Source organism: Cyprinodon tularosa, unplaced genomic scaffold (genome assembly GCF_016077235.1).
Source record: "Cyprinodon tularosa strain WSP-4 unplaced genomic scaffold, ASM1607723v1 ctg794, whole genome shotgun sequence".
Classification (NCBI taxonomy): domain Eukaryota; kingdom Metazoa; phylum Chordata; class Actinopteri; order Cyprinodontiformes; family Cyprinodontidae; genus Cyprinodon; species Cyprinodon tularosa.
The window spans coordinates 225,380-369,558 of record NW_024039556.1 but is presented as its reverse complement, the minus strand read 5'-3'; the positions used below and the strand labels follow the sequence as shown (position 1 = coordinate 369,558).

Here is a 144,179-nt window from a genome sequence, read left to right as displayed (position 1 = left end):
GGGTTAGAATCCAGGTTGGACTCAAAGGAGACTTGGTTCACTAGGGATCTATGGCTTAAGTGCTAACCAACTGATTAAGACACTGCGGCGTCGAGGCAAGGTCTGAAGGCAGCTTAAGTAGTCCAGGTCCTCCAGATGAGATCATCAGCTGCAGGTGTGCCGAGCAGCTCAGAAGGGAGGATCCAGGGCGGACTCTGCTGGAGAAAAGGTGTATTTCTCCAGCTCCCAACAGTTACTAATGAGCAATTTAATATTTTACTCATTTAGAGTAGTAATGTTAATGAAATATTACTCAAAGCATATTTGTGCATATAGACCTATATTTTGAGAAAAACTGCTTCCTTTTTCTTAATCAAGTTCATGTAACTCGTTACTACCCACCTCTACCATGATGAATTACTCACGTTGTTAAAGCAATGTTGCACTAATAATAGCTTTGTCATATTATTTACCTCCTGTTCTGATCAAATAGGAGGTAATTTAAATGAAAGGTTCGCTCATATTCAGAATTGAAACTTCTGAAAGTACTTGAAATATGAAATTATTACATACTGTTCAATAAATGATCAGTGTTTTTAATTCAGAGTAATTTTCATTTGAATGTGCTTTACTGGAGGCATCCATGTTTGTCAAAGAACACTACTGCCAGTTTGTTAGCGAAGCTGTTGAGCTTGACTCGATTGGTTCAGGTTGTCCTGATGAACGTAGGGGAGCTTTGGGGCAGACTGTGGTCCGAGAAAGCTGGGTGGCAGAGTCATTAGCTGTATCGCGTCTATTCTAAAGGCTGGTTTTGAAACATGGTTTGTGATTTAGTTCGTAATCAGATTGCTAGGTAAGTCCAAGTAGTGAGCTTCAGTTTGGCTCGGAGCTGGCTGGCGTTAAGTTTTCGAGAGCGTCACAGGAGATAAGAACAGGAAACCTCAGAAGAGAACAAAAGGTTAGAATCAGGTTGGATCAAGGAGATGGTTCACTAGGGATCTATGCTTAAGTGCCTCATGATAAGACATGCGGCGTCGAGCAAGTCTGAAGGCAGCTAAAAGTAGTCAGGTCCTCAATGAGATCACAGTGCAGGTTCAAGCCAGAAGGGAGGTCTTCCAGGCGGACTCTGCTTGAGACAAGAGTGACTTTTCAGCTCCCAACGTTACATGAGCTGCCACCTACTGGTTTGTGACGTCACGGTGCGGTATCGGCTGTTGATCAAGTCCCAGTGCTGTATCTGGTGTTTGTCACAACGCGCTATTATCCAAGTCATCTTGAAAACATTCTTCTTCCAAATGTTGGCTACATATTACGTGTTTTTTCTCTGGCCAGAAGTTCGATGGCAAATCCTCCCTCTTCAAGTTGGCGATCCAACGACCAACCCGTCCGTGGAGGATCAGGAATCAGAAAGGTGGAATAACTATTTTTTCACTTCTACCCGATGTATTCCACCATCCAGCTGCCATGCACGTGGGCATTGTCAGTTTCACTATAGCTCTGGTGAATTTCAATGGTGAAGTCCTCTGGAAATCTTCAATAATTGTTGTTGATTGCAGATGTGTCTAGTAGTTCCCATTGATTTTGCTTGTAAAGCGGGGAGAATGGCGCTAGGCTTACCGCACCGTGACGTCACTGCTGGAAGATGGCAGGAGGGAGGGGCTACTATATTTGGGTAAAAATGGCCGCTCCTGGATTTTGTGATTGCAACGAAAATTATTGTTTTTATTCTTTTACTGATTAACGCTAAATTTATTAAATTGGCACAAACTTATTAGTTTTAGGTATAAATAATGATCCATTGATTATTCCAGACTTTACCTTAAAAAATGCTATTACACGAAAAGTTATGAAAATATATCTATTTCTATTATTGCATACCAGTGCTGCATCATTATCCCTTCCCAGTATGCTTATAACTGGGTAATACATATTCTTGTTTCTTATATTTAAGTCTACCATTGCAAACATTTTCTGTTTCTTCTCTAAGGAGCTATTCTGATGTCACTCTGTCCCTGCTGGGTTACTTCTCTCTCCTCATCATCTGGATCCACCTGCATAATCCCTCTTCCCTTCCTGCTGCTCCAGTTGCAAAACAAACACATTATTTGGACATGTTTGTTTGCATCCACTTGTAGCCTTTGGAGCCTTTATTTCTTTCAGCTTCTCTGCACTAAAGATCTGATCTCCTCTGTCAGCAGTGAGGGGAGAGACGGGCCGACGATGGCTAAGCGTTTAAAAAGAAATATTGGTCCTAATATTGACCCCATTTGATTGGATACAAATAATTTTTTAATGCTTTCATTAGCATTTTGAAAATTGATATATGAGTTATTAAATATATATTAATTTTTTATGATAAATACATTTACATGATACTATGACAGCCTTGGGACTGCCCAAAAAAGGAGTGTCAGCCCACATGGCACTCACAATGGCCAGTCCAGCCCAACGAGAATGGGATCTGTAAAACACACTTTGAAAAGAATGCAATTCATAAAACTCAATCTGAAAATATATAATTTAAAAAGTAAATTATAAAAAAATAATGAAATATTAAAAGTATAGTGGAGGATTTTTGCAAATTTTTTGAAACTCTCCGCTTAAAAAAAAAGCATATGCAAAACCCTGTACCTGCTCCAGAGAGTGAACACCTATTAAACGCGTGCGAGAGCGTGCATTAGCCCAGTTTTCCTCATGCACGCTCTGTTTAAAAGTTGCTGTTCTCATAGCTCATACAAGCTTACTGTGTCTGAACGTCTGCCCTGACCCCTAAATCCCTCAATCACTATATAGAGCGGGCTCTATATAGTGGACTATAGCAAACTCAGTTAACTGACCATTCAGACAGATGCTCACTGCTTTTTGCTCCTCGTTGTTCACATAACTCCTTCTCCACCGCGTGGAGCCTGCACCATCTTTGTTATTAGTCGCCGCTGTCGATAGCAACAGACTATGGCGACAGACTATGGCGACAGACTGTGGCGACAGACTGTGGCGACAGCGGGCCGCTGTGAGAGCAAATCCCATAATGCTTTGTGAGGAGAGCAATCCGTTCAAAGCATTTTAGTTTATTTCTTCCTCTTCTGAGACATTTCTTTTCTTTTCATATACCTCGTAGTCACTTTTTCTCTTACGACCCTCGGCCATTTTCAAAGAACCGCGATGGGAAAGGTGATCTTCAATGACCGTCTGAAACCGTAGCTAACCTAAGATATGCGGCTGAAAGTGTGCATCGGCAGAAAAATATAGCTAACGAGACAAGATGGCCTTATGTAAATATTTCACCGGAATGATTGACAGTTAGGCGGACCACTTATTTAGATGATCCACCTGGAAATAAAAGATTGTCCTCTATACCTTTAAAAAAAGATGAAAACAAACTATTTGACAAAATTATTGGAGAAAACAGCAAAGTTTCTCTCAAAAACCTTTTAGGAAACTGAATTCTTCTCTTGCAACTATAATGGAATAAAATCCCCCCCATTGCCATGCCAGTTACCATAGCAACTGGACAGCATGGTTCTCATTGTCAAGGCTATGTACTTCAGCATACCAACACACACTCATGCATTACTCTACAAATATCCCCACTAACATGGCCTACGGTGCTCATGTTGGACAAAAGAAGCGGTGTGTGTGTGGGTGTGTGTGTGTGTGTGTGTGTGTGTGTTATCGGTCCACACACACAAAGAAAAGCCTGGATTCTGCACCAACAGGTGGCCAAACAGTAGCTGACTGCAACACCTTCTCCTTCTTATCAGTTACGCTGGCATCCAATCAGCAGGTACTTACTGCCAAAGCTCAATCAACAAATGAACAGTAAACACATCTGACAACATGGCAAGATTCCTCCTCTTCCTCTGCACCCTCCATGTCAATCCAGTTGGAATCAGTGACATTTCTTAATTAATTTGACTGCTTTGCCAAATGTAAGAAAAGTACTTCAGTCTCACAGTAGAAGAGATATTTGTGGCAGAAGGGGAATCAGGATCCGCATCCTTACCTCATCCCATTTAATGAAGTTGCTTCCGTTCCTCAGGGTGTGTGAGACACGGGGAGGCTGGAGTTTCAGCGCATGGACCCCTGGCTGAGCACTTGCCATGGCTTCACACACACATTAAACTCTCCCCCCGCACACTCAGAGAGATGCTGGAGATGCTCAAACACCAGGAGGATGCGTCTCAACCATGTTCCGCCAAAACTCTTCAGAAGTCAGAAGCTCTGCTGCAGCAGCATCTTCTCCTCCTTTTCCTTTATCATTTCACTCCTCTTTTTGCACTCCCCTCTCTCTTTGCTCTGCCTCTCCTTTCCTCACACCTCCCTCTCCTCTTCCTCCCTCCCTCCTTGGGCTCGTCTCCCCCTCTCTCCTCTGTTGGTGCTGCATCTCGCAGAGAGACAGACTGAAACAGATGCCTTCGTGGGAGACAGGATGCGCGCGTGTGCGTGAGGCGAGCACGTGCACGTCCTGCCTCCGCAAATTGACTCATCTCTGACATGCGCACAATGGCAGCTTCCCACAGATGGGGGAGGGATAAGCGAATGCGGGAGCTGGAGTGACAAGAAGATAGGAGGAAAGGAGGTAGATAGCAAAGTGGAAAGGAAAAAAAGGAGATAAAAGACAGAAGGAAGCAAAGACAATGTTTGGAGTTACATGAGGCCGCGTTTGAAGACACCATCAAGTATGCAGAGATGCACCGTCCCATCCATATGTTTGTCACAGGCATTAATCTGCTTCCCTTCCTCTGGGAAGGCTGTCCATGATATTCCGAAGCCTAGTTTGAGGGATTTATTCCTGGTCAACCTTAATGAGCTTTGTCATGGAGCTTAGAAGAAAAGAAAGCCCCTGGATGCTTCAGTTTATTTCTATAGCTCCAATTCACATTATGTCATCTCAAGGCACTTTACAATTCAACCAGGTCAGCCAGTCAAATTGATTCAAAGTTTTCTATCTAAGGAAAACCAGTTGATTGCATCGACTAATTAACTCAAAGATAATCCCTCACACTAAGCATGCTTGTAGCGACAGTGGAGAAGAAAAACAGAAGAAACCTCCAGCAGAACCAGGCTCAGTGTGAGCGGCCATCTGCTGAGGCCCACTGGGGTTCAAGGAGACAGAAGCAGACATAGAAAAAGAAGCATAGATACAAAAGGCAACTGTCAACCAGCTCCACAGGCGGCACCATCCAGGAAACACACAGCCAGGTAGACGAGCTCCGAGCCAGCTCCCATGTCAGAGGATGAAGAGAGCACATCCAGTTAGTCACAGTCAGAGTTCCGACATGGACAACTAATTGCTTTTTTTTTTTTACCATGAATAAAATGCAATTCTGCTTTGCATTACTGATGATAAACGTATCTGACTATTGTAAATATGAAGTAGACAATTCAGTTTATTTATACAGCATCAGTTCACTTCACGTAATCTTAAGGCACTTTAGAAATAATAATATAACAATAATCAGATCATCCAGTCAGATCGGTTAAAGGTTTTATTTTAAAGCAAAACCAGCAGATTGTATCCAGTCATTGGATTTGCAGGTTTCTCTCGTCCTGTTTGAGCACGTAGAGATATTCTTTTTCATTGTGTTCCTGTCTCTAAAGAAATCCCTCACACTGTGCATGCCTGAAGCGACAGTGGGGGGAAAAAACTCAGTTTTAATAGAAAGAAACCTCCAGCAGAAGCAGGGTTAGTGTGAGCGGCCCTCTGCCAATGGCAACTTGGGTTTAAGGAGACAGAAGTTTACATACAAGACGCTTATAGAAGCATTGATCTATAAATAATTTCTATGTTAGAAAAGGAACCTGTAAAATAGCTCCACAGGTGTCTCTGCCTATGAAATAGGCAATCAAGCAGGAAACTTAGCCAGTTCTCATTCTCAAAGGCTGACAGAGAGCGCATACAGTTAAAGCTGAACCTATAGCTATGTCCTCCAGCAGTCTAAGCCTATAGCAGCATAACTATAGAGATAACTCAGGATAACCTGAGCCACTCTAACTATAAGCTTTATCAAAAAGGAAAGTTCTAAGGCTAGCTTTAAAAGTAGACAGGGTGTCTGCCTCACAGACTAAAACTGGTTGTCCTTTTAAAATGATGTCATTTAACAAGGAGAAAAAGCTACCAAATTCTGTTTCATAAAGATTTATTAAGTCCCATGATCTTAATCTTGGAATAATTTTGGCCTACTTTTGTTTACAGAGTTGCCTTAAATTAAGTTCTTGGTTTTGAATTTTGAATTGGTTTGGGAATTTGTTTTGTTACATTTTGAATTGAAAAAGGTTCCTGGATGGGAAGCTAAACGTTTTCAAACCTTGGAAACAAAGACCAGTGGATTGTTTTTTAAACTTTTTCAGAATGATTATGACCTGTATGACTGAGAATCTTCACCAGCATAAGTTCTTGGTTACACATTTTAGGAAAAGTCACCCAGGTCTATAATCAACAGGCCATAATAAGATTGTCATACTGCTGCCATCATGTTTTACACCTATTTCTCTCTGAATGGCAGTGTTCATTTTAAACCAAATGTAACACCTTCCAAAAAGTTCAGCTTCTGTCTTGTCGGTCCATGAAATATTATATATTATATACAATTTAAGGATTTTATGATCCTTCCAGGGAAATTTCAGAGGGTTGTTCATGTCGCTATGGGTGTCATCAGCAGTAAAAAAAAATATATAAAAAAACAGTAGCCATTGAGTTGAGTTCTCTCATGGTGCCATTTTTACCTAAACCGATCTAAAAGGGCATGCTGAGCTTTAGAAATTGCTTTAGGGTATTTTATGATTTCCTGGGTTATTTGTCGATAGACTCCTTTGAGTAATTTCTTTGACTCACCCATACTGAGAAAGTTCCTCACTGTTCCTTGGTTCTATTCATTTGAGGATTATGACTCTGTCTGGTTTCCTGCAGTTCAAAACCTTTAAAATAGTTTTGTTGCACCTCTTCCCACACTGGTATGGAGGGAATTTTGTTGCAAACAAAAAACACTTTTTGTAAATGAAAATCTCCAAAGGGGTTTGGTTAAATGCAGAGTTAATTCATTGCTTTGTGCTTATAACAGTGTAATGACAATAAAGTTCAATTCTATTAAAAGTTTGAAAAAGTTAAAATTTGAATGTCAGAGTAAAAAATAAATTTAAACCATTTTTTTTCTTTATTACAAAGTTTCATTACCCGATTGCATTTTTTATTTATTTCCATTGCAAAAACATGTTCTTTGCTTAAGATAGATTGATAGATATCAATGGATTCCTTCATGTCTTTTGATGGAAAGAAAAATAAAGAAAACTCCTGTTACTACAGATCTTGTTGCCTTTAGAAGGTTCTGTTAAAGGTGTAGCAGAGAATTTTTTATCAGGTGGATCATACAGGTGCTGGTCATAAAATTAGAATATCATGAAAAAGTAGATTGATTTCAGTAATTCCATTTAAAAAGTGAAACTTGTATATTATATTCATACATTACATACAAACTCATATATTTCAGATGTTTATTTTGTTTAATTTTGATGATTACAAATGACAACAAATGAAAATCTCAAATTCATCATATCAGAAAATTAGAATATTACTGAAGACCAATAAAAACAAAGGATTTATAGAAATGTTGGCCAACTGAAAAGTATGAACATGAAAAGTATGAGCATGTACAGCACTCAGTATTTAGTTGGGCCTCCTTTGGCCTGTATTACTGCAGCAATGCGGCGTGGCATGGAGTCGATCAGTCTGTGGCACTGCTCAGGTGTTATGATAGCCCAGGTTGCTCTAATAGTGGCTTTTAGCTCTTCTGAATTGTTGGGTCTGGTGTATTGCATCTTCTTCTTCACAATACCCCATAGATTTTCTATGGGGTTAAGGTCAGGAGAGTTTGCTGGCCAATTAAGAACAGGGATACCATGGTCCTTCAACCAGGTACTGGTAGCTTTGGCACTGTGTGCAGGTGCCAAGTCCTGTTGGAAAATGAAATCTGCATCTCCAAAAAGTTGGTCAGCTGCAGGAAGCATGAAGTGCTCTAAAACTTCCTGGTATGTGGCTGCGTTGACCCTGGACCTCAGAAAACACAATGGACCAACACCAGCAGATGACATGGCACCCCAAACCATCACTGACTGTGGAAACTTTACACTGGACTTCAAGCAACGTGGATGAAGTGCCTCTCTTCTTTTCCTCCAGACTCTGGGACCTTGATTTCCAAAGGAAATGCAAAATTTACTTTCATCAGAGAACATGACTTTGGACCACTCACCAGCAGTCCAGTCCTGTTTCTCTTTAGACGCTTCTGACGCTGTCTGTGGTTCAAGAGTGGCTTGACACAAGGAATGCGACAGCAGAAACCCATGTCTTTCATACGTCTGTGTGTGGTGGTTCTTGAAGCACTCACTCCAGCTGCAGTCCACTCTTTGTGAATCTCCCCCACATTTTTGAAGGGGTTTTGTTTCACAATCCTCTCCAGGGTGCGGTTATCTCTCTTGCTTGTACACTTTTTTCGACCACATCTTTTCCTTCCCTTCGCCTCTCTATTAATGTGCTTGGACACTGAGCTCTGTGAACAGCCAGCCTCTTTAGCGATGACCTTTTGTGTCTTGCCCTCCTTGTGCAAGGTGTCGATGGTCGTCTTTTGGACAACTGTCAAGTCAGCAGTCTTCCCCATGATTGTGTAGCCTATAGAACTAGACTGAAAGACCATTTAAAGGCTTTTGCAGGTGGTTTGAGTTAATTAGCTGATTAGAGTGTGGCACCAGGGGCCATCAATTTTGAACCTTTTCACAATATTCTAATTTTCTGATATGATGAATTTGAGATTTTCATTTGTTGTCATTTGTAATCATCAAAATTAAACAAAATAAACATCTGAAATATATGAGTTTGTATGTAATGTATGAATATAATATACAAGTTTCACTTTTTAAATGGAATTACTGAAATCAATCTACTTTTTCATGATATTCTAATTTTATGACCAGCACCTGTATAAATAAGTGGTCCTCTTAATTGTCAATCATTCAGGGGATATGTTTAAGTAAGGCGGCTTTGTGCTCCTTCCGTTAGCTATCTTTTTCTGCACATGCGCACTTTCAGGCATATATCTATGGTGAACTATGGTTTCAGACAGTCAATGAAGCTCACCTTTCCCACCATGGTTCTTTCAAAATGGCAGAGGGTCGTAAGAGAAAGAGTGTATTCGAAGTGTATTAGAAGAAAAGAAAGGCCTCGAAAGAGGCAGATATATCCAGGAGTGCTTTGCCCGGGGGGGCTTCCCCACAAAGCATTATGGGATGTTGCCATAGGCTGCCACTACCTGACAGCGGACGACTAATAACAAAGATGGCACATGCACCGCGCAGAGGAGGAGGAGTTACATGACCAATGGGGAGTAAAAAGTAGTGGTCCTCTGAACGGTCAGTTAACTGAGTTCCATATAAAGTCCACTATATAGAGGATTTATATGGAGGGATTTAGGGGTTAGGGCAGATGTTCGGACACAGTAAGCTTGTATGAGCAATAAGAACAGCAACTTTTAACCTGAAATGGGTTCCTGCACGCTCTCCTTAATAGGCGTTCCCTCCTTGGAGCAGGTACAGGGTTGTGCATGTGCATTTTTTTAAAGTGGAAAGAGTCTTTTAAAAGATTCCCGAAAATCTTCCACTATACCTGTCATGGTTTTGGTTATATTGTGCTTTACTTTGTTCTATGTTCCCTAGTTTTATTGGTTATATTCCTTTTTTGTTGTAATTTCTAGATTTGTTAGTTCTCATGTTTTTCTGTTGTCCTCTGTTGCCCTCTTGTGTGTGTGTGTTCCTTTCCCCTTGTCTCGCTCGTTGTCTCCTCTCACACCTGCTCCTTGTCAGCTCGTTAGCCCTCCCTTTGTCTCTGTTAGCTATATATACTCTCCCTCTGCTCTCACTCTTTGTTGGTTCCTTGTTGTTGCTGGTCCTGTCGTTGCCGTTGTCCTCTCACCTCGTCTCTTCCTGGCTCCTTGTGCGCATTTCCCTTCATGTCTCCGTGGTTCTGGTCTGAATTACATTTTAGTTGGATTTTTGGATTTTGCCTCTGTTATTAGTGTTTTTCATTAAAACTACAAGAATTCACCTCAGCCTCTCTGCCTCTGCATTTTGGGTCCTCTAAACTACAACCAAGATGTGACAATACCTTTAAATTTATGCAGAATAAGGAGTCCTTATTGGTGAAACATTCCTCAAGGAAACAAACATAAAGCAAATTTCAGATATATTATAACTGTGAACAGATTTTATGTTTAGTAACAAGACTAATTAAATCTGAGGATGGAACAAACTATCAGGATGGACACATTTTTAACAATTAACTACTATCATGAGGTTGAGCCAGTTCAAAACATAAAGCATTTCTCCCTTTAAATGCTAAATCTAAAGCCTGCAGGTCTGATTCAGTGAGGAGTCAGATGAATACATGGGAATGGTTCATGAAGTATGAGTAATGGTTGGCAACTAGAGCTGAATAAGGACATTCGAGGACACAACCTCGTCTGTAAAAATTAGCTCCATGCGTGTTCAGTTTAGAAATAAGCAATTGGCTCATATCCAGTTGTGCCTTCTTTCCAGTATGTGCAGCAAAACATTCAGTAGCTTACAAAGCAGCAGCTGAGATAGTTACGTAAAACACTTCTGTATTTATTATACAAGCAACCTTGGTGGCAAAACAAGAAGCTCTGCAAATGCACTGACATGGACGTGTTAGAGAGGCAGCAATTCTTCTACATATGATGTGATGTCTGATTTCTGCAGCAACCGGCTGTAAAAAAGAAGCAAACCTGAGCCAAGCCAGATTACTTCAGATCTTTTTACCTTTTGTCCCAAATTTGTAGCAAAAAAGGAAAGATAATGAGCTCAAATGTGGTCTGCAGGGTCTGCAAGGTCCTCCTCTGTCTTAAAGCTGAGTGTAACTGTTTCATAGAAAACCACTGGTAATCTAAAGTTGTCTACTTTGTCTAATATATTACCTACTCTAAATAAAGTTAAGAAAGTAAATAAGTTCAAATTAAAATTCAGTCAGTTCTTAAAGAAAAATAAAAAGCTTATTTAAAAAGTTAAGCTAAGTTGAAAAGAAAAATAAATAAATGTGTGTATGTGCATGGATGTGCTGAGGGTTATGTTGAAATAACTGTTTCTTTCCTTCTTAAAGTTTTTTCATGACTTTCTTATAGAAGCCCTCTTTGGATTTCTTTGTTTTTACCATACAAGTAAAAGTTATCTATTTGGTGAATGCTGACCTTGATTTCTCCCGTGAAAATACTTTCTCAAAAATTACACTATTGACATGAAATTTTGAATTTCAAAGTATTTGTCATAGTGCCCTATAAAGAGTTAAAAAAATTTAAATAATTTATGAGACAGATCAAGTAATGCAGGACTGTCAGTTGTAAAAATAATGAATTATTTTGCTTGAGGTTTCAAATGTCTGTTATAAAAAACTAATCTTTAAAGAGACACTGTGTTAGAACACTGCCATCTAGTGGTACGCTAAATGAATTACAAACCACTGAGAAATGCGCCCTGATGCTGTGCCGTTTATGAACTAATAACCACTATGGACGCCGGGAAGTGTCATAAAATTTACAGGGTCAACATCCTGCATGAGTTCAAGAGTACCGTCGGGTGATTCAGAACAATCCATCATTCTGTCTTTTTGTATCAGACTATTTACAATGTAATGTCTGCAGCACTAGTGATTAAATCATGATGAGTAACTGGTATTACTTTGGTCTATTCTTGATCAACATCAACTAGCATTAGTTGGTTTTGATGTAGTCCAGGGGTGTCAAAGTCGTTCCAGAAAGGGCCGTGTGGCTGCTGGTTTTCTTTCCACCCAAGCAGTAGCACACCAGACTCCATTCATCCCATCAAGTCATCAGGTTAAGATTAGACTCACCTTGATGAGATGAATGGAGTCTGGTGTGCTACTGCTTGGGTGGAAAGAAAACCAGCAGCCACACGGCCCTTACTGGAACGCCTTTGACACCTGTGATGTAGTCTATGGTGGGTTCAGGATCTATGGACTCAGAGGTGATGGAGAACTGTCGGGATAGTGCTTCAGGCTTGATGTTCTTGGAACCTGGGATAATAGTAAAGTTGAAGCGTGAGCTAAATTAATTGAAGAAAGGTGGAAAATCTCTGATTTTCTTATGCGACTGAGAGAAGATTATGGTTTCCAGCTTGTATGCCAATAGCTATCTCTGCTGGTAGGACAGAGTAGTTGCTGGACAAAAAACAGTGCATAGCATTACACCAAAATAAACACCCCTGGTACATTTAATTTCTGTCCATCAGAAAGCCTGGAACCAATTTCAAGCCCTTGCCTTGTGAATTTTCTTGTCCTGTTAAAAGCTACGGCAGAGTAGACTCTCGTTTTCTCCTGGTTATTGTCATAATGGGCTTTAAAGATCTGACCCACATGCAGAGAACCACTCAGAGACCAAGGGTAAAAGTTAACTGGTTTATTGAGGGTTAGCAAAAACACAGATGGAGATATTCGGCTGGGCAATACTGTTGGACCTCAGCGGACTGGTGAACCGGAACCGGAAACTCTGAAGGAGAGATCGCAATGATCAGTTCAGGGACCGTGGGAAAAAAGCCTGCCTGCCGAAGAACAAAGACAACGCAAGTTTAGACTCAGAGAGACAAGGCTAAGGTTAGACTCTGCTAATCTTAGTTTGGCTAGAGTACCCAATACTGGCAACACTCTAGCATCTAAGTAGTGACAGCCCGCTGCTCAAATACTCCTCTGGTAAAGACCCAACAAGCTGTAGGTGTTCAACGAGGCCCAACGAGAACAGTGCCCCATCTGGTGGTGGAGAGAAAAAAAAAACACAAAAACAACCCACACAAACTGGAATCCTAACAGTTATTACTACTTTTTCTTTTCTCGGTTACTTCCTCTTCCCTCTCGCTGGATCTCTTACAAAAGATGAATGTAATTACTTAGAACAGAGTGACCCAGTATTCATGCCAGACAAGCGTTTATTTAGAATAAACAGGAACATGATAGCAGTTGCTGCAGCGACTAGGTGTCAGAAGCAGGAGCGTCTTTTGGAGAGACACAGAGGTTAGTGACTGTGATAATCTGACAGATGATGATTATGAACGCGCTAGTCACTAACCTGTTTGACAGTACAGTCCAGCGCCCAAGGACCAAGGATGATTCCAGGCGGTAGACGCTGCCAGAGAGATCCAGTCGCAGGAGACTGCAGAGCTGACAGGAGATCTGATCAGAGATGACCAAGGCAGACAGGATAATCCAAAGGGTGAAGTCAAGAGGCAGGTCCAGGTTCAATCCACAAAAAAGTCTGACAGGAGGCAGCAGGCAGGCTTAATGGTCCAAAGGCAGAAACAGATCAGGATTAGACAATCAGAACACTAAAGTAAGCTAGAAAAACTCTCTACACCAAAGGCTCAAGAATAATCTGGCGCTGTTGGCTGGGAAACAGATAGCTTAGATAGGAAACTGGAACAGGTGGATCAGATAAGGAACAGGGCAGAGCTAGACAGGTGAAGGAAATGAGCATTTAAGCCAGCCATCAGCCACAAATCATGGCAAAGAAAAGAAATCACATGTGATTCCAATTTAACACACAAAATTCCCTTGCATTTCACATGTGATTCCCATCTTTCACATGAAAATTCCTTGAACTTCCCATGTGATTCCCATCTTCCAGGTGTGGGTCACATATGATCAAGCATTTTGTTCATGTATTCCATGTTCCATCTAACTTTTGATGACATGTGGAACTTGTGATGGTATAGTTCTCACATTTGGACCAGATATTAAGATTTGTTTCCATTAGATTGTACTTTATTTTTCACCTTGTGTATTGCTATACAATTGTATCCCTTACAGAAAGCTAACATAGAATTACATGTAAAAATCATATGTGAAACCCATATACCACATGTGAAGTTAACATGTAGCGCCTATTGTCATGCTCATGTGTACCACATGTGAATCACCTGTAAAATGTGTGGAACCGGTGATGTTGTATGTTAAAAGAATATGTGATTTACCTTTTTCACATGAAATCTTGGGTAGAATCAACATTTACAAAGTCTATGAAAGAAAAGATATGATGTGTGTATGGGTGTATGTTTAACTGGCAAATCGGTTTTGACCGCTTGGGCCGGGAAACGATGTCAACCCACAGTAGAGGTGAGCATTGGCATGATAGTTCCGATTTGATCCACGTCGCGATACTTGGGTCACGATACGATATTATCACGATATTGCAGTATCACTATATATTGCCATATTTTCCCCAGCTATCAAAATCAAATGATGAGATAAAACAGCAAGTGCTGTATATTTATATCAGAAAATATTGATTAGGTATTATTATCCATGTTGTTTGGGGTTTTCTTCCACTGTGACTGCCTCAAATACAGATTTGGTGCTGCACGCACAGTTAAAGGGCTCCACAGCGCTTTCTGCCAGAGTGGTGGTGCAGAGGTAGCCCATTTTCCCATCAATGTTTTATGTAACCATTTTTCTTTTGAAAATCGATACTAAGAAGTGAAAGATTGATATCATATTGGGCAGCCGAATATCACGATATATCGCCAAAACGATTATTTCCCACACCCTTAACCCACAGATGGCCCTTTGTATCATTTTTTTGTTTTGTAAGCAAGCAAAAGTGGTAAAAAAAATTAGCTTTTAATTGCAAGAAAAGTGTCTGGATATTTCCTGTTTACCATCTCACCCCAGCAAATGTGTGTCAACCATAAGATTCCAGTTTAAAAACACTCCTGTGGCTTTAAGCGTCTGCTTATCCACTACATCTTGTTTTTGGATGTGAATCCTATTTAAAGCACATGTGATTCTCATTTGAGGCACTTGTGAAAACCGTGGGAATCATATGTGATTTCCATGCATTGGCCTTTGCAGACATGTGAATCACATGTGCTTTTAACATAAAACTTCCCAAATCAATATATAAACATGTGCTTTTACAGGTTATTCACTTTTATACCACTAATTAATTACACATGTTATACATTGTTTTCAAATGTGAAATTCAATAGATTTTTCTATAAGGTATGGGCTATCGTACAAATAGGTATCTTTTGTAGAAAATGCCATGTGGAATGATCTTTAGTAATTTCTTGTTTTATAGTCCTCTTCCACCAATAAGACTTATTCATACAAAAGTAAAATGCGTAGGGATAAAAAGTTTGTGCCCTTTCAGCTTTCATCATCGATGTGATTGTTATTTGACTTTGACAGAATATGTATTCATTAAAGTAATACTGTATTTATGCCAATAAAAAGCCAAATTAGTTAGACACTGTCCATTTGCATTAAGTTCTGAATTCTTCTTATCATGACCTAATATGAAAGTGTTCTAAGGACCAAGAAGAAGATCGATGTGGTTTTTGAGTGTTTCCCTCTTGTTTCGGGCTGGTTATCCTCCCGCAGCAGTGTGTCGCAGTGAGCTTGTCGCTAATATTTTTGATTTATGTGCAATATTGAAGCGTGGTCTGTGCTATGTTATTACACGCCACAACGCATGAGGGACAATCAGGAACTAGCTCTGGGTCTAGATACGGCCGAGGCGGTGAGGAAGTGGGGGCAAGTTTGTGCGACAACGAAGGAACATGAGGGCGAAAAAGAGCAGGATAAAAGTAAAAATCAGCATGGAGAAAGGGTCTCCCTGTTCTCACGCACCTCGCTCTTCTAGCTGGTCCATCTTCACAAGTCATTTTCCACAATGGCGGTCATACAAACAAAACAAGCTAGTAAGGTACCAAACAGGAAATACGCATAGTGTAAATTTGACCAATCAGAGGCCTCCTGTCTGCTGCACTGTTTTGGAGAGGTGGACTAGAGTGTCTGCCAAAGGAACAGGGGCATATCTGCGTTCACTGCGACACACACGGAGACGACCTGGTTTCTGAGTATAAATCAGCCTTAAGAAAAAAGTAACTAAAGTGTAATCAAGAGGTCAAGAAAAAAACATATCTAATGTATTAATGAAAAATTTAACTAATATGGCAAGACCAACTAGTTAAACGAGTAAGCAGCCCTCTGGGGTTTCAAGAAGACAGGAGCAGACACACAAAAAGAATATTGAAACACTGATCCATAAATACTTTCTATGTTATATAAAGAAACTCTAAACCTGCTCTACAAACTCTAAAAGAAAGATGCAATCAAGCAGATAAGCTCCTGGCCAATTTTAATGCCAGAGGGGATGAAAGACACCATATATAGGTATTCGTAGTTGCAGCCCTTAGGAGAGAAAGGTTTAAACAATGAACAACAGGCTAAACTCTATCATCTAAAGATGTTGAAGATGTTGTGCATAAGGTTAAGGACTTAAATTGACAAATACTGAAGAACTGAAAAATAGAGACAGAATGAAGCATGAAGAATTATTAAAAAAGGGGTCCCTATGTCCTCCAGCAGCATGAGCCTATAGCAGCATAACTATAGAGATAGCTCAGGATAACCTGAGCCACTCTAACTATAAGCTTTATCAAAAAGGAAAGTTTTAAGCCTAGCCTTAAAAGTAGACAGGATGTCTGCCTCACGGACTAAAACTGGTAGTTGGTTCCACAGGAGAGGAGCCTGATAACTAAAAGATCTGCCTCCCATTCTACTTTTAGAAATTCTAGGAACCGCTAGTAAACCTGCAGATTGAGAGCGAAATGCTCTGTTAGGAACATAAGGAACAATCAGATCTCTGATATCAGATGGAGCTTGGCCATTTAAGGCTTTATATGTGAGAAGGAGGATTTTAAATTCTATTCTGGATTTAACAGGAAGCCAATGAAGGGAACCCAGGATAGGAGAGATATGATCTCTCTTTTTAATTTTCATCAGAACTCTGGCTGCAGCATTTTGGATCAGCTGAAGGCTTTTAACTACAGTTTGTGGACTTCCTGATAGTAAAGAATTACAATAGTCCAGCCTTGAAGTAACAAATGCATGGACTAGTTTCTCAGCATCACCCCTGGACAGGAGATTTCAATTTTTTGAATATTCGGAGGAGGAAATAAGGGAATTCTAGAAGCATGTTCGATATGGGATTTAAATGTTAAGTTCAGATCAAAAGTAACACTAAGGTTTATTATATTGTTATTATTTTTTTTATTATTGTTGTTGTTAATAGTATTATATTTTGCATTTTGGAAATCATACCAATCATTCTAGATTAAATTTCTAATTCCAATTCCTTCAATTGTCAATACTGGAATAAATGATTATACTGCTTAATGACTAACCATTAATCAGCTGTGCGTCTCCTTGACTTTTAACACTGATGTAGACAAAATTGATGTATAGCATAACTCACAACTTAATGACCTGAAAACTTATGCAGCAAGTTTAACAGTGATACTGTATGGACAAACTGATGCAGAGGCCTGTTTTACCAGCCTGATGCCTCCTACACACTCACACTTGAGTGCATGAAAAGACACGTGCAGAGGAACTCGTGTTGCCATGACACTGAGAGTTTTTTACCTGATGCAATTAATCAGTGCAGAAGACAATATTCTTTAAAAAAATAAATAAATAAACTAAACAATTAAGTTAGTAAAATCAATCTGGTACTTTAAGATAATTAATTACAGAGGAATAAATATATAATAAGCTTTTTATTCTCAGCTCATACTCTTTTTTTTCGTAGTTGGTGAGTTTTGAGTTGTGTTGAATTTCATTTCATGCAGGTATGGAAGCAGATTTTTGTCTTTTTCCTTAAATCTCTCTCTTTCTCACCCCCTCTCTATCTCCGTCTTTTAAAAAATAATTATTATATTTACTTATATTTACTTTCACTTAGAAGAGGCGGCCTCTTTTTTAAACATAATGGGCAACTGACAGAAGAGGCTGCGAGAACTATTAAGAGTTTTTTACAACAGCTTTCTTTTTTATTCATTAAACAGATATTTACTACTTTTTTCCTGCCTGATCCAGATTTCATACTTTCATGCAGAGCTTTGTAAACATCATGAATATTTTAGTTAAATATTGAATTTCTTTTTACCTCTTTACAGACCCTGTTCTCGCCATATCGCCGGGTTGCTGGGCTGTCACGACAGATGACGGTCAAAACAAGACTTAAATACATCTGTCACAAATAAGGCAGGCGCCGCTGAATTAAACCGAAATTCCTCTAAGGACATGGCATGTAACTGTCTGCACACTGAGTTACCTGCAGGACACATCTAAGAAACACATCTAAAATAGTTCCATACATGCACATACACACAAACACACACCCCAAGACGCTCCTGGTGCCCACACACTGGCATTCACACAGACAGATGCAGCGGCACACGTGCGTACGCCATCAGGCACATGCATTAACACGCCAACACTTGCACACACCCTAGCCTTTACCAGTGGATGGATCTCCGTGCTGGGAGCTTATATAAGGGGGAGTGGGAGGCGGAAAGCTATTTCAGGACCTGAAAAGACAAAAGTGTGTGTGCTTGTGTATGGCTATAGTACCCGTATGGATTTTAACTGATGTTGGCCCACTCTAAGGTCTATAAGCACTATGATTCAACACGGTTTCATAAGCCGTCAAGTTTGAAGTGAATTTTGGCTCCGAACCTCTAGCATCTCTGAAGGTCTATGGACCTACAAGAATCTCAGTCAAAGCTGCCTGCACACACATGCATGCAGAAGACTTCGCTCTCATAAGTCTGCGTAGTGATGGGAAAATGCCCAAATGTTCGCCTGTTGGAGCCAGAGACAGATTAAGTGCATCCAGATGGTGGGTTAGAAGCATCCTTCACAGCTCTGATAACAGGCTTTTTAAAACATTTTAATTGTAGTTGTCTTTTAAAAGTCTCTTCCTTTAAAACTTAACCCTAGTTTGCTGAGGCTTAGGTTCCTGATACTGTAGAAGTGATGGTAAAGATAAAGAGCAGTGTTCATAGACTGGTCGACCACTCCAGACAAAGCTGGTCCAGATTACCTGGGAAAAGCCATGGTATTTTATGTGTTTTAATAAAATGAACACGAAGAAGATATGCCATTTATTTCCCAGAACTGAACCTTGAAAAAGCCTAGAAGTTTTAGACTAAATATAAATAGTTTAACAGAAGATTATAATTATATTAAATGTTGAAAATATTTAATATAGTTAATATAATTATAATATAATATTTAATATAAATATTGCCCGATATTGAAGCGTGGTCTTTGCTATGTTATTCCACGCCACAACGCATCAGGGCCAATCAGGAACTAGCTGTGGGTCGAGATATGGAAGAGGAAGTGGGGGCAAGTTTGTGCGACAACGGAGGGACATGAGGGCCAAAAAGAGCGGGGATCCAGGTGGAAAAAGAGTCCCTGCATTTTCACACACCTCGCTCTTCTAGCTGGTCCATCTTCACAAGTCGTTTTTCCAAAATGGTGGTCATACAAAGAAAACAAGCCAGTAAGGTACCAAGCAGGAAATACGCATAGCATAGAGCGGTTGTAGATTTGACCAATCAGAGGCCTCCTGTCTGCGGTCACCTACAGTTTTGAAGAGGTGCAGCAAAGTGTCTTTGGAAGGGTCAGCATGAAAGCATGTTTTTTCCCCAGACTAATTGGGGAAAAAGGAAAGCTGCGAGTGATAAAAGATAAGTGTTTAAAGTTTCCTCATCCTCTTTTGTGACATGAATGGATGCAGCTGTTCTGGGGTGTTTTATCTTGCCAGTGAAAGATATATTAACCTAAGAGGGAATGTCCTTGATGAACTGAAGTTGTTTTAGGAATAACCAACGTTCATGTGTGTTAAAATGAGGAAGTTATGTCCCCTAAAAAAGCCGTTGCGCCTCGGGGGACTTCCTCACGGTCCTTTTCCTGGGAGCAAGTTATTTACTACTCTTAACTCAAACTGGGTAAAACCATATAAAAAGGACTAAAAAAATAACAGAATTTATTCCAGATCAGGTCGTTACAGGACAGAGAAAAATGCTTGGACCTTGCACAGCTGTGGGCACAAAAATCCCTTCCGCAAGCGTCCGGCAAAGATTGAGCCCTGAACAAGGTCATCTCCTGCTTCTTATAGCTCATGAGTCTATGTGTTGCATCATGTGGATGCTTAGCTGGCCATATCAGAAACTGACACGCCATCCATGTCTTGAACTTCATGCAGCTTGCTTCTATGCTTCAGGGTTACAGATAGCTCTCCTCTATCAGTCCGGCTCCAAGATGTGCCCATATCCTGTGTACTTTTAAAGACACGAAGGCTGTCCTGATTAGATGACCTCCGTACACACAGTGACATCCACAATGTGAAGGAAGGCCTTCTCCTTTGTCTAATCTGGCTAATAAAGTAACAATGCACATGATGTATAAATAATAAACCTAACATGTTGGGGAAAGTTCTTTATGCAGGGGTGGGATGGTCCCAAGGGAGAGTATGTGTTGGGATTTGTACGGTATAAATGTGTGTGCTGGGTTTGCACCAGTCAGAGGTTTGTCTCTCCGTCTACAGACGTAAAATAAATGTGAACCTGTATTGCAAGAATCACTTCTGTCAGTTTCTTTACAACTCCACACAGACAACCTGGTTTCTGAGTATAAACCAGCCTAAGCCTATAGCAGCGTATCTGTGGAGATAGCTCAGGATAACCTGATCCACAGCTATAGGTGCGTTTGTATCAGGTGTTTCTATGTGCATTTTGAAGTGTCGCATTTGATAAGTTTGATGGGAACGGCCAGATTCAAGTAAACTCCCTATAATAAACTTGTTCACTTGTGGTGGTTTTTACAAAAAATAATGATATGCAAAACAAGAGACGGAAAAAAAACTTTTTTGAATAGCAAACTTTTACTCACATGACTGATCAGCTGTTTCTGCTGTCGGAATCCTCCTAAATGTTCCTTTTATGCGCAAAGACAGAGCTGGAAGCAACATTGCTATTACTAACTCACATTTCTAACTCTGTTAATGTTAGAACCTGAGAACCAAATCTGAGATCAACACCTTCATTAAAACTCCTTCTTTACTGATTGCAGCCTCTAATTCCTGTTCACAGCCATAGTGACAACGTTATATGGATGAAAACATAGAATGCCTTCAGGGCAATTGCTAAATCTGATCAAACCAAAAGAAAACACCGGAAATTGGAATTTCCTTTTTGACAAAGATATAAAAGTTTGCTTGAAATTCAAATTTCGGTTTAATGGAAACACAGCTTACAAGCTTTAGTAACTTTTAGTTAGAATGCCAACATCAACACAAAATGATTCTGCACCAACAGAAAGGGTCACAAGTCACAAGACATAGAGCTCAGACATTGCCTGAACCTAGTAGTAAAAAAAAAATAAAACAAAAAAGAAGCGAAATGAGGGTAAAAATGGGTCAAGCTTTTAGTGTTGTGGCGACTTAAGGAAGCAAAGGTGGCAAGAAGCCATGCAGGGGTTACCGGCTGGTTTAATATTGGATATTAGCACTGGCGGGCTGGCAACCAGCTGGCAAAAAGTACAATCAATGGCTGAAATGAGAGGGCAACTTACTAGTGGGGAGGAGTAAAACTTATAGCCTGTAACATTATTGCACAGCTTGTCCTGTTCAGTAGATTGCTCTTTGTTTTTTTATTTTATTAACCTGCTGATAGTGCTAGAAGAGAGACTTTCTCCACCATTACCAGAATCTTCACCTCCATGGAGTTAAGCAGGTAAACAATAGAGATATTGGGTGTGCATGTTGCAGCAACAGGAGGAGGAAAGATAAAGAAATAACCTGAGGCACTGAAGGATAGGATCCATTGGATCCATGGTAACAGGCTGCAGGTTGGGTTTGAGATATAAAGTATTTTTAAAACACAAGCATGAAGTCCCAGTAAGGTCTGAGAGTCACTGGTGTAAGGATTTGAATCAATTTCCAGTTTCTCTTTTTATAAAGTAAACTGTAAAGTTATTCAATTTGATTTAAAGCTGAGGGTTTTACCTTTTTTTTTTATATATAAATTAGCCAAAGCAAATTAATAATGCAGAGAGAGCATCCATGAACATACATCTCCCAGACTTGTCACAACTTCTGTGTTGAATTTCATTCCAAAAAAGTTTAAAACCAACCACTGGATTTTGTTTTCCAAGTTTGCTTCCCTGGATGACTGAGAATCTTCTCCAGCATGTGTTGGATGTCATTTTGGACTTTGACTGGACCGTTTTGAATATGCTTTGATCAGAATCATCCCACTGTAGGCCTGGTTATTGGTGTTCTGCTGAACGTGAACCTCCCGCCCAGTCTTAATGTTGTTTGCAGTCACTTAAGAATCTTCCTGTATTTAGTTACATTGTTTCAATCAAATATGGCCAGCCTCCCTTTAGCTGTTAACAGAAAACATCACCATGATGCTTACACCACCATGTTATATCATGGTGTGGTGCAGTGTTCAGGGTGATGAGAACTGGTCCATTTTGACCAGTGGACCGTCTTCCACAGGCTTTCTGTTTAACCCCTCCTTTTTTTCGGTTTGCTATTCCCCCCCCCCGCTTCAGGTCAACCATAATATTTGGTTTTGCAGTAGAATATTAAGATGTTTAAGGATTAGTTCGAAAAATACTTTACCTAAAGGTGCATAGTCTTGTTATTTGACATCTTTTACAGTTTTTTTTACAGTCGCTAGGACCCATTTTTCAATACTTAAGTCACTTTTTCAAAACTCTTCACACAGTTCTCCAAACCAACTTTCAGCTTGGCACAGCAGTTCATTTCACATTCAAAATGCACTAAAACTACCAAATCACTTCATACATATCTCAAATCAACACATTCTTCCATAACACTAGCAAAGGTTGACAGCCAACAAACACACTTTGTCACCCACAAAACAATGACCTAAAAAACACTAACAACATGTAGCATTATACAATCTCGGTTAATAATTCACTGCAATAGAGGTTACTGGAATGAATCAGACATGATGCAGAATGCTTCAATATATTTTATGTCTTTTATTTGTTTTTAGGAGTAATTCCAAAATACAAGAATTTGTATTCACATCATCCACTGATACAGATACAATAGCAATGCTAATCTACTCGGTCTTCTCCATTTGGCCACAGGTTCTCATCCACATCACATCTTATGTCATCTAGGGCAATACACCTAGGAAAGAATCTTCTGGCATGCCTGATCCATCCCTGACAATCTTCTGCTGATATGTCCAGGCATCCAGCATTCATTGCGTCCAGGAGGGACATTTGATTATGTGGATGGTGGTCATAAACCTTCCACCTCCATGAGGAAAAGAATTCCTCTATGGGGTTGAGGAATGGAGAGTAAGGTGGGAGGAAAAGTGACACCATTCTGGGATGGGCTGCAAACCACTCGGTGACTGCACGAGAGTGGTGAAATGCCACATTGTCCCATACAATTATAAATGTTGGTGGATTTCTTCTCTCTGCATCCCTTTCCTCACCTAGCACAACCCTTCCATAGAGATCATGCAGGAACGCAAGGAGACGTTCAGTGTTGTATGGCCCAATTAGTGGTTTGTGTAACAGCAGTCCATCAGTGGATATTGCTGCGCACATTGTGATGTTGGCACCCCTCTGGCCCGGGACATACACTGTGGCTCTCTTCCCAATCACATTCCTTCCTCGTCGCCGTGTTTTGGCCAGGTTGAAACCTGCCTCATCCACAAAGATGAAAATGTGGGGCGTTTGCCTGCCTTCAATCTCCATGACTCTCTATAATAAATCCACAAGGCAACATAAGCTGTTACAGTAGTAAACATTACCTAAAAGAAATTTCTTTGTGTGTGTTTTGTTCAAAAACAGTTCTGTATTTTATTGTGATCTTACCTGGACATATTGGTTCCTGAGTTGCTTGACATGTTCAGAGTTCCTCTCAAAAGGCACAGTGTACAACTGTTTCATCCTTACCTGATGTTTTTTCAGGACTCTAGAAATAGTTGTGATGCTTACACTGTGAATATTTGCAAAAGTAATGTTGTCTGCCAAAACTGTGTCTCGAATCTCAGTGAGTTTTATGCCATTGTTTCTGGTGACCATATCAACAATGGCAGTTTCCTGCACATCAGTGAGCATCCTTCCTCTCTCACCTGTGTGAGGTAACCGTTGAGTCCTAAGCAGAAATGCTGAAGCAATTACACACAAGTCTATTTACTTCTGTAATGTGCAACTCAGTCAAATGCCCTTGCAGAATACAAGTTACCTGTTGGTTTGCCGGAAAACTCTAACAATAGATGCCACTGTTGAGCGTTGCAGATTTGGCTGCACTCTCTGACCAGCCTCTCTCATTGAGAGACCATGATTTACTACATGATCAATTACAGTAGCTCTGATCTCATCTGAAACTACAGCTCTTGGTCTTCCTCTTATTCTTCTTCCACCACGCATACGTATTCCTCGCCCCCTCCCAGCCCCTCTTCTTCCTCTTTCAGCCACTTCTCTGTTTCTGGCTGGGTCCATGTTTACATCACAATACAAAACTATTCAGCAGTTGTCTCCTTTTGTAATGAAATTGAAAGAGTAACACCTGTGTAGATGTTCATCTACAATGAGAATCAGCTGTGGTTGGTCCAATTGTCCACTTATTTTTATAGCATTTAATTTTAAGATGTAAAATATATTTCATTAAAATGTTCCTGTAGAAATGTAGCAAATTGCTGTCTTATTCAGTTTTGTTTTATGTTATTGTTTTGAACATAAGTTTAACAGTTTTGAAAACAGTATGTAAGCATGTGCAAATTGTCCTGTAGGTACACAGAGTTTTGGCGGTTGTTGTGTCGAAGTGAGAAAAGAATTAATGTAATTTGAAAGATGTAGTCATTGAATGCATTTTGTGCCAAAGCAATGATAAATGATCCACAGTTTAGCCCACATATACTTCTGTTGTGCTCACTGTGTGAAGAGTTTTGAAAAAGTGACCTAAGTATCGAGAAATGTGTCCTAGCGACTGTAAAAAACTGTAAATGTACGGTCCAGCAGCTGGCTGTAAACCAACTGTTTTGCGTCCTGATCATGTATTATTTGTAGGGAACAGGGCCTGAAGGGTAACCTGACTCCGCCAGATGGAATTGCTCCGCATATCCATCTGGAAACCTTCCGTTGAAGTAATTTTGGGAAGGGGCGAAAATACTGGTTAGCTGATTGGCCTATGTTGGTGATAGACGGGCCAAATAAACCCATCAGATCAACAAAGCATATGACGTACTAACAGAGCGACGACGAAAACACAACCACAAGCCAGGCTACTCTTGCCGAAACCAGTCGGGAGAAGAGCAAAAACATCTTTTCCTCTGAGAAAAGCCTCCAGAGCAGTGTTTTGCTCTTCTTTCAGTGAAGAAATACTCTGTAATTCCGATAAAACTTGCTCGATAGCCACGCTAACGCTAGTTTCATCGGCTGAAGCCGCCATGTTCTTTAGACCGAACTGTTGCGCTTCTCGTTGCGTCACACCTCAACCCGCCTCAAAGCCAACGCTGATTGGACGTTCGTTTGGTGAACGGCTCCAAATTTTCTTTAACGGAGAGTCTCCAGACTGATCTGCGAGTGAAACCTTGAAAGCTCGCAAGATCAGGATGGTCTCAGGAGGCTACCTGAAGGGGGCCTTGACTTTAGAGTACAGATCTCCTTAGTGTAATTGTGATTCTGACTTTGGATTCTGGAAAGTCACAGGTCTTGCCTTGTTTGCTCCAACACTGAAATCATTCAGATCACACTGGAAAAATTATGTAGAAATAAGTTTAAAAAAATTCTTAAATTAGGTGTATTTACCGTTAATTCGAGTAGGTAAATAAGATGAAATAAGACAATGGAATTGTGTTTTATTTAAATATAAATTATCTTGTTCCATTGGCAAAATGTCTCTTTTAGTTTCTAAAATTCAAGAACAAATGCACTTATTTTAAGAAACAGTTACTTATTATATTTATTTAAGTATTTAGATTAGTTTCCAGTGCAGCTTCAGAGAGGTTTTTTTTAATTATTATTTGGGATTGAAGGAGTTTAACAACAAGTATTCATCAGTATTTAAAGAATTTTGTGTTTAGATCATTAAAGGCAATTGAACTTCTTTTGCCATGATTGTAAATCATTATTTTCTGCATGTAGCGTCTATGGTTATAAAGGATTTCAGTTGTCTTCTTGCAGTAATCTCTTCTGAAGTCCAGCATGTTTGCCCTGCAGCGTCTCCTCAGCATGTCAGTATGGCTTATCTAATTTGATTGACGAACTGAAATGTTTTTTTTCCCACTCTCTGTCTCTGTTACAGAATTACTTTCTGACACTGCAGCAGAAAGTCTGGCAGGAGCAATCTGGGTCCAAATGATTCTATTGGGAGAGACTAGCGACATGCTCATATTTGGGTCATTTGGAACCGGCCCGTGTGGCTTCCACATAGATGTGAATAAAGCTGAACGCCACCTATAGAACCTTAGTTTTTACAAAAAAAAAGCTTCTGAAATGTAAGAAGATGCCAAGCCTGTTCAATTCAGTTTATTTGTATAAAACATGTCATCCAAATGCACTTTATAGAGACAATTCAATCAGACATCAGGCACTAAACTGAAATCATTGGACTCAAAGTGGAGAACAATGAGAGTTTAAAAAATGAGATAAGAGCTGGAGTGAGTGGAAAATGGAGGCTTGAGCTCACAGCATCCTAACTTCCTCCACAGTTTGTATCACACATCTCAATCGACTCAAATCACACAGAGAACGGATTATGGGTGTGATTTGGGTCCCTCTAGCAACACCCATATTTATTGAGCACCCATTATCCCCACCAAATTAATCCGCTTAAAGCAAACAAACTGCTGAGGCTAGTCTGTTTTTCAGTGCTTAGCTCTATTTCTCTCCTAGACATACAGCAGCTATGGGCTCAGCTTTTACTGTGACTATCTGGATGTTCTCTCTTTCATTCCTTTTGCCATGAAAACTGGTTCAGAGCTCATCCTCCAAGCTGCTTCTTTCCTAGAATGAGCTTTGTGATGACCTTGTATTGGCATTTGCTGACATATTCACGCATTTGCAGATTCATTTGTGTATTGAGCCTTGAAATGAAATGAAGCACGTGCATTACAGCTCCTTCCATTTTGATCCATTATTCATGTTTTGATTCATTTCTTTATAATTTTTTTTTTTCTGTTTAAATAGAGACTTGCATAAAGTTTGTTACGTTACTGTTATTTTTATTCTGTAAAGAAAAATCTATCAGATTCAAAAATCGACCCCAAAATCTGGTTTCTATTAGACTATTGTCTGATATAATTAGCATTTGTTAATCTCTAGGTAAAAAAAAAGATCTTTAATCTTATGTCAACCAAATTCATATTTTGAACATGCTCTCATTTATTGATTAAATATTTGGGATATCTCTAAAGCTGTGCTAATATAGACAGGCTGGTGGAGGACAAAGGGACAACTCTATAGGTTCTTCAATCCTGCAGTATTTGTTAGTTCATCCCCTAACGTTTTGCTCTCACTGCTTTTTCTCATCACAGCAGCTTCTTCTGCTTTACTCTCTTATACACTTTGTGCAGAATTTTTAGGCAAATGAGTATTTCGACCACATCATCCTTTTCATACATGTTGTTCTACTCCAAGCTGTATAGGCTTGAAAGCCAACTATCAGTGAAGTAAATCAGGTGGTGTGCATCTCTGTAATGAGAAGGGGCGTGGCCTAATGACATCAACACCCTATATAAGGTGTGCTTAATTATTAGGCAACTTCTTTTCCTTTGACAAAATGGGTCAGAAAAGAGATTTGACAGACTCTGAAAAGTAAAAAATTGTCAGATGTCTTTCAGAGGGGTTCAGCAGTTTGGAAATTACCAAGATTTTGAAGCGGGATTATCGCACAATCAAGCGGTTCATGGCAAATAGCCAACAGGAAGCGTGTTGAAAAAAGAAGACGCAAAATAACTCCTCATGAATTGAGAAGGATCAAGCGTGACGCTGCCAGGAAGCCATTAGCCACCAGTTGGGCCATATTTCAGAGCTGCAACATGTCTGGAGGGCCGAGAAGCACAAGGTGCTCAATACTCAGGGACCTGGCCAAGGTAAGGAAAGCAGAAAAAAGGCCACCTTTGAACAAGACAAAACGGCTTGTGTGTCTTGACAGCAACAAATCATTTGAAAAGAAAGTGCCAACTTTTCAGACCCCTTTAGCACTTTTATTTCAAAAAAGCACCTAGCGCCAAAACTAGCGACTTTTTTCTGCTACTGGAGACTTTGGACACAACATCTAAAAGCAGCGAACTCTGCTCTCCCAGAGCCAGTAGATTGGTAACCCCGCCTCCTGCTCTCCTCTATCTTGTCTGCTGTCATGATTCATGCAGCTATTATTTCATCCAAATGAAAAATGGAGAACAGAGAAGCAGATCATGGCTTGTCTACAGTGAAAAGAAGGACTGGGTTATTTACTTTGGCCTTTTTGGAAACACAGGAAGGAGCAATCAGCTAAGTGAGCTTAGTGCTTGGAAAAAATCTTTCATTCCTTTAGAGACAGCATGAAAAGTCAGCTGAGTACAAAACATAGAGAGGAAAACAAGAAGAAAAGGGACAAAACCTAGAACAGATAATGGATGTCTATTCTATTAACGTTTCTCTATCTGTATAACGGGTCTGTTTCAACTTCCTACAATTGGCTACTTTTCTGGAAATCCCCTCTTTAGAAAGCTTTTTCCTCCTATCGAAATATGAACTTTAATAAAAGAGGATTTTATAGGAATCTGTATTATTTTTAAATGCAGTTAAATAATTATAGGCTGTAATATCTCATGAGTAAAGCGGCAGATTCAGGATGAAGATGAGCAGAGCTTTGGAGACCTGCTGGAACGTTCTTGAGTTCCTTCACCTTTATTTAAACTTGACTGCTGGCTGTAAACGGATCAGCTGTCAGATTTCTGTCTCCCAATATTAAACAGGAGTTTGATCATCCAGTAATCCACAGACACGTCAAAGCAGATTTCTACATATACATATTTTAATCAGCTTAGAAAATAAACACTGATCAGACATTCATTTGGTGGACATTTCATCCCGCTGATTGAAGGAAATAAAAACAGGAAGCATAACAATCCCTCGTCGAATCCTTTGTCTTGCAACTGACGTGTGAGCTTCAGGGTGTGGGTGGGCGAGGATCTATTTTTATTTATGTTTGCAGTTTTATCTGAGCCCGGCGGCAGAGCTGCCGTTTCAGTGTCTCCGTGATAAAACCATCCAGCGGCTTCCGTTGTTTTCTTTGCGTAGTTGCCATGGCGACCCTTAAGGCCATGTCACGGCTAATTGTCTTCAGAGCTCCTGGTGACGGCCGGTCTGCCTGTCCCTTCAACATTTGCCTGAGCAGATGGATGTCACAGCAGAAGATGCTTCTATTCCTTTTGCTCCCTATGGGAGTGGGGGGGCCGTGGGTAGCCCTGGGGGGGCGGGGTCATGGAGACCTGGCGTTTAACAGCTGAACAGTCTTCCGGCCGTAGTGCCAGTAGCTGTATCCGGATGCTGCTGTGGTCACAGCTGTAACATACCTGAAACATGAGCAGCAGAGATTAAGTTAAAACCAGCCCTGATCACAGCTGCCAGGAAACCAGGATCCCTCCACACCTGTTGGACCCAGTTTAGTATCGATACACATCATTATCCAGCAAGACATGCAGTAAATCAATTCAATGTTCAGTCAGGTACGATTGTTCCTTATGTTCCTAACAGAGCACTTCGCTCTCAATCTGCAGGTTTACTAGTGGTTCCTAGAATTTCTAAAAGTAGAATGGGAGGCAGATCTTTTAGTTATCAGGCTCCTCTCCTGTGGAACCAACTACCAGTTTTAGTCCGTGAGGCAGACACCCTGTCTACTTCTAAGGCTAGACTTAAAACTTTCCTTTTTGATAAAGCTTATAGTTAGAGTGGCTCAGGTTATCCTGAGCTATCTCTATAGTTATGCTGCTATAGGCTTAGACTGCTGGAGGACATATGGACCCCTTTTTCATCATTCTGCTTCATTCTATCTCTATTCTCCCACTCTGCAGAATCTATTAGTTTAATCTCTAACGTTCTGCTCTCTCTGCTTTTCCTCATAGTAGCTTCATCTGGTCTGTTCCTGTTTGGCTGTGACTCCATCCTGGAGAGAAATATCAGCTGTGCTGCTGCCATCAACACCTTTGTTTATAGATGTTGGAGCTTGGCCTATTTTTCAGTGTAGTCCTGTTTCTCTGACCGTGACTGAGTGGATGTGCTCTCTTCGTCCTCTGGCATGGGAGCTGGCTCGGAGCTCGTCTGCCTGGCTGTGTGTTTCCTGGACGGGGCCGCCTTTTACAGCTGCTTTTTTATCTCTGCTTCTGTCTCCTTGAACCCCAGTCGGCCTCAGCAGATTGCCGCTCACACTGAGCCTGGTTCTGCTGGAGGTTTCTTCCTGTTAAAAGGGAGTTTTTCCTCTCCACTGTCGCTACAAGCATGCTTAGTGTGAGGGATTGCATTCGATTCAATGAGTCGATGAAATCAACTGAATTGAAGTTAGGTAAAGGGCAATGTGTGAATGGAATTAACTCCCAAATACTATCAAACAATGGAAACCTCTCTATGGTTTCAAAACTTCACTTTAGAAATATTACCTTAGAAGAAATTTTAATTGTTGATACTAATTTAATTAAGGTGATACTGCTGTAGGGTTTATGTTAGCTTGTTCTTTGATATAGATCTATTTGGAGTACCAGTATTTTATTTTAATCATGTTTATCATTTATTTTTTTTATTATTATTTTAGTCATCAATGATGTTAAATGTAATTGTGTATTGATTAGCAGAAGAAAGTAAAGTAAAAAAATACAATTTAAAAAGCTAAACTTCTACAGACAAACCCCAGCAAATATGATCATGTTCAATGCAACACTTTTCTCATAGTATGTCACCTAAATCAAATAACATTTCTATAGATCTATATAGATGTTAAAAATTTGCAGCCAGAAAACTTAAAGGGGAATTTAAACTATATGAACAGTTAAAGGTTTTCAGCTTTTTAATTATATAAAGTACATTTTGGTTTTGTTTTCTTTTTTATCCGACAGATACATTGTTTAATCTTTTCTAACTTATTGAATTCCTTTTATTATTTTTCCAGATTTTAGATATGAAATCGTTTTTTCAGAAAGCTTTTGTTAAGCGAACTTCTATGAATTGCATTATTTTGTTTTGTTTTTTTTACTGATTTTTTAATAGAATTTTATATATATATTTTTTTCTCTCATAGTTGAAGTGAACAAATGATGAAAATCCGGCCCTCTCATCTTTCTGAGTGGGAGAACCTAAACAATCAGAGGATGAATAAATCCTATTTCAGTTTTACTGGAAGATCAGAGAATCAGTTTAGTTTCAATCGCTGATCACCTTAAATTCAGATAGTCTTAGCCATCGGTCCGCCGGCTGATCAATGGTGCAAAGAACTAAAATATGCAAACCTTCCTTTAATATCTGCTCTTTTGAATTTAAGTCTCTAAAAAGGCTAATTCAAAAGTTTAGTGTGTGTTGGAACTCTCCCTGTAAGTCTTATTCTTCTTTTTCAGTGGATCCATGTTAAAATATACGACTAGCGAGCAACAAAACACTTTACTTTTTATTCCAACTCCTGAGGTTGGAGTTCAGATGGGTCGACTGCCTGAGACTGAAGCAGCATGATTTGGTGCCTGACCACCAGTCAACTTGTTTGTTCTTCTATTATCCCAATAAAAACAATCCACTGGACTTTATTTCCCAGTTTGAAGACGTTTCTCTTCCCATCCAGGAAGTTTTTCAATTTGAAATGTCAGAAATAGCATTGAGTTTAAGGTTTTATACAGTAGCTTAACAAAGCCTTGTTTTTGTTTGCTTGGTTGGGCTACTGTGTAAAACCTCAAACTCAACGCCATTTCTGACAGTTTCAATTGAAAAACTTCCTGGATGGGAAGAGAAACGTCTTCAAACTGGGAAATAAAGTCCAGTGGATTGTTTTGTTTCTTTTTCTGGATGACTGAGAACCTTCACCGGCATATTCTTCTATTATTGCTCGATTTCAAAGGAAGCAGGAGTGGTGTGAGCTTACCAGAGGCATTGCAGCAGGATGCTGTCGGTGTACTGGAAGACCGGAGCAGCCAGAGAGGCAGCGACCAGGCAGAGTTGGATGGCTGTGTTGAACTGGAAGGAAAGAAGAATAAAGCAGAGGAAAAAATGACTTAATTCCTACTGGTCTCCCATTTAGAAAGAAACTGGTAGAACAATATGCGTGAAATGTGCCCATAACATAAGAAGCTCCATGTTTCTGCCAGTGGCCTTTGTTTAATGTGTGTTTGAGTTTTCTTAGCAGTTGCAGCTTCCCGTCAGCTGGCGCCGCTATGGGAACTTACAGCCCTCATCTCACTTCCTGTTTCCTACATTTTCATCTGTCACTTCCTGTTGAGCGCCACTCCTCCTCTGGATTGGATACTGGCCTGATCGTCCCACCAATCAAAGGAGAGCTGCTCCTATTTAAACCAGTACTCTCATATGGACTGAGCAGCTGTCATTGCTTGAGCAGCTTGCCTCTTGCTGGATTGTTTATTGGTTTAAACATTTCAGAGAGGGGCCTGTCCCACCTGGCTGATTCAGCCAGCGTATGCCTGATGTCCCAGAATCTGATTTCTATTTCTATGTATTTTTCTCAAGACTTGGCGTATAAATAGAGTATTCATAACTAGGGATGGGGATCGAAACCCGGTTCTATCAAGGACCCGGTTCCACTTTTTTCAAAACCTGAAAATCAATAACGTTTGGGCTTATCGATACCAATATCGAGTCTGGTCGTTTTTTTTTTCTCTTCTCCCGGAGGTCCTGTAACATAATTGTGTGTCCCTCGAGTCGCGTCACAGCCTTTAAATCTAATCAATCCAATCACTGCAGCATGTCCACCAATGTTTTGGAATGAAATTGTAAGCAAACAGATATTAAAAGTAAAACAAGTGAAGTCTTGCAGTTAACTCCGCTCGCGACTCTGTTTCATTTTACTCAAAGATAAAGAAGAAGCGAAATGCATCTTATGTTGCAAAATCATCTCTTTTAAAGGGGGGAAAACAACCTCAATGGCCAAGCACATTAGTATTGTGCATCAAATAAAGGCCAATTGCAGTACCTTCGACTGTCTCCGGGTTGAAAAGACTCCTCCTCCTCCTCCCCCTGCCCCCGCACCACAGCCGGGCCCATCTTCATCATCCACTCAGAGTACCACTGGTGAGCGCGCACACAGACTTTGTAGCTTGTCCGGTCAGTTAAAAATAGTAATTGTGAAATCCGTCTTGTAATCGGAAGCATACAAGCTAGTTAGCTTGAAAAGTAAATAAAGTTTCAGACGTGCTGCGTGATGATGTGTTCAGATTGGCTCAGTAAAACGACAATTAGGTTATCATGATGCGTTCAAGTGTAACGTAAAGAAAACTGGAAATTGAGTTTTTAGCGAGAAACATGAGTAATACAGTTGTATATTGCTCTAATTAATTTAGAATATATAATTAAACTACTGATGCCAACATTTATTAAAAATTACATTTAATTTAAAATACTATTGTTTATTTGCTAAATATTTTCCTAATCACTAAAAGCATGATGAAAAGTGACAGTAGACAATACATTAACCAACAATTGTGAAAATGTATATATTTTTTTAAACCAAAAGAAGACCTTTCTTCAAAATATAGGACATTTCTTCAAATATTTTTTTCCCCCACTTCCTTTCTGTCTGTTAAAAACATTGTCGCATCGTCTTTCCACCAAATAACAGAAAAGTATCGATAGTGGTATCGATAAAGACTCGGATCGATAAGCAGTATCGATAAAGGTATCGATATCAATAAATATTAACGATCCCCATCCCTATTCATAACGAGTCCAGAACTTCTGTCCGACAGCCTAACTTATGCATAACGCCCGGCAGCATAATGCCCATCAAATGTCACAACTCGGTGAACACAGGAGGGCAGTGATGCGCCCGGTGGCGCCCAGTCTGCATAAAAAGATGTCTTTGAACGCGGTATTAACCTAGCTGCTGTTTTTTGCCCCCCCCCCCCAAAAAGAATTTTAAAAAATGAAAAAGAAAGGTTTGCAGTGGCAGCTACAGCAGATACGCCATTATACAGTAGCTGGAAGTTAGAAACACATTCAGCGCTCGTCTGGAACACGTCAGATACGTTGATATGCGTTGGAGAGAAGTTCTTGATAAGTAATGCAGAAGTTACTTATATGTTTTGGATAAGCTGGACACCACAACTGATGAGTAACTGACACTTAACGCATGTCAACCACCAGATAACTGACCTGGAACTTGGCCCACATATGGTATAGGTTTGCATACATCAGGAACTTTTGAGCATGCTCAAAACTTTTCCCCATTTGTCTACGTGTTCCAGCTTGCTTATAACTAACAAAACGTTCCCATAACTTATCTAACGTATGCCAGCGTTTTTGCCAGATTTTCCGTCAGGCATACACTGGTCGAAATCGTCAAGATGTGACAGGGGCTCAAATTTCAACCCCAGACTCCGGTTTATCTGAATCTAGGAGGGTTTCTATAGTCCAGGCAAATCTGGGATCCTACAAACAGACTCAAACACATAAACCCTCAAAAAATAACAGATCAACCAGCCTTTGAAGCCGTCAGCAAGCTGCTGGCATCATTCTCTGGATATTTCATTGCTGCTCTGGTCTGAGCTGGTTAAGTTCATGTAAATGTATTGGTTTTCTGGAGTGTTTCAGCAGCATGAAGGATGACAGTTTGGCACAGCTACAGCTGGATTAAAGAAAAAAAAAGTGTAGTGATAAAATAAAAAAAAAAAGAGGCCTTTTAGTTTAAAAACACCTGGTTGCTCTATAACATGTTTATATTCCAGCTGATGTTAACAACCTGCAGCTCCAGAGACAAATGTAGAATATCTACAACAGAAGGACCTCAGTGGTCAAAGGCTTTTAAATGTGATCAATGTTTTGTTTTTAAACTACATTTTGTGGGCATCATGATTCAGATTCAGCATTAATGAAAAGAGCGCCCTCTGGTGGCATCTTTCTCCATAACAAAGAGGATTCTTTGCTTTTGTAAAAGTCAGATGAATCTTTTCCATTTTTGGTTTCAACAGAAACAGATTGTTCAGTTCCTATCTATGAAACCCATCTATGTTTGCAGCTCTAGATATAATAAGAAATAAAAAAGGTTTGCAGAATCTGTTTCTAGATGTAAGCTGAATGCTGTAGTTTCATTCTACCATTAAAAAAAGCTGTAAACTATTTTGGCATTTCATCTCCTGATGAGCACAATCATTTGCACCGACAGAGCAGGTCTCACCTTGCTGAAGAGTGTGGGTTTAAGCTGGGCTGTAGTGTAGCAGGGGTTAAAAAACTTACTAAGGGTCACCTGGAAACAAAAGAAAGAAAAACATGGAAAAAAACAGAAGAATCGAGTAAAACAGATTTATGTCTAAGAGACCAAAGCATTAAACGCATCTCTCTGCTTGAGTTAAAGAAAAACAACCTGACCTGATAAAACAAGAACATTAATGGCTAATCCATTATATCTATCTATAGATAAATCTATCTATAGATATATCTATATGTAGATAATTCTTTTTCAAATTGAGCTTTTTAAATTGCATTTCAGATAACATCCTCTAATGCTTGCGGTTGACTAATATTGTTGTCCTTAATGTTCAATAGACACTGATCTTTGCTCCTAAATGGAGAGAAAAGCACGCCCCCAGAAGCCATTTGGAGGAAAGAATATAATAAAAAAATAAATGTAAAAAAACAAAATTGGAAAAATAATTGAAAGTACTAAAACTGTAAAATTATATTTTCCTAACAAATTTTGAAATAAAATATAACCTAAGAAATTAGCAAAGTTACACTCAAAGCGTTTTGTTGATTAAAAACTTTTTAGTTTTACTTCTTGATGACATTTTTCTCAAGTTTCAGTTAGCAAATCATTTTATTTGCTTTAAACGGTGATAGAAAAAAACATTGACTGCATAAAGAAAAACACCTGATAAAAAACTGGATTTATATCATCTCCATATCCTGCAGAGGAAGACAGCTGCAGGCATAAAGCAGGAAGGAGAGTTAAACAAAATTTCTTTATTCAGGCTTTGGGAATCAGGAGGAGACTAACGCAGCTCTGGCTGCCCTGTGAGACGGTAACAAAACAAATCAAGTCACTAAACTGACCAAAAAACAAACACAGGAAAAAGTCCCAAGAATGGTATCTAGTTTCTACAGAAGACGATTAGGGCCACTGAAAAAAAAATTAAAAATTTACCTATTTTTAAATATTATTTAAATTTAACATTCTGACTTTTATCTCATAATTCTGACTGAATTCTGACAGCTAAACATGTTAGCATCAAGCCGTAACCATGTCTAGAGACTAAACTAGCTCTCTCGTTTTAATCACCTTCTGCTCCTCCATTAATGAAAAAGCATCACCGGGGATCCCTCGGCACGTAAAAAGTCACCTAATTCCATCATCTTCCTCCAAAGTGTTACTCGCCCTCTCAAACAATTCACACCTTCGTCAGTGAAGCTGAGTGCTCCACATCTCTACCTTCAGGGTGCCCTTTAAGATTAAGATTAATTCTGAGATTAAAGTCAGAATTCAGAGAAAAAAAAGTGGGAATTCAGAGAAAAAAAGTAAGAATTCTGAGAAAAAAGGTGAAAATTCTGAGAAAAAAATGGGAATTCAGAGGGAAAAAAGTGGTAATTCCGAGAAAAAAGGTGAGAATTCCGAGAAAAAAGGTGAGAATTCCGAGAAAAAAGGTGAGAATTCAGAAGGAAAAGTGGGAATTCAGAGGAAAAAAGTGGGAATTCAGAGGAAAAAGTGGGAATTCAGAGGAAAAAAGTGGGAATTCAGAGAAAAAAAGGTGGGAATTCAGAGAAAAAAAGGTGGGAATTCAGAGAAAAAAATGGGAATTCAGAGGGAAAAAAGTGGTAATTCCGAGAAAAAAGGTGAGAATTCCGAGAAAAAAGGTGAGAATTCAGAGGGAAAAGTGGGAATTCAGAGGAAAAAAGTGGGAATTCAGAGGAAAAAAGTGGGAATTCAGAGGAAAAAAGTGGGAATTCAGAGAAAAAAAGGTGGGAATTCAGAGAAAAAAAGGTGGGAATTCAGAGAAAAAAAGGTGGGAATTCTGAGAAAAAAGGTGGGAATTCTGAGAAAAAGGTGAGAATTCCGAGAAAAAAAGTGAGAATTCCGAGAAAAAAGGTGAGAATTCCGAGAGAAAAATGGGAATTCTGAGGGAAAAATGGGAATTCTGAGGGAAAAAAGTGGGAATTCAGAGGAAAAAGTGGGAATTCAGAGGAAAAAAGTGGGAATTCAGAGAAAAAAAGGTGGGAATTCAGAGAAAAAAGGTGGGAATTCAGAGAAAAAAATGGGAATTCAGAGGGAAAAAAGTTGTAATTCCGAGAAAAAAGGTGAGAATTCCGAGAAAAAAGGTGAGAATTCCGAGAAAAAAGGTGAGAATTCCGAGAAAAAAGGTGAGAATTCAGAGGGAAAAGTGGGAATTCAGAGGAAAAAAGTGGGAATTCAGAGGAAAAAAGTGGGAATTCAGAGAAAAAAAGGTGGGAATTCAGAGAAAAAAAGGTGGGAATTCTGAGAAAAAAGGTGGGAATTCTGAGAAAAAGGTGAGAATTCCGAGAAAAAAAGTGAGAATTCCGAGAAAAAAGGTGAGAATTCCGAGAGAAAATGGGAATTCTGAGGGAAAAATGGGAATTCTGGGGGAAAAAAGTGAGAATTCTGAGAAAAAGTCAGATTTTTCCGCCCATACTAAATTGAAATAATATATAAAAATCAGTAAACTTTTTTTTTCCAGTTGCCCTTTCTTATTTGAAACAAACATGGGGAAAAAAAAAAGTTGGGTGGGAAATTGTCATTAAGTTGGCAGAAATTGATTGTTTTCAGGGCTCCGTTGCCATCACTTCACTTTATAAATTAGGAGACTTTGCAGACAGATTGATAAATCTGACTGTTAGATTTTTAAGATAAATTGGGACTATCAGAATTAGTGTGCATATTTACAGTATGCAGCAGAGCCTTCATGTTTCATAGCATTTCTCACCGGTGGAGGAACAGTCTTGTATCGGACCCAGAAGACTGCAGCTATCAAACCGACGTCTCTAAAAATCACCAGAGCCGTCAGTGGAGCTGGAAGCAAAGACAAACAGTTAAATTTGTGGCTACAGCCATCTAACGGACTCACTGAACGTTAGTGAATGAGCGCCTCAGACAGGAGGGAACAGCAACGTCCCCGTAGGTTGTATACCTGGGATTAGTTGGGCGAAGGTCAGACTCACATATAAAACACTGATGAGGATCTTGTCGGCCAGAGGATCCAGAGCGCTGCCCAGAGCGGACTTCTGGGTGGGCCAAGTTCTAGCGATGTAACCGTCCAACTGAGAGACAAAGGAACAAAGAACAGTTTGTTAACTTCAGAGCAGGGCGCTTTAGGGCACTCAGTGAAATACTTTGAAAATCCACATTTCAAGCCAATAGTGTTACTGGAAACCAGGACAAGACCTTCTTACCTTTGGAACATTCAAAAAAATATGCATATTTTGATCGAAAAATGTATGTCAATGTAATAACAAGAAATGCCAACTTGCCCGAATATATTAAGAAAAATAATAAAAGTGCTCACATTTTTTGTGGTCGTATTCAGAATTCAAACTTCTGAAAATACTTCAAATATTAAATTATTACACACTGTTCAATAAATGATAAGTATTATTAATATTTATTTGAATGTGCTTTAATGGAGGCATCCATGTTTGTCAAAGAACACTACTGCCACCTACTGGTTAGTGACGTCACGGTGCGGTATCGGTTTTTCTCTGACAACCAAATCCTCCCTCTTCAAGTTGGCAATCCAACGACCAACCCGTCCGTGGAGGATCAGGAATCAGAAAGGAGAAATAACTCGATGTATTCCAGCATCCAGCTGCTATGCACGTGGGCATTGTCGGTTTCACTATAGCTCTGGTGAATTTTAATGGTGAAGTCCTCTGGAAATCTTCAATAATTGTTGTTAATTGCAGATGTGTCTAGTAGTTCCCATTGATTTTGCTTGTAAAGCGGGGAGAATGACGCTAGGCTTACCGTACTGTGACGTCACTGCTGGAAGATGGCAGGAGGGAGGGGTTACTATATTTGGGCAAAAATGGCTGCTCCCAGACTCAGTGATCACGAAGAAAGTTATTGTTTTTATTTTTTCCCTGATTAATACTAAATTCATTAAATCACTGCGAACGGATTAGTTATAGGTATAAATAATGATCCACTGATTATTCCTGGCTGACAGGACTTTCCCTTTAAAGCCTTTTTGAAAGTTTCTGGATTACAATTTTTTTGGGTTTTTCACTTCATAAAACATGATTTTTTTTTTTCCTCACTGTTTGTACGTTTAAGGACACATCCTGAGATAGCTCCTTCTAAGGCATTCAGGACGGAGCACATCCTGCCTATTTCCTTCACGTTTCCAGAACTCCTCTCATAAATCAGAGGTAGACAGATTTTTTTTTTCTCTGTTGTTTAACTAACTGTCAGGTTTGGTTTTTAAGTCTCTTAAAAAAAAAACCCTTTTAAACTTGACTTTTAATTCCAGTTCTGATGTCATTATTAATCTATTTTACTTTCTGCTTTTATCTTCCTCTGTTTCATACGGTTCCTTCTTTTTATTTATGGACCTGTAATAAACATCGGGCGTGTAAAGTCCTCTATATCCAAAGGTTAATAGATTAATAGATATTCAGCAGACTGAGTCGATGATGCAAAACCTTGGGTCAAACAATCAAGACAGTTTCTATTGAAGTGATTTCTTTATCAGACGGCTTCTGACTGTAACCAGGCCTAGAATTAAAAATAAAGTGGCTCAATCCCTTCAGTTTATGATTTAACAGGTAGCAAATACATTCCTCTGTGTATTTAATACAGCCTTTTGGACAAAAATTAGATTAATTTGAAAAAGAAACTGTATGGTGAGTCTGCATTACCAGGTCAGTGGCTCCAGCCAGAATGAAGAGAGCCAGGCTGAGGTCAAAGTGCTGCTGGGTGATCAGATAACCCAGATATGGAGCCAGCAGAATGCGACAAACGCACAGCAGGTTGGGCACGGTCCACGGGTTCTCATACTGCAGAGAGAAAGGTTACAGCCTGTTACAGCCGGGAGTTTACAAACCCCAACCATCACTGCTAATCTGAGTTTCATAATTCCCTCCAACTGAAAATCAGTTTTAATAAGGAGGCACTAAGTTGAGGAAATGATCATTAAAAACACTAAATACTCTTTCTAACATGAATCTGGTTTGACCTCATCACAACCTGTCAGTGAACAGCTGTAGCTTCAAGTTGCTTCCCATCTGTGAGGCGCTGTGCTTTCCCACTTTCACACCACGTTAGTAACAAGATTTTTATTGATGAATAGCAAGTTGTGTGTAAACTCTCCACACAAACCAAAGCGTTGGTTCTCTAAATATGTGGCCGAATCATTGCCAGTATGAAGTCATCCAGGTCATGGTCATTCCAAAAAATTAAAAAACAATCCACTAGAACACTGGACTCACTGACACTGCGTCTGTCTGGTTTCTCCAATAACAACCTCTCCATGGACGCATGGCCCAACACAGAAGAGCGCCCTCCTCTGGACAAGGCTCTGCGGTACAAATACACCTTATGGACAAAGGACATTCTTTTGAGGACCAGAATGTTCACATTTTGAACAAAGAAGACAGGAGGTTTGAGAGGGGCGTGAAGGAAGCCATCTATCTTAGGAAAGAAAAACCAACTGCAAATAGAGGGGGTGGACTCAGATTTCAGCAGCAATTGAGTTGATCTCTTACCACTATCATCGCAACCCCCACTCCTTTAAAGGGGAACAGGAGACCTCACCTTTATAAATTACTGCATGTTGTCTAATGACAGTGTCTAACTTCACTTGCGCTGCTTCTCCTGTTAATACGGTAAAGCCCTCCAGAGCGTCCGGCTCCAGCTTCATGTGATACTAATGATCCAATGAGCTGCTGTCAGTCTGGGTTGCTGCTGCTGCTACTTTTAGACACAGCAGGCAAACCTGTGGCAAGCCGGGCGATGGGAGAGAAGGAGAAGATGATGAGAAAAAGAGAGCAGAGAAAGTGTGGACTGCTGGAAGAACTGTGGTGAACTGGTGAAAGAAAAGTGAAATGGTGCTCAAAGATGATCCTGAACATTTAGAGGATGTTTGGCTCAACCTGCTGCTGTGAAGCAGGATTCTCCACCATGAACAGAATCAACAATAAATATGGATCCAGGCTCAGAATGAGCTCCTTGATATGTGCTTTAGAATGGCTTAGTCTCCATTCAAACCAGGTTTAAAGCCTTGCAGGGCAGCAGAAAGCCCACTGCGAACATTAAGACAGAAAAAAGAAAGAAAATAAGAAACGGTCAGTTTAGGTGTTTTATAAAATATGGGAATCAGGATATTGTCTTAATACCAAACTGAACGATTATTGTTTTCTAATTAAGGAGGCAGACTGAAAACAAAGAGCAACACGGTCTGATTCTGCTCTGAGAAAACTTTTATAAACAGGATGTCACAAACCTAAACTTCCCCACATCTACTTATCTAGATGTATCTGCACAACTAAAAACAAGAACTAATAAATCAACAAGTCACATCTTTGTTCGCTCTAGTCTGCAGATAATATGGCCCTGCGGAGGACAGTGAAGGGAACAGGGAAGGTCACTACAGTTTGTAAATAAACCCCTGATAGGTGCCGCCCAGTCTCATTACAGGCAAACATTTGATATTAATAAACTAAAATATTGTTAATTTCAGGGACATGGCGTTTATTATTTCTTTATAGTTGGGGGATTTAAAGTGATAAGCCAGTGGGTTCTTCTTTCAAGCATTTAATGAATTGGTCCCTCTCTGATTTAATCCCCTGCTGACCTTGGAGGTCACCGTTTAGAAGTGTGAACTCACCAGCTCCTTGAACTTGAACAGTCCCTGCCCTGGTTCCGCCTCCTTGTCTGCTGCTGCGGAGCCACCAGGAGCCTCCTCGCTCTTTCTGCTGCAGAGTCCCCGGGCTGCGGGGAGCAGCAGCGGTCTCGGTCCGGCCGCTGACCTCCCAAACCCTCTCTGGTTCGCCACTCCCGATCGTTTCACCGCCTGGAAGAAACACGAGCCCCGATGCTCGGTCCATTGCAGGGCGGAAAGCCACGAGCCGCTGAGGCGAGGCTGCGTGAACCTCAGGCTCGCCGTGCCAGGTGGTTGACCGTGCCGCCATAGTGCGGGCGCGAGCTGGCACACACGCGCGCAGCGCTCAGGAATGTTAGCTGCTCTGAGAAACAGCGGAGCGGAAATCCGACCCAAACACGTTCTTATCATCCTCTACAGACTCGCATTACTGACCGACTGCCCGTGTGTTTCCCCCCGACTGACCATCATTACAGAGTAACACCGCAACTCTGCGAGAGCAAGAAAGCTGCCATGTTACCGGAAAGCCGAAAACAGATACGACACACGATGTCGTAAAATATTTGAGCTGGATTTAAATGAGTGGGGGCTAAATCCCAAACCGTCCACTAAGCACTACCCCTTTAATGTCCAACGCTACCCTCAATGAAGTCACACTCAGAGGAGGAGGGCGCCTTGGTAGAAAGCAAGGGGCATGTGAGAACGGAAAGGCGCACTCTTCCTATTCTTCCACCGGAAAAGTAAAGCAGTTGTTGCCATGGCAAAAGACACGCCCCTAATGCTTGGCTGTGGCCGCGAGTAGACCCCGCATCGACAGCTTTTAGCACTGACGGGATTTGGTGGCGCCATCTTGGGGCGGTCAACAGCTCCGCTCAGTGTAGGAACAGGATCAGTTTTAATCAAGTTTAACTCTGAATATCGAACTAATTTTCACAGTTTAGTTTTTTTTCTAAAAACACAAAAATACTTCAGTTTATTTAAATATTCTTAGTGTTTTTTTATTACTATATACGGAAATATATTTATACAGGTATCCTCAAATGTATATACACATATCTGTCACTCATATATACATCTCTCTCTCCATATATATATACATACATAAATAAATATACATAAATATATACTTATACATATATGCATATATATACTGTAAAAAATATTGTTAATACTGTAAAAATGTCCACCGCTGTATTACTATTTTTCAGATGAACAGTATTTATATGTTTTGGCTTCTTTATTTATTTATTTATTTATTTATTTATTTATTTATTTATTTATTTATTTATTTATTTATAGTGTTTTATGTTTTATTTATTTATTTTTAACGACTTTGGTCAGCTGTGTCTTTTTTAACTGCTTAACAAATAAAATTGAATTGTTTTTAAAAATTATTTTATTTTTTTATTTTTTTACCTGTCACGTATTCTATTATTTTTATGCACTTTATAAGGTCCAAATTTGTGTGACCACTTTTGCTGTAATCATTTGTTGCTGGAACGCCACAATTTCCCCACTGTGGGAAAACAGAGGGAGTTTCTATTCTATGTAGTGTATATCTGCTGTTTATTTAGTAATGTCTTCCAAAGCTCTGATGCCTCCATGAAGTTACCCCTCGAGGTCTGATGTCAACAGCCTGTTGATTTAGACAAAAATTCGTGGGTGTGCTGAGGCATCCTTCTTCTGTTCTGCTTAAAGCAGCAGGTTAGGATAGCAGGTCGACCTCCCCAAGACGGCAACCCTAATTCCTGCGCCGCGACTGGGGCCCTGTTCGAAAACCTAGGACGCATCCTTAGAAGACCGTATTCGAAGGCCGATTACGTCATAGCGCGGCGCCGAGGTCTGGTCGGATTCCAAGAGTCTTCGTTATGCGGCCTTAAAATGCGTCCTTCTTTTTGCCTGATTTGAAGGACGGGTCTGAAGCATAGATATCCATAATAAAGGCTAGATGTCTTACGGCGGAGTCTCAAACGTCATCACCGGCGGCCATCTTGCCTCAGGCAGGCTTTCTGTTGTGCTCTGTGGTACCTAATCTAAGGTGAGTGATCAGCACGAACACAAATACTCTTACCTCACTGAATTCTTGACGGATTTACAAACAGTTTGGTTTCTTACAAACATTATGAACGTGGCTATTATTCTTGATGCTTGAACATGTCGAAATAGCAGATTTTCTTGTCGAAAAATGACTTAATCGCGCAGCATAGTTGTGCATCACGGCTACTTGCGCAAGTTATCAAGGCTGAGATTATTAGTCAATTATATAGGTTTTACTGACACCAATAACGATTGTATGACAATTAATCTTTGGTGTAAATTACAATCTTTGTGGTTGTGGTTGTAGTTATTAGTTGGCTTATAACAATAATTTGAGTGTTGTTGTATTTTCATTATTAGCCTAACGTTAGCTGGCTAATAACAAGAAGCTGCGAAGTGAGACCTAACGTTAGTAAGTTAGCAGCTAACGTTACAGTTTAGCTAGCTGCTAACGTTAACAAGCAACTTTACATCAGTGGAAGAGGCAGAATTTAACATGATTTCCAATCGATTTGGTCTGTCAACACATCTTACATTATGTTACAGGAATTTGCTGGGTTTATTAAAAGGAAGAAGCCAGACTTTTGCTATGACATAATAGTATTACAAGACTGTTGTTGACTCAAAGCTTTTATAAGTTTGTATTAGTTTCATTTGGACAACTTAAAGATGGTGTTGTGCCAAACATTTTCAACTTTCCAGCTCATCTTCAAAGGGCATGTGTATCATTGAAATTTAATCACATATTGATATACCAATCTTATACACCGTGAATTGTTGTTGGTCACTTTTGTTTTTGTTTCTGCAGGTTATATAATGTGTAAGCAGGAGGAGAAGATCTTCCATCCCCGTTTGCTGACATTCCTGCACTAGTACATGACCACAGCTACCTTCCTGTCTGCTTTGATGGCCTTGTGGACAACGCTCTCTTGTACATTACACAGAAGCTCAATAAAACCGTCCTTTTCAAAGGGCATTAGCCAAGCTATGTTTTTTGGGTCATTTTTTAAATCTCTGTCTTCCATGTGTATACCATCACAGTAGTGTAGGTGGGGATTTCAACATGCTACATCTATATATACTTGTGAAGGGGACTATTGCACCAATTTTAATAGCAAATAAATGTCACTTTTATAGTGGTTTAAAAATAGGAACTTTTGTGTTATTACCCCTGATATATAATCCGAATAGTCTACATGAAACTTCAAAGTGTTACCTTTAATTTGAAACCTGGATTATGCTTCTACACCAAGAGGTTGCCACACAATAAGCCTTTTTTGTCAGTATTTCATATTTTATTATAACAATAATTTTCATATTATAAAAGTATGTATGTAAATATAAATAAATTAGGACTATGAAATAATTAATCACACCCAAATAAAAGTGTTTAGTTATATATATATATGTATATATATATATATATATATATTAATATATATATATATATATATATATATATATATATATATATATATGTATATATATATATATATATATATATATATATATATATATATATATATATATATATATTAATATATATATATATTAATATGTATATATACATATTTATATATATACATATTTTTATATATATATATATATATATATATATATATATATATATATATATATATATATATATATATATATATATATATATATATATATATATATATATACACACATATTTATATATATATATAGATATCTATAGATATATCTATATATCATGTTGCCATTCAGTACACTGAGTTTTAATAGCATATATTGATTTAACATAAATACCTTGTGCATGTGTATATTTATTGCACCTGTATGTTCTATTCAATGTTCTTTTCATATGAAATTCCATGGTTATAATTATTCCTAAGTGTGCAGTATCATAACTACATGTCTGACTTTTGTTTACCAAACCAAACAGTTTGAGAATCGTTAGACAATTGAGGAAGTTATGGTTATTTCAGTACATGCGCCTTTAAAACACAATGTTACGAATGAGCGAGCTGCCTGTGGCAAGATGGCCGCCACGTGCGGACGTCGACCCCCATTGGCCAGCAGCGCGGACGAGACATCTAGCCTTTATTATGGATATCTATGGTCTAAAGTATCCTCGGTATTCTTGGATATCCCAGGATTCATTGCGAGACCAAGCAAGCCGTAATCAGAGGAAAGGTTACTTGGCGCCGAACAGTGGTGAAAATTGGAAGTTCAGTTTAATATAATACAAGTCATTTAATAGTTCCGTCTGAGATTAATGAAAAATAGTTGTTTTAATGGTTATAAAGTCAGATATGTGGCGGTAATGTTTGATTTATCTAAAGGTTTTAATCTGTTACTGTGTAAATGGGTTTGGCTGTAATTAAAGGACAGATTCTAATATATCTGCAGGGTGGGGACTATAAATCTGATAGGATTTTTATCTTTTTATTGCTGTTTTGTGCAATATGCTTAACTACGTATTTTTTGTTGTTGAATATTAGAGATTTTGCAGATATATTTTTTTATAAATACATTGTTTAGATTTACTTATATCTTTCTACCCCTTTTATAGAATAGAATAGAAAATCCCTTTATTGTCCCACAATGGGCAAATTTACAGCAGCAGAAAGATTATTGAAAATGGTCACACAAATGTGGACCTTAGAAAAATGTATAAGAATAACATAATAGGGAAGAGTTAAAATATAAAAAATACAATTCTGTAAAGTTATTTAACAATATAAAACTGGAGAATTAATAACCAATATGCAGCTATGGACATTTTTACAGTAATGGATATTCGAAAATAGCAGCAACATCAGAGACGTGCAGAATGACAGCAGCATGTTATTTAACTGACTAAGGTTTCTATCATTACATTTGATTTTATTTGTTCCTGCTCCCGGTGGTTGGAACCTTTATTCCATTCGGGATTCTTGTGAGTGTAGTCTTTGTTCACTTCACAATAAAAAAGAAATAAATAAACAGTTTTTGAAACTTCTGTATTCATTCTTTTCCTGCTTTGTGTGTCAACGTTCACGGTTGCTTAGCAACAGAGCATACGGCGGTAAAACCCGCCAAAGGGTAGACCCGGTCGAATTCACAGCCAAAACTCTTCTGGTCTCCTTATTTTCAAGGACTTCGAAGGATCCAGTCTAGGTAGACCGCGTCCTTGTAGGACCCGTCCTGGGTTTTCGAACAGAGCCAGAATGTAGGGTCTACTCCGCCAGGTTCTTCTTCTTCTTTAAAATTGTTGCTGGTTGGCAAGCAACGAATATATGAATTTCCACCATCTACTGGTATGGACGTGGACCAGAATGACTCTCAGAAATTTTATTTTATTATACAAATGCGATTTTTTTTAGATATCAAAATATTATCCTGCAAATGTTACTTTCTGAAAAGCCTCTAAATAATTCAAATAAATCTTATTTATCTTTTAATTTACTTACATTTTTAATAAATTGCTTTCTCTCTTCATATTTATTACAGTACATCACAAGTTCAGTTGTTCCATCTACCCCACAGTATTCACATTTACCATGTTTCCCCAAGATAAACAGAGTGCTGTTTAATCAGGTATGACCAAATCACAATCGAGAAATAATTGTTTCTCCTCTTCTAGTTCTTCCAGTTCCCATTTCTCCTGTTTTCTTTTTAATTTTGTAAAACCAACATCCTTTTTTCCTTTCTCCCATTCCTTTTGCCATTTATCCTTCCTTTTCTGTTTAATTAACATTTTCACTTAAACTTTACTGAAATTAATTAATTTAGCTCTATTGCAAAGCTGTCAGATTTGAAGGCTAAAGCACAGACAGCATTAAAGGCCCATGCATGCACAATTAGGAAAATAAATACTACAGCATTAACAGACATGTACTTGTAATTCAGTCTTGATGTAAAATCTTTTAGCACTTTTGGCACATCTGTATTATTATGCTCCAATAACACATTCAATTTATTGTGATCGATTTGTATAATATGTTATATGACATGATTTAAAGACTTCATAATGACTAAGCAATGTGACGTGCCTATTTTTTATTATAAGTAATCTACTGATGCTATGAAACAGCCAGTTTGTGTCAAAGTGATGAATTTATCTTTATTTTAAGTCTTAAGCCCCCCCTAAAAATGAGATAATCATTGTTGTTCGATGCTGTAGCGCAACAGTCATATGAAAAAGTTTGGGCACCCCTATTAATCTTAAATATTTTTATTTCTAAATATTTGGTTGTTTGCAATAGCTATTTCAGTTTGATATATCTAATAACAGTAATATTTCAGTATTGAATTGGGGTTTATTGGACTAAAAGAAAATGTGCAATATGCATTAAAACAAAACTTGACAGGTGCAAAAATGTAGGTACCCTAATCATTTTATTGATTTGAATACCCTTGACTACTTTTCACTGACTTACTAAAACATAAAACTGGTTTGGTAACTTTCATTAAGATTTGAACTTCATAGCCAGTTGTATCCAGTCATGAGAAAATGTATTTAAGGTGGTCAGTTCCAAGTTGTTCTCCTGGTTGAATCTCCTCTGAATATTGATCATGGGCGCCTTAAAACAACTCTCACATGATCTGAAAACAAAGATTGTTAAACATAGTTGTTCAGAGGAAGGATACAAAAAGTTGTCTCAGAGAGAAGGCTGAGAAGCCCATACACCCAAATATTTAGAAATAAAAATAATTTAGAGTAATACGGGTGCCCAAACTTTTTCATATGACTGTATTGTTTACATTTCGACCGATCTAACTAGGGAGTACCAATCATAGACCCAATAGTTCACTTCATCTCCGTACTACCAACGGGAAATCCAGTGAATAAATAGAGATCAGTGGTTGTAAGACATAATGACTGCTGGTGCAACCTTCAACCTTACCTTACTGAAAGAAAACTCAATCTTATTTTATTAATTATGTAAATCTTTCACATACAGCTATAATAATTACGTTATAAATATATATTATAATTAAAAAAAAATGCTTAATGATAGTTATAAAATTCCATTTCGTTTAATAGAATAAATAAAACAGTGGATACAGACAGACAATAGCTTATAAGTTAAATGCTTTTATTTGGATTATGTTGTTTTCATATATAAAATTAAGCCAAACAGACACAATATTTATACACATAAAGAGAAAATTAATTAACAATATATACAGGGACTGACCGTTTGATTAAAGGTAATACTTTAAGGTCACCTGAAGGAGAAATATAACAACACTGAGCTTAAGACAGAAACTATGTTGACAAAGTGTTTTTGAGTCAGTGTATTACTTTCATTGTTACATTTTCATGAGATCATCAACATTCAAACTTCTAGTTAAAAGAGACTCTTATATCCCAGAGAGTATTTACTCTTTATGTGCATCTGGAGATAACTGAGTAAAGACTGAAGTCTAGCAGTTAGATGGTCTGCAGTTGGTAAAACTTGGGCCCTTTCTTCAGCAGGAAACCTTGTTCATTGAGGGAACTCAGCAGACCTTGAAAATCCAAAACCTGGAAAATGAAAAACACAAACATAATAAGGACTGTGTCAACTGCTAGGATCATCTTTACAGCTTTTTTTTTTTACCTTTATGTTCATTTTGTCAGCAATTGAGCGAAGCATCTGCAGGTCAAACTGCTTCTGATTGGTCCGCTGAGCGTGTGAGTGGAGCGCGTTGACCAGTCGCTTTGCAGCGCTGCGCTGACTCATGCCGGAGCCCAGCTGTGAGCGCTCAAAGTCCAGGTTCCCCAGGCCGTCTGAGTACGTATCAGCCAGGCTAAAGACAATGCAAGATGACAGGTTTGAACACTTTAAACCTGAACATGTATGCCAGAGGTCACGGATTAGCGGTCTTAGTTTTTGGGAATATATAAGCTCATAAATGAGATTGAGATGATAAATCTGCTTCCTGGTATTTTGAACTACCAGTACTTTGCATCCAATCATTTAATTAAGCGGTCTTAGTTTTTGGGAATATATAAGCTCAAAAAGGAGCGTGGAATGGCTTTAGAATGGCTTAGTCTCCATTCAAACCCAGGTTTAAAGCCTTGCATGGCAGCATAAAGCCCACTGGGACAGAAAGAAGAAAGAAAAATAACAAACGCTCAGTTCAGGTGTTTTATAAAATATGGGAATCAGGAAATTGTCTGTATACCAAACTGAACGATTGTTGTTCTCTACTTCATAAAACATTTTAGATTTTAAAATGGAAATATTTTCTATTATTATTTTTATATCTTTTTTATTTGAAAATTCAATGTATAACATGGATGCATAAAAACCTCATTTTATTTCAGGGTTAAATTCTTTTTAAAGTAATAGATTAAATAATTAAAAATGTCTCTGGAGCGTTACTAATTGATGATTTTCTTTATTCGGACCCCGCTGATTTTTAATTGGTTACCCCTGATGTAAGTAATAGCAGAAGAAAAAAAAAAGGAAAGATATAAGAATTATTATCTTTGTTAAATAAATATAAAATACAACCCTTCTTAAACATATCCCTTAAACATTCTTTTGTTACGGCAAATCCAAAAACTTGAAAATATATGGAGTGAATTTTATTCAATTATTTTTGCAAGCAAAACACCTGTTTTGTGAGTGAAAATTTGTAAAGACACATTTTATGCATTCAAATTTGAAAAAACATGAAATCTGGAAATAAAACTTTGAAAAACTGTTTTAATAGAAAAAAAAAAGATGTTGATATTTCCAATGATTTTTATATTCATACAAAATAATTTGCACAATTTTATATATATATTGTTTTTCTTTATTTCTTTTATTTATTTATTTTTTTACAGATTTTACATTTGTATCTTTTTCTAAATTAGTTTTTCAGATTAAGTTTTATAACTGCTAAACTACTTTTCATGGATTCTTCATCTTAAACCCAATAAAAACAGTCACTCTTGACGAGCAGATTGACCAATAAAATGCTGTTGCCAACACCCATTATGGACCAATAGAATTGCATCTTCATTCCTCACTCCAGAGGTAAGCCCGCCCCCCAGACGTGAATCAAACTGTTTGGTTCATTCAGTGCACCTGAAACTTCTTTAAAGAGCTAAATATAAACATCTAAAAGTCTGGTTTCTCCATTTCCTGAATAACAGACCTGCAGAGCTACCTGTGCTTCATGATCTCAACGACGTCCTCAGCATCATCTTTGGTGGCCACTTCTCTAAGCTCTAATTTGGCTCTTGCCTACAAGAGAAAGAAAAACAGAAGATATCCAGGAAGGTAGTTCAGGTCTTTGCTAAACATCTTAAGGCAAAGGACCCCACCTCGGTCAGTCTTATTAAGGACTCCAGCTGCCGCGTGGTGATGGGTGTGGCGTCGGTGGAGTGCGCCTGGGACCTCAGAGACAGATAGAAGTCCTGAAGAGTTTTGGCTGCTTCGGGAGACAGCGTGGGTTTGACGTACTGACGGGCGTAGCTGATGTACTTCCTTAACAAACACGCTGGGATCACATCCATCGATTCATTTCCTGGAACCTTGAGACGAAATCAAAAGAAGATAAACCTCAATAAAATGCGTGAAAGCACCTAGAAATGTTACGGTGTTAGTACAGTTCTGCTTTCATGCTTAGTGTTTACATTTGTTCAACATACGATAAAAGAGATGATATCAACCTCTGTTAAAAGAAGTCACAGTGTCAGATACTGTGGGGTCAGCTTCATCCATCCTAGTATTTTTAACTAGGCCTGTCACCATTTTCCTAGAAATATCGCCGTAAACTATAATATTGTTTTGGGACCATTCTTAACTTACATAATAATGACAAAATAATGTGAGTACACTCTTTAAAAGGTCAATAACTTTTATCTTTTTAATGATGCTGGAGCTGGAGGCCATTTTTAAATAACCACAATAAATAAACATGACATTGGTCTCCTTAATTATCCCATCTTTTGTGCTGGAAATCTATCTATCTCACCATAAAATTAAAATGTTTAATTTAAAATAAAAAAAGGTAAATGACAAAGAAAACAGAACAAAAGTTTGACTTAAACTTAAGTAATAATCTCAGATAGCTCAGTCAGTTGGCGCTCTAATCCAATCACTTCTTAATCTCCATTTAAAGCAGCTGAGCATTGGCTCCACCAAATTAAAGCCTAAAGTGTTAAATTAAACATAGAACTAGGGCTGCACCTAAAAATTATTTTGCAAAATGATTAATTTGTTACTTTTTCAATTAATCAATGAATAATTGGATAGCCAAAGGTTACTTGAAGATTTTTTTTAAATGAAACTAAAATGTTTCTGCTTGTAGAGTTCTAGATAGAGCATGCTGACAGAGGAAAAGCTTTTCTTTTGATATAATTACTGCTTTAAGTGGGTCGCTCTGTCAGCTAAAGTCTCTACATTCCATTTAAAGATTGGTCGATTGCTAAATTAGTTGACGATTATTTCAACAATCGATTACTCACAATTAACTGGATTAATTGTTTCAGCCATAAATACAATTTTATATAGTAGGGGGTGATAAAAAAAGATTCAGTACAAATATTAAAACTGGTTAGTTCACAACATTAAAATGAGTGGACTGTTTGTTCCACAGGCAGTAGAGTGGTAATAAAAGAAAGATGAGGTTCTAAGCCATCGAGACGAATACAAAAATGATAATTGTGGAAAAAATAATGACAAATAAAACTCAAAGTCCAGTGGATTGTTTTTTAACGTTTTTTGAGAGACTACGACCTAGATGACTGAGAATCTTCACCAGCATAAGTTGGCAACACAGTTTCTGGTAATGGGAAGAAAGTTTATGGTGTTTGACCTGCAGGCGCTCAGACAGCGGCAGGGTGGAGTGCTGCAGCAGGATGGAGGTCTCTAGGTCCTTACTGGTCCTGGTGACTGTGGCGCTGCTGGTTCTGCCTTTCCCCGCCCTGTTTGCCATGACGTGTTCTGACAGCCGACGATCGTGGGACTCATCCGGGATGTCCAGAAGAAGAAACACGACATCGAAGCGGGACAGAAGGGCTGAGCCCATTCTACAGACACACAGAAAAACATAAGAACTACTCCAAAAAGACGTCCACCTTCCAAACACCTCAAACCATACCGGTGTTGTTTAGAAAAACTGACTTTAAATTCTCTGAGACGGTCTTCCCTCTGTTGTAGTGCCCTCCGATGGGGTTGGCAGCGGCAACAACAGACGTCCTCGCCGGCAGAGAAGAGACAATGCCGGCTTTAGCCAGACTCACTGACTGCTGCTCCATGGCTTCCAGCAGAGCCTGCTGCTGGCTGCCCAACTTATCGAACTCATCGATGCAACAAAGACCTAAAAGATACAAAGAAAACTGACAGATATAAGCTGTCTACTAAAAACAGACAACACAGACTTTTACAATTTATAAAGACATGTTATAGAAATTATAGAAAAAAACACCAATAGTTGTGTTAAAGCAGCACTTTGTAACTTCACCCACTAGTGGCGCTAGACCTGCAACTCCTAGAGGAAACCAGCATCACAGTGCTGTTGCAAAATGAACCAGCCTGTCTGCCAGCAGAATGAAGCTGTGACTGAACGTCCGCCCTGATCCCTATGTTACCATGATTACCCCTCTCAGGGATTTTTCGTTCCTCAGGGACTTGTCACACCTTGCCGATTAAGCCAGTGGATGCCTGACGTCCAAGAATATCCTAAAACGCTGGCATACGCTGAACTTTCTATGTATTTTTTTTTACATTTTGGGCGTATACATAGAGTATTCATAACGAGTCCAGAGCGTTTGTCCAACGACAGCCTAACTTATGCATAACACACGGCAGTGTAATGCTCATGAAATAATGCACAATTCATGGCCATTATGAAGCATTGGTTAAAGCTCAGGTGCAGTGATGTGCCTGAGGGGGGCAGTAATGTGCCCGGAGGCCCCCGGTCTGCATAAAAACATGTCTTTGATTGCCGTATTAACCTAGCTGCTGTTTACCGCCGCCAAAAAAAAATAAATAAATTAAATAAATTAAAAAGGAAAAGAAAGAAAGAAGGTTAGGCTCACCCTATGATGGGGATGAAGTCTGGAGAAGAACTGACAGTTTCCTCCTGTGAACCCCCTTTATACCAAAACACTGCCAATACAGCATTATATAGTAGCTGGAAGTTACGAGCAGTTACAAGTTTAGCGCTCGTCTGTAACACTTCAGATACGTTGATATGCGTTGGAGATAAGTACTTGATAAGTTATGCATAAGTTAAGCACAAGGTACTCAGAGGTTTTGGATAAGCTAGACACCCCAACTTATGAGTATCTTACAATCAACTAGGGATGGAACGGTTTATGAAAACCGTCCGAACCGTTCAGTTCGACTGTCTCGGTTCGGTTCACGTGTGTTTCGTTCGGTTCATGCGCTGCTCCTTTTTCTCATAGGCGAAGCGTTTACACTCCAGAGCAGAAGGTGGCGGTACTGCGACCAAAGCCAACCACCAGTAGTAAACAAGAAGAAGAAGAAGCGAAGCAGCGTAGCCGGGTGTAGCAGGGAAAAAATCAGTTGTTGTGGAGAACTGTGTGGGTATGGCGAGTGGGAAAGAACTGGAGTTGGAAGACGCGGCAGCAGCAATTTATAGGTCTGCTGTATGGGACCACTTTGCATTTAGAGTGACCTACGATGACGGCGGAAAGAAAGATGTGGATAAAAGTGCAACAGTGCGCAAGCATTGTGCAACACGTTTTGTTTATGCTAACAGCAACATGACCAACATGTCAGGCTAACCCCGAAATTCCCTCATACTCCATTAGCGCTCCGCCCCGCTGCGCTCCAGACCGGCTGCTCAAAGCAAAGCCTACAGCCTCCGCTGTGGCTCCCGTCCGCTCTGCTCTGAGTTCCTTGGAGATGGTAGAGAGCATGCGCCAGATGATTAAATTCAAAGCAGCAAAACATGCAGAAATGATGCAGGGTTTCCGCGGATCATTAAAAATAATTACAATTCATAAATTGTTGGGGATTTTTTCATTAATTTTTATGGGATTTCGAGGTAACAATCAACATATACCGAACCGAAAACGAAACCGTGAACCGAACCAAACCGTGGATTTTGTGAACCATTCCACCCCTACAATCAGAGTATGTCAATGATCAGGTAACTAACCTGGAACTTATGGCCCACCTATGGCATGCTTCAGCATGTCCTACTAGCTTCTGCTTACTCATAACTTATCCATACGTATCCATACCTTATCCAACTTATGGCAGCGTTTTTGCCAGACTTTTCATAAGTCCAGAACACGCTGGTCTAAATCATCAAGGTGTGACAGGGGCTTTAGTGAGAGTTGGGCTGTTGTATACCTGCAAAAAAACCTAGGAAAAGGCAGTTCTGTTTACAATTCAGATCTGAATTAGAGAGAAGACTGATTCAGATTAATTTAAAAGTCAGTGGAAAAATGTTAACAGCAAAGCTGATTGTAGTTTTTGTGCCACCTGAATGCCAAACTGTTGGCTGAACTTTTTTGGAAGAAACATGGTTGGAAAAAAACCAAAAAGAGATTAAAGAAAGCCACCGTTTTTCAGTTAAGGAATTTTAATTTTTATGCATTTAAAAAAAATTTTTTTATGACAACAAAGACCGCACAATTTGAATAGGGTTTATCTGTTTTAACAATAAATGACTGTTTCCAAGTTTGAAGACGTTTCTCTTCCATCCAGGAAGCTTTTTCAATTCAAAATGTCAGAAATAGCGTTGAGTTCCAGGTTTTATACAGTAGCTCAACAAAGCCTTGTTCTAGTTTTGGAAACATGCATATTGGAACGGACGAACGGGTCCACCTCTTAAAGGGGATTGTTGGCCTGGCTGAATAGGCGAGGTCCTTTCCCGCACAGCCCCAGCCCCAGAATCTTCACCAGCATATTTCTTACGTTATTTAAATGTTTTTTTTACAGAGGATGTCGGCAGAAATTTGGGCATTGATTAGGCTGCTGGCAGCGGCTGACACGCTCACGAAGGCTGTGAACGAGCGGGACCAGGATATGACCCGCATGCTGGGTGCGTTTGAACGCAGGCTGGCTGCGGTGGTTGAACTCAAAGGTGAGATGGGATAATATCTTGCATGTGCATGCTCGCCTCAAGGCGGAAAAGCCCAACACATTTGGAATATTAGTCTCACAATGAAAGAGCCAGCAAGAAAAGACTCCAGGCTGAAGGAAATTCCTGTGCAGCCTGTTCTCAAAACAATGAGTGTTATTCTGGATTCAACCTACCGCCTTTATCTAATCTCCCCTGGATGTTATGGCGAAAGGGCAACAGAAGAACTGCTGCCCCCCTCCCGTACCCGCTAACATCTGTGGATGCGCTCAGTGACTGTTGATAAACTTCCATCTCATCAAGGACATTGCCTGTGGTAAGCGTTCATGAACATATTGAAAGCATTCATCATACACACACAACTAATGTCTCAAATGTCAGATTGACTTCATGTGACTCCACCTCTGATGTGACTCTCTGCTGAAATGTCTGTCTCGTGTTTTTATGTACTTTTATTGGGCTGAGGTTTTTTGATATCTTAAGCAATATCCTGTCAAGCATAAAGTGTGAAATATGCTTTTTTCCCCCTCCCTTCCCCAATGTGGCTCCTATCTTTCCACAGAGATAAAGGCAGCGCCATAGGTAACTGCCTGGCACCTGGGAAGCCAGGTAACCTGTGGGAAGCTGGCAAGCCATAAGAATCACTACTAGCAGCGTTCTGCTGCATGCATGGCCTCAGTAAATCAATTCCCCCTCTCAGCCCCCCCACCCCAATGTATGTAATGTAGTATGGTGAACGGTTTGAACTGAAACTGAAATTTCGATTGCAACCTAAATTGTAGTTGACAATAAAGATTGATTGAGTATCTTTGAACCCCAGTCGGCTTCAGCAGATGGCCCCTCACACTGGTTCTGCTGAAGGTTTCTTCCTGTTTAAAAGGGAGTTTTTCCTCTCCACTGTCGCTACAAGCATGCTTAGTGTGAGGGATTGCCTTTGAGTCAATGAGTCGATGCAATCAGCTGGTTTTCCTTAAATAGAACATTTTGAATCAACCTTACTGTATGATCTGATTGAATTGTCTCTATAAAGTGCCTTGAAATGACGTGTTGAGAATTGGCGCTATAAAAATAAACTGAATTGAACTGAATTGAATTACAATGCAAATTCTAGTTGACAAATATTGATTGACTGCTTGATTGAAACAGAGATATTTTTACTACCTTGGTCAGCCAGCACTAAGGCACCTGCCTCCAGAGCGTAATCTCCTGTTCCTGCCTCTCTGGACAGACTCACCGTTAGTCCTACAGAAACAAAAACATTGAAAGTTACATATGGAACCAAACTATCACAACCAGAACTAAACATGGTATTTAAAACAGGTTCAGTTATAGTAAAAAGAAGGTACATCCTCTGTCAGTTCTAGGATTCTATGTATCTGTGCATATAGGCTTCAGCAGGTTAAGCAATTTGAATCAAACCTTTAGTGGATAAAAAAAAAAAACATTCTATGCTGTAATGATTCATTAAACAGGGTAACACCAAAGTGAAGAAGCTTTTATTAGGTTCAAATAAAAGCCTGGAATTATAAAGGGGCGAGATTCGTTTTATCCTGACTGTGATTTGAGAGGCACAAAGTAAAGATTTAAATTTTAAAGCCGTTTCACCTGTGGTGCTTGTGCTATTGCCGCAGACATAGATTCCCCTGGGAGCCACGTTACACACTGCCTTAAAGATGAAGAAAAGAAACCCAAATCATATCAATGCTTTTACTCTCTTATACTTTTACTTCTACTTCCTGCCAGTTCTTTTGTACCTGTAACATTTGACTCTTTCCCAGTCCAGGATCTCCCACTATCAGGATGTGTGGATCTCCTCTCACTGGCACACTGCTCTTATCTGTATGTTTTTGTCTGCCTCCAAATAACGCCAAAGCCAGGGCAGCTTTCACCAGCTAGTAATGCATAGTAACATAATAAGATAAATGAAAGGATGACAAAAACACTTCCTGAGGGCTGAGGGGCAGAAACATGCAATAAATCAACTGAAGTCTGCACTCACAAGATGGCCGTAGATGACAGGACACAGGGAGCTGAAAGAGGTCAAATTCAAAACAGTCAAAGCTTTATTTCAATAGTGCCAGTTCAGACATTTCAATCAGATCATAGTCTGATATATACACTATATTGCCAAAAGTATTTGCTCACCTGCCTTGACTCACATATGAGCTTAAGTGACATCCCGTTCCTAATCCATAGGGTTCAATATGACGTCGGTCCACCCTTTGCAGCTAGAACAGCTTCAACTCTTCTGGGAAGGCTGTCCACAAGGTTTAGGAGTGTGTTTATGGGAATTTTTGACCATTCTTCCAGAAGCGCATTTGTGAGGTCGCACACTGATGTTGGACGAGAAGGCCTGGCTCTCAGTCTCCGCTCTAATTCATCCCAAAGGTGTTCTATCGGGTTGAGGTCAGGACTCTGTGCAGGCCAGTCAAGTTCATCCACACCAGACTCTGTCATCCATGTCTTTATGGACCTTGCTTTGTGCACTGGTGCACAGTCATGTTGGAAGAGGAAGGGGCCAGCTCCAAACTGTTCCCACAAAGTTGGGAGCATGGAATTGTCCAAAATGTCTTGGTATGCTGAAGCATTCAGAGTTCCTTTCACTGGAACTAAGGGGCCAAGCCCAGCTCCTGAAAAACAACCCCACACCATAATCCCCCCTCCAACAAACTTTACACTTGGCACAATGCAGTCAGACAAGTACCGTTCTCCTGGCAACCGCCAAACCCAGACCCGTCCATCAGATTGCCAGATGGAGAAGCGCGATTCGTCACTCCAGAGAACGCGTCTCCACTGCTCTAGAGTCCAGTGGCGGCGTGCTTTACACCACCGCATCCGACGCTTTGCATTGCACTTGGTGATGTATGGCTTGGATGCAGCTGCTCGACCATGGAAACCCATTCCATGAAGCTCTCTGCGCACTGTTCTTGAGCTAATCTGAAGGCCACATGAAGTTTGGAGGTCTGTAGTGATTGACTCTGCAGAAAGTTGGCGACCTCTTCGCACTATGCGCGTCAGCATCCGCTGACCCCGCTCCGTCAGTTTACGTGGCCTACCACTTCGTGGCTGAGTTGCTGTCGTTCCCAAACACTTCCATTTTCTTATAATACAGCTGACAGTTGACTGTGGAATATTTAGGAGCGAGGAAATTTCACGACTGGATTTGTTGCACAGGTGGCATCCTATCACAGTTCCACGCTGGAATTCACTGAGCTCCTGAGAGCGACCCATTCTTTCACAAATGTTTGTAAAAACAGTCTGCATGCCTAGGTGCTTGAATTTATACACCTGTGGCCATGGAAGTGATTGGAACACCTGATTCCAATAATTTGGATGGGTGAGCAAATACTTTTGGCAATATAGTGTATATATATATATATATATATATATATATATATATATACACTATATTGCCAAAAGTATTTGCTCACCCATCCAAATTATTGGAATCAGGTGTTCCAATCACTTCCATGGCCACAGGTGTATAAATTCAAGCACCTAGGCATGCAGACTGTTTTTACAAACATTTGTGAAAGAATGGGTCGCTCTCAGGAGCTCAGTGAATTCCAGCGTGGAACTGTGATAGGATGCCACCTGTGCAACAAATCCAGTCGTGAAATTTCCTCGCTCCTAAATATTCCACAGTCAACTGTCAGCTGTATTATAAGAAAATGGAAGTGTTTGGGAACGACAGCAACTCAGCCACGAAGTGGTAGGCCACGTAAACTGACGGAGCGGGGTCAGCGGATGCTGACGCGCATAGTGCGAAGAGGTCGCCAACTTTCTGCAGAGTCAATCACTACAGACCTCCAAACTTCATGTGGCCTTCAGATTAGCTCAAGAACAGTGCGCAGAGAGCTTCATGGAATGGGTTTCCATGGTCGAGCAGCTGCATCCAAGCCATACATCACCAAGTGCAATGCAAAGCGTCGGATGCGGTGGTGTAAAGCACGCCGCCACTGGACTCTAGAGCAGTGGAGACGCGTTCTCTGGAGTGACGAATCGCGCTTCTCCATCTGGCAATCTGATGGACGGGTCTGGGTTTGGCGGTTGCCAGGAGAACGGTACTTGTCTGACTGCATTGTGCCAAGTGTAAAGTTTGGTGGAGGGGGGATTATGGTGTGGGGTTGTTTTTCAGGAGCTGGGCTTGGCCCCTTAGTTCCAGTGAAAGGAACTCTGAATGCTTCAGCATCCCAAGACATTTTGGACAATTCCATGCTCCCAACTTTGTGGGAACAGTTTGGAGCTGGCCCCTTCCTCTTCCAACATGACTGTGCACCAGTGCACAAAGCAAGGTCCATAAAGACATGGATGACAGAGTCTGGTGTGGATGAACTTGACTGGCCTGCACAGAGTCCTGACCTCAACCCGATAGAACACCTTTGGGATGAATTAGAGCGGAGACTGAGAGCCAGGCCTTCTCGTCCAACATCAGTGTGCGACCTCACAAATGCGCTTCTGGAAGAATGGTCAAAAATTCCCATAAACACACTCCTAAACCTTGTGGACAGCCTTCCCAGAAGAGTTGAAGCTGTTCTAGCTGCAAAGGGTGGACCGACGTCATATTGAACCCTATGGATTAGGAACGGGATGTCACTTAAGCTCATATGTGAGTCAAGGCAGGTGAGCAAATACTTTTGGCAATATAGTGTATATATATATATATATATATATATATATATATATATATATATATATATATATATATATGAGCAGTTGGACAGGTGAACCTAATTAAGTGGCCGGTGAGTGTATATACAAATATATAGATATATATATACATATACCTCTCACTTTTTCGCCCTCATGTCCCTCCGTTTTCACACAAACATGCCCCCACTTCCTCACTGCCTCGGCCAGATCTAGACCCACAGCTAGTCCCTGATTGTCCCTCTTGTATTGTGGCGTGGAATAACATAGCGCAGACCACGCCTCAATATTGGGCATAAATCTGAAATATCTGCAACAAGCTGACTGCGACACACTGCTGAGGGAATATTACCAGCCCTTTAGCCGTTAACTTTTTGGCAGAACATCACTGTTTGGCACGACAAATGTGAACCATCAGTGTGCAGAGGAAGGCCAAACTTGGAGCTAATCGAGAGCAATGATGCATTTCTGCACAAGCACAGCTGGAAGAGCAAAGGTGGTCTGGAAACGGAAAATTCCGAATTACTTTCACCCATGCTGCAGCTACCACACCCCCTCTGTGTTACCTGGCAACTCCGCCCACGCAGAATGTTCAGCATTCTAAGTGGGCGGGCATTATGATGTCATAACATATCATACATAGAAGACAGCCCAGTCATAAGCCAGTTTGTGTTTCAGAGCAGTTTGATCGAGAGCTAGTTCCCAACACAGGAAAACCTTTTTGGAAAACATTTTTAGAGATTCATTTTAAGTCTTCAAAATGCTTTCAAATATTTACAAAGACAATATGGACAGGGAGAATAACTTCTTTTTGGAGTCTGACTTTAACAACAACAGTTCTTATGTTCTTGAGGCGTTGAGAAATCACATGTTTTTGACAGACGACAGGTTGGGACTCACATCATTAAATCCCCAACAAATTCTATTCAATTTTGATGAATTTTCGACCAACAACTCTGAAGCTCAAAGCTCCTCTTCTGACAACATTTACAGTGTCACTTCAGGCAACTACGACTCACCCAAAGATAATTTCTTTCCTGCTAGGACCGGAGAAATCCCAGAAAGCTTGCCCATGCACTCATATCACAGGACCTCATCAAATTGGTCCAGCGGAAACAGCTCTCCTCAAAGATACCCATACCTTTGGTCCGAATTATGCTCAGAACCCAGTACTGTGACACCCCAACTCTACTCTAAAACCTCTGGTCTACAAGATTATTCAATGACCTTCTTGACTGCTGGTGGTACACAGCCAACTGATTGCGGGAGACCGTGTGAAAAATTCTCGGAGAATGATTTTGTTTTGGAATCAGAAATAAGCAAATACTGCGTTGTGGCAAATCTGGGCGAAGGAGGAACTGCAAAAATCTTCGAAGGTATAAACCAAGAAACCGGAGAGATTGTTGCAATAAAAACAGCAACAGATGTCTGGGAAATTGACATAACCGAGGAAAAAAAGGTCTTAAGGAAAATCAAAGCGCTTGGTTCGGACAACTACTACATAGTCAAGTTTTTTGAAGATTTTAACTACAAAGCAAAACAATACCTGGTGTTTGAAAAGCTGGATATTGATTTAGACAGTTTTACAGAACATATTGTAGGTGGTGGACTACATTTGAGTGATATTCGAGTTATTGCTCAACAGGTTCTGGTAGCTTTAAATTTTCTACATAGAAATGGAATGGCGCATAGAGATCTCAAGCCTAACAACATAATGCTGGTAGACCGCTCGTCACTTAAAGTAAAATTAATCGATGTGGGTTTCACTCAGGAGATAGAAACAATGGAAAATATTAGGTGTAATCCTCTGCTGTACATGCCTCCAGAGGAAATTATGCTCATAAAGCCAGATGCAAGTGTGGATATGTGGTGTCTAGCCCTCACTTTGATCTTTCTCTACATTGGAGAACACCTGTTCGAGTATGACGGCATGGAAGAAACATTGGCAGCAATTGTTAAAATGTTGGGTGAACCACATTGTAGTTATACTTGTTCCTCTGCTTGTGAAAACGATTTCAGGGATTATGATCCCGAGTTGAAGCTAAATTCTTTGTATGACCTGATGAAAATCCGACCACCAACGCAAGACCCCATTGAATGGGAGGATTTACTAAGTTTTATCGACCTTCTAAAACAAATGCTAGTTACTACACCACAGGAGCGTATTACATCAGCAGCCGCACTGGAGCACAGCTTTATTACAATGAACCACTTGTCGGACTTTAACAGCAACAGTTCTTATGCTCATGAGGCCTACGAGGCAATGAGATATTACACATTTTTTAAGGCAAATTGGTCCAGCGAAAACGGCTCTCCGCAAAGATACCCATACCTTTGGTCCGACTTATGCCCAGAACCCCCTACTGTGACACCCCAACTCTACTCTAAAACCTCTGATCTACAAGATTATTCAATTACCTTCTTGACTGCTGGTGGTACACAACCGACTGATTGTGGGAGATTGTGTGAAAAAGTATTCTTGGAGAATCCTTTTGTTTTGGAAACAGAAATAAGTAAATATTGCGTTGTGGCAAATCTGGGCGAAGGAGGAACAGCAAAAATTTTGGAAGGTATAAACCAAGAAACCGGAGAGATTGTTGCAATAAAAAGAGCAACATATTTCTGCGAAATCGACATAACTGAGGAAAAAAAGGTTTTAAAGAAAATCAAAGCTCTTGGTTCGGACACCTACAACATAGTCAAGTTTTATGAAGATTTTATCTACAAAAGAAAACAATACCTGGTGTTTGAAAAGCTGGATATCGATTTAGACAGTTTTACAGAACATATTGTAGGTGGTGGATTGCATTTGAGTGATATTCGAGTTATTGCTCAACAGGTTCTGGTGGCTTTAAATTTTCTACATAGAAATGGAATGGCGCATAGAGATCTCAAGCCTAACAACATAATGCTGGTAGACCGCTCGTCACTTAAAGTAAAATTAATCGATGTGGGTTTCACTGAGGAGATAGAAACAATGGAAAATATTAGGTGTAATCCTCTGCTGTACATGCCTCCTGAGGAAATTATGTTAATAAAGCCAGATGCCAGTGTGGATATGTGGTGTCTAGCCCTCACTTTGATCTTTCTCTACATTGGAGAACACCTGTTCGAGTATGACGGCATGGAAGAAACATTGGCAGCAATTGTTAAAATGTTGGGTGAACCACATTGTAGTTATACTTGTTCCTCTGCTTGTGAAAACGATTTCAGGGATTATGATCCCGTGTTGAAGCTAAAGTCTTTGGATGACCTGATGAAAATCCGACCACCAACACAAGATCCCATTGAAAGGGAGGATTTACTAAGTTTCATCGACCTTCTAAAACAAATGCTAGTTACTACACCACAGGAGCGTATTACATCAGCAGCCGCACTGGAGCACAGCTTTATTACAATGAACCACTTGTCGGACTTTAAAAGCAACAGTCCTTATGCTCATGAGGCCTACGAGGCCATGAGATATTACACATTTTTGACGGCAGAAAGGTTGGGACTTACATCATTAAATCCCCAACAAATTCTATCCAATTTTGATGAATTTCCGACCAACAACTCTGAAGCTAAAAGCTCCTCTTCTGACAACATTTACAGTGTCACTTCAGGCAACTATGACTCACCCAAAGATAATTTCTTTCCTGCTAAGACCAGAGAAATCCCAGAAAGCTTGCCCATGCACTCATATCACAGGACCTCATCAAATTGGTCCAGCGGAAACAGCTCTCCTCAAAGATACCCATACCTTTGGTCCGAATTATGCTCAGAACCCAGTACTGTGACACCCCAACTCTACTCTAAAACCTCTGGTCTACAAGATTATTCAATGACCTTCTTGACTGCTGGTGGTACACAGCCAACTGATTGCGGGAGACCGTGTGAAAAATTCTCGGAGAATGCTTTTGTTTTGGAATCAGAAATAAGCAAATACTGCGTTGTGGCAAATCTGGGCGAAGGAGGAACAGCAAAAATCTTCGAAGGTATAAACCAAGAAACCGGAGAGATTGTTGCAATAAAAACAGCAACAGATGTCTGGGAAATTGACATAACCGAGGAAAAAAAGGTCTTAAAGAAAATCAAAGCACTTGGTTCGGACAACTACAACATAGTCAAGTTTTATGAAGATTTTATCTACAAAGCAAAACAATACCTGGTGTTTGAAAAGCTGGATATCGATTTAGACAGTTTTACAGAACATATTGTAGGTGGTGGACTACATTTGAGTGATATTCGAGTTATTGCTCAACAGGTTCTGGTAGCTTTAAATTTTCTACATAGAAATGGAATGGCGCATAGAGATCTCAAGCCTGACAACATAATGCTGGTAGACCGCTCGTCACTTAGGGTAAAATTAATCGATGTGGGTTTCACTCAGGAGATAGAAACAATGGAAAATATTAGGTGTAATCCTCTGCTGTACATGCCTCCAGAGGAAATTATGCTCATAAAGCCAGATGCAAGTGTGGATATGTGGTGTCTAGCCCTCACTTTGATCTTTCTCTACATTGGAGAACACCTGTTCGAGTATGACGGCATGGAAGAAACATTGGCAGCAATTGTTAAAATGTTGGGTGAACCACATTGTAGATATACCTGTTCCTCTGCTTGTGAAAACGATTTCAGGGATCATGATCCCGAGTTGAAGCTAAATTCTTTGTATGACCTGATGAAAATCCGACCACCAACACGAGACCCCATTGAATGGGAGGATTTACTAAGTTTTATCGACCTTCTAAAACAAATGCTAGTTACTACAGCACGGGAGCGTATTACATCAGCAGCCGCACTGGAGCACAGCTTTATTACAATGAACCACTTGTCGGACTTTAACAGCAACAGTTCTTATGCTCATGAGGCCTACGAGGCAATGAGATATTACACATTTTTTAAGGCAAATTGGTCCAGCGGAAACAGCTCTCCGCAAAGATACCCATACCTTTGGTCCGACTTATGCCCAGAACCCCCTACTGTGACACCGCAACTCTACTCTAAAACCTCTGATCTACAAGATTATTCAATTACCTTCTTGACTGCTGGTGGTACACAGCCGACTGATTGTGGGAGATTGTGCGAAAAAGTATTCTTGGAGAATCCTTTTGTTTTGGAAACAGAAATAAGCAAATACCGCGTTGTGGCAAATCTGGGCGAAGGAGGAACAGCAAAAATTTTTGAAGGTATAAACCAAGAAACCGGAGAGATTGTTGCAATAAAAAGAGCAACATATTTCTGCGAAATCGACATAACTGAGGAAAAAAAGGTTTTAAAGAAAATCAAAGCTCTTGGTTCGGACAACTACAACATAGTCAAGTTTTATGAAGATTTTATCTACAAAAGAAAACAATACCTGGTGTTTCAAAAGCTGGATATCGATTTAGACAGTTTTACAGAACATATTGTAGGTGGTGGATTGCATTTGAGTGATATTCGAGTTATTGCTCAACAGGTTCTGGTGGCTTTAAATTTTCTACATAGAAATGGAATGGCGCATAGAGATCTCAAGCCTGACAACATAATGCTGGTAGACCGCTCGTCACTTAAAGTAAAATTAATCGATGTGGGTTTCACTGAGGAGATAGAAAAAATGGAAAATATTAGGTGTAATCCTCTGCTGTACATGCCTCCTGAGGAAATTATGTTAATAAAGCCAGATGCCAGTGTGGATATGTGGTGTCTAGCCCTCACTTTGATCTTTCTCTACATTGGAGAACACCTGTTCGAGTATGACGGCATGGAAGAAACATTGGCAGCAATTGTTAAAATGTTGGGTGAACCACATTGTAGTTATACTTGTTCCTCTGCTTGTGAAAACGATTTCAGGGATTATGATCCCGTGTTGAAGCTAAAGTCTTTGGATGACCTGATGAAAATCCGACCACCAACACAAGACCCCATTGAAAGGGGAGGATTTACTAAGTTTCATCGACCTTCTAAAACAAATGCTAGTTACTACACCACAGGAGCGTATTACATCAGCAGCCGCACTGGAGCACAGCTTTATTACAATGAACCACTTGTCGGACTTTAACAGCAACAGTTCTTATGCTCATGAGGCCTACGAGGCCATGAGATATTACACATTTTTGACGGCAGAAAGGTTGGGACTCACATCATTACATCCCAAAGGAATTCTATCCAATTTTGATGAATTTCCGACCAACAACTCTGAAGCTCAAAGCTCCTCTTCTGACAACATTTACAGTGTCACTTCAGGCAACTATGACTCACCCAAAGATAATTTCTTTCCTGCTAAGACCGGAGAAATCCCAGAAAGCTTGCCCGTGCACTCATACCACAGGACCTCATCAAATTGGTCCAGCGGGATCCCCTCTCCTCAAAGCTACCCATACCTTTGGTCCGAATTATGCTCAGAACCCAGTACTGTGAGACCCCAACTCTGCTCTAAGACCTCTTCAGGAGACAATGACTCACCCAAAGATAATTTATTTTATGCTAAGACCAGAGAAATATTATCAGTTAGGGTCTCTGACCAGAAACCAGCATCGCCAACCAGTTCCAGATGTGTGGTAATAAACAACCAAAGCGATTCTAAGGAGCCGCTCTTAAAAGAATATGAAAAAACCGGATCGTCACATCAAGATATCAATACCATAACAAGCTTTGATGATCCCTCACAGGTAGTTAAAGTTAAAACCCAAAATAATTTTTGGAAGAGAATAAGGACATTTTTCTCCAACCTGAACTGTTGTGGCCTTCGTTCCCCAAAAAGAAACCTTACTGAAAATTAAAAGGAGTTAATGGATTAACTTAAATCCATAACCCCTCTCTTCTTTCTTCTCTCTTCCTTTCCTTCACCTCCTAATCCCTTCTTTGCTTCATCCATTCCTCTCTTCATCCCTTCATCTTTTACCCCTTCACCCCTAATCCCTTCCTCCCTCATCTCTTACTCCCTTCACCCCCCATTCCTCCTTCCCTTCATCCTATCATCCCTTTATCTCTTTCTACCTTTATCCCTTAAAAACATTTAAATTCATATTAAGTTTTGCCCTATTCCTGTCCATGTGTGGGTTTTCCCTGGGAACCCCAGTTTTCTCCCACCTAAAAAAACAAAAACATAGAAAATCAAAATAATTTAAATCAAAAATTTTACTTAACATGTGTTCCCTCTTTTCTAGTCTGTTTGAAAGATACTGAGAAACAAACAAACAAACAAACAAAAGCAACTTCATTTATGCTAAATTTAACAGCGATACTAAATTAGTTTAAGTTTTGTGCATCTATTCTAAAATATTAAGATGGATGATGTGATAATAATTAGTGTATTAAGTTTTGCCCTATCCTTGTCCATGTGTGGGTTTTCCCTGGGTACCCCAGTTTTCTCCCACCTAAAGAAAAAAAAAACATAGAAAATCAAAATAATTTAAATCAAAAATTTTACTTAACATGTGTTCCCTCTTTTCTAGTCTGTTTGAAAGATACTGAGAACCAAACAAACAAAAGCAACTTCATTTATGCTAAATTTAACAGCGATACTAAATTAGTTTAAGTTTTGTGCATCTATTCTAAAATATTAAGATGGATGATGGGATAATAATTAGTGTTACAATGATGCCAGTATCAGGCGAGGCCCCGATCCAGCACTAAAATGGTGGTATGAGGGCGCCATGGAGACACTCCAAGATCGCTTTAAATGCTCTGACTGGAACATCTTCAAGGCTGCAGCAACATATGATAACTATTAAATACTGATGAGTTTACTATGACTGTGTCAGCCTACATCAACGAATGCATTGAGGACGTCAGCATCAAAAAGAACATCACCACCCGGGCCAACCAACCACCCTGGACAAATGGCAAGATTCGAAAATCGCTAAAAGCACGGAGGATGTGGAAAGGCATTCGGATGATCATAGACTACTACACACCCTCCCCCAGTAGATGCAGCAAACACTGACATCCTAAAGCACAGGTGTCAAACTGGTTCCAGAATGGGCCGTGTGGCTGCAGGTTTTCTTTCCAACCAATCAGTAGCACACCAGACTCCAGTCATCTCATCAAGTCATCATGTTCAGATTGGACTCCCTTGATTAGATGACTGGAGTCTGGTGTGCTACTGATCGGTTGGAAAGAAAACCTGCAGCCACACGGCCCTTTCTGGAACCACTTTGACACCCCTGTCCTAAATGAACTGAACAAGGAAGGTTTGAGGCACTAAACAGCCTCCAGCAGAGAAAGCTGTTCCACACCAGGGGGAGGAGGCACTAAACCTGGACGTAGCTGAAGTTAGAAAACTCTGAGGAGAGTCAACCCAAAAAAAGCCCCAGGGCCTTATAACACACCTGGGCGAGTGTATAAGGAGTGTGCAGATCAGCTGGCTGGTGTCCTTACAGACATTTTTAACAGCTAGCTGGATCAATCCATAGTGCCAGCATGCTTCAAGTCTGCCACCATTATTCCAGTCCCAAAGAAGCCTCAGGTCACCTCACTCAGTGATTACCAGCCTGTCGCACTGACTCCAATCATGATGAAGTGCTTCTAAAGGCTGGTTAAAGAACACATCGTCTCCAGTCTGCCGCCAACATTCCACCCGTTCCAGTTCACCATCTCTGAGGACGCCATCTCTGCTGCTCTCCACCTGAGCCTGGCACACCTGGAGGAGGACACTCACGTGCGGATGCTGTTCCTGGACTTCAGTTCTGCTTTCAACTAGGGCTGCAACAAAGAATCAATTAAATCGATAAAAATCGACTTTTAAAAGCGTTGGCAACGAATTTTATCTTCGATTAGTTGTGTCGCACGATTAAAGCCTGATCCGCCGCCGTCGTCATCACTGCCACTTGACTGAAATAGGGAAAAAAATAATACGGCAGAGCGAGCCAGCGCCGCAGGTGAGCAAAGGCTGTATTCAAAAGGCAATAACGTCAACTGTTCTAATGACCGATACCGCAAACACAGTTCGAGCAAAGTCCTCTAAAGTTTGGGGCTTTGTAAAGCGAAAAAAGTTGTAACATGCAACTTTTGCAAAAACCAGTTAACATGGCACGGAAGAACCACTGTTATGATGCAGCACCTGAAAAGAAAACACGTTGGAGCCTTCGATGGCAGTGAAGAGAGCTCATCAGCAGGGTGAGCGGCCATGTTTGTTTCGTTTTAAAGTGGGGAAACGTACCGTTAGTTTCTCAGGTAGCTCATCTGATGCTTTCCTTACCTTGTTAGTAGGTTACAGACAGTGATAAGGTTGGCTACTTGTTTTACTTTTAATTTCATTTGAATTACCTTAAGCAGCGTTTAGATTCACTTTATAAATAATTTAACTTGCAAATTATGAGGGCAAGGTTTTTAAAGTTTAAATCTTCTGGCAAAGATAAAGCAAAGAAGATCCTGCAATTTATGGAAGTAAAGCAGAATAAAATCCAGCAAGATCAGTAATATGTCAATTAATTATCTGCCACATTCCCATGTAAATATCTGTCTTTGGAGGATGTGTTTTTTAGCACCCCTAGTTCTCTCATTTTTATTCCAAATACAATTTATAATTTGAATCACAGGGCTATTTTTATCAAGTAGCAACTTTAACTGCTATACTTTCCTGTCTTAAAAGGCAGAACTCTTCTAGTAAAAAAAAAAAACTAATTTGTTGAAATGGGGGATGTATTTGAAGAGTTAATTCAGAAAGTAAATCAAAATATTTGTATTTTACAGTAATGGAAAATTAATTAGCAATTAATTGAATATTTAAAATTTAAAGGGCACATCAAAAAGAATATTAGATTTTTTCTAATTAAGACTACAACTTTTCATTTATGTCTGTAGATGGATAAATTAGGAGGTTTCAAATATGCAATACTACTCAGAGGTTGATTTTTACCACTTGCCCTTTGGGCAAGTGACTTTCACATTTCATTTGCCCAGAAACAATTTTTACTTGCCCAGTATAATGTTTGATAAATATAGTTCCTAATATTCATTTTTGTATATATATCAATGAAACATGTTTGTTTTTTAAATGTTTTTTGTAATTCAGTATTTTTTAAGTTTCCTGGTTCCTGGTGTGTATCTGCATGCGACAGATAATGAACTCAAGCCTACATTACTGTGTTAACATGCTTTTCAATCCTTCCTGCACATTCTTTTCAAACTAAACTTTGCTTTAAACTGTTGTGTGCTTGGAAAAATATAAATTGTAATGTTAAAAATCAAAAAAAAACTTGACAGGTTAAAAACTTAAGATAAATCACAAGACTGAAGTCAATGTCACAAATCAATAACTTTTATTTTAGAGTCACGGTATGTTTATACAAGATAATACTATTAATAAATAATGTGACTTTTCTAGAGAATCATCATTATACATAGTTATTTTTTACAGGGTTTCCACAGTTTTACATAATTCCAGAATTCCCTGATTTTTAACTGACTCAGGATTAGTTTTCCCTGACAAAATAAATGCAGCAACAAGACAATAATAATAACATAACAGGTCACCAATTTAACATGTTTAGCTCTATAACATTTAAATGCACCTCTCCAATGTCTAAGAGAAGAAAATTTAATGAACATTTTTTTAATGTATGACCTGCATCACTGTACAGAAGACTGCCATATGATAGCCATATTTACACTGTGCGCATGGCATACGATTATGCCAGTTTTCCTAATCCCTGACCGATAATTTTTAATCTGGGGTTATCTGGGTGGTGGGTGAAATGGGTGGTGGGTGTGTTACTGTACTTACATTTCTTTGCGTTGTTGTTTTTTAGCCTGCCAAGTCGAAAAAAACTTGTCTGATTCACGCCAATTCCCGGACAAAAATCACGCCATCTGGCGGAAAAAGGACGTGGCTTTCTCAAATCACGCGAGAATGTGCACAAAACAACAAAAATGGCCGGCAACGCTTCTGGGTCGTTTTCATTGAATGTCGGTGATTTTAAAGTAATTTTGAGTGATAAAAATATTTTTTTGAGATCATGCCCGGTGGGCAAATGCAATGAAATTTGTGCTCTCCCAACAATAAAAACTACTTGCCCCGGGAGATCGGGCGATGGTTAACATCGAGCCCTGCAGCTGGAGATTAAATACATCACTGCTTAAAGATGAAGAGTTTCTCAAATTTTTTAATTTCTTTTGGGCGTCATACTTGGTGTGCAATGATTTACCAGGAACATCAGCATCTAAAGGTAAAGCAGTGATGAGAGGTAAAATGATTTCATTCTCATCTCATTAAAAAAAGTTAGAACAAAAAAAGGTCTAGGAATTACAGGTAAAAATAAAGTTACTAGAAAGCTCGCTAGATGAGGAAAAATTAGGTTAAATCCGTAAAATAAAACTAGAACAAAACGAATATATTGAAAAACAAAATAAATTTTTAATTCAGACTCCAAATTGATAACTTTGAACATAGCAATAAGTCAGGAAGTTTCTCAGCTAATCAGCTAAAAATAAACAAAGAGAAAACGACTATATTTGCAGTTACAGACTCAATTGGTAATATATTACAGGATCCGGAGGATATTAACAATGCCTTCTGAGATTTCTATAAATCTTTATACACATCACAGTTAAATCCACCAAATAATGATATCAAGCGATTTCTGGATAAAATAACTCTTCCTAAATTATCAGAGTCAAAGAGTGACCCTGGACTCACCGCTGTCTACAGCTGAAGTTCAGGAAGCATTAAAAAACATGCCAAACAATAAAGCACCAGGTCCAGACGGGTTCCCTACTGAGTTCTAAAAAGAGTTCTGGGACATTCTGGCCCCAACGTTCCACAGAATGCTGCAAGAAACTCAAGATAATGGCAAATTTCCAGTTAATATGAATTCTGCCACCATTAGTCTCCTGCTTAAGCCAGGCAAAGATCCTATGTTTCCGACCAGCTATCGTCCCATATCCTTAATTAATGTGGATATTAAAATAATCTGTAAAGCTTTAGCAAAACGGTTAGATAAAGTCACTCCTCTCATAATCCACCCAGATCAAACTGGTTTCATTAAAGGGAGGCAGTCAGCTGCTAACACACGCAGACTGCTGAATTTAATAGATTATTCCTACAGCAAAAATCTTAAATCCTATATATTGTCTTTAGATGCAGAAAAAGCATTCGATAGAATAAACTGGACATTTTTATTTGCTACTCTACATAAATTTGGTTTTGGCAATTCCTTTATAAATTGGTTAAAAATATTATACAGCTTCCCAACAGCCTGTGTCAGGACAAATAATCAAACATCTTCCAGTTTTTGTCTCCAGAGGGGCACCAGGCACGGATGCCCACTCTCCCCCTCACTTTTTGCTATTTTCATTGAGCTTTCCTCTAGCTGCTACAATCAGACAAAGTAATGTGGTTAAAGGTATAAAAGGCATGAAAATAGAGCATAAAATTAGTCTTTACGCAGATGATGTATTACTTTATCTCCAGCACTCAAACACTTGCCTCTCTCAAGTGATTAGTTTACTAGAATCTTTCTCAAAAGTCTCAGAATACTCTATAAATTGGTCTAAATTTATAATACTGCCAATTAATTGCTCTCTACAGAATCCCTCAGGTCTACAATTGCATTCAGGAAATATCAAATATTTGGGAATTACTGTGTCATCTAAATTAGCTGAGTTACCAAAACTCAACCACATCCCTCTTTTAATGAAAATAGAAGAGGACCTAGAAAGATGGAAATGGCTTCCGATCTCCCTTATGGGTCGGGTAGCCTCAATTAAAATGATGGTCTTACCCAGAATTAACTACCTATTTTCAATGATCCCAAATAAACCATCAACTGAATGGTTTAAATCTCTAGATTCTTCCATCTCTAAATTTCTTTGGAAGGACAAACCCCCTTGTATCAGCTTAAAGACACTACAGAAAACTAAAGACAGAGGGGGACTAGATTTACCTAACTTCCAACACTACTATTTAGCAAATAGATTACAATACATCTCTAAATGGATAAAACATAATCCCTTAGATGAGCCCTGGATAGACACAGAACAGGATATATGCAGTAATATAATAATCTCAGATTTGCCGTTTATTAGCTCTAAGATCAAACGGCACCCATGTTTTAAAAATATTAACATCAGCTCTTCCCTGACAGCATGGTGGGAATTTCCTAAAATAACGAAGTCATCACTTATCCCGTGCAGTCGTACACCCATCTGGAATAACCCTGACATTCTACAAAGCAATAATGTGATAAACTTTCCGTACTGGAAGAATAAAGGTATTAACTATCTGGATCATTTATTTCAAGGTACGGAGTTTATCACATTCGCTAGATTAAATTTTCAATATGGCATTAACAAAAATAAATTCTTAGAATATGAGCAAATCAAAGCTATAATTAGAAATAAATTTAAGCATATTGATGGAGGTTTAAAAATTCTAACTAATATATCAGAGTTTCTAGAGTTAAACCCCCCAAACTACTGTCTAAGTTATACAGGACACTGACTAAACTGGATGATACAATATCTCTTCCTATTACTAAATGGGAGGAGGATTTATCAGTCAGCTTTGAACAAAACATCTGGGCTCAGTTATGTCTAAGAACTTTTAACATGACCAGAAACCCCAATTTACAATTAATACAATACAAAATCCTCCACAGAGTGCACTATACAGGTCAAAGATTATTCAAGATGGGTTTTGCGCAATCTAACATCTGTCCACAGTGCACAGGCAACCAAATTGATAATTATTTTCACGCGTTATGGTTATGCACGCCGGTTCAGAGGTTCTGGGTACAGGTATGTAAGGACTTATCACTGTGCCTGGGTTGTAAAATCTCACTTTCCTCTTCAGTTTGCTTACTGGGTGACTTTGAGGGAAGCTCTATGGAAAACAAATCAGTTTGCATGGCATTCACTGCTCTATGTATCACAAAGAAAACTATCCTCATGAATTGGAAAAGTAAGGACAAACTCAGCATCAGTACAGAGATCTGTTGTTGGATCATATTAATCTTGCGACAGCATCTGCATCCCCATCAGACCGATCTCTCTGGGCTCCCTTGATCAGCTCCATCACTTAATGTAGTGGGGGGCTGTGGGGCGCGTCCTATGGGGAGCGGGGGCTGGTTCGGGGGTCCTTGGCTCCTGGAGGGCTCGGGGTGGCGCTCGGAGCGTGGTGCCTGGCGGGTCTAGCCCTGGGGTCTGTTGCCCCCATCGGGGCGTGGCCTGGGGCGCCTCGGGGGGGTTCTACGGCGGCCGCATGCGGTGCACTTGGGGGGTTCCGTGGTGGCGGACGTGGGGCTACTTGCCTGGTAGCTGTGCTGCCGCTGGGTGGGTCCGGGGGTCGGTTCTGGTTGGGTGGCCTGCGCTGGATGGGTGGGCCCTGGTCCTGCGGGGGGCTCTTGCTGTGCGGTAGTGTTAATTTCGTTAACTAAATGAAAATATTTTCGTCAACGCACATTTTTCACCGAACGAAAACTAGACGAGACGAAAATCCCCACTAATAAACAATAACTGGGAGTAAATCAGAAATAAATTTCGTCGAAAATGAAAACGAGTCGAAAATGAAGTTCGGTAAAAAAAGACTGGGCTAAAATCTATGGACATTTTAGTTCACGAACAAAGAAAATTACATATTATTATTTTATGGTTTTTTCAAATCCTGTCTCCTCCTCCGCCTCAGCTCTTCCGCCACAAACCCACTTTCAAACCTGGAGCGGACGGCGGACACAGAGTAGCCTACACAACACATGTCATGGCGAGGTGGCGACAGGTTAAAGGTAAAACATGCTTTGCACGGGGCTCAGGAGAAAGAGGAGACGTGATATATGGACACATTTTCACTTCATTGAAGTGAAGAACAAAACCAAATGCTTGATTTTATTAGAAGGGAAGGAATGTGGCCACATGGTAGCTGGAAAAAACACAACAAACCTGAAGAGACACGTCGCAGTTCAACACAAAGACATTAGAATAAGTTAACAGAAAGATTGGTGGTGGTTGTTTATAATGTAACATTAAATCAACGGCTATAATGTCCAAATGATAAATTAACTGATGTTGGCTAACTTTCATAGCATTTAGTATCCAGGCTGGCTACGTTACGTTAGCTTCTTAGCACGTAGCCACCGTAGCCACTTGTTAATAGAATTTTATGTGAAGTTAAATTAATGCTAACTTAGATATGTTATACTGGCCGGGCAACTATAGTTTCTGTTAAATTGCAAGTTTGATTAAAGCAGACAGATGCTTTAGGTAATCTAGGAGCTGCAAGTGAACTATAGTTAACACAGAACAACTCGGCAGCTACACATGTATGCTAAATGCTAAAACGAACTGAAACTATTTATTTATATTCATATTGAGACAGCATCTGCATCCCCATCAGACCGATCTCTCTGGGCTCCCTTGATCGGTTCCATCACTAAGTGTAGTGGGGGGCTGTGGGGCGCGGGGGCTGGTTCGGGGGTCCTTGGGTCCTGGAGGGTTCGGCATGGCGCTCGGAGCGGGGTGCCTGGCGGGTCTAGCCCTGGGGTCTGTTGCCCCCATCGGGGCGGGGCCTGGGGTGACTCGGGGGGGTCCTACGGCGGCCGCATGCGGTGCTCTTGGGGGTTCCGTGGTGGCGGACGTGGGCTACTGGCCTGGTAGCTGTGCTGCTGCTGGGTGGGTCCGGGGGTCTTGGGGGGGCGGTTCTGGTTGGGTGGCCTGCGCGGGATGGGTGGGCCCTGGTCCCGAGGGGGGCTCTTGCTGGGGGTGGTCCGGTCCGTGTGCGCGGTGGGGGGCTGGGCTCGAAGCAGGAATGAGATGGGTTGCTGTGTTGGTGTCGCCGTATATATATATATTAGTGCTGTCAATCGATTAAATTTTTTTAATCGCGATTAAACGCATCAATGCCTGAGTTAACTCGCGATTAATCGCATTTTAATCGCAAATTTTTTTTCTGATTGAAAATCATTTAAATACTCTCGATGACATACAAAAAATACATACAGGCTAGGTTTGTGCCAATGTTCTTTTTTTTTTAATGAGAACAGGTCACAGACACTGATTTATGCCATAGAAACATATGGCAAGAAGATGGGGAGGCATGTAGCAAAAAATAACAAATATGTAGCCAAAAAAGGCCCTGAAAACAGGCTGATGTAAAAGACAGTCTTTACAGTCAATACAGTCTTTTGAACAAAGACAAGCATTTTACCCTACTGCTATAAAATGTAGTACAGTTAACATTAGATGTTAATTAACCAAGATAATAATGAACAATTTTCAATCAATACATCAAAATCAATAGACCGACATCACTAGTTGGAGGTAGTCTATGCTCTAGAAAGTTACTTTTCAGCCTCTAAACAAAAATGAGAACACACACACACACACACACCCACACACAGACACACCCACCCACCCACCCACCCACCCACCCACACACACACACACACACACACACACGATACTGACCTGTAGCGTACACAGACAGCAAGAGCGCCGTAGCAGATTCCATTTCACCTCAGTAATCTGTTTTCTCAGCGTATTTCAGGTTGCTACTAGTTACCAGACACTCAACTTGTTTGTTGGTGGTGGGGCTTAAAGAAAAGGCACTAGCGTCACCCAGTGTATGAGCGTCTTTTTCCCTTGAGGAGCTCTCCGCTCTAGAAGCCTATGAGAAATGCATAGACTGGGGGAAAATAGCCCCGCCTTCCCGCAGGCTGCAGCGGGATGTACTTGGAAAATTGTACCATAAAACCACATAGCGTTAATCTCACGTTAAAAAAATTATCGCCGTTAAAATGGCCTCGCGTTAACGCGATAATAACGCGATAATTTTGACAGCACTAATATAATATATATATATATATATACAGTGTTGGGAAAGTTCTCTTTCTACGTGAACTAGTTCAAAGTTCAGTTCACACATTTTAAAATGAACTAGTTCAGTTCATAGTTCACAATTCCAAAAAACGAACTAGTTCATAGTTCTTTTTTTTTTCATTTTTTTTTCATATATTGCTCAATTACACCATAGCCTACTGTAGAACCACAGACAGCAATTATTTTATCAGTTGTAACTCTGAAACTGTGCGTCAGATTTCATCTTCATATCCAGTTTTGAATCCTTATCCAACCAGGGTTTACATTAGCATTGAGGGGACAGCATTTCCCCATTGTTGCTTTAATGCTTTGTTGCTGTCCATTCACTTCACACTAGTAGCAGCTGCAGCTTTCACCCCTACAGTATATTCTCAAAAACATCAGGAAAAATGTGCTGCTTGAATGGTCTTTTTTATGAGTAATTATTAAAAGAAAAATAGGAAAGTAGTCTTTAAGGTGCAAATGTTTTTTTTTATTTTAATATTTTTTTCCATTTGAAATTCCATTTCAATACATACTAAAAAGGAATCCTGGAAAATTATACCAGGCAGGTTTAACAAACAAGTTACATGGATAGTAAAACCCTCAAGAACAGGGGTCTTCTTTTCCAGACCAAGAACCCCCAAACTGATGGCGAGATGGAGCGGGGACCCCCTAACTATATATATTGTATGAAATTGTGTCCTATAGTCACTCTATTACAGATGGAGTAATGTAAAGAAATTAATTTCTCCCTGGGATTATTAAAGTTTTTCTGATTCTGATTCCTGGTTGATGGGACAGGTGTTGTGAAGGAAACGGTGCCCAGCTTGAAAGAGCTCCTGTGTGTTGCTGAATGTGAGCATTGATGACTGAAAGACATCTTTTGTCTCCATTTATCTGTTTACTACAGTGTGTTGATTTCATGTTAATGAGTATTTAAAGACATTTCAATTAGTGGGGGAAAAAATGCGGGGGGGGGGGAATATAAAAATATCAACTAACCATGCAGACCCTCATGCAGTACCTCCGTAGACCCCCTAGGGGTCGCGGATCCCCTGTTGAAGACCTCCGCTCAAGAAGATTTTACTAACACAAACTGAGGGACCAGGCTGAGGTAGGAATTTAAGGTTACTGAAGTGCGGATTTATTTACTGAAAGCCGGCGGGCAAACTTGTTGCCATCATCCTCACCGACCACCTGGTCATAAACCTGTTTTAAGTCGCCTCCATGCTGCTGTAGCTTCAACGCTGCATTTTGTTTTGATGACGCACGCGGCTGTAGGCTACGACGCTGGTAGCTGCTGTTGCCAGATTGGGTGTTTTTCCCGCTACATATTAAGGCCTGTTTACGGTGTGATTTAGCCGGGGTTTCGCCTGGAGGGCTTTATAGAAATCTAGCAACCTATTGAAAGGAACTGAACTGAGAGAGCGTGCCGTTCACAGACACCAGAATGAACGAGTTCACAATAACGTTCATCAGGCAATAATGCAGTACGTTCAGTTCACGTTCGCCCAAAATATGAACGAGTTCATGAACTTTCGTTCAATGAACGCGTTCAGGCACAACACTGTATATATATATATATATATTGTTTTGAAAAGACCCCTAGAATCTAATTTATAAAAATAGGTTGAGTTTCGGTCAGAATCTTGAGCCATATGCTGCAGTTACATATATATAACATAATATATTATATATATATATATATATATATATATATATATATATATATATATATATATATATATATATATATATATATATATATATATATATATATATATATATATATATATATATATAATTAGTGCTGTCAATCGATTAAATTATTTTAATCGCGATTAATCGCATCAATGCCTAAGTTAACTCGCGATTAATCGCATTTTAATTGCACATTTTTTTCCTGATTGAAAATCATTTAAATACTCTCGATGACATACAAAAAAATACATACAGGCTAGGTTTGTGCCAATGTTCTTTTTTTTAAATGAAAACAGGTCACAGACACTGATTTATGCCATAGAAACATATGGCAAGAAGATGGGGAGGCATGTAGCAAAAAATAACAAATATGTAGGCAAAAAAAAGGCCCTGAAAACAAGCTGATGTAAAAGACAGTCTTTACAGTTAATACAGTCTTTTGAACAAAGACAAGCATTTTACCCTACTGCTATAAAATGCAGTAGAGTTAACATTAGATGTTAATTAACCAAGATAATAATTAACAATTTTCAATCAATACATCAAAATCAATAGACCGACATCACTAGATGGAGGTAGTCTATGCTCTAGAAAGTTACTTTTCAGCCTCTTAACAAAAATGAGAACACACACACACCCACACACCCAAACACACACACACACGCGATACTGACCTGTGGCGTACACAGACGGCAAGAGCGGCGTAGCAGATTCCATTTCACCTCAGTAATCTGTTTTCTCAGCGTATTTCAGGTTGCTACTAGTTACCAGACACTCAACTTGTTTGTTGGTGGTGGGGCTTAAAGAAAAGGCACTAGCGTCACCCAGTGTATGAGCGTCTTTTTCCCTTGAGGAGCTCTCCGCTCTAGAAGCCTATGAGAAATGCATACACTGGGGGAAAATAGCCCCGCCTTCCCGCAGGCTGCAGCGGGATGTACTTGGAAAATTGTACCATAAAACCACACAGCGTTAATCTCACGTTAAAAAAATTATCGCAGTTAAAATGGCCTCGCGTTAACGCGATAATAACGCGATAATTTTGACAGCACTATATATAATATAATATAATATATATGTATTATATATATAATACATACATACATACACACACACACACACACACACACACACACACACTACAGAATAAAAGATATATTAATTGAAGCATATGGCTCAACATTCTGACCGAAACTCAACCTATTTTTTTAGACTCTAGGGGTCTTTTCAAAACACACGCCACTACAAATTTCAAAATAAAGGTCTTTCATTTACACTTTAATATAGTATCTTTTGACCTAATACCAGGGAAAAAGGAAAGGGAAAAAGAGTGATTTCAATAATGGAAATGGATTCTATATCACTGCCGACTCTGAACCTTTTCTTAAAACACACTGCTACAAACTCCCTGCGACACCAGGGAGTCTACAAAATAAAAGCCTCTCATTATTCACACTAATTCATTGTGCGTTCAGCACAAACAGCAAGCTGACAACACCAGACTACACAAGGTGATGGAAAACACAGTGGTTTATCAAACTTTATCAAAACCTCTCTTTATACGGTCCAAGAAGGACAGTCTGTATCTATAAGCTTGATCTAGGGCTTAAACTAACTATTATTTTGCAAATTGCTTCATGTTTTTATTATTGTTTAGATTAATCAATAAATAATTGGATAGCCAAAAAAAAAATGTTTAGGAAAATAAACCAGGTGAAACTAAAACTTTCCACTGAAGGACTTCTCGTTAGAGCACATTATAATCTTGGCTTAATTACTGCTCTAAGTAGGCCATTCTGTCAGTTAAAAGCATGTTTTAATGTCTCTATACCAGAAGTGGCTGGCCAATAGAGGGTGCTAGGGCCCCGCCCCACCCACCCAATGATCCCGATTAAGACATAAGAAAGATTAAAAAACAAAAAAACAATTTAATTTTAAATTAAAATGTAAAATATTTTGAAATATATTATTATATAATTTTTACATGCACAAGATAAATATTTAATCTTTAATGACTAGCAAAGTGTCAAGCCTAATTTCACCGGATTGGTGACATACTTCCTCCCTAGGGCGCAAAAATCTTTGGCCACTGAATTTCATTAAAAGTTGGACATGCACAGTTGCTCCTCTGTTATAAAAGGTATAAGAGAGCTCAGAGCCAAGCTGCGATCTGAGGTGACCGGAAGTGTATTTGCTCACCGCCTCCCGCCACAGCACAGACGCCAAGGCTAGGCTAACTGCATGCAGCGAGGCTAGTGCTTTTTTCTGCTTTCCCTGCCTCCTTTTTCAAATGTCAGGATCTGGCCCAGCATGGATAAAGACAGCTAGGACTGATTTAAAGCACTTTGTAGATAAAGCAAAGAAGAATGAACAATCTGGGATTCACATGGAATATAATATACCATCGTCTACTTTTTTTAGATGTTAATGTTAATTTGCATAGTTGCTCTTAAATAAACACATTCTCAGAAAATAAATAGATTTTTTAAAAGATATAAGGCTGATTAATAGCTTCTCTGTTATTAAGCTGGTACATTATTTTTTGTAGCTTTTTCAAACAATATTGGATCATGCAAAACACAGATTTCTCACAAAGCCTCAGAAGGGCAAGATTTATGTACAAAAAGGAAACCTGTACATGAAATTATGTTTTGTTTTTATAATGTTTATTGTTGTTGGCATTCATATAAATATACTGGTGTGATAACTTAGTATATGTTTGATTGGTTTTTGGTATAAGTCCATTTTGAATTTTTGCACCCCCATTGAGAAAACTCCACCAGCCGCCACTGCTCTATACTCTAGAAAACGATTAATCAATTACTAAAATAGTTGACAATTATTTCAATAATCGATCAATCTGATCAGTTGTTTTAGCCCCAGCTAAATCATGGGAGGCCTCTAGATCAGGGGTAGCCAATTAAAAATCAGTGGGGTCTGAATAAAGAAAAACATCAACCAGTAAAGGTCCAGAGACATTTTTAATAATAATCTGTTACTTTAAACAGAATTTAAAACTAAAATAAAATTAGGTTTTTATGCATTCATGTTATACATTGAATTTTTAAATAAAAAACTATATAAAAAAGAAGAACATTTTTCCATTTTGACATCTAAAGGGTTTTTTGAAGTAGAGAACAATAATCGTTCAGTTTGGTATACAGACAATTTCCTGGTTCACATATTTTATAAAACACCTGAACTGACCATTTGTTTTTTTTTTTTTTCTGTCTTAATGTTGGCAGTGGGCTTTATGCTGCCCTGCAAGGCTTTAAACCTGGGTTTGAATAGAGACTAAGCCATTCTAAAGCCATTCCAGTATCATTTGTGAGCTTATATATTCCCAAAAACTAAGATCGTTTAATTAAATGACTAGATGCAAACTACTTCAACATACCAGGAAGCAGATTTATCATCTCAATCAAAATATTTATTTTATACTAAAAGGCTTAAAAGTTTAATCAAATCCAGTCAAAACGGAAAAGAGCTCCTCTCACAACTTCAAAAGAAACTTCTCATCTCAGCTATGGATAAAGAGATGCTGAGTTTGGAAGCAGAGATCAAACATAGTTCATACAAACCATGGATGATCCTAATTACAAAAGTCCACAACAAAACTGAACATATGCTGGATGCTGATTTTTTATTATTATGTCATATTAAATTAAGCTTTTATTTCTGCATGTTTTGCTCCTATGAAGTTAATAAGAGGAAGTTGGAGCGCAGCAATACGGGAGGAACAGCGGAGGCTATAGGCACTGCTTTGCACAGGAGGTCTGGAGCGCAGCGGGGCGGAGCAGAGATGGAGGATGTAGGATTTCGGGGTTAGACACCGTCGTCGGACAACATGCAGTAATTTATAAATGTCTTAAATGTGTTTGGGTCCAGATTAGCCAGCAGGTGGGTCCGGATTCGGACCGCGGTCCATTAGTCCGTGACCTCTGGTCTTTATGTTTACCCCCATCAGCGGGAGCTGCTGGTTGCCCGCCATGTTTTTCCATGCAAATCCGTCCGCGTAGTTACAAATCTTCAAATGTGTGCCATGTGGACGTCAATACTTGTTTTTGATCACAGCATTTAACTTACTGTACGATGAGCCTTAACAAGTTTGGCTGGGACTGGATCTCCTGGATGGCATAGAGCTCCTTCAGACTGAACTCCTCTCCTCCTGTTCGATCTTCCCTGGAACCTCCAGACTCATCGCCTCCTGATTTGGAAAGCTTACCTAAACATTAGATCCATGTACATTTATCTGCACGCTTGGAGAGAAATCTGACACCAATGAGAAAGGTGTGTGATGCTCGTTACCTTTGCTGTTACTGACTGAAATAGCCTCAATGTAGAGGAGAAACATGCACTGGTCTTTATTTCCCCTGGTAGTACCTGCAATCAGAAAGCAGATGGTTAAACTGTGTGGGCGGAGTGATTGATCTTATGTATAGTTTGGTCTGATTTGTTACTCTCCTCTATACAGGTGCTGGTCATAAAATTAGAATATCATGAAAAAGTAGATTGATTTCAGTAATTCCATTTAAAAAGTGAAACTTGTATATTATATTCATACATTACATACAAACTCATATATTTCAGATGTTTATTTTGTTTAATTTTGATGATTACAAATGACAACAAATGAAAATCCCAAATTCATCATATCAGAAAATTAGAATATTACTGAAGACCAATAAAAACAAAGGATTTATAGAAATGTTGGCCAACTGAAAAGTATGAACATGAAAAGTATGAGCATGTACAGCACTCAGTATTTAGTTGGGCCTCCTTTGGCCTGTATTACTGCAGCAATGCGGCGTGGCATGGAGTCGATCAGTCTGTGGCACTGCTCAGGTGTTATGATAGCCCAGGTTGCTCTAATAGTGGCTTTTAGCTCTTCTGAATTGTTGGGTCTGGTGTATTGCATCTTCTTCTTTACAATACCCCATAGATTTTCTATGGGGTTAAGGTCAGGAGAGTTTGCTGGCCAATTAAGAACAGGGATACCATGGTCCTTCAACCAGGTACTGGTAGCTTTGGCACTGTGTGCAGGTGCCAAGTCCTGTTGGAAAATGAAATCTGCATCTCCAAAAAGTTGGTGAGCTGCAGGAAGCATGAAGTGCTCTAAAATTTCCTGGTATGTGGCTGCGTTGACCCTGGACCTCAGAAAACACAATGGACCAACACCAGCAGATGACATGGCACCCCAAACCATCACTGACTGTGGAAACTTTACACTGGACTTCAAGCAACGTGGATGAAGTGCCTCTCTTCTTTTCCTCCAGACTCTGGGACCTTGATTTCCAAAGGAAATGCAAAATTTACTTTCATCAGAGAACATGACTTTGGACCACTCACCAGCAGTCCAGTCCTGTTTCTCTTTAGCCCAGGCAAGACGCTTCTGACGCTGTCTGTGGTTCAAGAGTGGCTTGACACAAGGAATGCGACAGCAGAAACCCATGTCTTTCATACGTCTGTGTGTGGTGGTTCTTGAAGCACTCACTCCAGCTGCAGTCCACTCTTTGTGAATCTCCCCCACATTTTTGAAGGGGTTTTGTTTCACAATCCTCTCCAGGGTGCGGTTATCTCTCTTGCTTGTACACTTTTTTCGACCACATCTTTTCCTTCCCTTCGCCTCTCTATTAATGTGCTTGGACACTGAGCTCTGTGAACAGCCAGCCTCTTTAGCGATGACCTTTTGTGTCTTGCCCTCCTTGTGCAAGGTGTCGATGGTCGTCTTTTGGACAACTGTCAAGTCAGCAGTCTTCCCCATGATTGTGTAGCCTATAGAACTAGACTGAAAGACCATTTAAAGGCTTTTGCAGGTGGTTTGAGTTAATTAGCTGATTAGAGTGTGGCACCAGGGGCCATCAATTTTGAACCTTTTCACAATATTCTAATTTTCTGATATGATGAATTTGAGATTTTCATTTGTTGTCATTTGTAATCATCAAAATTAAACAAAATAAACATCTGAAATATATGAGTTTGTATGTAATGTATGAATATAATATACAAGTTTCACTTTTTAAATGGAATTACTGAAATCAATCTACTTTTTCATGATATTCTAATTTTATGACCAGCACCTGTAGGGTGCAGAGGTTTCCTTATCATTAGCTCCAACTATGATCACATATTGATTAGCATGCTAGTACCGTCGTTAATAACTCTGACTATCCCTGTGACAGTGACGGTGTCTCCAGGGACGCAGCTGTCGCAGAGGTCAGAGGTCAGGTGGCACTCCACAGTGCGAGGGATTCGTCCAGTCTCCCTCTGCTCGCCGCCCACCAACTCCTGCACCCTGCAGAGGCGGGATTTCAAAGAGCTCAACCAACAGGCTGGAGATTGATTAGCATTTATTGTTAGATTTCCTGTTGGGCTTCAAAACATTAAAAAAATCAGAAATGAAACTTGTAAAAAAAAATGATCACAAAAGGTTCTGGGAGCAACTTTGCTCTTTTCTCTTATTTTAACAATTTTAAAAAATATATATTTTATTTATTTTGATTTTTTCAAACATATTTTTATTTTTTACAACTGGCAGCTGATTATTTTCTGTCTTTAATGGTAGGGTATGTAAACTTTCAGGCACTACTTATTTTCAGTTTTCAGTTGGACATAAATCAAACATACAGTTTTTGCAACAAGCTCACTGTGACACTGCTGCGGGATCTAATCAGCCCTTTAGGGCGCTACAGTTGGATCGGCTAGCATTGCTAGCTTCAAGCTACGAAATCTCAGGCCGCGCATATACGTGTAAGCAGCCATCGTAGGACAACATTTTACGACTCTTGGCTCTGCAACACCTCTTAGCATATTTTAGCATTCATGAAAAACTAATGTTTATGTATGTAGTTGTAAATATATATGTGTTGGGAAAAAAACCAAACCATTAAACAGTCATACCACCAAATCTTGTACTTGTGTTTGCTCTGACAATGTGAACAATGTGTCAATGTGTTCAGAAAGTGGCAGCATATTGTCAGATTATTAAGTAAATTGTGTCTGCTAAGCATTAGCCTAGCCGGTTTGAAGTAGGCTAGGTAATGTCATCCAATGTCCTTTCAAAAACGAAAGAAAAACATAGGTGACTTTAACCATTTTAATTTCTTTTTTTTATAAATTGCTTTTGGATTAAATTAAAATTGAATGTGTGATATATAAATTCAGGTGCCTGTTTTACTGGCATAACACTTCAATGTGGCATATGCCATTTTTCAAAACTAGCCTGCAAGATATTACTTTTGGCACTCGCTGTCACTCAAATATTCAATTCTTAAAAACTGTATGTAGCTTTAGGTTTGGTTAAGTCAGCTCTGCGCATCAAGGTTTCCCCCCCAGCAGCTGCAAGTTCTATGAAGGATTAAGGCTGATTTATACTCGGAAACCAGGTTGTCTGCGTGTGTGTCAAAGTTAACACAGAGACCCCCCCTACCAATCCCCCCCCTTCGGCAGACACTGTGCTGCACCTCTCCAAAATTGTAGGTGACCGCAGACAGGCAGCCTCTGATTGGTCAAATCTACATCTGCTCTACACATCATGTATTTCCTGTTTGGTACTTTACCGGCTTGTTTTGTTTGTATGACCGCCATTGTGGAAAACAACTTGTGAAGAAGGACCAGCTAGATGAGCGAGGTGCGCAAGAACGCTGGGACCCTTTTTCCAGCTGGATCCCCGCTCTTTTTGGCCCTCATGTCCCTCCGTCGTCACACAAACTTGCCCCCACTTCCTCACCGCCTCCGCTGTATCTAGACCCACAGCTAGTTCCTGATCGTCCCTCTTGCGTTGTGGCGTGGAATAACATAGCGCAGACCACGCTTCAATATTGGGCATAAATCAAAAATATCTGCGACCTGCTGCTGGAGTATAACCTGCCCTTAAAACCTTAATTTTGCTCTGCAGAGAATATGATCAGCATAGACTTACTTGATGATTTGCCAGTCTACTGTTTTTGTAAAGGGAGAACTGCGAAGGGGGATGAAGGTACGAGCTCGACATCCAGGCTGGGAACACTGTGATAAAACACACAAAAAATGTCAGGATATGCTGTCTTTGTAGTCAAAACAGAACAGAACTATAAGCAAGGAGTGATTTGGATGAATAAGCCCTTATTAAATAGCTTTCATTAATAGTAAATCTTTTAGAGCTTTATATGAAGTTGCAATCACAACTTTTTTAAATGAGGGGAACAGGTGAGAATGTTCCAACTAATGGAGAGATCCTATACAGGGCGGCTCACTCTGGACGTTAAAACTGTTTCGGGCTAAAAACAAGTATTTGAACTGTAAATTTAAAAAAAAACAACAACTTTGTAATCCAGAAATTAAACTTTGAAAAACTTCCTATAAAAGGTAACTTTAATAACTTTGCTGTTTCATTAGATTTTAAATTTTCAAATTATTATTTCTTACACATTTAATTTTTATTTCTTTCAAACATTATTCTTTTAACAATGTTATATTTTAAATTTTTTTCTCTTTTTCAGATAGATTTTTTTTATTTGTATAGCTAAATCCGAAAAAGAAAAAAACGTAAATTTTTTAAATTACATTTTACTTCCAATACATTAAAAAAAATAAAAGAGAGAAAAAAACAATCAATCCAAAAAAAAAAAAAACTATGATTTTAGTTCACATATTGAAATTTATGGCGATTATGTAGGTTCTCTATTTATATTTTTTTTATTTAAATCTACTAACCAAAGGGTAAATTCTCAGAAATAAAGCCAAAATTGTCAAAGTAGAAAGAAGAATGTTTAAATGTAAAAAACTTAATCAATCCGAATAAAAAAAAATATATTATTTTATTATTTTTTATTAAAATAATTTAAAAAACTTCAATCTTATAAAATAGCAAAGTTACACTCATATCCTGTTTTTTGACTAAATTGTGACTAAATCTGCCTCGTGCTTCTGTTCTGAACATATGGCTTTAGGATCAACCAGGAGCAGTTCCATGCAAACACGTGGAACCAGTTAAATCTGATATATTTGACTTTTTTTTATTTTTTATAAAGCATTTAAATGCCATGATAATCACATTTAATTAATTTTAATGCCAATTAAGGCCTTAATTTAAAAAATAATACTTTAATGACTTTTAATGATGGGCAGAAACCCTGAGACTGCTTTGATCCAGTTGAACTTTCTGAGTTAGCAAAATTATTGTCTTCATCTAAGCCTTCAACTTGTATGTTAGATCCAGTTCCAACCAGGTTATTTAAGGTGGTATTCCCTTTGATCTCCTCCTACATTTTAGATGTGATTAATCTATCTCTGTTACAGGGATATGTACCTAAAGATTTTAAGGTTGCTGTAATTAAACCTCTGCTTAAGAAACCGTCTCTTGACCGAGATGACTTGGTCAATTATAGACCTATATCCAATCTTCATTTCTTATCTAAAATTTTTGAGAAAGTAGTTGCCAAACAAATTTGCGATCACTTCCACCATAATGAACTTTTTGAAGAGTTTCAGTCTGGCTTTAGAGCTCATCATAGCACTGAAACAGCTCTGGTGAAAGTCACTAATGATATTCTCATGGCCTCAGATAATGGACTTGTATCTGTGCTCGTCCTGTTGGATCTTAGTGCTGCTTTTGATACAGTTGACCATAATATTCTTTTAGAAAGACTTGAATATTTTGTTGGAATTAAAGGAACAGCACTAGACTGGTTTAAATCGTATCTATCTGATCGAATTCAGTTTGTTCATGTTAATGACTGATCTTCCTCACGCTCAAAGGTTACCTGTGGAGTACCACAGGGATCAGTGCTAGGACCAATTCTCTTTACTTTATACATGCTCCCAATTGGTAGAATTATTAGACAGCATGGGATTAATTTCCACTGTTATGCTGATGATACCCAGCTATATCTGGCTATAAATCCAGATGAAGCTAACCCATTACATAGATTACAGGCATGTCTTGAAGACATAAAAACCTGGATGACTCTTAACTTTCTGCTTCTGAATCCAGACAAAACAGAAGTTATAGTCTTTGGACCAGAGTCTCTGAAAAATAAGCTGATTAGCCAGTCACTTCATTTGGATGGGATTAAACTGATTTCAGATAATAAAGTAAAAAATCTTGGTGTTTTTTTTTTATCAGGACCTGTCATTTAAATCCCATATCAAAGAGGTTTCTAGAATTTCCTTATTTAATCTGAGGAATATTGCAAAAATAAGAAATCTCTTGTCCAGGGGTGATGCTGAGAAACTAGTCCATGCATTTGTTACTTCAAGGCTGGACTATTGTAATTCTTTACTATCAGGAAGTCCACAAACTGTAGTTAAAAGCCTTCAGCTGATCCAAAATGCTGCAGCCAGAGTTCTGATGAAAATTAAAAAGAGAGATCATATCTCTCCTATCCTGGCTTCTCTTCATTGGCTTCCTGTTAAATCAAGAATAGAATTTAAAATCCTCCTACTCACATATAAAGCCTTAAATGGCCAAGCTCCATCTGATATCAGAGATCTGATTGTTCCTTATGTTCCTAACAGAGCACTTCGCTCTCAATCTGCAGGTTTACTAGTGGTTCCTAGAATTTCTAAAAGTAGAATGGGAGGCAGATCGTTTAGTTATCAGGCTCCTCTCCTGTGGAACCAACTACCAGTTTTAGTCCGTGAGGCAGACACCCTGTCTACTTTTAAGGCTAGACTTAAAACTTTCCTTTTTGATAACGCTTATAGTTAGAGTGGCTCAGGTTACCCTGAGCTATCTCTATATTTATGCTGCTATAGGCTTAGACTGCTGGAGGACATGGGGACCCCTATTTTATCATTCTCTCTCTATTCTCCCACTCTGCAGAATCTGTTAGTTCAATCTCTAACGTTCTGCTTTCTCTGTTTTTTCTCATAGTAGCTTCATCTGGTCTGTTCCTGTTTGGCTGTGACTCCATCCTGGAGAGAAATATCAGCTGTGCTGCTGCCATCAACACCTTTGTTTATAGATGTTGGAGATCGGCCTGTTTTCCAGTGTAGTCCTGTTTCTCTGACCATGACTAACTGGATGTGCTCTCTTCATCCTCTGACATGGGAGCTGCCTCAGAGCTCGTCTGCCTGGCTGTGTGTTTCCTCGACGGGGCCGCCTTTTACAGCTTCTTTTTGTATCTCTGCTTCTGTCTCCTTGAACCCCAGTCAGCCTCAGCAGATGGCCGCTCACACTGAGCCTGGTTCTGCTGGAGGTTTCTTCCTGTTAAAAGGGAGTTTTTCCTCTCCACTGTCGCTACAAGCATGCTTAGTGTGGGGGATTGCTGAAGAGTCGATGAGTTGATGCAACCAACTGTTTTTCCTTAGACAGAAAACTTTGAATCAGTTTGACTGTATGATGTGGTGAACTGGAAAGTGTCTAGAGATGACGTGTTGTGAATTGGCGCTATAGAAATAAACTGAATTTAATTGAGTTAATAGTTTTCCTCCTGAAGACCAAAACTAAGACTAAAACTAAGATGGCTGCCAGAAACAACACTGGTGTGCACGTACTTTGCTGGGTGTCGCATATTTCCCGTGCTGCAGTGGTATGGTCAGAGTGCCGCCACAGATCTGGCACTTGAACGCCATCCTGGTGCACTGAGGTCTGATGCTGCTCACTCGGACTACGGTTCCTCTAACACACACCAGCCGGCCGAACACGCTGGCTCGCAGAGTCCGCAGAGGAGTGAGTGGCTCGTAGTTATACAACCTGTGAATGAGGGGGGGGGGGAGTCAGCTGGTGCCCAGAGAACAACATCCCGTTCTGTACGGCGCTCATTACCTTACGCTGATATGAGGAATATTGATGATGGGTGCGGTGACGGGAAGCTCATCGTCTTGGAGCTCAGCAGCTTGTTTTTCCAAATCTGCGGTCAACACCTGAATCAGAGAAACCATTTAGCCGGACATGTGACACCCAGCTCGCCCACTTCACAGATACGCCCATTTCCAGTTCCATGAAATCCAGCTTTGACATTAAACTTTCCATTCTAATTTAAAGAAGATCTTTTATCTATGGAAAGAATTTTGTTCTTTATTGTTTCAGGCAAAAAACATGTTTTGTAAATAGAAAAAAAAATGCAATTTAGAAATAACTTTGAAAAACTTTAATTATTATTTTTTACTATCATCATATTTAATTTAAGTTTGACTCTCTGGCATGGGAGATATCCATCCATCCATCCATCCATCCATCCATCCATCCATCCATCCATCCATCCATCCATCCATCCATCCATCCATCCATCCATCCATGATTAATATAAATCTATTCCTTGCGTGATGATTTTCTTTTGTTTTGGTTGTTTTTGTGTTTTCTATATTGCAAAACGGTGAATTCTTCATAAAAGGTCCCCTTTAACATTAGATTTCTGTTTTTACCTGATGAATGGCCACTCCCAGACAGTTCAGCATGACCTCTGGCTGCTCCTGCAGGTCAGCCACGATATCAGAGAGCGCTTCACGCACACGTTGGTCCCCAATTAAATCTGTGTAATCCACCAGCACGCTGCCCTGACGCTCAATCTCATCCTAAAGAGAAACACAGCCGTCCTTTTTACTGACCAGTCACTAAGACGCTCCTATAGCCTAGAAGGCTCGGATGTATGACATCTTCTACCAGCAGTTTTCTAAACACTCACTGACCTTATCATACAGGTGGATCCGAGAAGTGAAGTATTTCTCAAACACTTTGATCTTCTCCACACTGGGGGAGCTCTCTATGAAACCTTAGCATGGATCAAAAGAATCAAAGATTAGAAAATAATAAATTGTGTAAATATTGTCCAGTTACTGTGAGGTAAGGCACAGTATGAAACTAGTTCTAAAAAAGTTCACCTCTTTTCCATCTTCCATCTGGGTTATAGTGTTTATTACTGTTCGCACTGTTTATTTCAATCAATCAATCAGTGTTTGCATCGGTTGTCTGTAGTATGGCACTGCTATCACTATGATCACTACTATGGGGTCTAGGAATTGTGAAATGTTTGTTTTCCAAGAGAATAAGAGTTTTTCTGAAGGCCGAAGGACATTGGGGAGGCTGCTGGGAGGAATCTAGGTGCCAAATGCAGTTGTCAAAACATTTAAAGGAAAAGTCCGCTCACATTCAGAATTCAAACTTCAGAAAGTACTAAACATGAAATTATTACGTCCTGTTCAATAAATGTGTTTTTAATTTAGAGTAATTTTCATTTGAATGTGCTTTACTGGAGGCATCCATGTTTGTCAAAGAACACTACTGCCACCTACTGGTTTGTGACGTCATGGTGCGGTATCGGCTGTTGATCAAGTCCCAGATAAACGGCAAATGCGGGAAGCTTAAGTGTTTAAAAAGTTTGATCTGATAAACATGTCTAACCCAGAAATCCCACATCCTCCATCACCGCTCTGTTGCGCCCCAGACCTCCTGCGCAAAGCAGCACCTACAGCCTTCTCTGTTCCTCCCGTCTAGCTGCGCTACGACTTCCTCTGAGCTCGAGGACAGCATGCGCCATATTATTATTAAATTCATAGAAGTAAAATATGCAGAAATAAACGCTTAATTTAATGACACATTACAAAAAAATCCCCATCAGCATCGAGCATATGCTCAGTTTCTGCCCAAATATTTTCTTTTTGTTGTGGATTTTTGTAACAGGGATAACTAGGATCATATTCATTTGCTTTTTATGAGCTTCCTGGTCTGTTGAAGGATCAATAATTTGCATCTAAACATTTAATTTAATGGTCTTATTTTATGGAAATATATAAGAATTATGCTATAATTTAATTTGCAGTTACCGATCTGTCTAGGGCTGCAACTAACGATTATCTTAAAAATCGATGAATCGGCCGATTATTTTTTCAATTGATGGATGAATCGGACAAAAAATATTTTTTATATTAACCTCTTTATTCCAAAATAAACATTTTAGACAGAACAAACAAGCACACAAGTACAGGTTGCTCATTAACTGTTCTGGTGCAATATGAAAAATAAATGTTTGTGTTAAAACTACGCAAACTTACATGAGAAATGTAGCTGTACATCCACAAAATATAGGCTACTTTGTTTCATAAAGTGCATAAAAAGACATTTTTGTTTTTAAAAGCCCCTAAGGGGTTCAAACAATAGGTCCCCCCATTTCAACAAATGAGTTTTTTTTTAGACTAGAAGAGTTCTGCCTTTTAAGACAGGAAAGTATAGCAGTTAAAGTTGCTACTTGAGAAAATACTGAACCATAGAGATAAAAATAGCCCTGTGATTCAAATTATAAATTGTATTTGGAATAAAAATGAGAGAACTAGGGGTGCTAAAAAACACATCCTCCAAAGACAGATATTTACATGGGAATGTGGCAGATAATTAATTGACATTACTGATCTTGCTGGATTTTATTCTGCTTTACTTCCATAAATTGCACGATCTTTACTTTATCTTTGCCAGAAGATTTAAACTTTAAAAGCCTTGCCCTCATAATTTGCAAGTTAACTTATTTATAAATATAAATGCTGCTTAAGCTAATTCAAATGAAATTAAAAGTAAAATCAGTAGCCAACCTTATCACTGTCTGTAACCTACTAACACGGTAAGGAAAGCATCAGATGAGCTACCTGAGAAACTAACGTTACGTTTCCCCACTTTAAAACCAAACAAACATGGTGGTTCCGTGCCATGTTAATTTGTTTTGACAAAAGTTGCATGTTACGACTTTTTTCACTTTACAAAGCGCAGGCTATTTTAATTATTGTGATCAATTTGCGCCGTCAATCCTGGCGCATGCGCGCTTCATTTGCAGTCTGGACGCTGAGGGTTAACATCCTGCGGCTCTGACTGCAGCGCTGAGAGGGACTCCTGCGGGAGAACGGGGTTGGGATGGGGGAGGCGCCCCACGGCAGAGTAGGAACGATACATGCTTTCATGTAAGAGTCTCCAAAAGCCGCCAGTGACACCGAAAAAAGTCGCCAAATTTGTCGCTAGTCGCTTTTTTGAAAAATAGTCGCTGGAGGGGTCTGAAAAGTCGCTGAGTTGGCAACACTGCACCTGCGGCGCTGGCTCGCTCTGCCGTATTTTTTCTTCTTCCCCCGCTTCAGTCAAGTGGATGTGATGACGGCGGCGGCGGATGACGCATTAATCGCACGACACAACTAATCGATGATGAAATTCCTTGCCAACGCTTTTAAAAGTCGATTTTTATCGATTTTATCGATTCGTTGTTGCAGCCCTAGATCTGTTGTTACTATATTTTAAATTGACAAACCAGATCTTCTCGCCGTTCTTTTTCCTGTTTGGTGCGATTGCAATTGTGTATCTTCACCTGACCTGACCGGAGCGGAGCGGAGCAGGGGAAAAAAAATGTCTCGGCTCTGTATTTTGACGGTGAAGGACGGAGAGGACGTACGTAGACGGTAATGTGCGGAGGACTAGTGGTGGATGTGGAACAGCTCTCGTTGATTAACATGACAGACGAGTGCTCCGCAGGACGTATGTCTGACATGTTAATCATGACAGATTAACATGTCAGCCTAGATTCCACATAGGCTGACGGAGTATGTGGAATCTGGGGGTAATACTGTGTAAGAAAACATTGTTTATTCAGTCAGTCAGTCTGGCACAATGAATAGGTAAAATATAACGACGTACATAGAATATTGTAAACAAATATTCAGCCCTTCATTTTATGGAAAGATTCTCTTGATATGAGAGAAAATGGCTGCCTGTCATAAAATAAGGTATTTTTTAGTAACTGAGCAACAACAAAATACAAAGATAACAGCAGGATCTCGTAGAGAAACTTTGTTTCTTACGTATAAATTTGAAAAGTCTTATGATGCGATTATGCCCCTTTATTCGGGACGCTTACGCTCACTGCAGGTCCTTATCATGGCTTCTAATATTTTTATCTTACTGAGGTAAAAGTTTAAAGCTACTTTCAAACCGTCCCACACCTCAAATTGGACACGTGCATTTTAAAGTCAGATGCTCCGATCATTGGGCTACTCTGTTCGTTTCCTGTCCATCTATAGAGCGACTTGGCTTTATTTGCCATATTAGCTGGACAAAGTGTTCAATTTGATTCAGTTTATTTCTATCGGTCCAATTCACAACACACGTCATCTTTACAGTTCAATCAGATCATCAGATTGAATCAGTTTTCTATCTAAGGAAAGCTGATTGCATCGACTCATTGACTCAAAGTCAATCCCTCACACTAAGCATTGCAGACAGCTGCTGAATCAGCCTCTCTGATTGGTTGACAATTAGCATTCAGCTGCAACAGTTCAGATTTCCTCTTTTCAGCACTGAACAAAATAAAAAATAAAATTTTTGGCATTTACTTAATCATATTTAGTTACTTTAGCACAATTGTTTTATGTCCTAGCCTGCTAACATGAAACAATTGTGTTGAAGTAACTAAATATGATGCCAAAAACAGATGCATTATTTATTTCAGTGTGTTTCTGCTGCCCTAAAAAACGTTTATCAAGTTTTCATGCTGGTGGAGATCCTCTGTCATCCAGGTCAAAGTCATTTCAAAAAGTTAAGATGGGGCAACAAAACACCTCGCCAGGTCAGCCAGGCCATCAGTGACCCATAACGCCTGCCTTTTCAGAGGAATGGGCCAGTATCGGGTATTCTAGGCCAATAACGACCTCAACGACTCTCATTATTAAGGGGAGGAGCTGGTTTTCCAGTTTCAATGTGCATGTTTTCTAATCCATTACGAGGCTTTTGTTGGGCTACTCTATAAAAGCCTGGAACTCAATCAGGGTTCCTACAGCATAAGGCAAGTTAAATTCAAGACTTTTTAAGACTTTTTAATGCCACTTGAAATAAAAATTTAAGACCAAATTCACAAGAAACACAAGAAAAACCTGCTTGCGACAACTTAACCCAAAGGTTTTATTTTAACATAAACCACTGCACTAATGTTTCAAATTTTGAAAAACGTCCCATTCAGGAAGAAAGCTAAAAACAAACAAATGACAGATATATTTTAACAATTATTTAACTGAATTCACAAACTTTGTTTTAGCAGGGAACAAAACAAATCAGTTTTAAAGCCACAACATAACCAGTGCTAAGTCTTTTTTGCAGCTATTTTTCTTTGTATGGTTTTCTTAGTATGTTTGATTTGGTGATAAGTGGAGGCGTTGCAGAGACAAGGGTGGAACTAAACTGAGAAATACCGGCTGTTTCTCGGTAACTCCATTTTGACGCTTTGTGTTTCGTGCTTCGCATGTGTGACTCCACTGCCTTAATTCCCATCGTTCCGAGTTTGAATCGCTTCTTGCACAAAATCCACTGAGCCTCATGTATGTTCCCTGGTTTTAGCCATGGAGAAAACTCTTGATTGGAGACAATTTTGGTTACATTTACACTTGCTCATATTTTCAGACAAAAAGTTAATGATGCATCTCCCAAACGTCCCGGCCGCAACAACGCTTTTATTGGTTCCGCTATCGGGACGGAACCAATAATGGCGAGCTGTTATTTTTTTTAAATAAAAAAAAAAAAGGTAAATTTTAATGTTTTATTTAAATTACAAAAATAAATCATAATATTAATAATCCTATTTATGATGTTTTAAAAATTAGGACCTATGAAAGACTGATTTAAGACATTTTAATACCAATTAAGGCCTTAGTTTTATTTTGAAGAATTCAATGCCTTTTGAGACTTTTTAAGGACCCCTGTCAATGCCAATCCAGACATTTTGAATTGAAAAAGCTTCCTGGATGGGAAGCTAAACGTCTTCAAACTTGAAAAAAAAAAGTCCACTGGTTTGTTTGTTAAGTTTAACTTTTTGAAATTTATCAAGTTTTATTTATATTTTTGCAACATTCTACTGAAACATACCAAGTAGGAATACTTTGGTAGTGCATGAGTTAATGGAAACTTCTTAATGTTCAGATGATTTCATGTGTTCTGATGCCAAACCTACCTTGTGTAAAGTACAGAGCCCAGCCTTTGTAAGGACACAGCTCATCTAGAGTGGTCTGGATGGGAGCTGAGGGGAAAATAGAAGCGCAGCTGATAGATAACCAAGACCTGAGAGGATGTTTCATTAGTTTATGCCTGATAAAAATGATGACATGAGGTCTGAGTGAGAGCTCACCTCTCTGAGAGCTGACAGCTGGGCTCCCTGATCCTCCTCCTGCTGTTGCTGAACCACCTCTCCACGGTCTCCTCCCACTCCCACCTCCTATCCATCCACTCCCTCCTCCTCCTCTCCATCCACCCCCTCCTCCTCCTCTCCATCCACTCCCTCCTCCTCCTCCTCCTCTCCATCCACTCCCTCCTCCTCCTCCTCCTCTCCATCCACTCCCTCCACCTCCCCTCCATGCGTTACCAGATCCTCTCCCTCCATTGCTCCCTCCTCTCCATGAGCCCCTGGAGGAGCCCTCTGTACTCATCGTCTTGGAAAAAACTATATAAAAAGAAAAACAAGACAAGAAAATGGTCAGAAACAGGTTTCTCCAGCATATTTCAGGTTAGTGGGCTGCTACATAAGTTATCTTGCAGGGTTCTGTCCAGTGCATTTCAATGCAAACGCTGGTTGCACTGAAAGTTGTCGAAATGACACTGAAATAACTACACTGACTATTAGTGACGGGTCCAGCACCACCGCTGCGTCGGTGCACGCATCGAGCCCAGAGCAGCGGTAAGTAAATCGGCGGGGTCTGAATAAAGAAGATCATCAACCAGTAAAGGTCCGGAGACATTTTTTATTATAATCTGTTGCTTTAAACAGAACTTAACACTTAAAACTTAACTTAAAATAAGGTGTTAATACATCCATGTTATACATTCAATTTTTAAATGAAAATAAAAAAAAAGAAAATTTTTATATATATATATATATATATATATAATCTAAAGTGTTTCTTTAAGTAGAGAACAACAATCGTTCAGTTTGATATAAAGACAATTTCCTGATTCACATATTTTATAAAACACCTGAACTGTTTATTTTTTCTGTCTTAATGTTGGCAGTGGGCTTTCTGCTGCCCTGCAAGGCTTTAAACCTGGTTTGAATGGAGACTAAGCCATTCTAAAGCACATATCAAGGAGCTCATTCTGAGCCTGGATCCAGATTTACTGTTGATTCTGTTCATGGTGGAGAATCCTGCTTCACAGCAGCAGGTTGAGCCAAACATCCTCTAAATGTTCAGGGTCATCTTTGAGCACCATTTCACTTTTCTTTCACCAGTTCACCACAGTTCTTCCAGCAGTCCACACTTTCTCTGCTCTCTTTTTCTCATCATCTTCTCCTTCTTTCCCATCGCCCGGCTTGCCACAGGTTTGCCTGCTGTGTCTAAAAGTAGCAGCAGCAGCGACCCAGACTGACAGCAGCTCATAGGATCATTTGGATCACGTGCAGCCTGGAGCCGCACGCTCTGGAGGGCTTTACCGTATTAACAGGAGAAGCGGCGCAAGCAAAGTTGAACATGCAATAATTTATAAATGTTTTAAATCAGGTTGGGTCCAGATTAACCACCAGGTGGGTCTGGATCCAGGCCACGGTCCACTAATCCCTGACCTCTGACCTTCAGCAAAACCCTGTATCTGTGCGTGGGTCATTTCAAGAAAGTCATGTGACCGATACAGGAGTTGTTTCTAACTGACTAACTCACTAAACTGTGTTTACAAATCTACCTGTCAACATGATAGCATCTGCTAAAAAAAAGTCCCATCTTTTGCGGTTCATCAATAAAATAATCAAGAATTGTGGAGCAGCCTAAAAGGAACGTTTCAGCCGTTGTGTTTTTATTTTAATTTTCTCCTTGAGTCATCCTTTTCCTCTCGGTTATCACTCAACTTATTTGAATTAAAGTCAAATTCAAATTCACTCTTAGTTTATTTACTGTATTTACTTCACCTATTGTTTTAAAATTATAATTTAAAATCTTAGTCCACCAGCATCCTCATTCACATTTTCCCCAATATTATCACGTTATAATAAATGTTTAAATTATTTATTGGCTGCATCTAAAATATCAAAGATATTTTCAATTTAAGCATAGATATGAAATATTACAATATATATATATATATATATATATATATATATATATATATATATATATATATATATATATATATATATATATATATATATATATATATATAAAACCTACAATACCTTAAATTCTATGATTGTTCCTTGTCATCTAATTAATTCAGTTTATTTTGTCCAATAATCTGCCTGTAGTGTCTTTAAATGTCCAGCAGGTGTCAGTATTCTATGTGACAGCATCAACACAGCATCAATACAGTTTGGCTTCAAAATGCCTCCTTAACCATCACTACTGACTAATAATCAACGTGATGGCAGTGGAAACTGCTTTTAAACACATGTATGTCCTAATTTGCACATAAATGTAATAAAGGTTATGTGAAAACCTGAACCCAGCGCCCTGGTCTACAGTTAACAGGATGAATTAGAGCCAGAAATATCAGCTGGATCCCAACAGCGTCCGACCAAAGAAATTACCTTATTAAAATGATCAAAAATCCTGTAATACGTCCCTCATCTGGATAAAGCTATAGACTGTGAATTAAACGCCCGCGTTTTACCAATAGGATGTGTGACAAGGAAGATAAACAAGCACTTTGAAGTAGGACTAGTTTAAATTAGAGAAACTCATAGTAAACATCCGCGGCTGTTTATTTTACGATCACTCCGCATTTTCATAAAGGACGCTTCAAATGTTTATTTAGATGTCCCAAATAAGTTCATACCCTTTTATTTATAGGCGTCAGAAAGTCTACACTCCCCCGGAACTTCCTCTATGCCTTTTTATATGTTAGGTCAAGAAAAAAGACGATAAAGAATATAATAATGGCGCAATCATTTCTTAAGATGATGTAACGCCTTAAGAGTTTTTACTAATTTTAGTTCCACTGAGGTAATATAGTAATACGTTACGAAACCACGGTTATTACAGTTTTCTGACATAAAAATCTGAGAAAATAAATAAAATGTCATACATACCCTTTGGTTTTATTCAGTAATCCACTAAAATGCTCTGATAATCGACCGATAGCCATGAAGTATCATCCTTTCGTAAACGCTTCTCTAACCTGTGATGCTTACCAGCTGTTTAAGTTCCCTCCACTGACAACTAACCTCTTCTTCTGCTTCCTTTAATCACATCAGCTCAGAGTTCAGGGTGCTTTACTGCCCCCTAACGGATAGTAAAGCGCCGTATAATAAAAAACAGAACCCAAAACAGAGCGGTCTGCAGTAGTACCACAAGATTTACTGCCATCTAGTGGACACCAGGGGAACTACAGATACAGATTGTTTCGTCTATGACAATCCAGGACTTCAATCAAATTTCTGACGATGAAATCAAAGAAATCCTTATTCTTAAAGCTACTTTCCTTTAGTAGAATTAACTTAAAACATGTTTCAGTCTTGTAAAACGGATTTGAGTCTTAAAATATAATGACTAAATGTGATCACCATGTTTACATTTTATCACTGCTGGACTTTAAGAAATTGAAAGAGCTGTAATGAATGAAATTTTGTTCTGTATACACTCTGTGTGTATAGAATGACAGTCAGTCAAGTTTGTCTAAGTCTAAGTCTAAATGAAAGACTTAGATAACTTTTATTGTCATTTTGTTTACACAGTGTATACAAAACGAAATTTCCTTTTGTACAGCTTTCATAAAGTGGAGCAGTGATGAAATGTAAATAGTGTGGGAGAAATAAACATGGCACAAAACAATTGATATGGAAGTTCAGAGCATTAAATGTTACATTCAATTCAGTTTATTTCTATAACGGTAATTCACAATACATGTCATCTTAAGACTGTTTACAGAGAAAATTCGACCAGATAATCCAGTCAAATTGAGTCAAAGTTTTCTATGTAAGGAAAACCAGCTGATTGCATCAACTCATTGACTCGAAGGCAATCCCTCACACTGAACATGCTTAAAGTGACAGTGGGGAGGAAAAACTCCCTTTTAACAGGAAGAAACCTCCAGCAGAACCAGACACCTGGACACCTGTTTCCTGGATGGGGCAGCCTTTTACAGTTGCCTTTTCTATCTCATCTTCTGTCTCCTTGAAGCCCAGTCGGCCTCGGCAGATGGCCGCTCACACTGAGCCTGGTTCTGCTGGGGGTTTCTTCCTGTTAAAAGGGAGTTTTTCATCTCCACTGTCACTACAAGCAGTGCTGGGCACGTTACTTTGAAAAAGTAATTAGTTATAGTTACTTCTCCCAAAAAGTAACTGAGTTACTAACTGAGTTACTCCACAATAAAAGTAACTAGTTACTAGTAAAAGTAACAATTGCGTTACTTTTGCATTTCTCACCCTCACCACCCAGCCCCCACCTTCTTGCCGTGTGTTTCCAAAGCCAGCTGAATAGAGCGGACGACAAAGACAAGAACCTGCAGAGAGTTTAGCATTTATTGCAACTCAATGTAAATGACATCAGGGGGGAACGATATCTGACGGGGTTTATAGGCCCGTCAGATAGCGTTCCCCCTGCTTAATATGTGGGGAACTCTATCTGATGTGGTGTAAATATCATCAGGCTGCATTACCCCTACTCATGGATGTGAAGTTTTTTAACAGGGCATTCAGATATGGTGAGTGTATGAAATTAATAACTGGGGATGTCTGATTCTGAAATCCTGTGTGTTTGGGTTGTTATAGATACTGCAACATCTATCTATCTATCTATCTATCTATCTATCTATCTATCTATCTATCTATCTATCTATCTATCTATCTATCTATCTATCTATCTATCTATCTATCTATCTATCTATCTATCTATCTATCTATCTATCTATCCATCCATCCATCCATCCATCATCCATCCATCCATCCATCCATCCATCATCCATCCATCATCCATCCATCCATCCATCCATCCATCATCCATCCATCCATCCATCATCCATCCATCCATCCATCCATCCATCCATCCATCATCCATCCATCATCCATCCATCCATCCATCCATCCAGATTTCTCCCTTTCTCCATATAGGCTATCATTTGATCGTTCACGCTCTCCATAGTTCCCCTATGGCGCGAGCACAGGGCGACTGTTGCGCGCCTTCAGCTAGCATGCGCGTTTCCTGTCTCTTGCACTGTGAATCGTGCCGCCTGCGCTGTGCGGAGATGCAGGGGAAACCGTATCTGATGGGGAAACGCAGCTCGACGTAACACCGGTATTTCCATGTGGAAAACGCTGTTTTGCTGCAGGAGTCCTCCTCACTCTCCATCTCTCTGTGTGTGCTGTACGTTAACACCCGCCAGCAGAAACACCCACCTACCCAACTGACAGACGGAATCTCACTCAGCCATTCTCATCCTCCCCTCTCTCATGACAAGGCGCGCACGAGTCCTAGCATGAAAAAAGGTTCTTTGTGCGACCTGAGTAACTCGCAGTAACGGGGTGTCTGCAATGGTAACTGCATTATAGTTACAGTCAAAGTAATTAGTTGGATTACTCGTTACTAAAACAAGGTAACGGCGTTAGTAACGCAGTTACTTTCAACGTCGTTTCTACCATCACTGGCTACAAGCATGCTTACTGTGAGGGACTGTATGCGAGTCAATGAGTCGATGCAATCAACTGGTTTTGGTCATGTAGCAGGAAGAAGCCTGCTCCAATATTCAGAACACCTGACCTCCTAATCAGCTCATGATTGCTGGAGAGTATAAAGGGAAACTCTCTCACCTGTTTGCTTATGCTGGCATTTGGTCACACGCCGTTGGGAAGGTTGCTTGGAAAGCATGCAGGTCTTAAGCTCTAACATTAGTAAGTAATGTTTCTCCTTCTGCATAAGACCTACAAATTTAGTGTTTGATTTGACTTGTTTAAATCTAGAAGACTGGAAGTCTCCGGCTTTGTACCGGGGTGTGGCTGTAATTCACCCTCCCCAGTGCAGTTATCACATAATACGGTTTATATTGTTTTATTGCACCCATAGAGCTTCATAAAACAAAAATAACAATTATTTACATATAGAACATATTGGAGAGCTGATCCTCCTGCTGTGGGCCGGAAAAGATCATCTGATTTAAGGTGAAGTCATCCAGCTCTGGTAGGTGAAGATGGTTTCCGCTGGCTTCCATCTTCTGTAAATCACCTAACCTTTTGATTTAATTCCAGCGCTGACACTGCTGCAGCTCGCCGGAGACCCTGCTGTTTGTTTCCCTGTTTTCTTTCATTTTTTTTTGTTTAGTTTATCTTTGTTCATTGGTTGATATTTCCTCTGGAACATTCTATTGTTGTGTGTGTGGCACCCAGCTTTGCTGCAGGTAGCAACCAGGGGTTCTTTTAGACTATTCTATTAAAGCATTGATGATTTTAATTATGTTGGAGATAACCTCATTTTAGTCTTTGGCCAAGTTTAAATGGTAGCATTTGTTTTGTTTGTTTTTGTATTTGCTTGTTGAACCCTTCCCTTTTGTCTCCAGGCTGAGTGCTGACGGTAGTGGGAGGGGCCTCCTGGGAGACCGGAACTGTGTGTCGTGCGAGGGGCTGGTGTTGGGATTTTTTTCTTCACGATTGAATGCCTGTTCACAAGTGTTTGGGGGGATTTATTTTGGATTTATACATTTATTTTAGGAACATGTTCCCATTTGGACAGCCGGTACGTTGCTGGTATAGGCCTCAGTACTGTCCGATCGCTTCCTATTGTGCTTCCTTGTGTTGACAGTTTTTTTTTTTTTTTTAAAGAAAAAAACAAAACAATAAAATGTAACTCATTTTATTGGAAAAGTCTTGTTCTCTTTTGTCACAAACCTCAAGCGTACTGGTAGTCTATTTTCTTGGGTGCAATTCCCAAGGTGGCGTTGTTGACAACTTCTGGTTCCACTGTTCCTCACAGCAGGGTATCAGACTCCTACCTTAGTGCTGCCACACTCAGATAGAAAACTTTGAATTAATTTGACTGGATGATCTGGTGAACTGTAAAGTGCCTTGAGATGACATGTGTTGTGAATTAGCGCTATAGAAATAAACTGAATTGAATTGAATCAGCATAATAGAAATTGCTGACCTTTCTCTATATCAAATGTCCATTGGTTATCATTACTATTGTGTTAGATTGAAAATATAAAAATAGATGCTAAAACCTAAGAAAAAAGACATTGCAGAGAGACAGAAAATAGAATAGAGGAAATGTATTTTATGAAGACTTCTGGCTCCATCTCCATCTTTTGTATAATAACATTATACATGTATCGGGGGAGGGTTGCTGAACCTGTACCATCTTTTAGAACAGAATAGAATAGAATATTCCTTTATTGTCCCTCAATAGGCAAATTGTGGTGTTACTGCAGCAAAAGCATTACAGCAAAAGTGGTCACACAAATGTGTATCTTAAAATTGTCTAAAAATAAAATATGTGACAGAGTTTAAAAATAAACAAATGAAATAATGTACTGTACTGGTTTTTGACAGTCAACCGAAGAATAAACAAGCAATATACAGCCGTGGAAATTTTTATAGTGATGGATATGTAAAAATAGCTCCAACACCAGAGATGTGCAAAGCAACAGCAGAATGTTAATTAGTGAAAAATGGTCACACAAATGCGGACCTTAGAAAAGCAACAATTTTTACTTGCCCAGTCTAATGTTTGATAAATATAGCTCCTAATATTCATTTTTGTATATATATCAATGAAACATGTTTGTGTTTTAAATGTTTTTTTGTAATTCAGTTAGTTTCCAGGTTCCTGGTGTGTATATGCATGCGTCAGATAATGAACTCAAGCCTACATTACCGTGTTAACATGCTTTTCAATCCTTCCTGCACATTATTTTCAAACTAAACACTGTTGTGTGCTTGGAAAAATATGGAAAAATATAAATTGTAATGTTAAAAAAAAAAAAAAAAACTTGACAGGTTAAAAACTTACACTACTACTACTCACCAATTTAACATGTTTAGCTGTATAACATTTAAATGCACCACTCCAATGTCTAAGAGAAAATTTTTTTATGAACATTCTTTAATGTATGACCTGCATCACTGTAAGGAGACTGCCGTATGATAGAAACATTTACACTGTGCTCATACAATTATTATTATTATTTTCCTAATCCCTGACTGATTGTTTTTAAACTAGCGTGTATTATAGTATAGATTAAATTTATCATCCAGCTGCTGCTCTGCAGAATTCTCTTCACAAGGAGAGAAAAATCACGCCATCTAGCGGAAAATCACCCGGCTTTTTCAAATCACGCGAGAATGTGTACAAAACAACAAAAATGGCGCCGGCAATGCTTTGGGTCTTTTCAGCGAATGTCGGTGATTTTAAAGTAATTTTGAGTGATAAATTATATTTTTTTTTTTGCGATCATTGCACTTGCCCGGCAGGGAAATGCAATGACATTTGTTCTCTCCTGACAATCAAAACTACTTGCCCCGGGCGATCGAGCAATGGTTAATATCGAGCCCTGCCCTTTCGTGCCCTGGCGTGTAGTTCATTGAGGCAAAGACTTCTTCACACCTAAATTTAAGGAATGGGCAAAACAGAGGGCATGAGTCAAGTTCAACATTCCTACAAAACCAAGCTTCTTATTGGCTTCTGTGTCACTTTTCTTTCAAAGCCCAATTCCTGCAAGACAGATCTTGTGCTGCACTGATTTTAGCAGCAGCATGTGCTTCAGGGATGTCACCACTCCGATTAGCACTGCGGCTGGCTTCGTGTGTTCTTACATAGAGTGGCAGGTCACTGCAAGATATGCCTCCATATTAATGGCCGTCCACATATCTTCAGTAAGTCTCCAAGCTCCATCAAGCCACAATTATCCAAGATGGAAAAGGGCTGCGAATCTTTCACCTCATCCAACTCTCACTTCCGTTCCACTATGACAAATAAAGACAACGAAATAAAAGGTAAATGATTAAAATAACAAAAATAATAATGTGAAACTGCACTTAAGTAAAGCAGGGCTATGATTAATGAAACACAGCTATGTCGGATTATGTCAGAGTGTTAAATAACATAATATAGCCAATCTGTTTTCCAATAGCTCCATGTTTCACAGGGAAGTGCCTAGTAATGGTGGAAGTATTCCAATCGTGCTTCCACTCAGTTGAACACGCACAGCACCAGACTTGCTAAGAAAGTTATTTGTAAATAAGACTCTATAAACCTATCGACTAATAGATTTATTTATGATTATTAATTAATATATATGGAAAAATACTATAGCAATAGCTAGTTACTATTGGATATGTGTCTTCATTACAAATGTGAAAATACACCTTCCTTATCAGCAGTGATCAGAAGAAAGTGTTCCCACATATAAGAACAAACACTTTTTTTGGCTGGCTCTATAATAATCCAACAGCAACGCAACACGATACCTCAACAGCAACACTTCTCTGATGATAGCCCATAAGATGAACATGTTTTAGAGTCAAGATAAAGGAGTTTTAGCACTTCGATTCAAACCTGTTAGAGTGGAGGAGGCATGAACCTTGAATGAAGTGCTTAGACCATGAACAGAACGCCTCTTTGGACATACACTCACTGGCCACTTTATTAGGTACCCCATGCTAGTAACGGGTTGGACCCCCTTTTGCCTTCAGAACTGCCTCAATTCTTCGTGGCATAGATTCAACAAGGTGCTGGAAGCATTCCTCAGGGAGTTTGGTCCATATTGACATGATGGCATCACACAGTTGCCGCAGATTTGTCGGCTGCACATCCATGATGCGAATCTCCCGTTCCACCACATCCCAAAGATGCTCTATTGGATTGAGATCTGGTGACTGTGGAGGCCATTTGAGTACAGTGAACCCATTCTCATGTTCAAGAAACCAGTCTGAGATGATTCCAGCTTTATGACATGGCACATTATCCTGCCGAAAGTAGCCAACAGAAGTTGGGTACATTGTGGTCATAAAGGGATGGACATGGTCATCAACAATACTCAGGTAGGCTGTGTGCTCAATTGGTACCAAGGGGCCCAAAGAGTGCCAAGAAAATATTCCCCACACCATGACAACCTCTACAGGTTAATTAAATTACAGAATAAACATCTGAAATATATGAGTTTGTATGTAATGTATGAATATAATATACAAGTTTCACTTTTTAAATGGAATTACTGAAATCAATCTACTTTTTCATGATATTCTAATTTTATGACCAGCACCTGTAAACACCCACCTACCCAGCTATCCCCAAATTGCTGTCCACGAGGAGTCGCTAGAAGCCGCCAACCCTTGCCCCAGCTGATCTGCTATTGCCTGAACAATTAAACCACCAGACTGTGACCCATCGGTTGTTGATCTTGGTACGGATGACTGGCCTGATTAATCATTTAGTGGACTAAATGGACTAAACAAATTCTTTGGAAGTTCTAAGGCACGAAACAGCATTGTGAGGAGAGGAGGTACTATGTCTTGACACAGCTGATGTGTGGAAGATTCTGAGGAGAGTCAACCCGAGGAAGGCACCAGGCCCCGATAACATACCAGGGCGGGTCTTCAAATAGTGTGCAGGTCAGCTGGCTGGTGTCCTCACAGACATTTTTAACACCTGCTGCACCACACTTTAGTGCCAGCATGCTTTAATCTGCCTCCATCATTCCGGTCCCAAAGAAGCCTCAAGTGTTCTAATTTGATGACTACCGGCCTTTCGCACTGACTATCATCACGATTAAGTGCTTTGTAAGCCTGGTAAAGGAACACATCGTCTCCAGTCTCATCCCAAAATTTGGCCCGATCCAGTTTGCCTACTGACGAAAAAGCTCCGCTGAGGACGCCATCTCCTCTGGTCTTCACCTGAGCATTGCACACTTTTAGGAGGAGAGCACCCATGTGCTGATGCTGTCCCTGGACCTCGGTTCAGTTTTCAACACCATCATCCCATAGCATCTGATGAGAAAACTGGAACAGCTGGGATTCAATACACCCCTTCACAACTGGCTGCTAGACTTCCTCACCAACAGACCTCAGTCAGTCCAGGTCAGACAGGACAACTCAGGTGTCATCCCCTTAAGCACAGGCTCCCCTCAAGGCTGCGTCCTGAGCCCCCTGCTGTTCACTGTGAAGGGACATGACTGTGCCCCAAGGTTCACCACCAGTAACATCGTGAAGTTTGTAGACAACACTACGCTGGTGGGCCTCATCCGAGATGACAATGACCAGGACTACAGAGAGGAGGTGGAGCAGCTGGTGGGCTGATGTAGAGACAACAGCCTGATTCTGAATATGGAGAAGATGAAGATCATCGTCGACTTCCGAAAGAACCGGAATAACCACATTGCTCATCAACAGCTCAGCTGTAGAGGTGGTCAGCAGCACCAACATCCTGGGGTTGCACATCATAGACAACCTCACCTGTGATCTGGTTAACCATATGTTCTGTTGGCCATTCCTTCAGAAAGACATTCAAGAATACGTCCTTGCCTGCCCAGTATGTGCCTGAAATAAATAATCTCACGACCCCCTTACGACATTCTGCAACCTCTCTCCATCCCGAAGCATCCTTGGTCCCACCTATCCATCAATTTCATTACGGGTTTCCCGGTTTCCAAAGGTATGACCACCATCTTCACCATTTTGGACTGATTCTGTAAAGCTTGTCCTCCTACTCAGGAAACTTTCCACTGCCTTTCAGACTGCCCAACTTCAAACATGTTTTTTGGCTTCACGGTAATTAAACTAAATTAAATTAATTTATGTAGCACCAATTCACAACATATGTCATCTCAAGGCACTTTACAGTTCTACCAGATCATACAGTCAAATTGATTCAAAGTTTTCTATCTAAGGAAAACCAGTTGATTGCATCGACTCATTGACTCGAGGGGAATCCCACGGTATTTCTCAATCCTCTCTGACTGCAGTCCACAGTTCACATTCCAGGTATGGAAAAATTCTTGTGCTACCTTGGAGGCCAAAGCCACTCTAAAGTGTGGTTATCATCCAAAGGCAAATGGTCAGTCGGAATGCATGAACCAAGAGCTTGAATCTACACTCAGATGTCACACTTCCACCAACCCTTCTGATTGCAGTCTTTACCTCCCCTGGATCGAGTAAGTCCATAATTCTTAGGTCTCTGCTGCTACCAGTTTCTCACCTTTTGAAGTTTCCTTAGGCTACCGACTACCCCTCTCCTCCTCACATCTCGGCCATATCAGTTCTACACCACATTAAATCTACATCTGCAAGAACATCCAGAACAGAACCACTGATGTTCTCAACCACACCTCTGAACAAAACCAACGTTTTGCTGATGTCAAAGATCCCTGGCTCCACAGTATGCCCCTGGACAAAATGTTTGGCTCTCAGCACAAGACATCCCTCTCAAAACCATGTCCAAGAAACTCTCCCCAGATTAATTCATATGAAGTCGAAAGAGTTATTAGTCCCTCAGCTGTTTACCTCAACATTTCATCTTCTCTCCGCAATCATCCCACGTTTCATGTTTCCCAGATCAAGCCTCTTTGTTTCAGTACTTTGTGCCCTTCTTCGAAACCCCCCCTCCCACCCTAGATGTGTGCAGACATCCGGCCTACTCCGTGCGCCAGATTGTAGACTCCCGTCGGCGAGGATGTTGCTAGCAGTACCTCATCCTCTGGGCGGAGGGCTATGGTCCTTAGGAACATTCCTGGATACCTGGTTCTTTTATTCTTGACTGCTCTCACATCTCTAACTACCATTCCTCCCTTCCTTTTTGCTCTTCTTGGCCGCAAGGTGGCAGCTGTTGAGGAGGGGTACTGTTGGGAACTGGGTTGGTTCCTCCTTGTGAATTTTTTCCTGTTTGCCTGCTGTTTTTTTTACCTTCATCCACTAGATGGTGACTTGAGGCTGCACCTGGAGGGGCGCGACTATAGGCTCTCTCTGCGCACCTATTCTTCATCTAATCACCCTGGAGCTTAAGAGGAAGCATACTGCCACCACCTCGTTGCCTGAGTGTTTGCCAGTTAAGGTACTTTGAGCCTCACTAGGAGAAAACACTCTGTGATCGCTGCATATAGTCCTTGGTGATTGTCTCTCGTCATGTGCCTTTTCCTCAGGTGTTTCGTCGGGACGCTGTGGATCCTCCTTGTGAAGACCTAGCTCTGGATCCCCTCTCCACGTGACGCCGTGGATCAATACCCACTGGTTGCCCGAGTTCCACCCTCAACTCCTCAGTTTAATCTCAAGCAGTTCCTGGATTCTCCAGCTGGCAGTCAGATTGCTTCCCTCTCCTCCTCCAAGCCTGAACATGCCTGTCCGCCCTCCACCGCAGCCTCCACAAAATAAACCTGAACCGACTCAGTCAAAAACTCCTATCTGAAACCTGGACACTCACAGAGGAATCAAACCACAACCCGCATTCTCCTCCCTTCTGGATGAAGGAAAAACTCAAGCCAAGTAAAATCTGTTAATTTAACTCCTCTTTTAGATCCAACTGAGTACAACCTCAAACATATCCTCTCTTTCTCCACTCAGAAGTGTATCGACTTCTCCGTGAAACCTCCTCGGACCAAGAACCAATTCCAAATCTCTGAATGTTTGTTCAACTGTTGTACATCATATGGGTGGGTCACATATGAAGTACAACACGTAATAAAGGTTCAGGATATGACGACAGTTCCATAAATTGCCATTGGTTAGGGCTAAACAAAAAATGGCAGGGCAATATCAAAATTAATTCATACAAACAATAAACCTCACCCCTTCTCTGTTCTTCTGCTTGTTTGTGCTGCTCATTTTCTAAAGGGGGAAGGTAAAGTAGATGTTCATAAAAACTGGAAATGTCTCCACTTGTTTCAAGTTTGGACTCTCAGACAAAAGCAAAGTGCTTTTAAACGCTGCCTCTCCTGATCATTATTGGCATGAAGCTGAAGAAGTTGAGCGAATGATGTGGTTTCATTCTGTTTGTCTGTGGCTATGGCTTTGAACTACGCCGGTGTCCCGCGGGTGCTTTCAGATACCACTAGTAATGTATTGTTCATGGCACAGGGCCTCAGGCAGACAGAGTGATGGATTGAGCTGTTCTGTTTTCTTCTCACAATCCGTCTTCAAAGAAACAAATCGATTTAGAACTGAGAGGGGGGGAAAGGTAGAAAAAAAACACACACACACAAATGGACTTTCTTTAAAGTGTTTTGATGTGATGTATTATTTTGTTAGAAGCACTTTCAAATCAAAGTTTACCTTTAACGAGGATATGTGTGACATTTTGAAGGTGTGTGATGTATAGAGTTGGATTTTGTTTTGTTGCAAAGAACATGTCTCTGTTCTTAATGAAATAAAGAATTGCAATCCAGAAATGAAACTCCAATAAATTCTTAAAAGAAGGAAAGGTTTTGAGAGTAATTTAGAAATTCTCTCAGATTTTATTTTCTTGTTTTCAAATGTTTCTTCATTTTCTTCATCTTTATATCTGAGCTTAATATGGTTTTCAAAATTAATTTCTTCAATTTGTTTTTAATTAATTTTGTACAAGTTTCTCGTTAGTTGAGCATGGCTCCCCTTTCCTGGGTTTTTTTTCTTCACTGATAATCCTAGACTTTTTTAAGACCGATTCTGAAGCTGTCAATCCTCACTACTGCCACCCTCTGGTTAAGGGGGGAACTGCTTGGTCCTACAAATAATGTTGAAGAAACCTTTAATGGAAAAGTCCGGACATATTCAGAATTTAAACTTCTGAAAGTCATTTAAATATGAAATTATTACTTACTGTTCAATAAATGATAAGTGTTTTTAATTAAGAGTAATTTTCATTTGAATGTGCTTTACTGGAGGCATCCATGTTGGTCAAAGAACACTACTGCCACCTACCGGTTTGTTCCTTGGACATACCTGTGCATTAGCCTGGGTGCCATTCCGAACTTAGTCCCGCCCACAAGGTTTGAGGTCGGGAAGTTCGGTCTGGCATTGCTCAATAGTAGCGCGAGTATGATCGCCCACTCTCTGGCGATCCAATTAAATTGTCAGGGCGGGCTTTATACGATGATGGACAGATGATCAACAGTAACGTAATCAACCACGTGACCAAAGCGCGCTTGGGTGACAATAACAATGGCTGCCGCTGGAGAGTTGAGGTGAGTAGATTCTGCTACTAGGTCTGTTCTAGAAGATATCGACAGCAAATTAATTTTAAAAGAGGAACAGAGAAACACGATCAAGGCTCATCTTCTTATTCTAGGCGTGCAACTGCACGCTTTGGTTTTTGTTGACAACAACTATGCGTCGCTTAACATACGTCACGCACTCCGTTGCTCTTATTGGTTGTAGGTCTATCCAATTAAGTGCAGAGGCATTTTTTTTCCTGGTTCGTTCAAAACACGCCCCATAATCACAGCTCTATGGAGCAGTATCAGACTCATATTCTGACTAGAATTGAGTAGGACTACGTCAGGCTACCTGTGCATACCTTTGGTTAAACATTTCATTATATCAGTTCGTAACTTTTCCAGTGATCCAGTACACTGATGTACAGATGGAAAAACACACAAACTGGAATAAAAACATTACCTCCTTGGCGGAGGTAATTAGAAATGGTTACTAAACTTTAGAGGCATGAAAACGAAAAAAAAACAAAACAATGTTATTTTCACAATATTAGACCATTCAATTGATTTACATTTTATTAAGAGATTGTGGTCACTGAAAAACTCAACTGTTATATCTTTTGACTTAAAATTAGTCCTTAAAATATTCCGGTAATATGATATATTATACATTATATATAATATATTTTTCCATAAATTTTATTTAATATTTTATTATATCATAATCCTTATTAATAGAAAACCAATTTATTCTGTATTACTTATATTATATTCTTAAACATTTGAATTCAATCAATAATATAAAATATAAAGATTGATATGTAGAATATTGGCAATTCTTTCTTTTTTAGGCTCTAATGGCCTGTATTTTTGTTATTTTTGAAAGTGGGTTTCAAGAGAGGGCAGAGACATTTGTCAAAGGTCAGCAGGACTTGAACCAGGGACTTGAACCAGCTGGTATATGCGTCAAGCACTTGACCTCCACATTATTTATAATTTATAATTATTTTCATTTATTTTCTAGTATATTATTTATTAAAGACAGTAGTTAATGCCCATCCAAGGGGATAAACTCCTGCAAGGTTAATAACTATGCAATCAAGTGGTTTCCTTAGTTAGAAAACTTTGACTCAATCTGACTTTATGATCAAATTCATAATTTATATATATATATATATATATATATATATATATATATATATATATATATATATATATATATATATATATATATATATATATATATACACTATATTGCCAAAAGTATTTGCTCACCTGCCTTGACTCACATATGAGCTTAAGTGACATCCCGTTCCTAATCCATAGGGTTCAATATGACGTCGGTCCACCCTTTGCAGCTAGAACAGCTTCAACTCTTCTGGGAAGGCTGTCCACAAGGTTTAGGAGTGTGTTTATGGGAATTTTTGACCATTCTTCCAGAAGCGCATTTGTGAGGTCGCACACTGATGTTGGACGAGAAGGCCTGGCTCTCAGTCTCCGCTCTAATTCATCCCAAAGGTGTTCTATCGGGTTGAGGTCAGGACTCTGTGCAGGCCAGTCAAGTTCATCCACACCAGACTCTGTCATCCATGTCTTTATGGACCTTGCTTTGTGCACTGGTGCACAGTCATGTTGGAAGAGGAAGGGGCCAGCTCCAAACTGTTCCCACAAAGTTGGGAGCATGGAATTGTCCAAAATGTCTTGGTATGCTGAAGCATTCAGAGTTCCTTTCACTGGAACTAAGGGGCCAAGCCCAGCTCCTGAAAAACAACCCCACACCATAATCCCCCCTCCACCAAACTTTACACTTGGCACAATGCAGTCAGACAAGTACCGTTCTCCTGGCAACCGCCAAACCCAGACCCGTCCATCAGATTGCCAGATGGAGAAGCGCGATTCGTCACTCCAGAGAACGCGTCTCCACTGCTCTAGAGTCCAGTGGCGGCGTGCTTTACACCACCGCATCCGACGCTTTGCATTGCACTTGGTGATGTATGGCTTGGATGCAGCTGCTCGACCATGGAAACCCATTCCATGAAGCTCTCTGCGCACTGTTCTTGAGCTAATCTGAAGGCCACATGAAGTTTGGAGGTCTGTAGTGATTGACTCTGCAGAAAGTTGGCGACCTCTTCGCACTATGCGCGTCAGCATCCGCTGACCCCGCTCCGTCAGTTTACGTGGCCTACCACTTCGTGGCTGAGTTGCTGTCGTTCCCAAACACTTCCATTTTCTTATAATACAGCTGACAGTTGACTGTGGAATATTTAGGAGCGAGGAAATTTCACGACTGGATTTGTTGCACAGGTGGCATCCTATCACAGTTCCATGCTGGAATTCACTGAGCTCCTGAGAGCGACCCATTCTTTCACAAATGTTTGTAAAAACAGTCTGCATGCCTAGGTGCTTGAATTTATACACCTGTGGCCATGGAAGTGATTGGAACACCTGATTCCAATAATTTGGATGGGTGAGCAAATACTTTTGGCAATATAATGTATATATATATATATATACATATATATATATATATATATGTATATATATATTGAGTATTATATATATATATATACCGGTATATATAATGATTATACTTATATATATATATAATACCGCCTCTCACCCATTGACTGCTGGAGATAGGCACCAGCACCCCTCGCGACCCCACTCGCGATATATATATATATATATATGTATATATATATATATATATATATATATATATATATATATATATATATATATATATATATATATATATATATATATATATACACATATAATACACTAAATTGTATAGAACTGAATACAAAATCATCAATGTTAATATTATTAAGTATTATGATTAAGTGCATCACTGTGCTTTTATTAGTATTATTTTCCTAATTCTTAATATTTCCAGTATTTAAAAGGGTGACTTCTGGAAGTGGTGCTGTGTATTGAAAAGAAATCTAACATAAAAAAAAGGCAATGTAATTTTGCAGCTTCTGAAATTGCCAGTTAATCATTAGGCTTCAGTGTTTTACAATAAAATAATGTGTTGGACCAGTAGCTCACTTAAGACTGATCTGGCAAAGAGACCTTGAATGATATATAGACAAGGACACTTGGGAACAGATATAACAAATAGAAGTAAGGTGTAAATTTATTAAATATAAAATTCTACTGGACCCCATGCAGACTTTTTAGGATAGGATTAATTAATAGTAATGTCTGCTGGAAGTGTAAAAAAAGAAATGGGTAATTATATATATAATTATATAATATTATATATTATATATAATATTTACATCTTATATTGGAGTGTGCTTTGGTCAAACCATTCTGGGACTAAATACTTACATTTTTAGAGACATGGATAGACGTAATTCTCCCACTATATCCTCATCTATGTCTTCTTGGAAACAAAACAGCAATACCTCAGCTCACAAAAGAGGTTTATTCAGTGTTGAAGGTTGGGCTCACTTCAGCTGCAAGAATTATACTAAGAAGCTGGAAGGCACCTGAAAACTCTACATTCCAGGAATGGAAAGTGTTAATGAATGAAACTGTATCATATGAGGTTATGCTGACTGGATGAAGAGGCAAAGGGCAGGTGGTGTTAAACAATTGGGATTTATTTCCAGTGTACCTGACTTCTCATTACTGGCTTTATTATAAGACTGGCAGGAATGTGAGCATTACAGTTTTCGACCTTGTTATTATAATATTCCTATGTTAAGATACGTGTGTGTATTAGACACATATGTTTCATATGCTGTTACAATTTTTTTACCAGAAGCACCTTTTATTTTTACTTTAATTGTCTGACCGTGTGCTGTAAGCTTTTATTTCTTGCATATTATGCCATGGAAGCTTTGTGCCATATTTGTTTTATTGTTTAAATAAAAAACTTAAAAAAAAATAAAAAATCCAGTATTTAATTTATCTGTTTAAACCACAGTTTTGCTGACATACAATGTATACTACTTTCATAAACTGCAATGTCACCTAGAGAGGTTTTAACAAAATATTTTCTGTCAATTATTAAAATCCCACATCCCTCATACTGTAGCAGTTGTTTTATCTTCTGACGCCTCTGGAGGGCAGAATTACTCTGTGGTTAAAACTCCTTTACCCTCATTTCCTAGTTCATTTCTTTCTTTCTTTCTTTCTTTCTTTCTTTCTTTCTTTCTTTCTTTCTTTCTTTCTTTCTTTCTTTCTTTCTTTCTTTCTTTCTTTCTTTCTTTCTTTCTTTCTTTCTTTCTTTCTTTCTTTCTTTCTTAGCTGTGATAATCACATTACTCGTACAGTTGCATTAAAAGGTTTTATAAACAGTATTTTTTTTGGTAACTTTTTTATCCATTCATTCATTGTTTCAGCTAGTTTTATTTGTAGGCTTTCTTTTCTAAACAAATTAGAAGATGGTGCATTCCCATCTCACATAAAAATATAAATTTAACAAAGCTTTGTATAGGATTTTATTTAATATCGATGAACATGGATGAAATCCAGTGAAGATTGGACAGCGGTGTGAGCAGCCTGAGCAGTTTGGTTTAGTTTAAACCTCTTGACAGTCACACCACCCCAGACCAGGGAAGAGAAGGTCAGCAGGATATCTGGAGGACAGATGAAAATGCTACGGAGGAGGGGATATGTCACATCCAGGTGACTTTTCCTCAGCTGGAGGCGAACCTGCTGCTGGCACTTTTTCAACATGGCCTACATGATGTCCTTTAGCCTGCCGTCTCCAGCAGTTAAATGAAATGACAAAAAAAAAGAAGAAGAAAATATCCCAAGACTATGAACCTTAAATCAGAGTTTAACTACTTAAACCCAACTTAGCAAATCGCAGTCCTTCCAGCGGTACGGCTGCTAATACAATCAGCTCTTCCCTCTTCGCGATATTAAAAATGTCAAACACTGTATTCATTTCTAATCCAGCTTTTAAATTTTGCACATAGCTTTTTAATAATATGAGGAAATCTTTTATGGATTACAGTGCAGTTCATAAGTTATTTCTCATTACAGTTTTTCTGCATGAATTAATTCCTGAGTGAGCCTTTTTTCTGCACATTCCCACACACACACGGAGCTTTGTTTTCATGACATATGGGGACATTCCATTGACTGGCATTCATTTTATATGGCCTAACCCAGACCCTTACCCTTACCCTAACCCTAACTATTACCAAGATGTACCTAATCCTAACCTAAATTTAATTCACACCTTAGTCCTTAACCTAACCCCAACTCAAAGAACGGAACTTTACCATATAGGGACCAGTTGAATGTCCCCATATGTACCTGTAAGTCCTCGCATGTAGGATATTTTTCAAAATACTTCCCTCACATTAGCTACGTTTACATGCGCAAAATTTCCCCGATCCGATCCAAACCTTGGTTGATCGGAAATTCAAAATCTCCGTTTACATGGACACTAAATGAAATGATCCGATCATGACGTGTGTATACATGTACCAAGCGTTGGATCAGATTAAATCTTTTAAGCATGCGCAGAACTTCCTGCCAAACTTGGCAGTTCTGTCTGCGTCTGGAAAGAAAAAAGGAGAGAGGAGGAAAAAAGCGCTTGGCAGCGAAATGTCCGAGAGAAAATGTAGAGAATGAGCGATTGAACCGGCGTGGGAGAGCGAGTGGGCTGTGGAGAGAGAAAAGAGGAAGAGGAGGAGGATAAATCCCTGCTTCCTGCAGCTTTAAATTAACTTTAGTGTATAAGTCGGCGTTCCTAGACTCCCCCCGCCATGTTGTTCACAGCGAGAGCGAGAGCGACCGGTGGTTTCCTGTTGTTGACAAGGCGGAAAAACGTCACGCTGACGTTGCACACATGCGCAGTGAAGATTATTTTACTCTTAAGATCCGAATGGGTGTTTACATGGACGCCAATCGGAATGGCGATCGGCAAAAACCACCTCTCTCTTTCGGAATTAAATTTAGATCCGAATCGGATTAGAATCTTTAGTCTGACATGTTTACATGAAACATTTTTGATCTGATCAGGCCTTCAATCCGATTAGTTGTGTCCATGTAAACGTAGCTATTGTAGGTAAAACAAGACCACACACACTCACACACACACACACACACATATTAAAAAATGCATATTCAATTCTTAAGTAAAAAGATAAATAGCCCTGTAGATTTGATCCATGTTTCATTGACTAATCACAGGCTTTTTATGTTGCAGAAGCTGAAGCATTGACCCCAGAGGTAGGATTGGATGAGGATATATATTGATCAGTCCTCTTTGTTAACTTCCCATTTACCCAATCAACATGGTCCCTCAAACTTTGGCAGGGCTTCCTGGTTTTCTCCTCTAAGTTGGCAATGCTGCTGGAAGCATCATCTGTAGAATTTATGGCTATTTCCACTCAGTCCCAGTACTTCAGGCTGTTGGCATGCAGCTGTCCTGGCAAACATGCTGGTTTGTGGAGAGTAACAGTAAATGTGAGCATGCCAGGAGGGACGAAGCTGTTCTTTCTGATGAACAGCAAAAAGGCTTAGAGAAAGTCTCATATCAGCGGCATCACGTGGAGATCCATTTGTGTGAAGCGAATTTTGTTCCATTATGCTTGCAATCACAAAACACTTTTTGGAAATGAAATTTAAAAAAAAGAAAAAAAATTTATGCAATCCAGAAAGGACATTTTAAATGTTTTAAAACTTTGTTAATTTGCTTTTTTCTGATATTTTAATTGTATAATTATTTCATTATATCTCTTTTTAAAAAATTATTATTATTATTTTTCTTTTTCTTTTTTACAGATTGAGTTTGAGGAATTGCATTCTTTTCAAAGTGCATTTTACAGATCCTATTGGCCCAAATGCAATACTCACACTAAACCCTAAGTGTGCACATGTAGGAAGTGTCATGATGGGTCTCTAGTGTATAAACCCACATGCAGAACACCACAGAAACAGGGTAAACGTTTAACAGTTTATTTAAGATGCACACACAGAAAAACAAGAGCTGGTTCTGGTACAGGTCCGGGACAGCAATCACTGAGAATCTGCAGAGATGGATTGTTTGGTTAGCCAGGCAACGGAGAGGGCTTGTTGATGTTTGATTCAGATTTGTACCTTGATGAGGTTCAGGCAGATCACTGGAGAGGGGGAACCAATTGGGTTCAGAGACAGTGGGTTCAGCAGAGAGCTCAGCAGCAGCAGTGTCTAGCTTCAGACTACAGAGTTTCAGACCTTGAATGATGTCCAAGCTCTCCCATGAGAGCTGATTGGGGAATCCAGACTGATTGTCTTCAGGTTTGACTTCCTAGGGCAGGCAGGCAGGTTTCCAAGCAAAGCTCTTCCAGAGCTACGGACCTTAGTCGGACTTTCCTGTGAGCAGAGAAGACAGAGGCAGGTTAGAATCTTTACTCTCAAGAGCAGACTGAGATTCTTAACGAGAAACAGAGGCTCAGGTTCCGCTAACCCAAACTGGTCAACACTCCGGCGAAGAAGTCAGGTCTGACTGCTGCTTATGTAGGAAGGTCTCCTGATGGGCTGATGATCCTCAGGTGTGCTGGAGGCTCCAGCCCAGGAGACCCACAGCGCTCTCTGCTGGAGACAGGGGGCAAATCTCCAGATCCCAACAGGAAGTGCATTTAAGGGTTTGAGTGTGCAGGTCGCAAGCAAGCAAAATCTGGAGAGCTGGGGAAAATAGTTGTAACGGAGTCATCGGTAGTGAGAGAACCCATCCCGCTGTATGTGATATAACTGAGTTTTTAAACATTATTGAAATTATTTTCACACTAATCAAGTAAAATTCAAACAATAATATTAGCCTTGTACAAAAACCTTAATCATCTTAGGTGAGGGACAGGACACGGAAATAAACAGAGAATTAAGCTGTACTTAGAGAGCTATACAAAATCAAATTGACAATAAAAGTTGTATAAGTCTAAGACACTAGAATACAAGAAAATCTAGGGGAGAAGTAAGTCTAATTGGATCAAAAAATGTAATAAAAAAGAGGCAATTTAGCAAAAATAAAATTAAGCAATTAAATTTAGACATTTCATAACTTAATTTACTTATGGGTAATTTCACTTTTCATTGATTTGATAGAGGCAAATGATCTAAAACTCATTAAAAAGCATTTGAAAAAGGCGTCACTACTTTCCATTTACAGCAATGAAAGCAGTGAAAAGCAAATTAAAGCTACAGTGTGTAATAATTACAGGGATATACAGTCAGAAATGTAATATATTATACATAACTATGTTATTTATCATCATCTACGAGCTCAGCCTCTTAACCTTAATATTTGCGTTGCCTTAGAATTCGTTGTTTATAATTACATAGGAGCGGGTCTCGCAGCCATGGAGGCAGACATCTTTGCGCTACAGCAGCGCAGAGCCAACAAACTAGCGATTGCGAGATCGCCCATTACGCTCGAAAGTAACAACGGCAAGTTAAGAGAGATGAACTGAGACGGTACTGAACACACAGACTAATGAAATACTATCTGTAAAATTATCTATGTAAACAAACCTCATCACTTGAGAAGGTAGGTGATGCGGACGTCGTGGAAGACATTTTGTCCCGTAACGCTCGCCGTACTGTTGGGGGGGAGAAGCGGTGGGGGGGAGATGTTCATGTTGCTGCGGTCTGCAGTCTGGACGTTAGATGTCGCTGAAAATTACACACTGTAGCTTTAATATTTGAAAATCCAAAGAACCACTGACTATAAATATAGAATCCATGTGCCAATTCTAATTTCAAACGTTATTAATGATCACTAATAGGTCACAAATAGTGTAATGTAATACCAGAATACCAAGGCATATTATTTCCTTTTTAACTTTTAACTTAATTCATCTGCTTTAAAGTTGAATTTCACTTTAAAATGTGTTACCAGACATCTATTTGTTGGTTTGTTATTTGGAACTGGTTTTCTTTAACCATTGCAGAAATAGGTAATTTAAAGTGAGTATTTCTGAAAGTCACTGTTCATAAATGTGGTATATTTTCTATACATATTCTGAATAAAATAGGTTTTACTAAAAGAAATATGTCATAAATATTTCTATTTCCTTTATGGAAGGTAAGGAAAACATGATGAATTTAAACAGAGTGATCTTGATTAATTGCATTTAAGTGTGAACGTAGGGCTTTACATCATGTATTATATAGTGATTCAGAACATCTAAGATTATGTTTATTTACTGTAGGTTCGTTATTTAAGATATTTAACAAAAACTATTCCTTACTCACTAATATATGATGAACATTCACTTTTTTGTTGCAAGTTAACCCATGGATGATCAATAAAACGGGAGCTTTTGGAGTAGAATAATTAATTGAATATCTCTTTAGAGAATAAAGGGTATCTGTTTGTGATATGTGGACGGTTAAAAATTAAAAAGCAGGTGTATCATCACCACATTTCTGCATTTTTACTTAAAATGTCACAAGCATCATTGAATTGAGAGAATTCATTTCCCTGATGTCGCACGCGCAAACAGATATACATCCTGGTGTCCATAAATAATGTAATTATGGTACTAAAATGACTAATTTCTATCCTTAACTTAATAAAGAATTCTAAGACACGTCTTTATAAAATGTTTATGACTTTGGTGAGAAAATTTTGATGATTTTTACATTTTCTTCATTAAACTGCATCTCTGACGTCATCATGGGACATGCTCAAAATATGATTAAACCATCTTTATCTGCATTTTAGTTGTTTCTTTCTTTAGATTTCCCACGATATACCATAATGTTAACACGAAAGGAAAACATGAAACTCAAAAAGACCAGATTTGTGTTTAAATCCAAAGCTGAAAAAGTTAGCCACCGGAGTGAGCGTACGATCACATTTTCTGTGCAGGTTGGGCAGACGAGTGATGAAACTGAAAGCGTAGGGATGCTAGCATATCCATGGTGACCAGATTTGGGTTTCTGAAAAGAAGGACGCTACATTATTATTTTAGGTTTGTGACACAATATTAGACCGTGCAAAACACAGATTTACCTTCACAAAGCCTCAGAAGGGCAAGCTTTATGTACAAAAAGTAAACCTGTAAATGAAATTACTAAACAAAAAAATAGTCATCAAAATAGGCACAAAATAGACAAATAACATCAACCAAACCAAAAACAAATTTCCAAACTAGCTAAATTAAGCAGAACATAAATAGAAACAAAACCCTCCACCAAATAAACCTATCGGTATATACAGCCAGAGAAATTACATCTATTAATGGAAATTGTCTAAAGAGGGGTTTGAAGAAGTAAAGCTTATTTTTCATACCCCCTCTCCCTCTAAGTGCACTTATATAACATAGAGTAACCATCTTCCTATTCACACACACAAAAAGATATGTATACGATATTTATACACACACACACACACACACACACACACGCGCACACATATATATGTATATATATATATATTTTTTTATTTTTTTTTAATAGAACTAGGAAGGTGTCCATTTCCACTGTTACATGTTAACAGAATCTTTATCACCTTCATCTCTTAGCAGCATATATTACCTTGTTTAGATGCACTCACACAAAAAACACAAAGATCTTGAATGTTTCCTTCTTCAACCTGAATGCTGAGTTTATAGTACCATATAAGGAAACACGGTTTAAATGATCCCTGGCTTTAAGAAGAAATTTAGTGAATCAGTTGTTGGTTTAAATATACGACTACCATAAGGGATTTTGATTTCTACAACAACCCCATCTGACGTATTTGGCCTTGTCCCACCAGGAAAAGGGGCAAGACAGAAAAGGGTGGTAAAACTAAAAAATGCACACAATTCAATTCAATTCCAATTATTTGTATTGCACCAATTCCCGGCACAAGTTCTCTCAAGGTACAATTAAAACAAATCAAAAAGTCAAGTTGGTCAAAAGTGTTCTATCTTAGGAAAACCACCCTATTCCATTCAGCCACTGACTTTGCAGGATTCATTCCCCCTGGATGAGCATGTGGTGACAGTAGATATTTGCTTACATTGTGTTGTTGACTCTACAACCATCCCACACACCGGTTATGCATGCAACAGCTGTAATTCAATTCAATTCAATTCAATTCAGTTTATTTATATAGCGCCAAATTCACAACACATGTCATCTCAAGGCACTTTACAGTTCAACCAGATCATACAGTCAAATTGATACAAAGTTTTCTATCTAAGGAAAACCAGTTGATTGCATTGACTCATTGACTCAAATACAATCCCCCACACTAAGCATGCTTGTAGCGACAGTGGAGAGGAAAAACTCCCTTTTAACAGGAAGAAACCTCCAGCAGAACCAGGCTCAGTGTGAGCGGCCATCTGCCGAGGCCGACTGGGGTTCAAGGAGACAGAAGCAGAGATACAAAAAGCAGCTGTAAAAGGCGGCCCCGTCCAGGAAACACACAGCCAGGCAGACGAGCTCCAAGGCAGCTCCCATGCCAGAGGACGAAGAGAGCACATCCACTCAGTCACGGTCAGAGAAACAGGACCACACTGGAAAACAGGCCGATCTCCAACATCTATTAACAAGGGTGTTGATAGAAGCAGCACAGCTGATGTTTTTTTCCAGGATGACGTCACAGCCAAACAGGAACAGACGAGGCAAAGCTACTCTGAGGAAAAGCAGAGAGAGCAGAAGGTTAGAGATTGAACTAACAGATTCTGCAGAATAGGAGAACAGAGAGAGAATGAAGCAGAATGATGAAATGGGGGTCCCTATGTCCTCCAAAAGTCTAAGCCTATAGCAGCATAACTATAGAGATAGCTCAGGATAACCTGAGCCACCCTAACTATAAGCTTTATCAAAAAGGAAAGTTTTAAGCCTAGCCTTAAAAGTAGACAGGGTGTCTGCCTCACGGACTAAAACTGGTAGTTGGTTCCACAGGAGAGGAGCCTGATAACTAAAAGATCTGCCTCCCATTCTACTTTTAGAAATTCTAGGAACCACTAGTAAACCTGCAGATTGAGAGCGAAGTGCTCTGTTAGGAACATAAGGAACAATCAGATCTCTGATATAAGATGGAGCTTGGCCATTTAAGGCTTTATATGTGAGAAGGAGGATTTTAAATTCTATTCTTGATTTAACAGGAAGCCAATGAAGAGAAGCCAGGATAGGAGAGATATGATCTCTCTTTTTCATTTTCATTAGTACTCTGGCTGCAGCATTTTGGATCAGCTGAAGGCTTTTAACTACAGTTTGTGGACTTCCTGATAGTAAAGAATTACAATAGTCCAGCCTTGAAGTAACAAATGCATGGACTAGTTTCTCAGCATCACCCCTGGACAGGATATTTCTAATTTTTGCAATGTTCCTCAGATGAAAGAAGGAAATTCTAGAAACCTCTTTGATATGGGATTTAAATGACAGGTCCTGATCAAAAATAACACCAAGATTTTTTACTTTATTATCTGAAATCAGTTTAATCCCATCCAAATGAAGTGACTGGCTAATCAGTTTCTTTTTCAGAGACTCTGGTCCAAAGACTATAACTTCTGTTTTGTCTGCATTCAGAAGCAGAAAATTAAGAGTCATCCAGGTTTTTATGTCTTCAAGACATGCCTGTAATCTATGTAATGGGTTAGCTTCATCTGGATTTATAGACAGATATAGCTGGGTATCATCAGCATAACAGTGGAAATTAATCCCATGCTGTCTAATAATTCTACCAATTGGGAGCATGTATAAAGTAAAGAGAATTGGTCCTAGCACTGATCCCTGTGGTACTCCACAGGTAACCTGTGAGCGTGAGGAAGATCAGTCATTAACATGAACAAACTGAATTCGATCAGATAGATAAGATTTAAACCAGTCTAGTGCTGTTCCTTTAATTCCAACAAAATATTCAAGTCTTTCTAAAAGAATATTATGGTCAACTGTATCAAATGCAGCACTAAGATCCAACAGGACGAGCACAGATACAAGTCCATTATCTGAGGCCATGAGAATATCATTAGTGACTTTCACCAGAGCTGTTTCAGTGCTATGATGAGCTCTGAAGCCAGACTGAAACTCTTCAAAAAGTTCATTATGGTGGAAGTGATCGCAAACTTGTTTGGCAACTACTTTCTCAAGAATTTTGGATAAGAAAGGAAGATTGGATATAGGTCTATAATTGACCAAGTCATCTGGGTCAAGAGACGGTTTCTTAAGCAGAGGTTTAATTACAGCAATCTTAAAAGCTTTAGGTACATATCCCTGTAACAGAGATAGATTAATCACATCTAAAATGGAGGAGGAGATCAAAGGGAATACCTCCTTAAATAACCTGGTTGGAACTGGATCTAACATACAAGTTGAAGGCTTAGATGAAGACAATAATTTTGCTAATTCAGAGAGTTCAACTGGATCAAAGCAGTCTAAACCCGGTTCAGATTCCATGACTACCTCAGGTACAATCGCGGATAGAGGAGTGCTTATGATCTTATTTTTAATAAGATCAATCTTATTTATAAAGAATCCCATAAAATCATTGCTGCTAAGAGCAGGTGGAATGGACGGTTCAACAGAGCTATGGCTCTGGGTGAGTTTGGCAACTGTATTAAAAAGAAATCTAGGATTATTCTTATTCTCCTCTATTAATGAGGAGAAGTATGCTGCTCTTGCTTTACAAAGGGTCCTCTTATACAGCAGTAAACCATTTTTCCAGACTAGGAAGGACTCTCGCAGGCCTGTGGAGCGATATTTTCTCTCCAGTTTCCTAGCATTTTGCTTCAAAGTACGCAGCTCTGCATTAAACCAAGGAGCAAGCTTTCTATTTTTAACGGTTTTCATTTTCAAAGGAGCTGCGTTGTCTAAGGCAATACGCAGAGAACTAGCAACCCCCTCAACAAAATCATCAACCTGTGAAGGGGAATAAGCTAAGCTTTTGCACTCTGCAGCACTGCTCAGTGACACAGAGCAGAGAGAAAGTGAAGCAGATTCTTTAAAATTTATAACTGCACTATCTGATAAAGATCTACTAAAATTGAACCTTCTTTTGGGGGAGGAGAACTCTGTTAAAGTAATCCTGAAGGTTATTAGAAAGTGGTCAGAGAGGACAGGGTTGTGAGGAAATACTGTTATTTCTTCACATTCTATGCCGTATGTCAGCACAAGATCCAAAGTATGAAGATGAGAATGCGTGGGACTATTCACATTTTGAACAAAGCCAATAGTGTCTAAGATAGCATTAAAGGCTGCTCTTAAGCTATCGCCTTCAATGTCAGCATGGATGTTAAAATCTCCCACTATGATGACCCTGTCAGTATTTAATACCAAATCAGAAAGGAACTCTGAAAACTCATCTAAAAATTCAGAGTAAGGACCTGGTGGACGATACAAAGTTACAAAAAGAAGAGGTTTTCTTGCCTTGAAATTTGGATCAGGGAAATTAAGGGTTAAATGTTCAAAAGAGTTGTAGGAATTAATTGTTTTGGGAGTAATCAGTAAGTCAGACTCGAAGATTGTTGCTACTCCTCCTCCTCGCCCAGAACTTCTGGGGATGTGAAAATTTAAATAGCTTGAAGGAGTTGCCTCATTTATGCTCACATAATCCTCTTGCTGCAGCCAGGTTTCTGTAAGGCAAAACAAGTCAATGTGATTATCACAAATCAAGTCATTAACTAGTAGACTTTTAGAGGAAAGCGATCTTATGTTAAACAGACCGCATTTAATTGTTTTAACTTTTTCCCCAATTGGAGTTATTTTGATTTTAATTAGATTATCATGATTTACTCCTTTGGGAATCTTTGCTAATTTATTAGATTTTGGTCGTGGGCAAGACACTGTCTGGATGGAGTAAAGAGTGGGTAACAGTAGAGAAGCTGCAGAGATGTGTGTTAAACTACAACTCTGCTGTAGAGGACAAAAATTCCCTTTTAACAGAAGGAAACCTTCAGCAGAGCCAGGCTTAATGTGAGTGACCTTCTGCCAAGAAGACAACAGCAGAGATATAAAAGGAACATAAAAGCAATAATCTAACTATCTTTTGATGTTTTCTATGTAAGAAATTTTAACATTAGAATACCTCCATAGGTGGCTCTGTCTAGGAAAGGAACACTTAAGCAGACTGAGTTATTTACAGTAAAAACTGAGCCCACAGCTATATATATAAAAAAGAAACAAAAAGGACATTTATGAATAGGGGTCCCTATGTCCTCCAGCAGTCTAAGCCTATAGCAGCATAACTATAGAGATAGCTCAGGATAACCTGAGCCACTCTAACTATAAGCTTTATCAAAAAGGAAAGTTTTAAGCCTAGCCTTAAAAGTAGACAGGGTGTCTGCCTCACGGACTAAAACTGGTAGTTGGTTCCACAGGAGAGGAACCTGACAACTAAAAGATCTGCCTCCCATTCTACTTTTAGAAACTCTAGGAACCACTAGTAAACCTGCAGATTGAGAGCGAAGTGCTCTGTTAGGAACATAAGGAACAATCAGATCTCTGATATAAGATGGAGCTTGGCCATTTAAGGCTTTATATGTGAGAAGGAGGATTTTAAATTCTATTCTGGATTTAACACGAAGCCAATGAAGAGAAGCTAGGATAGGAGAGATGTGATCTCTCTTTTTCATTTTCATCAGAACTCTGGCTGCAGCATTTTGGATCAGCTGAAGGCTTTTAACTACAGTTTGTGGACTTCCTGATAGTAAAGAATTACAATAGTCCAGCCTTGAAGTAACAAATGCATGGACTAGTTTCTCAGCATCACCCCTGGACAGGAGATTCAAAAGTTTTGCAATATTCCGCAGATAAAAGAAGGAAATTCTACAAACTAAGAGATAAGGGATTTAAATGAATACTTTTGATGAAAAATAACAAAAAGGTTTTTTACATTATCACCTTAGCCCAGCTGAATCCCATCCTTCTTTTTCAAAGAATTTGGTCCAAAGACAAATCCTTTTTTTTTTTACACCTAGTGGATAACTCTTTCATAACACTTTGATAAGAAAAAGAATTAGAGTCTTTCAGGATTTTATGTCTTTAATTCGTTAGTTCAGTGTTACTTAACAAAATACAATATACTGTTTGCTGTGTTCCATGTTGATCTCCAAAAACATGAAAGATTTATCAGACAACATCAAACCAATGAAGGTTAAATACAGAAATTCCATTTAATTTGGTTTATTTATATAGCACCGATTCACCAGATCATCCAGTCAGATTGATTCAAAGTTTTCTATCTAAGGAAAACCAGCTGATTGGATCGACTCATTGAGTCAAATGCAATCCCTCAAACTCAGCATGCTTGCAGCGACAGTGGAGAGGAAACACTCCCTTTGAACAGGAAGAAACCTCCATTAGATCCAGGCTCAGTGTGAGCGGCCATCTGCTGAGGCCGACTGGGGTTCAAGGAGACAGAAGCAGAGACACAAAAAGAAGCGGAGATACAAAAGGAAACTGTAAATTAAATCTCACTTTAACATTAACTGTAGTTGTGTGTTTTCTGTGGAGTATTTTTGTTTGAAACCAGCTTGTTCTGGATTGAGTGAAATTACTTGTGATGGACAGTAAAAAATTTTTACTCAAGTAAGAGTAGCAATATTTCATCATTTCATCAAATAAAAGTAAAATGCAGTTTTTAAAGTTGTAACTTGCCTTTGAAAGTAGTAGATTAATTCCACCTCAAATGAAATATTCACCCCAAGAATAAATCCTTGAAGGGCACCCATGTTTAAAAGTGAACATTTTAAAACCCTCTACTCCACGTCTAGTACATTGTCTATTGCATTAAATCTTTATGAAATGTATTGACTGTTTGTAGGTGTAATTAGATAAATCAGCACTGTTGCATAACCTTTACATGATGCATACAGTAGCTTCTTAACCACTTGGTCTTAGTGAGCCTTCAAGCAAAATCAGCATAGCAGCTGTTTTTTTTTGGGTGTCAGAACACAAGAAGGATTCAGCCCACATGCAAAAATAAAATACGTTTATCAGGCTGTGCGGTTTGTGTTTTTTTGTTCACTCAGAGCTGCCAAAGCTAATACAGGCAGCCAGAGTCTCCTACTCAGTCTGCTTGTCACAGCTTAAATCAAAGATATCAGTTCCTGCTTTTTTCCACCTTTTATTCCACTATAGAAATATACTGCCCTAAGATGGGCCTCCTCTTCACATTCAGCACTGCTTTCAGTTTTCAGACTGTTGCTGTGGGTGAAGTCCACATTAATCTTAAAGAGAATCAAATGGTTGAGGAGACTCACAGCATTCATTACTCAGTTCTCTCGACTGTGAACATTTTGCCAGGTAACAACACAACAAGCAAGCTCTTTTCTTCGATCCCAGCCAGAGGTGACAGGTGATTTAGGGGCACCTGAGGCACATTCGCATCTGGTAGCAGTAGGGAATACTGAGGAAACTGCAGAAATTGAGATGATTTGTATAAAATAAACTCTGAACTTCTAAAAATCTGCTGAAATTAATATATTCTACCATTTCAGGCCTTGGGCTTAGCTGTTTCAAAGCCCCTGCAGTCTTCCATTAGACTGTTCCTTTTAAGATATTTTAAACTGAAGGAATATTTTCTGTAAACAATCTTAATTACTCCATAAAAGATCCAAAACAGATAGCATTAAAAAAAAAAAAAATAGAAACTCCCAGACAATAGAGGTACTGCTATTGTACATTTATGCAGCATTAAATAACATTTTTATCTTAATATATCATCCTTAGTGACCTGACCTGTGGCGGATTTATGAAATGTGGGGCCCTAGGCAAAGACAGGCAGGGGGCCCTCTGAATTGAGAAGACAACACATAAAACAGAACCATTTTAAAGATAGAGAAATGTTAATAGAATAGACATCCATTATCTGTTCTAGGTTTTGTCTCTCTCTTCTTGTCCCTTTTCTTCTTGTTTTCCTCTCTATGTTTTGTACTCAGCTTTTCATGCTGTCTCTAAAGGAATGAAAGATTTTTTTCCAAGCACTAAGCTCACTTAGCTGATTGCTCCTTCCTGTGTTTCCAAAAAGGCCAAAGTAAATAACCCAGTCCTTCTTTTCACTGTAGACAAGCCATGATCTGCTTCTTTGTTCTCCATTTTTCATTTGGATGAAATAATAGCTGCATGAATCATGACAGCAGACAAGATAGAGGAGAGCAGGAGGCGGGGTTACCAATCTACTGGCTCTGGGAGAGCAGAGTTCGCTGCTTTCAGATGTTGTCTCCAAAGTCTCCAAGTAGCAGAAAAAAGTGGCGCCAGGCGCTTTTTTGAAATCAAAGTGCTAGAGGGGTCTGAAAAGTCACAGTTGGCAACACTGTTTTTGCATTATTTGTTTTCAAATGGTTTGCTGCTGTCTGTTTGGACCTTTCTGAACATGTGCGGCAAATGGACTGATCCAATATGGTGAACACTGAGGGGGGGGGGGGGGGGGGGGGGGGGGGGGTTGATGAGACACACTTAATATTATCAGCGTTCTGATGGCATTTTAGCGAAAGGATTTTTATAAAAAAAAAAATTAATGTGCACAAATAAGTAATAGTTGTATTAACCAAACATGTAAGAAGAGTTCTATGGGGCCCCCAGGAACTTGGGGTCCTAGGCAACTGCCTAGAATTGCCTAATGGTAAATCCCCCCCAGACCCTGCCTCTCACCTGAAGATAGCTTGAGATAGGCACCAGCACCCCTCAGGACACCCGCAGGGATAAACATGACAGAAAATGGATGGATGGACATCATCCTTAGGTCCCCTTGGTGGCAATCTAAGTGTTTATGAGACAGTGTGTCATCTCCCCCTACTGGCTCTGGTTAGAATACCACACATGCAAGTTTCTGTGGAACTGATCCAGTGCAGGGATCCTTTCCTACCCCAGATAGTGTTCTTAGGGCCGGATTTATCAAGATCCAATTTTGCGTGCAGTAATTTGCGCTCGCAAACTGGAATTTTGCGCGAGGGGCTGAACCATGGTTTGCGGGTGATTTAACAAGAGTGATTGCGTAACTGGTGGCAGGTGCAAAACTGTTGGAGACGCCCTATTTAAATGATGGTTTTGCGCGTTTTGTGGTTTGTGGCAAAGTAGTTTGTAGTTTGTGCAAACTAGTGCATTAAGAAATGTAAATCTTACAGTGACACCCCCACCCCCTCCAAAAAAAAAAAAAAAAAATATATATATATATATATATATATAAACTTTGGCAACCTTTATTCCCTAAGGTGGTATGTGGCTGAATTTCTACTTCACTGCAGTAAAAAACAAAAAACAAAAAAAAAACAGGTGTTTTGTATTGGCCTGTAGAAAAATGCACATACCAAATGGCTCACAAGAAGTGACTGTGGATAAGATGACTGCGCCCCCTTTTTAGCGTGCGCAGTGAAATAGCTCACGTTTTTATACACACAAACCTTTGATAGATCCGGCCCTTAGTGTTGAACCCATGAAAGGAAAGGAGCAATGAGCCTCAGTTTTCAGTATTCGGTTGGAGCTAATGTTTTAACGAATTGTCTGTCCCATACAGGTGGCGATCATCTCCACCTAGTGGTCTGGAGCACCTCAAGAGTTGTTTTTAAAGCTTTTCTTAACATCCCATTGCTTTTGCTACTAGCAACTGTCGGCATCATTTATGTGCTTGTAGAGACGCTTGGCTGCTCCTCCTTGATGTGATTGCTTCATTTCAGTTTTATAGAATTCTTCTTTTTAATAGTTTGTTTTTGTTGTACTTTTTGTATTTGTTGCAGATTTATATAATTAAGAAAACTGTACATAAATATAGTACTTAAAAGACTACAATGAAATTTAGACTTAGTGTTAAAGTTTGAAAATCTTGTGTGGTTATTGTTGTATAAGAACCCCCCACACTTCAGAGATGGTCATCAGAGGATGGTGTTCAGCTGGAAGCTGAGATATTGCTGAGACAGGGAAGGAATGTCAGCAGCACAGGCAGCTATAACTCTAGCTCTCTCCATTCCCCTTCTTTCCTCTTGTGTCTTACTGGATAATTATTTAACTTTACAGAGAACAAAAGATCAGACGAATAGAAGGAAGACTAAGACAAAAAATATATATTTTAGTCTCAAAATATGGTGGAATTACAGACAGGAGATGTGAGTTCAAATGACACCTAGATTTAGAGATCCATGGTAATACAGATGTAACATCTTTCTCCTCTAATCAAGCTGAACTCCACCTGCCAAGGTGATGCTGATAATGCCTAACCCCCCCCCAAACAAGCAGCTGCGCCAGCTGTGCGCAGTCAGTCATCTGAAAACAAACCTAAAAATAAACAGAACACCGACTGTTGTGAGAGAGGAGAAAAAAAGACAACACAGAAGAAGTAGAGCTTGATGTGTTTTGACAGGCAGAGAGCCCTGAGAGCGCATCTCCGGCCTGTGAGCTGTTTCCCGTGGATAAAGGCTGTGGATGGAGCTGGAACCAGAGCGCTGTACTTGTTGGATGTCACAGTTGTAGCTTTAAACAGGTGGCCCATTAATGTTGGCATTCAGAGAGCAGCGCTGCAGGGCGACTTTCATAGCCTCCCTGCATTTCTCTGCTCGAGGCGGACTTTCTGAGGATGAGGACGGACTTTTTTCTCTCAACCTTCCTTGATTTCCCTTTACTCCTAGAAGAGAAGAAATTCCTGCAAAACAACTGAAAAAATTATGTAAATGTATGTCTTCCAGATCCTTTTCACAATAAAAATAAAGAAGTGTCCCTTCTTTTTTATCCAGTCCTCCTGATTTAATACTTTGTTGAACCAATTTTTCATCTCCGATTCTGCTGCATGATGCTGCCACCACCAGTTTCCACTGTGGTTATACTGGCCATTGCTCAATTAACAAGAGAGACAGTTAGAATGGACTTGTGTTATGTATATATATACATATATATATATATATATATACATATATATATATATATATATATATATATATATATATATATATATATATATATATATATATATACATATATATATATATATATATATATATATATATATATATATAAGGGGTGGAACGGTTCACAAAATCCACGGTTCGGTTCGATTCACGGTTTCTGGTCACGGTTTTCGGTTCGATTCGATACATGTTGATTGTTACACCGAAATCCCATAAAAAATTATGAAATTAATGAAAAAATCCCCCCAAAAATAATGGATTGTAATTATTTTAAATGATCCGCGGAAACCCTGGATCATTTCCGTATGTTTTGCTGCTTTGAATTTAATCATCTGGCGCATGCTCTCTAACCTGACAACAGCCAGATGCATGTCTCGCTCCGGCATCTGGCTGTTGTCAGGTTACATGCCCTCTACCATCTCCAAGGAACTCAGAGGGGAGCAGACAAAGCCACAGTGGGGGCTGTAGGCTTTGCTTTGAGCAGCCGTTCTGGAGCGTAGCGGGGGTTGCTAACGCAGTATGAGGGATTTCGGGGTTAGCTTGACATGTTGCTGTTAGCATAAACAAAACGTGTTGCACGATGCTTGCACACTGTTGCACTTTTATCCACAACTTTCTTTCCGCCGTCATCGTAGGTCACTCTAAATGCAAAGCGCTCCCATACAGCAGACCTATAAAGTGCTGCTGGCGCGTCTTCCAACTCCTGTTCTTTCCCACTCGCCAGTCCGACACAATTCTCCACAACAACTGATTTTTTCCCCTGCTAAGCTGCTTCGCTTCTTCTTCTTCTTGTTTCTTCTTGTACCACAGGGATCAGTGCTAGGACCAATTCTCTTTACTTTATACATGCTCCCAATTGGTAGAATTATTAGACAGCATGGGATTAATTTCCACTGTTATGCTGATGATACCCAGCTATATCTGTCTATAATCCAGATGAAGCTTACCCATTACATAGATTACAGGCATGTCTTGAAGACATAAAAACCTGGATGACTCTTAACTTTCTGCTTCTGAATGCAGACAAAACAGAAGTTATAGTCTTTGGACCAGAGTCTCTGAAAAAGAAACTGATTAGCCAGTCACTTCATTTGGATGGGATTAAACTGATTTCAGATAATAAAGTAAAAAATCTTGGTGTTATTTTTGATCAGGACCTGTCATTTAAATCCCATATCAAAGAGGTTTCTAGAATTTCCTTCTTTCATCTGAGGAACATTGCAAAAATTAGAAATATCCTGTCCAGGGGTGATGCTGAGAAACTAGTCCATGCATTTGTTACTTCAAGGCTGGACTATTGTAATTCTTTACTATCAGGAAGTCCACAAACTGTAGTTAAAAGCCTTCAGCTGATCCAAAATGCTGCAGTTCTGATGAAAATTAAAAAGAGAGATCATATCTCTCCTATCCTGGCTTCTCTTCATTGGCTTCCTGTTAAATCAAGAGTAGAATTTAAAATCCTCCTTCTCACATATAAAGCCTTAAATGGCCAAGCTCCATCTGATATCAGAGATCTGATTGTTCCTTATGTTCCTAACAGAGCACTTCGCTCTCAATCTGCAGGTTTACTAGTGGTTCCTAGAATTTCTAAAAGTAGAATGGGAGGCAGATCTTTTAGTTATCAGGCTCCTCTCCTGTGGAACCAACTACCAGTTTTAGTCCGTGAGGCAGACACCCTGTCTACTTTTAAGGCTAGACTTAAAACTTTCCTTTTTGATAAAGCTTATAGTTAGGGTGGCTCAGGTTATCCTGAGCTATCTCTATAGTTATGCTGCTATAGGCTTAGACTGCTGGAGGACATAGGGACCCCTATTTCATCATTCTGCTTCATTCTCTCTCTGTTCTCCTATTCTGCAGAATCTGTTAGTTCAATCTCTAACGTTCTGCTCTCTCTGTTTTTTCTCACAGTAGCTTCATCTGGTCTGTTCCTGTTTGGCTGTGACGTCATCCTGGAAAGAAACATCAGCTGTGCTGCTGCCATCAACACCTTTGCTTATAGATGTTGGAGATCGGCCTGTTTTCCAGTGTGGTCCTGTTTCTCTGACCGTGACTGAGTGGATGTGCTCTCTTCGTCCTCTGGCATGGGAGCTGCCTTGGAGCTTGTCTGCCTGGCTGTGTGTTTCCTGGACGGGGCCGCCTTTTACAGCTGCTTTTTGTATATCTGCTTCTGTCTCCTTGAACCCCAGTCGGCCTCAGCAGATGGCCGCTCACACTGAGCCTGGTTCTGCTGGAGGTTTCTTCCTGTTAAAAGGGAGTTTTTCCTCTCCACTGTCGCTACAAGCATGCTTAGTGTGAAGGATTGCTGAAGAGTCAATGAGTTGATGCAATCAACTGGTTTTCCTTAGATTTGTATCGATTTGACTGTATGATCTGGTTGAACTGTAAAGTGCCTTGAGATGACATGTGTTGTGAATTTGGCGCTATATAAATAAACTGAATTGAATTGAATTGTTTACTACTGGCGGTTGGCTTTGGTCGCAGTACCGCCACCTTCTGCTCTGGAGTGTAATCGCATCCTCTATGAGAAAAAGGAGCGGCGCATGAACCGAACGAAACACACGCGAACCGAACCGAGACAGTCGAACCGAACGATTCTGACGGTTTTCATAAATCGTCCCATCCCTAATATATATATATATGTGTGTGTGTGTGTGTGTGTGTGTGTAGGGGAACACCAGAACATAGTTAAATATGCTTTAAACATCATTCCATTTCCTCTCCAGGTTCTTATTCTAATTGCAGCAGTCAAAACGACCTTGCTTTAAACAGATAACACACATGTATAGAAAAACAAATTGTGAAGCAGAGCCAAGTTTGTTTTTCTATGCATTTATGTAAATCGTTTCCCACCTTCAGAACCCAATTTAGAACCCGAGAGACTAACTGATGAGAAAAAAAAAAAAAAAACTACATATAAATATATACGCACTAAAGGAGTAACTTTAGGATGAAAGAACAAAATGGAGCAAACATGATAGACTCTGGGTGTAAATATGCACCAGGTGGCTCACAGATGTCATGTAAGAAATGTTGTTTTCTCATTTTCTTTAGTGATGCTCTGAAAAACTTCCACAGTGTAGCCTGTTTGTTCCAGGTCTCTTTCAGATCTGCTCCTTTATCTTGAGTAAGGCTGTGATTGGCTGTGGCCTGACTGTGCAGGTCACTGTGCAGATTGTTGCACTGTTGCCAGCTTCTCTGTGAGGAAAGTAGCCACTGGTCGCTTAGGAAGCTGCTAAAAGCCATCAAATATTTAGTCACTTATGGTGCATTATCATTTGTTTATTTGCAAATTAATGTGTTGGAGACGGATTTAAAATCTCCCTGCAGTGAGCTGGCTAACTACCCTAACTTTCTATTCATCTGACATTGGAGTGTTATAGACATACTATGACAGAGTATTAGGGCCAGGCTAGAGATTATTTTATTTTATTTAGAGAATAAAGTCGTAATATTGCTGGTGAAGATTCTCAGTCATCCAGGTCATAGTCATTCCAAAAAAGTAAAAAAACAACAACAAAAATAATCCACTGGACTTTGTTTCCAAGGATTGTTTTTTTTATTTTTATTTGTTTACTTTTTTGGAAAGTCCTAATATTATGAGAATAAAGTTGTATTTTATGACAACTCTTACAAGAAGCACTTTCTTCCCTAAAATTATTTAATGTCGAGCATCATGGTTATCATGTTGGCTCTGGTTTCACAAATAAGGAAATCTTTTAGCACCAGCATCAAATTAGGCAGGATGTCAAAGTGGCTCTGGTTGCTGATTGGTGGAGCTGGTCGGCCGTCATCTGCTGGTCGGAGCTCAAAGCTTCCTTTCTGAAAAGGGTTGTTGTTTGCTGACTTCTTTCTCATTATTTTTTCAACTTTATTCTGAAAATAAATGAAAAATAGAAAATCTTTTCATGGCCCTAATACTCCATTGTAATATATACATATGGTATTGGGTGACATAAATATTTTTTTAACTTTTTGCTCAGAGGGACTGTGTGAACTACAGAATCCTTCTGTTGAAAGACCCAAACATTAAACGCAGATAAAGACCCTCTTTCAACAGGAATGCCTCTGCAGAGCCAGCAGCAGTTTGTCGTCCCTGCATGACCTGAAGCTCCATGTTGTTTTTTTTCCGATCATGATTGGAGCCTCATTCATAATTCAAGCAGAAAATATCTCCAGAGTTCTCCTGTTTTTCATGTAAGAATAGAAAATGAAGCGATAATTCTGCCAAAAGGGCACAAGCTTGATTAATGCTGCTTTATTTAAAACATGTGTATGTAAGCTACTGCCCACATGCATGTTGTGTGATTTATGAATACAAATATATCACAAATATAAGTGCATGATCGTCTGCTTTGCTAATGTTATTACCAACAAGCAGGTAAAAAGATAGCAGTTTTCAACATAGGCAGTTTGCTATCTCAGGTTGTGCCAACACTAAGGTGAGAAAAGTTGACAGGAGAGTAGAAGATAATCTACAGCAACATAAAAAAAACCTATTTAAGAACAAGTTCAAGTTCCTTTGGTGAATGTGTTACCGGCGCCAGCCCTAGGGGTAAGCTGGGCGGCAGCAAGTGGCACACAGCTAGCGTAGGCTGTGTTGCCTAAAACAAAGTCTCTGGCTGTGGGTCTGTGGACAGATGAGGGAGACACGTTAACAGACCATAGCTCATTTACTCCTGACACTTAACACAATTATCACATTCAAACATCCATACAAGAGACAATAATCCATAAAATAACAACACAATAAATAATAGCAAATAAATTAAAACCAATACACATAGTTGACAAAATGTAAAAAGTACAAATAATAAAATATAGACTTTAAATAATAACACAATTTATAATAGCAATTAAATTAAAACCAATACACATAGTTGACAAAATGTAAAAAGTACAAATAATAAAATATAGACTTTAAATAATAAATGCAGCCACAACCCTCCACAATAGAACCTTAATATTTCCTCCTTTAAATGTATGAACATAATATATAGAAATTAATGGAAAACCGTGGATGCAGTCAAGGTATAGGGGATGTACAGTGAAGCCTTCATTTAGCCAAATTACTCAGAAATTCAGAAACATGCAAGAACTTTCAGGTTCTGCTGAAATGATCTGGATCAAAATGATTTCTTCCGTTCCTCATTCAGTAGCAGATATTTCCCAAGATAGCTCGGATGCTTTAACTCGATGTGTGGCTTTAAGTGTGTAGTGGACGTGGCTGACGTGCAGACTTGTTTGTTATTTCCCTGTCACAACAGTTTGAACAAAAGTGCAAGAGTTTTTTTCTGTCCGAGTCTTCCTTTATTAGTTCATCAGACTCTGCCAAGCTGCCAAGTGAGAAGAGTGGTGAGAACAGCAGAGAGGATCATTGTGGCTCCTCTTCCCTCCATTAAAGACATTTCATCCCAGCGCTGCGTGTCCAGAGTCCGTGACATCATCAATGACCCCTCACCCCCCCCACCATGGACTGTTTCCCTGCTGCCCTCTGGGAAGAGGCTTTGACGCATCCGATGCAGGTCCAGCAGATTCTGCATCAGCTTCTTCATCAGACTGCTGAACTGTTGAACCCCCCCCACCCCTCTAAATCATGTCCCAGACTCTGCATCAAACTGACAACACGAAACCAAAATACAGCATAATTGCACCATATGTATTTCATGCTTTGAACTTCCATATCAATGTGCTTTTTGGCACCATGTTTTTTCTCCTACACTGTTTAGATTTGATCACTGCTGCAATTTATGGAATGGAAATGTTCATTTTACAGCTAAGCTGCTAAGTCTAAGCTCTGCTAAACTGGCATCAGAAAGCAGCAGATAAGTCTGAATAGAGCAGACTAGAACTAGCAGTACACATGTTGGTCTTTCATGCCGTTTGTCATAATAGGTGTTATAAAAAAGGGAGTGGCGGCCCAGTGGTTAGGGCATAGAACTTGAATCCTGAGGTTCTGAGTTTGAGCCCCACTCCTACAGACTGCCCCTCTGAACAAGACCCTTAACTCCACACTGCTCCCCAGGCGCCCCATAATGGCAGCCCACTGCTCCCCAACGGATGGGTTAGAGGGAGAGGTACATTTCTCCAATGTGAGATAAAACATTTTCAATCATTATATTCTAAAACCTGACGATATGCAATGAAAAGTGTCAGTATAATTTGAAACCTATCCATTCAGTTCACCTTTTACTTAAAAATAGGAACGTATTCAGTGAAAGCAGTTTATTGTACACGCTCATTAACAACACTGTGCCTGATAGTATTGAACATTATCAGAAGTGCATGGAGAGTATATTTACGTTTTTTTTTTATATAAAGCAGCTTTTATGAGTATTTATTTTGAAGGTTTACTTCTCGGAGAAATCAGATAGTACTTAAGCCGCTGGGATGATGAACATTTTTCATATTAGAGATTACTTTTCTTTGTTTGGTGCATTTTTGCAAAGTAAAAATCTGTAGTGTGGATATCTTTTAATAATTTTTTTATTTTTTATTCATGAAGTTCTTCTCTTGCATTGTCAGACGGTTACTAGGCTGCAGTCAGCATCACTAATTACTCTAACATAGTCTGAGGACCTGTCTTTGTTGGACTCTCTGTCAAAGAGCAGGTGATATTTTTTGTGTTCTATGCCACTTTGTCCAGTTTTTTCCTTTTTTACAGTTTTATGGTTTAAAACATTCAAAATGATATTCTTGCTGTGTTCAGCTATGGCAGGGAGGGAGCATTGTCTAAGCAGGGCTTGCATACGCACTTTACTGTCACTTTCCTCGACAGAAAACCATTTTGCTTTTTTATGTTGGTGTCATGAAAGTCTGAATGCCAGATTTAATATGTAATGAATGCCAGATTCCCATATAGATTTTTTTCCTTTTAAGGCTGTGTTTTTTTAGCCTGAAGTAGTCCTACTCAATTCTAGTCAGAATATGAGTCTGATACTGCTCCATAGAGCTGTGATTATGGGGCGTGTTTCGAACGAACCAGGAAAAAAAATGCCTCTGCACTCAATTGGATAGACCTACAATCAATAAGAGCAACGGAGTGCGCGACGTATGTTAAGCGAGGCATAGTTGTTGTCAACAAAAATCAAAGCGTGCAGTTGCACGCCTAGAATAAGAAGATGAGCATGAATGATTTTTGCCGGTGTTGCAAAAAGAACCTGAGGATACAAGGAGTCATTCAACACACGAACCTCATTTTTAAGAAAAACAGTAAAGGCGAATGCACATATGATCAAGTTCTCCATTTAGGATTACAACTCTACAAAACATCAAATAAATCGCATCGCATTTGTCGGTCCTGTCAGAACGTATTGACACGGTTGGAACGCGACATGCTTGTGTTAAAAAAATGGGCAGACGACGAAGGAGACCTGCCGGAAGAACCGTCTTCATCTGAGGCATCAGAGAAAAGATACCGGGAGCCTACTCCTTCCAAGACGCCCAGGACTCTGAAGAAGTTCTGCCCCAATCCGTCAACTCCAACCGGTACAAAAACGCAAAGAACCATTACAGAGGTAAGTTTATTAATACATTTCTACTCACACCTCAACTCTCCAGCGGCAGCCAAGCGCGCTTTGGTGACTTGGTTGATTACGTTACTGTTGATCATCTGTCCATCATCGTATAAAGCCTGCCCTGACAATTTGATTGGCCCGCCAGATATTGGGCTGGCATACTCGCGCTACTATTGAGCAATGCCAGACCGAACTTCCCGACCTCAAACGTTGTGGGCGGGACTAAGTTGGGAATGGCACCCAGGCTAGTGGTTTTTAATTTAAAATGATAAAAAACAGCTTGAATGAGTGTCACATTGGGAATTCTATTGTGGATCTAATCAGGTAGAAACATGTACCCCAGTAAGCTCCATGTATTTCTAAAAACTCAAACATTTACGATTTATGATTTAAACAATACTTGTATAGCCGTCCCCGACATCATGTATTTTATTTAATTGCATATTCTCTTTCTCTAACAAAGGCTTAATTACTGTCTTGTGTGGAATTGACCAAGGTGTGGAACCGGCGAACTGTTGCAGTTGCCCTGGCTGCCTGGACTACATTTATATTTTGCATTTTCGCAGGAAACACAGTGACATGCTTAATTTGTTTGAATTTGCTCTAGCAACAGGGAAAAACTTACATGTTTCTGGTCATATGTTTGAACATGAATGGAGAACCTTCTAGATTGTCAAAAGCTTAAGTCTCACATTTCATCCACTCAGAGGCTTTCTTTGGTTTTTATTTCTCTTTGGAAATGATAAAATGGTTTCACCAGAGGCGCCTTAATTAAAGCCACAAGAGGCATGTCACGTAAGAATGAACACATCAAATAAAGCAGCTGGCACCAGTAATTGAACGATGGCCAGCTTACTTTTAGATTTTCTGCCAATATTTTGCTTTCAAACACTTAAAAAGGTACTTTATTTTCATTTTCATGTCTGTAGAGTTTTTATTTGTCTCCAATTATACTTAATTTGCAGTCTGTAGCCAATTCCTTCATTACAGAAAACACAAGAAAAGATTTATCATCCTGTCTCTTGGTTTATAGAAAACTGCCAACAGTAAATAAGATGTGCAGATAACACCATATATATTAGCACGATATAACTTCAACTAGAGATTTATGGTTGACATGTCTTTTTAACATTGTGAGGGCATTCAGGGACAGTGCCTCTGGAATAGCAGACTGGGGTGGTTGTCCTGAGGGTGTGCTCCAACTACAGGGAGATTGCACTTCTAAGCCTCCCCCCAAGAAGGCTTCTGCTGAGATGATGGGAAGGAGAGTACGACTGATGGTCAAACTTAGGGATGGTCGGTATTCATCTCTGGCTTTCAACTGACAAAAGCTGACTTGTCCCTAGTGAAGGAGTCCTAGTAACTTGGGGGCCTGTTGATGGGAAAATGGAGGCGGAGATGAATATATATAATGTATGTAAATCCCTTTATTATCCCAAAATGGGAAATTCGCTCCCTTTATTTAACTCATCCCCTCAGGAAGCAGTGGGCTGCCATTGTGTGGCACCCAGGGAGCAATCAGAGGTTAAGGGTTTTGCTCAGGAACCCATAGTGGACAATGTGGGGACTGAACTGGGTACTTGCAACCAGCACAAATGCACTGCTCTAACCCATTAGGCCAACACTCCTCATGGATAGATGGACAATGCACCTGCTAATATAATGCAGATGCTGCACAGGTCTGTTGTGGTGAAGAGAGAGCGCAGCTGAGATGCAAGACTCTCAATTTACCATTCGTCCAAGTTCCTACCCTAACCTGTGATCATAAAATCTTAGCGGAGTGGATACAGTGACACCACGTCCACCCTGTGCAATGCCCTGGCCACTCCACTGGCCACCCCACTCAACAGTGTAAATCGTAGTAGCATCAGTTTAGCATTTCATCCCACTATGAACAGCCAAAGTCATAACATTTAAAAAAATCACACAATAAACCAAGATATGAGTAGATGTTTACTTAATTCTTACAGACAGTTGTACCATAATTCTGGAATCAAACCCGAGACTGCTTCCAGAACCCTAAGTGATGATAAGCTGAGCTCCATTTTCTGTGGGAGGAATCCCAGCCAAGGTGAGTGAAACAGTCCAGGACAGGTAACCAGCAGAATCCAGAAAGAAAAAGGTAAAAAAAACAAAAAAACAGACAGAGCAGACAAGGGCAAGGCAAAGACGTGAATATCCAAAGCAAAAAACAGGTCAGAATCACTTAAAGCCATACTATGCAACATTTTTCAATTAATTAATGTGTTCCATAACGTTTTGGATGATCAAATGAGTCATTTCAGGTTGAACAAAGGTTTTCTCGCCCACCCTGGTGGTCTGTGGGGGAAATACCGTACTTGCAATTGCAGGAGTCCTCGGCCCGCACCCACAGGCTCAGAAGTCTTGTGCATCGCGAGAGTCGGTCTTGCTTTACGGCAAGAACTGCTACAGTGAAAGGCATGCTTGTTGCTAGCGCAGTGCCGATATTTGTGCAGTTATCATGGTTAGTTAACATGCTAAATTTTCAAACTCGAAAATTGGAACAAAATAGTCACTTACCGCATAGACATGGTGATTCATTGCGTTCGCCTGTCTGCTACGCTCAAAACAACAGCGCCTGGCTTGACGGAGAAACCAGGAGAACAGCTGTGCATATTTACGACAGTGCACTTTTACTTTCACCCTCTGGGGGGAGCCTCGCTGGAAAATCAACACCGGTTGCATAGTGTACCTTTAAACGCTGCTCTCACATTACTCTCACAACAGCTCGAATAATCTGGCGCTGATGGAAGGCAGACAAACTACATAAATAGCTGCGGAACCAGGTGGAAACGATCGGCGTTAATCAACCTCCGGGACAATTAGACAGGTGAGCAGGAGCAGATATATAAGCAAAAAATTGTAATAAAGGTGGCTAGGCAATAACCAATGTACAGATGGGTGGCCGTAAGCGGATAGGCGCTGGAACTGCTGTTCCAAAAGGAAAATGGACAAGCAAAACATCCATATTTTCAAACTGTACTTTCCTACAAGCTTTGTTAACATAGATGTATGTTTAAACATCCGTGATGCTAAATTAAAGGTGTACAATTCTTTAGATTTGAGTTTTTGGGCGAACATCTTATTCATTGTCATTACTTACATACTTTTATCAATAATCATTCTGCATAAAATTAATATTTACATTTATTTACTACTATCTACATTAATTGATTGCTTATTATTAAAGTAGTTATTTATCTCTGATTTTAGTGAACACTCATAGATGACTTGCAGAGACATACTTCTCTTTACCCCATACTGTAAGACAAAATCTAGGTCTGAAATGGGCATTAATTCTGTATTTATGATCTTAACTGTTAGTATAGTGATGTACATACTTAACCACAGTGTTTTTATTGTCCCGTAACTGTTAGCATATGAAAAACTAAAATGTTAAATAAGTGGAAGGGGTGGCCACAGGGGTGGCCATGGCCACCCTTAGCCAAGCATTGCCTGGCCCCCTATCTAGCTCTGCCCCTGATGACAAGTTATTTATTCATCAATTAAGTTCACATGTTTAACTTATTGATTTTCTTCGTAAAAAAACAAAAAACAAAACTGGTCCCACAATCAAAATACCCCATCATATATATGGGCGATTCACTTTCCACAGCCAGTTAGCCACCTACAGTTCCAGAGAAAACAAAAATCTCCAGTATTCCACAAAGCATTGCTAGGTATCCAAAAATAGACAAAAAAAGCTTTCGACAAGGGAAGGCTGTACATAGTCTGCCTACCCTGAGTGTACGGTCAAGAGAGGCAGTAAGTTTAATTTACCTGTGTAATCAGTCAGTGCCATGTTGATTCATAAGTCATTCTCTATTTAACAGTGCAGGG

General features: G+C 39.5%; 3 protein-coding genes across 3 annotated transcripts in view; all 3 read right to left on the bottom strand.

The window, feature by feature from the left end:
* The window catches only part of LOC119773964 (1-phosphatidylinositol 4,5-bisphosphate phosphodiesterase beta-1), a 75,604-nt gene extending 71,207 nt beyond the window's left edge, over window positions 1-4,397 (bottom strand). Inside the window, exon 1 of the mRNA XM_038271205.1 lies at window positions 3,983-4,397. Coding sequence (XP_038127133.1) covers window positions 3,983-4,081 — 99 coding nt within the window. The 5' untranslated portion in view covers window positions 4,082-4,397. The remainder of the gene's footprint in view (window positions 1-3,982) is intronic.
* Window positions 4,398-28,894: 24,497 nt separating this feature from the next.
* crls1 (cardiolipin synthase 1) lies at window positions 28,895-42,605 on the bottom strand. Its single transcript, XM_038271204.1, has 7 exons — window positions 41,917-42,605; window positions 39,950-40,087; window positions 38,224-38,353; window positions 38,020-38,105; window positions 35,262-35,330; window positions 32,001-32,092; window positions 28,895-29,457 (listed from the first exon to the last, which is right to left on the bottom strand). Exons 1-7 carry the CDS (start codon window positions 42,319-42,321, stop codon window positions 29,364-29,366), a joined length of 1,014 nt encoding a protein of 337 aa, XP_038127132.1. The 5' UTR covers window positions 42,322-42,605; the 3' UTR covers window positions 28,895-29,363.
* A 6,704-nt stretch (window positions 42,606-49,309) lies between these two features.
* On the bottom strand, window positions 49,310-100,143 carry mcm8 (minichromosome maintenance 8 homologous recombination repair factor). The gene is made up of 21 exons (XM_038271192.1): window positions 100,008-100,143; window positions 97,128-97,439; window positions 96,954-97,019; window positions 91,675-91,757; window positions 91,411-91,560; window positions 90,812-90,909; window positions 90,541-90,739; window positions 86,984-87,069; window positions 85,212-85,357; window positions 83,371-83,445; window positions 83,149-83,287; window positions 57,959-57,989; window positions 57,714-57,851; window positions 57,565-57,625; window positions 57,121-57,201; window positions 53,025-53,220; window positions 52,717-52,930; window positions 51,221-51,430; window positions 51,064-51,140; window positions 49,521-49,710; window positions 49,310-49,444 (listed from the first exon to the last, which is right to left on the bottom strand). Exons 2-21 carry the CDS (start codon window positions 97,423-97,425, stop codon window positions 49,352-49,354), a joined length of 2,631 nt encoding a protein of 876 aa, XP_038127120.1. The 5' UTR covers window positions 97,426-97,439; window positions 100,008-100,143; the 3' UTR covers window positions 49,310-49,351.
* Window positions 100,144-144,179: the final 44,036 nt, after the last annotated feature.

Bases quoted from the DNA above. Each gene is read 5' to 3' on its own strand.
- crls1 (XM_038271204.1), bottom strand. From the start codon at position 42,321: ATGATAAGAACGTGTTTGGGTCGGATTTCCGCTCCGCTGTTTCTCAGA. The intron at 32,093-35,261 runs GTGAGACCTGCT...CTTTCCTTCCAG, and splicing joins AACCCACACTCTTCAGCAAG to TTCAACACAGCCATCCAACT. The intron at 29,458-32,000 runs GTAAGCTCACAC...CTCATGTTTCAG, and splicing joins ATCCTGCTGCAATGCCTCTG to GTATGTTACAGCTGTGACCA.
- mcm8 (XM_038271192.1), bottom strand. From the start codon at position 97,425: ATGAGTACAGAGGGCTCCTCCAGGGGCTCATGGAGAGGAGGGAGCAAT. The intron at 85,358-86,983 runs GTAAGTCTATGC...CCGCCTCTGCAG, and splicing joins GTAGACTGGCAAATCATCAA to GGTGCAGGAGTTGGTGGGCG. The intron at 57,990-83,148 runs GTAAGTTAAATG...GACCTCTTTCAG, and splicing joins TTGTTAAGGCTCATCGTACA to CTCCCTGTGTCCTGTCATCT.